Genomic DNA, 119,072 nt, shown 5'->3' on the forward strand with positions numbered 1-119,072 from the left:
TCAGGTGATCCATCTGTTCACAGTAGCCCTCATCAGAAATAGTCTCTGTGGAAGTGTGGCTGTCAAGAAGCCGTTCTTAAAGAAGGGAAAACAGGGAGAAAACACTGACGTAAGTCAAATGACATGAGAACTCAACTGAAAATCAGTTGCAACAGAGCCCGGACCTCAACATTATTGAAGCAGTGTGGAATCATCTTGACAGAAAACGGAACAAATAGGCAGCCAACATCCAAAGAAAAGAAATCAGGGGTGGCTTAAGACTTCAAAATGAATACTCATATTGGCACAGAAGTATAAACACATGCAAATATAATGAAGCCAATCAATAAAAATCAATTTTCAAATGTTAGATGATACAATACAGATGTTGTACTTTACTTAAATAGGTTAGATACAATAGCTGACAAGATCATGACTTTAGTGTACAGCCACCTGCGCACGTGTGTGTGTGTGTGTGTGTGTGTGTGTGTGTGTGTGTGTACGGTTACCTCTGCGCGTTTAAGAGCTACACCATCACATAATACACAATGGCTAAATAAACCAGGCAGCCACACTAGATGCTTCTGGAAATGTACTGTAGGTGATGCTGGTTGCCATGGTTACTGTAGTTGCACCAGAGGCACAGACTTTGACTATCAGTTAGGCTGAAGCTAATAAAAGCAGAATGATCCTGGCCCTCCCTCTGTAAATTATGTTGTCACTGCATCACAACACTTCTTTTAGCGCATCCTGGCAAAAAGAAGAAAATTTAAAAAAAAAAAAGGGAAGAAATATCCCACAGACAAAAGCCCAATAGAATCGTCTTCCATATGTCACAGCGGGGGTGCAGCAGCACCGACTGAATATTACAGGTGGATTATTCTGTGTTCTTTTGTCCCTGCCGAGCAGAGCAGCCGGCTCTCTATGCTCCTGTTTTTGTGCTAAGTGGCTAAATCAGCACACTTACATCCCTGTTGTGATTCCAGCAGCTCTCCATAAATTAATTACATCTCAGCTGATAAGAGAGGTACCTGAAAATCTAACAGCCACCCATCAGTCCACATCATTTTCAAAGCTTAAGGACCTGGAACAAAGTGGGTGGGTGGGGGGTAGGGGGCTATTAGTCTCATCTGGACCAGAGTATTTAGACTCAGAGATAAATGCTTTATTACATGAGTTCTGCTATCTTTGTTCTCACTAAGGTCATTTTGTACCCACTCAACAAGTGGCAGAGGCTAAACCCTTCTTTCAACTGTGTTTTTTTTTTCTTGCTTTTTATTACATTGTTGCATCTTAAATCAAATGGTATCTATGTCATAATTTGTGCAAAATAGCTGTTATTCCTATGACGATATTTGTCTACATAAAAAGAGAAAGTGATATGAATTCACATTTTTGTTATCTTTCATTTCACAAGATCAAACCTTTGGGGTATATGGAGACGCATGCTGTAAATGCAGCAACTTTGCAAAAGCATGTCAAGGATGCCTTAGGCGTGCAATTAAAAGAGGGGCTTGTGCCTGAAGGCATATTCCTGAAAACACATAAAATCCATATGCCATTTTGGGAGCAACAACAAAAGAAACATCCTGAAGGAAAAATTATGAAAATTATGCTTAAGAAAAACGAAATGCAGAAAAAGACGAGGGAGAGGGCTGGGAATTTAACTGCAAGAGTTTTAATAGAGATACAGATCCATTTCTAATATGCGAGTTTGTATATTTAGGACATCAGATAAGAATATTTGGATAAAAAGCCTAATTATAACCCTCTCAAGATCTAATTTTGTTTTTTCCGATTACTCCATTTTGCAGAGAAGCTCTGCTCTCTCTGAGAGTGTTTACTGTGTCTCATCAGCTTCTTATTTCTCTGTGTACACTTAAATATAGAAGCTTACAGACCATTTCTAAAGACATGACATAACTTTCTGCAGTCTATCTACTGCAGCAGAAACATGCATACTGTAAGTACATGAGTTACCAAAGAAACAAGTGGGCTTTAGTGTCATGATGCTGTACAAAGTCTATGTATAACCACACTAAAGCAAACATAAATAGAGATACGTTGGACATACGCTGTCTGCAATCTGTATATAAAAACTGAAGCTTAACAGATCTACCTTCTTCACAGTAGTCACGGTCTTCACAGACCGTGACAAAAATATGTTTATTCTGTCAGACCAAGAAATCCTTCAAGTCATCTCAGGTGAGACGGCCTCATCTAAGACAAGCGATAGTTCAGACTATCCCCTTGGATCTGTCACTGACTCACAGTTATAACACAGAACAGAGTTATATTTGGTGGTGTGGTATAAACACACTGAGGCTTGTCTACTTTGTCCTGCACACAAGAAGGTTCTGTGGTAAATGTGTGAATTGGACTGTTGGATTTCATGTGAGCATATAAAATTTCACCAGATCACTCATAGCAAGATCAAATATTTATTCAGTGCCAGTTAATTATAGATTAAGACACAGTATTTGCCTATCACCATGAATACTGTTCGAATAAAAAAACTAAAAAAAAATTAATTTAAATGTTCCCATTTAATAATTCATGCATTCTTATGAAATGTGAGTTTTGATGCGGTTTTGATTTGCTCAAACGTTCATGTTCCTCCTCGCCAGTCTTTTTTCCCCCGTTTTCTTTGCCAGCAGTTTGACAGTTTATGTTTAATGTTGCTCTGTGAAAAGAAGTGCATGTTTGATTTACTTCTTTTTCCGTAATCCAAAATCAAAGCACCGAGCATGATAACATGTAAAGTATGATGGATGGTTTTCTTTACCACTTGGAGTCTCTAATAAAGCAGCAGATGGAAGTCTTATGTTTCCACAAAGCTCAGGCACAAAGAAGTAAAACAGAGCAACGTCTGCGATATTTATTTCACTCTTAATAGTCAGACCTTCTCGTACTGTTATAAAATTATTCAAACTACTTCTTTTGAAGTTAGTAATTCTTAAATGAGGAAGAAATAACCAGAAATTGAAATCTGGCATTGTTGAATGACCAAAGAGTGGGTCTATTCTTTCCAAATTCTCCACCTCTTCGGTAAGTGGCAGTTTCTGTACCACACTGCTGATATAATGTACCCTCTGAAAACATACCTGTGCCTCAACGCTACCCTCTCACATGTAGGAAGTGGCGAGGAAGGAGGACCCAGGTTCAGAACAGCTTCAGAGCCAGGAGATAAAACGAAAAGAAAACCTTTTATTTTAAACAAAAGACACAGCAAAGCCAGATAATCATTTCCAAAAAAAGAACTCTAGAAAACTAAAACAAAAAGTAGACCAAACTAGGAAAACCAAGAATAATACAGAACTGTCCCAGGCCCGCGCCGACAACTCGGCCAGACAACCTGGAGAAAACAGAGGATCTGACAAAGAGTGAATGAAACCAAGAGTTTAACAACAGAGAGGGTGATTGGTGAGTGAAGACAGCTGAGGGAAATAACACAGGTGAAGGGAGTGGAGCTGATGACCGGACTGAAGAGAGACTGAGGAAGTGAGGAAGTGAACAGGACTGAGACAAGACAGAAAAAACACAAAAAGACACGGATCATGACATCACCCTGGAGAAGGATTCACACATATCTTGAACATGTGTAAAAGAAACAAATTTACAATCAAAATGAACGTATAGAAGCCAAACCAACAGACCTAACATTACAGAATGTCAGAAATGGTATCAATATAGATCTTAAGAATTAATTTATGTGCACATGACTTTAATGTCGTACCTGGTAAAGGTGGGAATAGATCAGATTATTTAGCTGAATGTGTTTGTCTATTCTGCTTGACTCACTGATGTTTTATCTTTCTGTGTTCAGCTAATATCTACGTCCTCAGTCATGGCACCTAAATGTTTGCTGGGTGGAGGGAGATCCATAGAGCGGTCTGCGGTGCACAACTAGTTGATGGATTTGTTGTTCTTTTCCCAGTGTTGAATTGAATTTATAATATTCTCTAAACAGCATACTATAAGTATTCAGTGCCACACTACAATGTTGTTTATACTGTACACTTTATGCTGGACACACAAGTTTATAATGTTGAGATACAGCTGTCTGCACTATTACTGTAATATATCTTTTATACTGATCATTCAGTCGCACTAAAATAGAACATTGCTTCTAAAGATTTCACAGTGCTATTGTACTTATGTATAGTACCTCAGTTAATGTACTTTCTGCCCCTGGTTAGATTAGCTAATTCTATTTATTCTAAATGGTCGGCTTGATCCAAAGAGACCAAAGAATGTAACTCGGAGAACACGGAGGTACTATACATAAGTACAATAGCACTGTGAAATCTTTAGAGGCAATGTTCTATTTTGTTTGTTATTTCTGTAGTAATTGAAACTGATTTAATAAATCCGTTTGAATCTGGCTCGAATAAACTAATAGATCAGAAAGAACTTACATACAAGCTTAGCTGCGAATGCACAAACAGTTGGTGCAACTCTTTTTCTGGTTTTCCGAATTCCCCCTGCAATCATCAGCTCAAACCAGGCTCGTAAAGGGATCAACTGTATGAAGCAGAAAGGGTGATAGGAAGTTGGAAGCTAATCCTAGAATGAGGGATTTCCAGTCCATATCTGTGACAAAGACCGCCAGACAGGCTTTAAAGGGGTTTTAAAAACTCCTGGATGCATAAACTGAACAGATCTTTCCGTCTGTTTAGAACTCGCACAGAAAAAGGCAACAGGGATTTAATTTCACGAAGCAGAGGCACAAAATTGCCACAGCAAATACTGGATGCCTGCAGAGCCCTCTGGTTTCCACAGTAACAGAACGAAAATAGTAACCCACACCAGCGGCTATTCAACACTGAATCCCCTGTGATAACACATGATTCTATTTATATCCTCTAATGGTGAAATAAGCCATGTACAAATGCATCAGTCCAATTACTGTCAAAAGATTTCCAATATGGTCCAATTCAATATCATCACCTCAGAATCCTTTTCCTGCAGCGGTCCTTATAGTGTGAGACCACAGGACAACATGTGATATAGTAACTGTCCAGTGAAGATATTCTAGGAGTAGAATAATTCTAATAGCATCTGTGAATATATGCCAGAGGTGGAGACCCTGTGTGTTTGTGTGTGGAGGACGTCGTTCCCGATTTGGCCCATGTTAATGACACAAGGTTGATATCCTTTGAGAATATGTAAACATGTTTGTTTCACTGGACTCGTACTGTATGTTTAAACTGTAAAGTATTTCATATTGTCTGCTTTAAAGATTGTCATAGATCTAAAACTGACAATAAAACATAGTAAGATTTTCACAGCAGTCCTTAATGTAGATTAAAACAATTGAGGCAAAAATATTCAACCAGATCTTTTTTGTGTTGATTAAGATAATCAGAATTGCAAATCCGGGACTCGAACATTCTGCGAACCCTCAAAGATTAGCAGTTTCTTCTACACTGAATATACAAGTGAATTTTCATATGCCACTGACTTGCCAGGGGCTGCAGCTGAATGTAAACCTGTATGTGTCCATCTAGCACATTTACATGACAGACTGAAGTACTCAAGTTAACCAATGTGCTCTGGCTGATTTTGAATTTTAAAAAAACAAACAGTGTAATGGCAATGCGGTGTGAGTGTGCCTCGTCTTCTGTAACTAAAAGAGAGATTTTATGAAATCTGATCCTCACATAACTTGTTTTTGGAAAATATTACAAGGAAGGGGATTTCTGAGGACACCAGAAAAAAGGGTCATTGATGCTATTCAGGCTGAAAAAGATTACAAAACTATCTTTACCAATCCACACTCAGACAAGTTTTACAGAAATGCAAGAAATTCTACACTATGAGTACACTCCCCGTGTGCTCAAACAAAGATCACCCCGGGGGCAATGAGTGTAATTGTCTCAGAATCAACAGAAGTCCCCATGGTAACATCCTGGTAGCTTTAATCCCCTGTCGTGAGTGTTGCTGATCTTCTTGAGTCAGGAGTACTGGAGTTTGTTTGATTTCTCTCTGAAGTGCCCTGAGAGGACTTTTTATGGGAAATGGCACTACGTTAATCAACTCCAGCCAACCGGGTTGAGAACACTGACAAGCAATGGTGTGCATGGCAGGCTACAAGGAGAAAGCCATTCTCAAAATGATATTGCATCAACTGATATTAGTGTGTCTTGGTTGCGTGGCATTGCCTTTGCCCTAAAACTTTGCACCCTTTTTGCCTGAGATTTCTCTGCATTTACATTGTTGTTCGTTGGGCCACAGAAGCACTGAAAACATTGAGGTGATGACGGTTAAACAGGCTAAAAGTCTTTTAAAACTTTATTTTTCGTTTTTCATAAAGGATCTTTTTATGTGAAAGGTCATAATAATGTTTTTTTGATCAGTTATATGAAATCATTTGTACTCATTGTATTATAAAAAAAAAAAAAAAAAAAAATCTGTATTGGCTGTCAGCCATCGGCCTCATCATCATATTTTGCATCAAAACATCAAAAATAACTAAATTCCAAAGGCTTAAAAATAACCCGTTTGACAAGCCAGTGAATAATCTGCCAAACATTTCAGACGGAAAGAGTAAACTATCCTTGTAGTTTAGTTTAGGCCTTTGTTTCTACACTTCTTCTACCATGAAACATGATCCAATAATTACTAGATGGAGCCCCAATTTGAAATCAACCACTTCAATTTATTTATGTCCAATTCACATTTTTAAATATCAACAGATACGGAATGTACATCCTTATACTGTATGTATCAGTTTATTACCTAATAATTTAATTAATAATCTCATTCCCGACCTCTCCGGGTCGGGAATGAGATCCTTCCCCAAGTGGAGGAGTTCAAGTATCTCGGGGTCTTGTTCACGAGTGAGGGATGAATGGACAATTGACAGACGGATCGGTGCGGCGTCTGCAGTGATGCGGGCTCTGCACCGGCCCGTCATGGTGAAGAAGGAGCTGAGCCAGAAGGCGAAGCTCTCGATTTACCGGTCAATCTATGTTCCTACCCTCACCTATGGTCACGAGCTGTGGGTAGTGACCGAAAGAACGAGATCGCGAATACAAGCAGCCGAATGAGTTTCCTCCGCAGGGTGTCTGGGCTCTCCCTTAGAGATAGGGTGAGAAGCTCGGTCATCCGGGAGGGGCTCGGAGTAGAACCGCTGCTCCTCCGCATCGAGAGGAGTCAGATGAGGTGGCTCGGGCATCTGGTGAGAATGCCTCCTGGACGCCTCCCCGGTGAGGTGTTCCGGGCCCGTCCCACTGGGAGGAGGCCCCGGGGAAGACCCACGTTGGAGAGACTATGTCTCTCGGCTGGCCTGGGAACGCCTCGGGGTCCCCCCAGAAGAGCTGGAGGAAGTGGCCGGGGACAGGGACGTCTGGGTTTCTCTGCTCAAGCTGCTGCCCCCGCGACCCGATCCCCGGACCAGCGGAAGATAATGGATGGATGGATGGACCTAATAATGGTATCTAAGAGAGTTCAAGTTTCTTCTTAATGCAAAGTCTTTTCTGCAGTGTTTTGGCTGGGATCTGCATTTTCAACAGAAACATCATTAAGATTTATTGGTCATGCATACACACGAAACTTGTCCTCTGCTTTTAACCCATCCAGGTTGGGTACCGGTTGACACACACATGCACAGGGTCACACACTCAGAGACTATTGCCAACCTGGAGCGGTGGGGAGCGCCCAGGGAGCATGGGGGTACAGTGCCTTGCTCAAGGGCACCTCAGCCTTGACAAGGAGGTGGACTGACACCCCTCCAGCTATCAGTTCCGCCAATCTTTTTTTTTTTTTTGAGAAGCGAGAGTGGGAATTGAACCTGCCAACCTTCCAGTTATTGGATGACCGACTCTAACCACTGAGCCACGGCCGCCCGCAATCATCTGTCTTGGGTATGAGTTTGTGCTCATATTTCCTCCCCCAACCAGAAATATATTTTGCACCTTCAAAAAGGAGGTATGTTGTGTTGGTCAAATGATGGCCCGAGAGTACTGTTGTGCGGCACAGTACCGATCCCAAGTTGATGGTCAGCTCCAGCAAAGATGGTCTGCTTTTCCCAAGCCCCAACAAAAGTGGTGGCCTTCTTAACTGAGCTGGGGCACTTGCTTTGATTTATCCCAGTGCAGATGAAATCCCCTCATGGCTTCAGGCAGGTGACTTTGCCTTCCCTCAGCAGGACAAGTTGGATGGACTTGATAAAGCATCGCAAACAACATGGATTGATTCTACTGATAGGACTCAGGTTTCCGAGGCATAGCCCATAACTGTGTGTCTCACTGATTGCTCTTTTATTTCTCATGGTTCAACCATTCTACTGACTTGCTTATCAGCATTGTTGGGATCTGACCTTTCGTTCCCCAACACTTTGTCTTAGTGAATTATCATCCCGCTACCAAGGCAAGCCAGTTAGTCCATTTTCCGGGTACAACATGGTTGTCCCTGCATTGAAAAACAAACTTTTGTGTCCCTAATCATAAAAAGTTATCGACCAGTCCTCTCAAAGATACAACATCCACAAGCAACCTCAACCCTTACCAAGATTCAGCGGCCTTCTGTCTTTGCTGCCCTCCACTTCCATTCTCTCCTGATGCCAGTACCCATCCATGAGAAACTTGGGTGACAGCACCTCCCTGGCATGAACTTCACCATGAAGTCCTCATTCAGTGTACTAAATGTGAACTGGTCTTGTAAATTACATGACCTTTCTAGAGCATCTGGAATCTAAATTTTCTTAAAGCTCATGCAAACCCAATCGATCAGTAAAATAAAATCAAAACAATACATTTATTTGTCAGTTACTGTATAAGCTATAACACAATGGGTTATGGTGACATCCTTCTCTTCTTAGGTACTAATGAATTCATAGTTTTAGTAGTCTGTTCTGATATGTTCATATATATTTTTTTAATCAAATGTAACATTATAAAGCCCTTCTTGAGTGTACTTATAAAATTGCCCCCCTGCTGCTTTCGGTTCTTCCCTTATTGTTAATTTTGTATTCAATCTGTCATCATCTGCAGCGGTTTTATTGTGGTTTGTCCTTACATAACAGTAAGGAATAAATAGTTTCTTCTGTCACTAATAAAAGCTGCCTGACTCAGCTAGTTTGCACTTTGAACACCTCCAGCTAACGCAGCAATTGTGCTGCCTTCAATGTGAATCGGAAAACTGACTTGTTTATGATGAAACACGTTAAAAAAAAACATTAAGTGCTAAATAACACTGCCGTGGATATACATATGGATGTTAGACTTGCCAAGAGATGGAGGTTAAAGACCAAATTTAAGAAGCCATAACATTAATTATTTTTGTTGCAGGGATTAATGTGTTGACAAATGCAGATATGTCAAAATGCCGTTTGCTACTTGTCCGGGGTACTTGAATGCAGCGGCTGGTAGGCTGGAGAGACGGATGGTCAGGGCTGTCCCCTCATACCTGAAAATGCAATTATAACCTGAATCATCCTCGGTTATAGTGCTAAGTCGGGTCACGCTTTTATTTGGCTTTGGCAAGTCTTAAAAACATTTTTTTTTTTAACAATGGAGGACGACTGCGTTTGTGAGTACGACTCGACCTGGGACACAGAGAGTGATGGAGACGACCCGGCCGGAGAGACCCAGACCCGTCGGTCAAGCCAAGATAAAAACAAATCTTCTTGGGCTATAGTGCGTGTTTTCATTCTTATTCAGCCGAACCGTAACGTACCAACTTAGTTTGATGCCGCTTTAGAGCTCATTGCTTTGCTCTCGGTTAGGCTAGTGCAAAGCTAATGTTAGCTTTACGCCTCTTTGCTGCAACCGTGCTAACTAGCCTTGCTAGCTATAGACGTTAGCTTACTTTTGACTGAGCGTTATTTCTAAATATTGATGCTTACAGGGACCAGTTTTAAGGTATACTACATATGGTAGGATGTCTTATTTCCCACGTGAGATTTTTTCGCAGTCATGGGAGATGGGTTAGCCGAGGCGATATATGTGAATTTGTTAAACGGTTAGTTTGTTTTCCACTGTAAATGGTCAGTTCAGGCCGTGTAGTCATATCAAGGTTAACCCAAATTATAACCTTTTAATTGTGATGCACGCAGACCTATTAACGTGTCAATCCCGCACAATTACTGGAAGATGTTCGATGCAGGTTACTTTCATTTGAATTTGCAGTGGCATCACACCCCCAGAAACTTGAGGGCAGCAAAGGACATGCAGAGCTACAGGAGAGGATACCCTGTAAGTAACAACTCAACACACCCACACAAAATGCTTCTCGGTGGAAGTTGGTTATTGAGTAAGTCACACATTCGTTTTTTGTTTTTTTTACAGAATCTAACAGACGACGAGTGCTCAGAGGATAAAATGAATAATTTGCAGTTTTATCTCAATAAGTTTCCCTCCGCTCCTGATGGTAAAACACCTTAAATGTTCGATATTTTTCCATATTTTTAGGAAGTTGTGTTTTTTTGTGAGTGCTTTCTTTCTCATTTGGCACAGATATCTACATTGAATCGTTTCTTAAAGAATGGAAAAATGACTACAAAAGACTGGAGAGGGTTCACTCTTACATTCAGTGGTATGTACTGTTTGAGTGTGGTCGCATGCTGTGCCCGTTCTGATTCAAAGAAACAAATTGTTGGACTTTTACTTGCACTCATACATCTATTCAGTGAATTGGAATTCAGTTTCTTTAGATGCTAACTGGTTTTCCGTTTGTTCTTCAATCATCTGCCATCACAAGGTTGTTTCCACTGAGAGAGCCGGGGGTTAATTATATGGCCTCGGAGCTCACCAAGAAGGAAATTGAGGTAAGTGCATCATAGGAAGCATGACCTTAAATAATGGCCCAACCAAACGGAGACAGAATGTATGTGATGAGCTCCAGCTCCTAGCAAAACATAATGCAGCACAACAAACATATTTGACCACCTTGTCAGGTATTTGTTATGGATGAAAGCAAAGCCCAAATCAAATGTTGTCCAGTGAACAAAAATATCTCGGTGTCTCTCTTCGGTTCGAGATGTGTCATATTAGTAAGGCTCCAAATGCAGCACTGAATCAACCAAGAGACTGAGCAGCTGCTGGAGTTTGTCTAAAATCACATCACTTATTGCTTGAGAGACCGTTTCTTTCTAAAATGAGATGCAGAAGGATAAATTATTTAAAAAAGGGTGCTTTGAGAACAGAAACGGATCACACTGACGTGAATGCGTCATGTTGAAAATTAAGGGCGGGGTTGAAAAAAAAAAAAAAAGCATGCTAATTTTTAGGGCTGGGACTTTAGCGCGTTAATTTCGATTAATTAACTACACACATATTAGCGCGTTAAAAAAAATAACGCATTTTAATCGCACACTATAATTTTTTTTTTTTTTTTTTTAATACAGACGGATGGAAGTGTCGACAAGAGCGCAGTCAGCAACCCCATAGCTACCCCAACTTTGGGGCTAGAGGCAGGTTTACTGCTCACAAAGAACAGAAGTGCAGTGCAACAACGACAACAATATTAAGAAGTAAAGAATCACGTATGTTGCTGCTTGGTAGCCTATCCCCGTTTTTCGTTCTTTAGCTGATAAATATACATATGGAAAGGTATAAAACACGAGCTTTACTGGTGAAACGGCTATCCACATTGTTCCTAGATCTACAGTACCTGTGGTGATGTCATTCTATAGTCACCCAATCACGTCTGTTCTAAATTACCCGGGGAAATCGGAGGTCTAAAATAATATTTCCATAAAGCAGATTTAGGAGATAAATAGAAACCCTATTTAATTGTATTCTCAGTTTAATTAGTTTTTGAATAGTCATATGTTACAGTTTTCCTCTCATTTTAGCACCCATTCATGCACTGTCAGTGCAGTTAGCACCGTCTTTTGAAAATAACGGACACACTTTTTACTTTATGTTAGGTTGCCAGCGTGCTTCCTCTGCCATAATGTGATGCGAGTAGATTGGCTTGAATAGGCTATGTGTCCGCTGTGGCAGCGGACAGACTGGTGTGAGCAACAAGTTTGAACGTAATGTTGTGCCTGTGTGATTTAGCACTGTACGAGGCTACTGTTGGAAACCCGCCGGGTAGAACTATCTCTTGAAAGTTGTCGCCCACAACTGTTGTGCGTCAGATGAGATGAAATAGAAAGTCCGCACTGTAGCTCATTCACTCCCAGCTCTTTTTTTTTCCAAGATGAAGTTGATCAAAACTTATTTGAGGAACACAGTGGGCAAAGTAGCCTTTGTGGATTGGCTATTTAATCCTTAGTGAACGGGCTATGAATGAATGAGATGGACAGGTATGCCTGTGTGTGGTTGTGAACACGGGCTGGGGCTGTCTGCCCCTGGATCTGCAGCTGTTCCACCACAACGCACAGTGCGACATCTGTCTGCTTGTGAGCAGTAAGCTCCGCTGATAACATAAAGTTTACAGTATGCAAGGTAACGTTGTTGCGTTGATGCGCGCGGGGGTGTGTGTGCTGTTTTGACTCGCAACCCCTCACATTCATGCAGCAACTGCATAGCAACCCCAACGAAAAATCGCTGGCACCGCCGCTGATCAAGCCTCAAATATCACCTCAACGCTAAACATGTAGCAGCTAGCGTGGAAGCTAACGGGGGCCCAACGCAGCTTAACATCCAAGATTCTATATACTGTGTTTTCATGCTACATTCAGATTTCAAATAGGGATATGTTCTGTGTTTGTTGAAATATTGTTGAAAATGTTCATTTTCTAAAGGATAAAGTATATGCGATTAAAATGCGATTAATTTCGATTAATTAATTTCAAAGCCTGTAGTTAACACGATTAAAAATTTTAATCGAGTCACAGCCCTACTAATTTTAGATTGATATCGGCAGTTTGTTTAGCAAAGATATGGGACTGGAGCATGTTTATTTTAAGGTTTTTCAAGCACAATGTTTTCTACTTCTTGCTTGATGTAGTATTTCAGCTGCTTCGCAATTAAGGGCCTCCCCTGCTGTATTTTGTGTTTCATTAACACAAAGCGCTTTCTCTGTGGGTGACGGCTCTAGATTGCAGGCAGACCAATTTAACGCCAGAGTATATTACGGAGGAGCCATTCTGTTGTACTGCGTTCAAACACATGAATATAACGAATTCATTCATTAATGAATTCTTTTTTTTTACGTACGCTGTGATGAACTGTTTTCCCTAATGGAGATTTTCAGAAGTGTTCCGGAGCCCATGCAGTGATTTCCACTGCAAAACTGAGCCTGTTTATGACAGAGCTGCCTGAGGGCTTGAAGGTCACAAACATTTCAGGTGTGGTTTTTTTGGAGCCACAAACATGACCAAATTTGGCCTTTTAAAAAAAATTGGAGAAGTATTAGCATACTGGTCAATTACATTTAAAGCATAAAAGACATATTATGTCCTTCTTTCTTTTTTTTTTGGTCAAGTTGGCAGATGTTTTTGTGGCCTTGTTAGGATGGACGAGACATGCCCCGGTCAAAGTATCTCTCAGTTTAAGCACAACAGATCTTGTTGCAGGGATGAGACCCTCGTCCATGCACCCCATCCACACAGCTGCGTGATGTCCACACCACAGAATGTAGCTCTTAAAGTAGAAGGCATTCATTTAACAAAGTAATGGTGTAGCAATAACATAAAGATCCAGAAAGTAATAGTAATAACTTCCCAGAAGATTGTACATTAAACTTAATTACCAAAGCTGTTTGCACCAGCTTGTGCTAAACTGCTAAAGAATTAGATTTTAAGAAATGCTAAGAGGCTTACGTTTCCTGCGACTGAAGTTTGACCTCAGAGAGTTGGAAGTGAAACCTGTTTGAGGCACAACTTCTTCAAAAGTCCAGCGTTGAACTGGCCAAAGTGGTGGGGACATGGAAAACAGTTGCTGCTCACACACAACCTTCTGCTAAGTCTTGCTGGAACATTACCCTGAAATATAAAGTTTATCCTCTTGAGGCTGTGAGCGGACGGAAGAACGTTTTTGTCCACATTATTAGTGTTTTGTCTCCATATAAAGTAGAATAAGTCGTTTGTGTTTTGGTCTCCTCTGTTTCTGCTCGCCAGGCCTTCAAGAAGAATGAGGATGCCAAAAAGAGACTAGTGGAGTCCTATGAACTCATGTTGGGCTTCTATGGCATCCGTTTGGTCAACAAAGAGACGGGCGAAGTGAAGCGTGCAGAAAACTGGAAGGAGCGCTTTGGAAACCTGGAGCGGTATTTATTCATACACGAACATTTTCGTTCCGGTCATTTTCAGTCATTTCTGCTTTTTGTTTGTAATCGACGCTTCGATTGTCTCATCTCTTGCAGGAATATGCACAACAACTTGCGGATTACTCGCATCCTGAAAAGCCTCGGCGAGCTGGGCTTTGAGCACTATCAGGCCCCGCTCGTGCGCTTCTTTCTGGAGGAGACTCTGGTCAAGAAGACCCTCAGCAGCGTCAAACGCAGCGTCCTCGACTACTTTCTGTTTGCCGTGTTGGACAAGCAGAAGCGTCAGGAGCTTGTGCGTTTTGCTTACCTTCACTTTGAGCCAAAGGACAAGTTTGTGTGGTGCCCCCGAAAGATTCAGAAACAGTTGAGGAAGGCGGAGAAGAGATCTGAAGCTGTCGGCAATGGAGACGGAAAGGATGAAGCCTACTCGCGGGGTAAAAGCAAAGATGGAGAAGCGGCAGCGCAGCAGAAAGGAGAAGGACCGGATAATGTTGCTAAGGCTCAGAAAGGAACTGATAAAAGTAAGGACAAAAGCAAACAGCCTGAGATGTCCCCTGAGCCAAAAGCAGAAACTGAGGCAGTCGGAAATGGAAACGTGGCGACCGAGTGTATTGATGAAATTGTGAGGAATGGAAATGGCTCTCCAGATGACGTCCATGAAATGCAGCAGTCGCCCAGTCCCGACAGTCTGATGACAAAGATGGAGACCTGTGTGGACGGTGAGCCCAAATGTACCAACAGCACGAAAGACGCCACCCAGGAAGCTGACATTATGCAAACAGACGGAGACGCGGAAACTGAAAAACCTCCGAAGAAGAAGAGGGAAGATGATGAGGTGCTGCCAGACAACGCTGAGGGCTCCACCAGCGGGCAGGCGGAGGAAAAGGCTGCTGCTGATAAGGCCCCGGGTCAAAAGAGCCCAACTGTGCAGACTCCTCATAAGACTTCAAAACACTCACCTTCTCCGGTTTCTGAGAGGGAGGGGAAAATCCCAAGGACTGACTTTAGTCAAACGGCAAACAGAAAGGAAGAGGAGGAAACGCCACAGGAGGACGTTTCCTCAACAAACGGGGTGAAAGCCAACAAAGGTGCTGATGAACAGAGCAATGGGAAGCTGTCAAAGGACGTTGATATGGAATTAACCCCCTCCAGCTCAGACCAAAATAAGGCAGATTCATGACTAAACGATGATCGGAGAAAACGCATATGAACTGGAATGAAATGTAATATAAGGACAGATTAGGACTGAAGATCGTCTCGGCCTTATTTCTACTGACGTTAAGATGCTATTTGGTTTCACTTTGAAGGAGTGTATGGGTGAATTGTTTCACCAGCTGTGGGACTGGATGCGACTCGGTTTCGACAAGGTTTACGGTATTCTGTGTATTTGTTCGCGTTTGATTTTTTTCAAACCCAAATCTGAGAAATGACCAAAAGCCGCAGCGTTTTCAACCTCCTCATCCCGTCTCCGGCTGCAGCGTAAAACCCTTTGACTGCAGGAGAAACAGTATTTACCTTGTTTCACAGATGGGAGGTTAATGTTGGGTCAAACAAGAGTGCGTTGTTAACGGTAACTGGACTGTGTTTGTGTGTGTGTGTGTGTGTGTGTGTGTGTGTATGTAAGGGATCGACTCAGTAAATATCAGTGCCAAATTTTGATGATTTTCATTAGTTTATTCAACTCATTGCTGGTTTTGGTGTCTTTGTTGGATTTGTAGAAAACGAGTGGAAAAAATGTCAAATATTCCAGACGTTATCCTTTTAAGATGGGAATGACAAAGATCGTCCGATGGTCACGTTAAATGTGTGTCAGCTAATTGAAGGTTTTTTTTCGTCTCTTTTTACACTTAAATGAATTTGCAGATGAATACTTTGTGCGTTTGTGTTTTTCCCTGATCCTGCTGTTCAGAATGCTGAATGCCACCGAAGGCCCATTTCAGCATATCTGCGTCCAGATTTGGGAATTGGACTCGTGAACAACTGAACGCCTTGCCAAACAATGTGATGAGACTGGTTGATTGTACATTGTGTGTTTTATCTTTGCAGGAAATGACAAAGCTTCGGTCATAATTTAAGTTTCACCGTGTGTCCACTTGAAGTTGGCCCGGTGGCACGAAAACGTACGAACCAGGGCGACGATGCTTCTCTTTATATTTGCACTTCATTTCTGTTATCAGTTGTTGAAGTTTCCTGTATTTTACTTGGTGAAATGATGAGAACTTTATAACTCTTTCCCAACTACAAACCTGGCTGTTCACAGAACGGAATAAAGTCATACTATTTTCTGATTTCCTTTTTTTTCAGCCGTCTATGTTGAACCAAAGTTGGGGTTGGGGGGCTTACTTTATTCGAATAGATGTCAATTTTCAGGATAACGATGGATCACAAGAGCGTCGGGAGAAGGGGACTTCTAGTTGTGTTTTACTTCAATTTTAAACTCAGGATTCAAATGAGATGCGGTTACTAACCTATGTTTTGTTTGATTTATGGGCACCTTTCTGGGTTTTTTTTAATCTCATGTTTGTGGACGTTTGATCATGTATGATGTGGGATGGTCAGTCAGCTGATGATTTATTTGAGTCATTTTTTAGGAGAAAAGGCCAAACGTCCAATTGATCAAGCACCAAATGGGTCTCTTTGACCTGTGATTGTGGGTTTATTGGACTTGCCATCGGTTAACTGACAACAGAGGTCAAATATCAAATAGGGGCTGTCGTTTGTGGACAGGTCAACATAAGTGTTGCTTCAGAAAGGGCATTGTGTTTCATTCTGACCTGATTCAACAAGTGGCTCGTGCTTCTGTGAATGTAGACGAAGAAGAGGTGTTCGTGGTGCTTGGTCAGGAAACACTGACTGAGCCAGTCTGGGGCGTAAAAGTAGAATTTTACTGAGACCCGCTTTAATCTGGCTTGGCTTTAATCATTGGCCGAGGAAGCTCCCTGCCTGTTAAGATCAATCAAACGGAACAAAGTGCTCTGTAATGTTTTTATGAGGTCATCTTAGTTTGGGGTTGCAAACTTATGAACAGAAAGCTGTAAAGCGGTCTCAAAACTGGACCCCTGAAACGCAAAGATTGAGCTGTATTGTAGGAATTGTAGGCACGTGTGCTTTCTGAGAGTTCCAATCTGGCTTCACGTTGCAGTTTCAACATTCATTGTTTTGGGTTTTTTTCTCCTATGATTGGTCAGTTAATATTTTTAACACACATAGCTCAACCCACTTTCTTGGTGTCCGAAATGGTTTACCCCCCCCCCCCTTCCTCGGCATACTACCTCCTTCCCCCATCACCCCTGCGTCCGCCGTGCTGGATTGAGCTCTGCCCCTTCGACTGGAGGCTCGGGTTTATCTGGAAGCTAAGAGAAAGTCATTCAGGGGCTGTGCGCCGTGAGTTGAAGGAAGGCTCAGTCGCGGACGCTGGGGGGGAAGCGACGCAGGACGTGGAACCTGGGATTTGACTTTTTCAGCATAGACTCCTGTTTGTGAGGACGAGCGGGGAGCCATGGAGGTGTTCTCTGCTCTTTGGGCGCTCTTGCTGTTCCAGCTTTTGACATCATCCTCAGCGCAGGTAAGGCTGATCAAAGTGCGGCGTTCTGCCTCTGAGCCGGCTGGCATGCGCTCTTAAATGGGCTGTGTTTGGAGCATTGTCTGTCCTCGGTGCCGTAGGCCTTGATACGTCAGTGAATATTATGGGGTACCTCTTGTGTTTGGTGATGATGGCATTGGTTCCCCTTCATAGTACCTTACTTAAGGCACGGGACACCCATGCTAAAAACCGGACGCCCTCTTTGCATATTCTCTCTTAGTTGTACTCGTTTTGCGTTCGTTCTGCGCAACCTGAGCGAGCCGGGTCGATATTTCCGCCCCGGACCTGTTGGTCAAAGTACTAAGAGAGAATGTGTGCAGGTGGCTGCATCTTTCGCTCTAACTGCTGCAGACAGTGTTATGTTTTCCCTGAACCTGTGGAATGCGCAGACTGGAGATCAGTGCGCACAAAGCCGCCTCTGTTCATTCAGCGTCCCTGACTGAGCTAAACCGGAGCACAGCACATCTGGAAAGAGCTCAGCGATGTACAATGCATAATGTACTGTAGAAATCCAGTCAAGCCACGCTCCTTTGTCCAAAGTTAAGTGTAAAGCGTCTTTACGCACGCTGTCCTCTGCGTGTTTTCCACTGTGTTGCGGTGCCATGGAAGAATTTGTGTCAAATTACTCGTTCATTATCCAGTTTCGCGCTGTTGATGCTGAAATATTGCGTTGAATTTTCTCGCCTGATTTTTGGTGCATGTTATGTTGCAGAGGCCAGGCCCCAGAGGAGCCACTGGGCTGCCAGGACCCCTAGGTGCACCAGGAAGGGATGGCACTGATGTGAGTTGAGCAGACTCCAAAGGACACCTGCACTCTCACCTGCACATAATTGGGACAATCTTTGGTTTAACAGTCAAATGTTAGCGGTCGATGAGCATGATGAGCAGATGAATTAGCTCCTGGTTTTCTTTTTGTGGGTAAACTATTGATTTATTTTCCGTATCTTCTAACAGAAAAAGAAAAAAGTGGATAAGTTGCAGATAAAGAAAACTTTCTGCCTCAGCCTCTATGAGAACTCAATTGTTTCCAGTTTTTTTTTTTTTTAAGTTTCTGGCAGCCACCATCAGTGTGCTGCTTGTGCCTTACCTGAATGTCTCTAAATATCAGACTTGATCAGACTGACTCCTCCCACGCCTCCTCCTACAAGTTCCAAATGTTCTCTCACAGAATGCAGGTAGGCAGGGTTTAGGTGTGTGAGTGACACATGATTGAAGAGAAGAACTGTCCCCGACACTCTAAATGTTCGTGATATTTGCACACTGAATGCTCACATTTGCATGTCTTCTTTAGCAGGTCACATTAGCTCATACACCACAGGAAGAGTCACTGTATCTTGTCAACATTCGATGAAAATTACACCTTTTCAACATGTTTGCAGCTGTTTTTGTTGAAAGAAATTGGGGGAAATTAGATTTTATTTTTGCTTCTTTCTGGGAGGAAACTGGATCGTGGAGAGGCTCAGTAAAAAAAGAAACACTTTGATAACAAAGCAGAAGACTTTGTTCACTGCATTTATTTACCATCAACCCCCCCCCCCTCCCAAAAAAAAAAAACCCAACATGCCTGTTGGACCATTTCAGGTCTGGATATTTTTGCGACTCCGGTAAAGTTTGGGCACACAGAGGGCCCATTCATACATTCCCCAACCCTGTGAGAACATCTAGAGTTTCAGCTCGCACCTCCTTCCTGCACCTTCAGCCCCCCCGCCCAAACCAAACTGAGGCTTCTATCATGTGAGCGATCTGCATCGGGTCAGTTCAGTGGTGTTTGTTCTTCCCCACTCACTGGACGAGCCAAACGTTGCAAGCAGTGAGGCAGCTCATGCACCCTTTTGCTTTCGTCATCGATGAACTTGCATCGGGATTTAATAGCACTCAATCTGCTCCGCCAGTGTTTAGGACTTGTGTGGTGGTAATTATTTCAGAGGTGCACTTTTACATTTCCTCTTTAATTTGCTGAGATGCTTTCGTGATGCTGAACAAATGTACGGTGGAAATAAACTGAGGGCCACGTAACTGATTTGATCTCATTTCCAGGGGAAACCAGGACCTGCTGGACTGCCAGGGAAAGCCGTAAGTCTTCCGGCATGCCATACCAATATGAAAAGGGCGATGATATTAAGTGTGACGAGGGGCTGGACCTCACGTTTGTCTCTTCGAGAAATGATTCCAAAGATAGAATAATAAAGAAATACATACAGAGCCAGAGTGTGTGAAACTTTATCAGTTTCTTCTGATCTATTTCCAGCGATCAGCACCTCACCACTATTCTTGCTGTGCATTACTTTCCTATCATTTCATCTAGATCACGTATCGGGATTGAACTGTGGCAATTAATCTTTATGCGCTGTGCCCATTCACACCAGCATGATGCAGGCGCCAGTTTGCATAAAGCAAATAATGTTTTCATGACACATTCAAAGGAAAAAAAGCCCCGTTTTTCACATTTTTAAATAAATCTAATGAGACCATCACTGCTAATACGGTGAGTGGCCCCATTGGAACAAGTGTGGAAGGGATTAATAGAATGTGGAATAAGAATAAGTCAGCCTCGCACACAAACTAACAACTCTCCAGTTATAGTAGTGCGATATAAGACCCTTCTACTCCTCCCTACCTTCAGACAAAAGGTGTGCCTTCTGACGGCAGACCATCGATTAGAAAAGGAACAAATTCCCAAAGATCTAAAGTGTGCTGAGCTGCAGCTTGTTTTTAATTGGGTGGCCTGGGGAGGAATCACATTTGAAAACAGTAAATCTTTTGCTCCTCTCCATTGAGAACCTCGTTGGTCTCTACTGTGTCTTTGTAGGGTCCCAAAGGAAAAGCAGGAATACCAGGGTCAGCAGGGAAAGCAGGCCTGCCAGGACTTCCAGGAATCGATGTAAGTGTCCCCGCAGTCGTTTTTACTCTAGCATCAACACAGTTTCTGCAGAAAATCTGTTTTCATTTGCTTTGGGATGTTGGTACCCAAACCGAGTGTAGTTGATGATGTGAAACCACAATTGATCAGCTATTGACGATATTCGAAGCAACAGAAACAGCAACAAGGACGAAGTGATGATCTGTTTCTTCCTCTTCAGGGTTTGACCGGTCCTGACGGTCCCGCCGGAAAAGATGGACCCCCAGGGGAACCAGTAAGTGTGTCTTGATCATTTGGGATGCTGAGGATACATTTAAATGTGCACCAAATTGGGCTTCGCAGCCTCCAACCTACTTCACACTGTCCTGCATCAGTCAGCTTAAGCCAACCACCAGCAGGACAAATGAACACATACAGCACAAATGCAAAGTTTGCATGTTGATCTGATCTTCAGGAGGCTTTAACAGGTACAAGGCCTCTGTTTTCTATGTCAGCCTGAATTTGTCAAGTTAGCTTAGCATCTTGGTTGGGAATTATTTTAATGAGGGATCAGAATGGGGTTTTATTTCTGCTGCTCACTAATCCGTCGTGGAATGTGCACCATTTCCCACCAATCTGCCAGATGGTTCCAGATATGATCAGTGCACCGATGCAGAGGGAAACAAGAGTTGTCCCCTGAGTGGCTAACAGAGACGACTGAATCACAACACATGATCTCAAAGTATCAAGTTAAAAAGGCTTTCCACTTACACAATGTATGTAATACATGAAATGATAATAACAGTCACAATAAAGTAATGTTAGGGAGTGAGTGACCTATGCCCCCACACCCCTGCCACCACCACCTGATTAACTAATCTAATGAAGAAGCCGGTGTCTGCCCATGTGCCCAATTGCACAGATATCTGCTGGCTCAAAGTGTGTCAGAGTCATGCGAGGTTTCAGTTTGAGACCAAGTATGAGCTAATGTGCAGCTCACTAAACCACACATACAACATACACAGCCTGTTCTGTTGTGTTTGTGCATATGGAGCCAGCATTATTTTCAAATAGATGCCCTCCAATGAAAGGTTTCCTTGCAGCTGAGCCATGAAGTTTTCTTATAGTAGTCTTCAATGCCTAAAGATGACCAGCGAGTACGGGGAAGTAAGCAGCTCCTGAAAACAAATGTGAACTTTAAGTGGAAGTGAGGAAAGCCTTTTCGTCAAACTCCCGATGATTGACAGTCATGTGTGTCACTCTGCCACCAAGCCCTTTAGGCCTCTGCTGTGGACTTCTTCACCTTTCAAATCTGGTCAAAACCCATTTTGTGACGGTTTCCCAAACTTCAGTGAGATTGTATTGGTATAGAAACATATACAGGCACCCCGCATCTCTTAGTTAGTGATTACTACTCCAGCATGCCCTGATGTGCATTTTGCACACTGAGGAATGTAGTGGATAGGTGTGACATCACTGAGTTAGACGTGTTTGTTTGCCGTCTCGCCTCGGAGACAACACGAATACAGCTACGTGTTACACTTATTATTACAGTACATACATGAAGTGCAAGGTCTCCTTTCTAGTATCTGCTTATTTCTTTTTTTTTTACTTTAAACTCCAAACTCCATTTCTAAAGATTTTTTTTATAAAATGCTATAGAGATTTAAATCTGGAACTGGTGAGCTCATACTACCACACAGAAAAGTTGGCAGAGACAAATGAATTTTATAGAATATACAAGTAAGTATTTGGAAAGATTCCAGAGATTAACTAATGGTGTCCGGATCATGTGTCAAAGGTTTAGTCTTTCCAAGAGATTAAACTGGGCTGCCTGTAGTCCAGATCTGTCTCCTGATGAGACGTATGTCCTATCATGAATGGATCTATGTCCATCTCACAGCACTGCAGCAATCAGTATCTTCGGTTTGTTTAAAAGTGTCATTAAAGAGGAAGGCTGACGTAGCGCAGGGGTAAACGGGCCCGACTGCCAGTGTGTTGCTGGCATCAAATTTTAGATTTGTTCATATTTTCTAAATACATAAGAGTTGGTCCATTTAATTGCACTCGTGTCCATTAAATAAAGGTTCCAACAAATGAACAAATTACGGGCTGCAGTTGTTTCAGTATACCGCAGACATAAGCGGCTTAATGTTAGTCCTATTTAAAGGTTAAAACACACTCTCACGGACAGGTTTAAATTTGAATCCGGTAAAAAGGTGCAAAGTACTGGATGGAGTTCTATATTATTGTGCAAAACGTGCACATTTTTGATCAAAATGCAAAGTTTTTTCACTTACCATAAGAAAGGAGAAAAATCTGTGTTTCTCTTAACGTCAACACGTGAACATAAGACATGGGTCTGGTGGTTTCTTGCGCACTGCTTGTCTCTGCTTGAAAGCCTGATTGTGATTTCTGCCTGTCAACAGGGGGAAGCGGGACCTCCTGGGCCAGCTGGGCCTCCCGTAAGTAACCCCACACATTGTGTAGCACCTGCAGCTCTTTGTCTTCCAGTGCTGACTTTTGACAGTGCAACATGGTAGATGCTGTTGGGAATAGTTGGAATCATCCCCTTGTTTTGGTGTTTGTGACTTAATTTGCCTTCCCGTGTCTTCCGTAGGGCAGAGGGAGATCGGGAGCTCCAGTGAGTACACAGCACTGTCTTTCGACAGAATTCATTTTGCATCCACGGGAGTGTGTGCTTGTTGCTCTGTGATGGAGTCCAGATTCTGTGCCGGCCATGTTTGATGTCTCGCGTACACCCAGTGTTTGTTTTTTGTTTGTTTCTAGGGACTACCTGGAACCAACGGGTTGCCGGGTGGAGTCGGACCCCAGGGTGCAGCGGTACGTATCTGACCGATGCCCTTATTTTAGGCTGACTTCCTGTCATCCTTAGTTTAACAGGAAGTCAGCCTAAAGGTCAAGTTTGTCCTCTTATTCCTCATGTGATAGTCTTCTCTGTTTCCACATCCACATACAGCTGAGACTGCTCACTTATTATTTCAGTTGAAAAGAGAAGAACAGAGTATGTGTGCGCGAGGCTCTGCAGCTGTTACATCACTATAAAGTAGATTCAACTGAGACCTAGTTATCTCTTCAGGGATCGAGCAGCACAACACTGTCCTAAATTCCTCTACATTGTTGCAGAAAGAGGACAAGAATAACCACCGGAAGAGAGGGACAGTAGTGGAAGGATTGGCTTGGTCTTGTACTGGGTCACAATCTATTCGGATTTGATTCAGCTCGTGTGTTGAAGTTTCCATGCGAGGAGTTTTTCTGAGGTTCAGTCAGACTACTGCCAGAGTTACAATAGTCCACAGAGTGTTCTTGAAACATTATTAAACATGTTCCACAATGCTATCTTATCTCTTACAAAAACTAATTAGGTGTTTTCTGTTCAAACGAACAGTCGGCTCTCGGTGTACATGTGCTGGAAGTCACATCTTTCGTTTCACCTGATTGGCTTTTAAGCAGTGATGTCACAAACCGTCAACACACCTTTTGTGTCTGCGTTGTTTCTCGCTCTTCTTCAGTCATCATTTCTGATGGTCGTAACTGCGACCTGAGGACTTCTAGATGGAGGGAAAATCCCTAACTAGGATGAAAAAGCTTAATCTTGAGTGAGGTGCTTCTAATGCTTCTAATGCTGGTGTCTTTCTTTCTGTTTCTCAGGGTCCCGAGGGTCTTTCAGGACTTCCTGGACCTCCAGGCCCCGATGGACCTCCAGTAAGTGCACTTACACTGCTGCGGAAAAGTCTCAAGCCGCCCTTCTTTTTTCTTTTTTTCCCCCATTTCCAAGGAGTCAGACTTTTTTTTTGGTAATCTTTGAAAGTGGTTTTGAGCAATAGTTCCTCAGACTTTACGCAGGCCTTCCTAAGTTTTTCCTTTGTCATTAGCTGCTTTTTCACTCATTTTCAGTCCAGTCTTTGTACCTCACCGTTTTCAGAGGAATGCGCTGTTTGTTAAGCCACTTAACACCGACCTGTAAAGCATTTAAGCAGAAAAAAGACAACCAACTCAAGGGAAGAACCACTGTTGTGTCTACACATAACAGACAACATAGAAATCTTTTTTTTTTTTTTTTTTTTTTAAATAGCATTTTTGTACCAAAAATGTGCAGCGTGTCCCTAAAAGAGTTGAGGAAACTGCACAGATAGAGGACAAAAGAAAAAAATACAAACATCTACAGCAGATAAACACGATCTGAAAGTGATGTCCTTAAGAAATAAAACTGTCCACTTAGGCCTTTATCAGAAATGGTCTCCATGGAAGGGTGGCTGCCAAGCAGCTGTTCTTAAGGAGGTGAAACAGGGAGGAAAGGCTGAGGTATGACGCAAGAAGTGGACTGAAAATCAGTGGCGACAGGTCTAAAGGAGTGATAAATCCTCCTCAGAGTCCAGACCTCAACAATACTGAAGCAGTGAGGGGTCATCTTGACAGAGAACAGAAGACAAGGTAGCCAACATCCAAAGAAGAGCTTTGGGATGTCCTTCAAGAATCCAGGAGAACTATTCCTGAAGAACACTTAAAGAAAGTACAAGAAAGCTTAGCTGAAACAGTTCAGGCTGTGTTGAAAAATAAAGGTGCTCAAACCAAATACTGACTTTCAGGCATTTTAAAATTGTACAAACTCTCTCATCTGTGCACACGTGTTAATACACAGCTGCACCGATTTCCTGTTTTCCTTCTGATTTATAAAGGAATGAGGTTTTTGCACCATACTGTATCATCACAAACGCAACCACTGCTGCCGCTTGTACAACCGAGTGGATCGTTTGTTGGATAGGAACAGAAGAATTCAACAATGCTCAGATTTAAAATAGGTGATGTGATTTCTCCCTCTTTCAGGGGCTTCCTGGTAGTCTTCAAGACCTTAGCGGAGACCTTCTGGTAAGATGTCAGTGATGCACTCTGTGAAAGCAGCTTATATAAACTGGACATGTTCTCTCTACATACTGGGACTGTAGAGTCCTCAGAGTTTTGTCTGTCCGTTGCAGTGTCCTGCAATCTGCCCCCCTGGACCTCCTGGTCCACCTGGGATGCCGGGATTCAAGGTAAACAGAGTCTCTGTCGTGGTTCCTTTTCAGTTGTTTTTCCCAGCTCAGTTCAGCCCCTCATTTCTGTGTGCGCTTGCTCATGTAGGGACACACCGGGCACAAAGGAGATAAGGGAGAGCTCGGGAAAAACGGAGAGAAGGTGAGATTGACCTGCGAGATGAATATTTAATGTGTCTGTCGCACTTGCTCGACGGTGTTTCAAACGTCTCGTTCCGTTTCTAGGGGGACGCTGGTCCACCGGGACCAGCCGGTATCCCTGGCACTGTGGGCCTGCAGGTGAGATACTCGAAGAGAATTCAGGAAAATGCCACATTACTGAGGTTTGATGTGATATTCTGAGTGAAGCTTCAGAGAGTATTCAGAGAACTTCAATGCTGTGTTTTAGGGTCCTCGCGGTCTGAGAGGTTTGCAAGGCCCAATGGGAGGCGCGGGCGACAGAGTAAGCTACTTTCCAAATGCTTTACCTTCGTTGTCACTCGCTGTGCAGACACCCAGATGTGTGTTTTATTTGCCCTCACCATCCTCCGTTTGTCTCCAGGGCTTCCCGGGTTACAGAGGCAAGCCTGGCATTGCCGGCATCATTGGGAAGACAGTGAGTCACTCCTTGTTTCTTCCACACTTGTCCCAAAAACTGTGCTTATTGATAGTTCGCAGCTGAAACCGGTGGCTGGTCCCATCAATGAATAGCTGTGTGTGTTTCATCTGATGCCTCCAGGGTGACGTCGGAGAGAGAGGACCGCAGGGATTCAAAGGACCCAAAGGAGAAATTGTAGGTCAAAAACTTTACAGTTGCACCCGTTAGTATGCATAAGAAAAAAAAGTTAGACGACGTCTTTGTGTGTTTTAACAGGGTAAAATTGGTCCCAAAGGAGGACCAGGGGGAGCAGGACCCAAAGGGGAGCCTGTGAGTTAACCTATTCCAAAATAAAAATGTGGATTATACATCACCTCAAAGAAGCATGAGGGTCATGTTTGATGTCTTGGACAGGGCATTCCTGGCAGAGATGGCAAAGACGGAACACCGGGGTTGGATGGGGAGAAGGTAGGCTGCACTTCCTCTTCCTGAAGGATCTCCTGCTTAAGCTGTGTGACGCTCACAGTATTGTCTGTCTGCTGACAGGGTGACGCTGGACGCCATGGCATAGTTGGAGAGAAAGGACCGAACGGACTCCCTGTGAGTGAAAACAGTAAAAACTCTCCATTTCTAAGTTGCAGCTTGGTCGTCAGGAGACCTTCTGCTAAATCAGGAGGCTAATCCGTATGCTAGTCGCTGCCATGATAACACCGCTGTAATTTCAACATCCGTCTCTTTCTTTTTCTTTTTCGCAGGGCCTCCAAGGAAAGGCTGGCGGAAAAGGGTCAACAGGAGAAGTTGTGAGTATTACAAAAAAAAATAATAATTGACACCACCTAAAGCTATGGAGCACGGAGAGCAGCTGTTACATTCTGCTTTCTTTGACAGGGTGATCCAGGGAAAACTGGGGAGCGGGGACCCTCTGGAGAGCCAGGTATTCCTGTATGTATCTGATGGGATTATTGTGGAGGGGTTAACAGCCTCTCCGACATGTCACTTAAACCAACATGTCTGCTCTCCAAGACTTCCTGACTTGTCTACAACATCTTCTCTTCAGGGTGAGATCGGCATCCCAGGAGAGAGGGGGATGGCAGGTCCCAGAGGAGTGGCAGTAAGTTCCACTTAAAGCTGCTGGTCCGTCGCTGTAAGGCTTGCATAGCTACAATGGCTTCAAACTCATCTATCACAGGACAAACAAAGATAATCTTAGCCTATTGTTGGACACCGCTCTCGTTAGCATATTTGAGAGCAAGAGGAATGATGAAAATGGAATCGATGTGAAGTCCCCGCGTTAAATGGCTGAAACGCGCAGCAGCGTACAGCATGACCGGGAAGTAACACTTGGAATAGCGTAGAAATAAACTACTGGCCTTTGCCTCTAATTATATCCTGCGGAAAGTACCCGGAGTATTCCCTCTGATCCTGCGGCTTGTTAGTGTGGAGTCGATTAGTAATAGATGTATACCTGCAGTAATGAAGAGCAGGGCTTCATGAAGGAGGAATTCATAAATAGTGAGACCTTTGTTTCACATCACATGCCGCAGAAGAAGGAGGAGGGGGGGTTAAGGGGGTAAAACAGCAAAGGAACTAATATATCCTCACACGCTGCGCTGCATAACAAATCAGAACTCTTGAAAACCGAATCATTCGTTAGCTTAGTTCTTCCTCCCTGGATTGAAACAGAGAAAAGGGAACCACATTAATGGCCGATGTTTTATGTTGCTTCCAGTGGGATCACATGACTGTGTCTCTTTCCAACAGGGAGGTATTGGACCGGCAGGCAATTCTGGGCCTCAGGGAGTGAAAGGCTTCCAGGTCAGCTGCATCAAATCCCTCATCATCATTATTTCTATGATTATTATGTTGTTTTTGGGTTTCTTTTGTTGAAATACTGGCTGTGTGTGTGTTCGTGTGTGTCACGTGCTGCAGGGAGTCAAAGGAGGCTTGGGCGATCCGGGTCTTCCAGGACCAACGGGACTCCGTGGAGAGTTTGGCGACAGGGTGAGTTTTTCATCATTTATCTTAATACAGTAAACTGGTCCAGCTTCTGGTTCTTGATTAGGCTTTATTTATTGAAAATCTGGTCTAAAATAAAAACTGTTTAAAGATGTTCGGTGAGCCCAGTGTGACACCCTGAAGGGGTTCGTTGTGGGTGAAGACATTTGAGCAGATCAAAACAACACCTCCACGCAGACACCGTCGAGGTGTGTGTGTTTTTAGAAGAAGTCGCCGCATGTCAGACATCCCCAGTCGCATCAGCCGAAGCTCAGACTGCAGCCAGGAGAGCGCAGACACACAGCGGCCTCCTGTTCAGAACCTGAGGACAGAACAAAGCCGGCCTTTATGCCAGTCCTGCTTCTCCCCTCAACCAGCCCACCCCAACCCCCTCTTTTCCCACAAATATCTGCATTGCTCTCAGTTCCTCTCTCACTCTCTCTTTTTTTTTTGTTTGTTTTCCCAATCCTGTAAGGGTCCGGTTGGAGCTTCTGGAGCAAAGGGAGACATGGTAAGTCAACGTTCAAGCTGACCTCCTCTCTGATCTTCCCCGAGCAGAGAAATCCTCATTTCCTTTGCATTTGAATGGCCATGGCTATGATTTTTCTTTTCTTTAAATCTCTATATTTTGGTCACGTGTTGGGTGACCATTCAATCAAACAATTCAGATCTCATGTTGTCATTTTAGGGTGTGGCAGGAAGTGACGGCTTACCGGGAGAGAATGGCGAGCCTGTGAGTGTTTTCCCATCCGATCGTGTCAAATCAAAACTGCTTTCGCGTGCGTCTCTAAAATAACGTTCCTTGTCTGCAGGGACCCTTCGGGCCGGTTGGACAAAAAGGCGAGGTGAGCTGCTTCATCCGTTTTATCCGTTGCATTGACAGTGCCTCGTAAGTGGAGCCTCGCCCTTCAAACCAGCTTTCTGAGCCGAGGTCATCTCCGCCCCACTTGGTTCAGATGTTGTGTGGGGGTGTAATTAGCAGCACTGGCTTGCTCTATTAAAAAAAAAAAAAAAAACTGTACACTCACTCCGAGCTGGTGAGCGCACATGATTCAGCCTCACATTCCAGGTTTAATAGGATTAATTGGAGATAGGCATTGGAGCTCTAGCTTTATTGGCCCGTTTGTCACAGTGAGCTGAAGCGCAGTCTCTGTAATTAGACAGCCTGACTCTCTCAGACTCATTTACTGTTTGCTGTGCTCGTTGGAGTAACTACCAAGCAACAAGACGCCATATGGATCCACCCCCGCATTGTCTCCACAGACCCGGTGTGCTCTTCAGTCTGTGTTTAATCAGCAATTAGGTCTTACAAATGTTTTGTAGGAGAATATTTTGCTTTCACAAAAGAAAACTATTACAGCGATCATTCCTGTCGATTGTAGTCGGGGAAGCGAGGTGAACTGGGGCCAAAGGGTGTGACAGGCCCGCAAGGAGAGCTCGGGTCAAGAGGGCCTCCGGGAAAACAAGGAACAATAGGCTTCCAAGGTGAACAAGGCCTGCCGGGAATCGCAGGGAAGACGGGCGTACCTGTGAGTCTGTCCAAAATCTTAAGAGTCTGATTGATTGAAGCATGATAATGTTTTCATGTCCACAGTCTGAATGAGGCTACACTTCCAACGTGTCTCCTTGTGTCACAGGGTAAACTGACGAGTGAGCAGCACATCAGAGAGCTGTGTGGTTCGATGATTGACGGTGGGAGATCTTCACTCCATCTACGATTACTCCTGTGTTGGATGAAAGGAACTGTTGGGAGGTAAACTTCTGCTGTTCTCTGCCACGCAGATCAAATCGCACAGCTGGCCGCTAACCTGCGGAGACCCCTAGCACCTGGAATGGTGGGCCGCCCCGGGTCCCCTGGGCCCCCCGGAAAGCCGGGCGTTTCTGGCTCTATTGGGCATCCAGGCTCCCGTGGACCACCGGGCTACAGAGGCCTGCCGGGTGAACTCGGAGATCCAGGTTCCAGAGGTACGAAGAATCTCATCAGTACTTTTCCAAGTGCCTAAAAGCTATCACAAATTACCGGCACGAGTTAAGGAAAGATATGCGGGCCGTGTGAGCGATTCAAATGTTTGGGCTTCTTTTGGTTCAATATTTGATGAGTTGACTTCTTGGAGCTTCAGTTATTTAAATCATTTGAATGATTTAAAATGTGGGAAATCTGAAGCCACTGAAAGACGTGGCGGGAAAGGCGGGAAGTCACTGGTTTGATCGAGAGCTAGCTCATAAATTTCAACTAAAAGGACATTATATTACAGAAAAATATGGAAGTATAAAGTAGCATCAAATGGAAAAGCATAAACAAAGACAATTTGAATTCAAAGACCACTCACTGAAGCTGATAAATGCAGTTTTCTGTTTTCATGACAGGGGACGTTGGTGAGCAAGGTGATAAGGGATCCACTGGCAAAGCCATGGATGGGCCCTCTGGAGACCAAGGACACCAAGGTATGTGGCCGGCGTTCCGTGTTAGTGTTTCTCACACACAATATAAGAAAATGCAAAAACAGCTTAATCAGTGTGTAAAACTATCTAAAATGTTTTCAACAGGTTCTCCAGGGGTACCTGGAATCGTCAAAGACGGTCGCGATGGGTCTCCCGGAGATCCAGGTGAGCCTGGAGAGCCAGGCAGGGTAGGCAGGACTGGGCACCAGGGAACCCCTGGGATCTGCGATACATCCGCCTGCCAGGGAGCATCGGTAGCTGGGAAGTCCTCCAACCCCAAAAACCATTAAACAGGACTTCCCGCAGGCTGACGCCCCCCCACCTCGTCGAGGCGGGAGAACGATACGCGAGGAAGGGAGGAGTGAAAGAAGAGCGCAATCACAGAAAAGTCCTCTTTATTTAAATACATGTATCACAAGATGGGAAGAGTAACATCAGCAGGTGGGATTTGTTGTTTTGTTTTTTTTTGAGAGCAACGAAGGAACATCCCAGAAGTGACATGAACGCCAACTGAGAGACAGAAAAAATAAATAAAAGCGGAAAAAACACAGGTGACATCCAGAAATAAGCAGACAGAGGCATGGAAAAGTGCAAGAGAACAGCTGCATTTGATCCAGTTCCCATCACATAACAAGACTTGACTTACAAACAGCTGGAATGAATAACAAGTCCTCTGTCTGTAAAAAACTTTGTACACGGTGTTTCTATGCCCCATTTGCTTTTCTTATCATCCTTGTAACAAGACAGGACACTCAACACAACTGTCTCTGAAGCATGTATCACGGTGTAAATCACAGGTGTTACCTCGACACAGTGTAAAATATGGAAGTAGGTGCCGGAAGGAAAGAACTCTAAAGTCCAGGAGCTGTATATGTACTGTAAAAGTAACAATAATGATAATTAAAAAACAAAAACAAAAAAAAAAAACAACAACAAATACACAGGTGCCCATGAATTGTGTAGATTAATGCAAAACAAAAATCTTCTGATAGCCTTTTTTTTTTTTTGTCCTTTCTTTTCTTTCGCCTGTTTTTGTGTTTTTAAATGACGTGTGAAGCCGATTTTCTTCGGAGCTGAGAATCACCAACCGAATAAAGCTTGTGGGCGCATCCATCAGATGTGTAAGATGCATAAAGTTGAAAGAGGCTTGGGAGCTTTTCTAACCCCCCCCACCCCACCCCCACCCCCAATGTGCCACGTCCACTATGTACTACCGGTGCTGTAACTATTAAATATACATGACTTTAAATTCTATTTTTTTTTTTTTTGTGGGTGACTGTTGTATGTACAGTAAGATGCTACAGCGACATGTTGTAAGAAAGAACAAATAAAGCCACTTTTCAGTAAAAACATTACTCTTCTCTACACATCAAATGAACGGTGCACATTAGAAGAAACAACGCGCCCCGAAAACACTCCGGAGCAAATAACCCTCATTGCTCAACACATTAGGAGCTCTTGTTTCTGCTTTAATAGATAAATAATGAAGGCAGAAAGCTTAAGGCCTTTCTGCATGAAAGAAACAATCTAAGACAACATTTCAATCAAGGATATAAAAGCTGCGGATATGATGGCAAAGGCCAAGGCATCCTAAGTCGTCATAAAGTAGTCGAAGGGACATTTGCTTTTGTGTCATTTAAAATGTAAAAACTCTTCAGTTTAGTCCCCAGCTCAAACTTCATTGGACAATGTGTAAAGGTCAATTAAAATGTTGACATTTTGGTTGAATTCTCAAAAAGCAGGAGGGTTACTGTTCGGCCGCAAGAGGGATGCTCATCGTCTTGTCTGTGTCTTGGTGGAATGGGTGCTGACCTGAGGAGGAGCTGGATTTGAGAAAGACTCCTCTCTCATGAGTGACGACCTTCTGAAAATCCTGCGAAGGGAGAAATGCTCATCACAGAATCTGTGCTATCTTACGTCTTTTGGTACAGATGGCGGTGGTCCTGCACGTGTTTTAATAACCGCTAGAGATGGGTAAGACCGCTTGGTAAAACAGTATGGCTTCACTACTAAGCCGGCTTACCTCCTTGAAGGCGTCTCCGTACATTTTATTGATGTATCTCAGGTAAGCCGTGGTCCACTGCAGGGTGGTGACTTTGTCTGTATCGGAGTCACAGAATGGCACCATGGTGTTCAACTCGTCACAGCACAGGCGGATCCTCTTCCTGTGTCGTGCACACATGCAGCAGACATGTTCTTAAGCGGCACTTCTCACATGTTGCTTGTTTAGAAGCTCACGCGTCAGGTCCAAGAACTCGTGAAAGAAATAAGTGCATCTATCTTTTCACTCAAATGTGTCAGTGGCAATGTAACGAAGCCACAGACTGGGTCAGGTTTGGGTTTTTAATTGGGATAGAGCATGTTGTTCTCAGAATGAGATGTTCCCGGACAGTTAACAAGATGTATGTTGAGCTGTGCATTAGGGCGACAGTGCAGATTTTTTTTTTTTTTTATAACTGATTTTTTATTTGACATATGCATACATACAAACACAAACTCAACTAACACAGAGGGGGAGTATATTATATGCAGTTATACTTGCTTAAAATTCTTTAAAAGTCCTTTCTCTCTTTTTTTTTTCTTCTACTGACTAGATCTTTGTAAATTTCAGTCACTGTTTTGCACCTTTACGTCATATTTCCTATAATCCAATCCTCTTCTTTGCTCAAGTGCAGATTTGTAACTGGCAGTTTCCCACCGTTACTAAACCCACACAATAGAGGAACTAACGAGCTGACGGAGTGGGATTAGTTATACCGTTTAAAAAAAAAAAATCCCCACCTTAAAACAACCCTGTTTACATAAAATAGCATCCCAGCGAGGCCGGGTCTTTCAGAACCAATGATGTGGAAGGATTCGTGACTGCACAACAATCTATGAGAAACTGGGAAGCTTCTCTGGAGGAACGAACAAGCATATGCATAACGCACAGCAAATAGCTCTATACAGGAATCACCTCGTTGGCGGGTAAAACACAATTTTCATCTATTTGATTGTCTCTCAAATTGCATCACCTTCGGCACCGTTTTTGTGCATACATCAAAAGAAACGGAAACAAATGGTCTGTTGTAGCGAGAGGCTGTGAGCAACAAGGCGCTGAAAGATGCTACATAAAACTGGTTCTTCGATAAGTTACCTGTTCAACCAACACTGGTTCGTTCTTTGACATCTCGTCTTATGCTTAAATGATCCACAGGCCGACATTAAGTGGCTTGTTATCAAAGTTTTTTTTAATTTCAACAATTATTTTTTCCTTTTGGGAGCATAAAAATAAAGTCGCGTTGATTTTATTTTTCTCATTTTTGTATAATACCACAGCTACACACACAATAGAGACAAGCACTGGAGCGGTTAGAAACAGCTCACCTGCGTTCCCTCTCCTTGGTGTTGTGTCTCTCCCTGCGCTGGCTGAGTGACAGAGAAGGTCGAGCTCTTTTCCAGCTGCCACTCTGGGACCCGCCGGCCAAGTCGGAGGCAGCCTCAACAGCCTTTCTGGGTTGAGGGCAGAGGCTGCCGTGATGATTCCTGTAGACAGCAGGTGTCGCCGCATCCTCTATGGAAAAACACCAGGATGACACTTTGACGCAAACCCCGACAATACTGACGGTAAGGTAGAGCAAAGAGCAACAAAACAACTGCAGTTTATGAGGTGAGCACAGAGCTACAGGAGGGATAATCACTTTCGAATTTCACCAGCTGCTGCTCTTCTCTCGAGTTGCTGCTGTTGGTATAGATGGTTTGTGCATGAAGGCTCTCTGAGTGAAAATTGAAGGCAAAACTCTTGGGAATGATTAAACTCGGAGGTTTGTTTGGTTCAACCCTGTGAGTGATGACCTGTAATCACAACAGAGGTAAAAAAAAAAACAAAAGGATTAAACTGTGAATCTGACTTTATCTATTAAAGTGCACGTTAGTATCTTTTTCAGCATACCTGACCACAAAGGTTGGTTACTGGGTCAAAAGCAACCCCACGGTACGAGCTGGGAACCTCAAAAGGATTCGCTCTGTCAGCTTTCATCCACTTCTGCATTTGAGGAGGTATGGCTGCCTCTTGAGCCTCTGCCGACTGTTGAAGTACCGTCAGAAGACTGCACCACGACAGCGGGGATTTTTGGCACATTGAAGGGGAAAAAAAAAAAAAAGAGTGTATCAGCGTTGCGTCGACAAAAACAGAGCATTGGGAACAAGACCTAAGTTATACCTTCACAGAGGACACATGGGACTCGGTACTTGATCGGATACACTCCTCTTCTATGTGTTCTCGGCATGCACTTTTGCAATTTAAAGTAGTGCATCGCATCCACACATCTAAAACTAAATTAACACGAATGTACCCTGATGTCGACCCTACATGTGATAAATGTAAACGCGCACCAGCCTCACTCTATCACGTGTATTGGACATGTCCCTCTTTAGGTAGCTTTTGGACATCAGTCTTCCTCACATTATCAGAGACCCTCCATCACCAAATTGAGCCCAATCCCTTGACCGGTATTTTTGGCATTGCTCCAGATATGAATCTCACTAAAACTATCCACAATAGTTCTGGCCTTTGCCTCTTTATTAGCTCATCGTGCTATTTCACTCAAGTGGAAGGATCCAGCTCCTCCTTCCTATTCACATTGGCTCAGAGACATGATGTCCTGCATGGTTATTGAGAAGATCAGATAAACTATTCGGGGATCTGAGAATAAATAATATATCAATAATAAAAATAATAATATCTGAGTCCGTCCCCCCCATCTTCTGAATTTTTTTTTTTTCCTTCTTCTTCTCTTCTCTTTTATTTTATTTATTTATTCATATATTCCTTTTTCTTTTTCTTTTTTCTACTGTCTTGTTTCTTTGTTATTGTTCACCTATACAGAACATATTTACATTTTCTAAAGATGGTTGGTGATAATCTTTACTTGTAGTTGTGTGTGTCTGCCCATGTTTGGGCAGGGTTATGTGTTATGTCATTGGTGGATGTTGTTCAGAAAATCAAAAATAATCTTCCTGTACAACGATTGTCTTATTCATGTTTTGTCATTAATAAAAAGACCTTTGAAAGAAAGAAAAACAGAGCAATACTTTATGACCGAAACTTACTTGCTGAGAACAGCAGAGTGAATATCTTGCGGCCTTGTGGCGTCTGCACACATGCTGTCAAATCTTTTCTCCAGGCAGACTCTGGCGGCTGATCTGGACTGCTTCTGCGAGGATGTGCGGCTCTTGGCCGGTGGTTCAGTCGAGCTCTCTTCATCTCTGATTCTGGCAAGCACAAAGCCCGGAATGTCCCCATAAGCCACTGGTGTTTTTTCCCCTGACACCACCAGACAGTAATCATCCCCTGAAGTGGACAGGTCGATGGCTTGAGTCAACGTGAGGCCAGCGGCGTCTTTAACCGTCACTGCCGGGTGGTGAGGTCTGGCATCTGGCCCATCTGGAGGCCCAGCCTGCACCTCCATGTGTGCTTGGATAAGGTGCTGGAGGTGTGAACATTCAACATCCGTCATCTCCATCAGACCAAGCTCAGAGCACAACATCTGCCCCTGATCCTGCTCGACTGAGTCAGAGCTGTGCCCATTGGATGAAGGTGATCCATAGATGGTTTTGTAAGCTGAAGAGAGGGCTGACATCTTTCACGCTAGGGAGGTCTGAGCGAGATTGGGGAAATTATTATTTGTCTCAAGGCCCACAAAGTCACACTACCTCAGCTAGCAGTGGGATTTTAACATAAAATAGTAATACTCAAGTCGAAGTTAGCTTTAAATTATATTTATATACAGTGCATGAGTAAGTGTGTTCGGTTAATCCACCACTGACAAATGTTTAATTTAGCCTGAACAAGTAGACATTCGTTTTTTTTTTTGTTTTTTTTTTTCAACACAAGTTATAAGAAGTACTTAGTTACCAGTTGGTAAAGGTACTTTAGCATACATTAGCTAAGCGAGGCTAAATAGGCTAACGTTCGAATTTAAATAAAACATCGCCATCTTGAAACAGGTAACACTATCACAAAGGCCTTAACATGTGAAATAAACAATTATCAAATTAGCAGTTTAATTCAAACTGGTCAGCAAAGAATGAGTATTGTTACTGAGCCTTCTACTGGTGCCTTTCCGTCGGGTTTTCAACTTACATCGATGGCAACTCCTTGCTCGATGGTGGAGAGAGTTCGACCCTGAGTTCTTCTCACAGGGATGAGAAGAACGGGATGAGTTCTTCTTCTGTCACAGCTGAGGCCGAAATGTGGTTCAGTGTTCGAAAAGTTTACAAGCGTTTTTAAAACCCGTGATTAAACTAAATATATGTGCTCAACTTAGTTAGAATATTTTAATCTCCACCAAAAAAAAAAAAATGTCTCGTTAAATTCAAATACCGTCATTCAATATTTCATATTGTAATATTAAAATATATACCATTTACATATTCAAAACGTTAGCAGCTTCCCTGTGAATATAATCTCCGTTTTTTTTTATTATATATATATATATTTTGTTATATATATATATAACAAAAGCATTATAGGCCGTCATTACAGGACATATTATTATAGGATGTTGACAGATGGGTCCTGTCAATTGAGTCTGTCTGAGTAGCTTAATTAAGAAGAACAAATAATATCTTTAAAACAAATTAAATTGAACCCAGAAAACATGAGTAAGTCTGACAGTTACCGTACATATTTCCACACCTTATTCATCCTTATGTGGCTGGTACACTTTGAACTGGATACTTGTTTTTTTTTTGTGATGTGCAGGTAACTAATCATAAGAACAGTTACAGTATTGTTATAATTGGCTTTGTTCTTAGACATTAGGAATGAAATAAGTCTCAGTACTTTTCCATATGACCTTAAGTGATGCAGGAGTAGACAGACAAAACAATCAGGAAAGTCTGGGAAACCAAGGGCAGATTGATACACACACATTATTTGAATTCCTCAGAGACATTATTTGAGTTAGACAATTCATATCCAATCACATTTGATCAACAAGGGATCCACCTCGGGAAACTAGGAGACATATATACGAGGTGTAACCGGGGATACGGGGCTCGGGCTGACGGATTCCTGCGAGAGTTCTGTCAGACTGAGACCAGCGCTGAAATGCTCCACTTGTTGCCAGACCAATAAAGACTTCATTTTCACTTGAATTTACTCCGGTCCGTTCTTGAGCCTCCTACTAAAAGAACCCGATCTAACAAATGGTGCCGTGACACGAGGTTCGAAGGCTAAAGGACCACCGTGCCGTGCGACCGACCCCGTCCGAGGGAGGACGCCTCGAGGTGATTGGAGGGACAGCTTTTTTCAGACAATCAGGCGCCAGAGAAAAGGTGAGCAGAACACCACTTAATGACTAAATGTGAAATATCTGCATATTGGGTAAACTAAATGAAGTTGTCTGAATTAAGTTGTCCTCTGGTCATAGTGAATCCAAGTGTTAATGTACTGTCTGATGTTTGCATTGAATGGTAACACGTGAAGTATAATACACATAGTCTCACATAGGGAAAGCAAATAAGTGTCCTGACAAGTGAATTCGAACAAAGTGACAAGATAAATTCATTTTATAAATGAATGTCCCATGCGGGGAGCTTGTCTTCAAATTTGTTTCCGTGCACTAATAGCTAAGTGTGGCCGAAGTAGTTTATAAAATCCCCAAATTGAGGGGGTCAACTAAATAAATAAATAAAATTAGTGGAATTCCGACACGGAAGGTTTCTCCTCTGACGAAAGTTAGAACGAGGGATTGAGACCTCCGGGGTGCGAAGCGGTCTATAATCCCGAGACAGTCGGTCTGACAAGAATAAATTTATACTGTAGGACACAGGGTCAGATTTTTTTTATTTTCATGCAACTGTGGGGTGGGGTTCGCCACTCGAAGATATTTGACTGCGCCAGCAGATCTCGAGTGGTTTCTGTTCAATATTGGGGTTGGTATAGATAAAAAGAGGGGAGAACAAGTGGCTGCGCGTGCTATACGGGTCGCTTTGTTCGGGGAAATCAGTATTTTTAGGGTGTGACCCAAAGTTTTGGAATAAACAAATGCTTTGATAAGTGGGGTAACCCCGAGAGGTGGAGCGCACAGAACACAGCGTTCTGCGTAGAAGTTTCTTCACTACTTTCAGCATTTGGGCAATTACGTCTTCCATATACTTTGACTAACACGTGTATAACTTTTGAATATGTCACAAAAATTGAATGAAAGATGGAAGAAATGGTCCCGAGGTGAGAAGTAAAACGAGGGACAGATAAATTGGACTGGAGAAATGCAGAAAAAAGAGTGTGTGAGTTTGCTCCACTGAGGCTGAGTGTGTGTGTTCAAAATGTTTTCAAAACAAACCAGAGACTAAGAATCAAGCACATGCATGATACAGAAGGAAAAAGTTGATATATGATATATTGGATCCCAAAGTTTATTGACAAAAGTTAATAATTTTTTTCAGCATCAAAGCACTAATAAGAGACCTTAAAAAAAAAATTAACAGATTTGGAGGCTTGACCTGAGGCCTGAGGTTTCTAACTAAAGATCAGCTGTGCAGCAGCATTACAGGAATAATGAATAATGAAAAGCCTCAAACGCTTTTTGAGCCATAATATTCCCAATTTAATTTTATAGTTGTTCTCTTTGTCATAAATGCGCACACCCTAAGATTGTCTTTTCTCAACCATGTTTTTTTCTCTCATTCAGACCTGAGAGTGAGAACAATCCAAACAGACTCTGAGTGATCATTGGCCTGTGTTTATAATGATATACTGCTTATAATAGAGGTTTAATTTTGTATTAGAGCAAATAGTATTGATTCATCCTTCTATTTTAAAATGCATATGATTAGGAAAGACACCAAAGTATGTAGATAAACTGAAAACAGCTTTACAATGAAAAAAATCGCAGAGATGAGATAATAAAAAAAATAAAATCCAGGAAGAACAGTGTTTGAGACATTCATAAAAACTGTTGCTGAAATAGGATTTAACATCTCTCTTAAAGAGCTAAAGTCAAATACACAAGCAGAGTGTTTAGGAGATTTGCTCCTTTGATTAAAATACAATCTGAAAAAATGTTCTACAAAGTGAAATTTTATGATTCCACCTGAAGCAGGACTGAGATCAGACAGTCAGACCATATGACATAAGTTAAAAAACCAGGATTTAGGATTTAATATCACGGCCAGACGGTCAGATGTCAAACAATTTGATGTCATCTTAAAGTTGTTAAAACTTAGCCTTTATTCTTATTAGGAGATATTAACTTGACTTTAAAATTTTAGCTGCTCTAAATTTCCTCAGCCTCAGATCACCAATTCTGAGTCAATAGTTATCACCAATATTTAGATTCAAACTAAACCAGTTGACTATTTAACTAAATCATTTAACTATTTAACTGCAGCAGATCTATGAAACAATTAATATGCTCCTTTAACAAAAAGGCAAATAGATTTAAATCCATTAGGAGAGAATACAATAGGACAGCTGCAGCAAAGACTGAGCCATAACAAGACAAGTCAAGGTTTGTTTTTATGGCGCATTTAAAAACAGTGAGCACAGAGCAGCATGGTGAAAGCCAAAACAAAAATCTATGCAGACACAGACTTAACTTTGGCTAAAGCAATTCCATATTATGCATTATTTAACCTACTATTTTATATGATATATAATATATGACCTATATATGAATGTTTTCAGGTGGTCCCACATGAGGCCTGGACGGGGAGAAAATACCCTGTCCATAGCTTTTTTGGGACACTATGAGGACTTGTGTGAATGTGGGAAAAAGCTTCGGTTGCCAAGCAACAGCCATGGTGAGTGGGGACTGAGGAGATCCCAAAGGGGGAGTTCCCAAAGGGGGCACTAACGGCTTGGGGGACAAGGGCTACCTGAGGGGGGAGGAGGAGGACACCAATAGGTGGCGTGATGGAAATTCAAACTGTGCTGAGTCAGTGCCTGTGGTTGAAAGAAAAAGGATATGAATGGGATTAATGAAATGTTCTGTAATTAGGTGTTTTGGGTCATCGGAAGACGTTCCATTAGAGATGACCATAAAGTTTTTAATCTACTACACTAAATCGATCAATCAATCAGACGTTATTTATTTAGCACTTTACATAGCACTTCTCATCCAAGACAATATTTCAGATAAAACAAAGCAGTGAAACCCAAGGCCACATACAGACACATGCACACTCACATATAAAGCCACGCACACACACACACATGCCACACATACTGGAAGGAAAATCAGGAGCAGGGACCACAACGTGATCCTCAAACAAAAATAAAGGATATTCTGTCCATAGTGAGTTCAGACTCAAATAGTGATTTTTCTGTATGTGCCTTTTGAGGCAAAGATGGATCAGCAACATTTGTTCTGCATTAGTTTGAAAGAAGATTTCAAGAACTGTACAGGAGTTGGTTATGCTGTGATACTAAATGATAGAGAAGCGGGTTTATGGGATGAGCACACAGAACTCCATTGGACTCTGGACCAGTGGCTGCAAGGATACATATACAAAAGCAACGAGAGCAACTTCACACTTCACAAAGGCACTGGCTTACAGCTTCTTGACAGACAGTCAGGGATTTACTAGTAAGAAATGAGTAAATAAGGATCATTTAAAGTCAATGAAGGGTCCAGTTTACATTAAAAGTCTACCCTCAAATGACACAATACACTTATTTATGCATGTGTAAATGTGAAGCTGCATACATAAAAAAGATTTTGCCAATAAAGGTTGTCCCACCGGTGTTTTACAAATATAATTTGGAAACCAAGGTTGCTGCTTCAGACATGGTAGAAGTGAAAGAGAACATTGAAAATTTAAAACTGCTTTATACCTCCTTCAGTCTTTTGGGAAGATGAGCTTTTTCTAATTTCTAATTAGGATAAATAAAGAAATAAAATGAACCTATGTTTTTAATATCTGTATGGAAACATGTTCTGGTATCATGTTATGGTTAGGAACAGCTCTGATGTCAGACCGTTGGTACCACATGAGGTGTTTCTGATTCAGTTAGAACCGGAAAAAACTTAATGCTGATCCTGAACTGTCTGTGTACGGCTCAGCATCACGAAACACAGCCACTTGTAAAAATTAAACAACATTATTACTAACTAACAAGTAAGAATAAAGCAGATTATGCTGAAATTTTATTTTTAACGCTCTGACCTGAATTAAGAGAGGACAGACAATATTTATCCTAAACAAATTAATCAATTAGGCATTGAAAAGAAATGTCTGCTTTCTTGATGCTGTGCCGCTCCCAAAATGAGAACTAACTACAAATATTTCTGTCCTACAGCAAACAACAACACAGGAGGAGAAACTGCAGTGGAGCAGTTCGGCCATTAATTAACAATTAATCATGGTTTACTAAAATTTCTCAAATTTTCCCAAAAATTCTGTGTGTGTTTCTGTCTTCTTTTGCATTAAGACTTCCCGGACCTGGAAGAGGAAGACATGGAATCAAACTCAGAATATGAAGACCACTGTTTGTATACTTAGACCCCAGTGCAAACAGGAGGTTTGCTTGAGCAAACCCAGAAATGCAATATATGTTTGTCGTTTGTTGTCCTAACCTGTGTTGTCTGGTGTTGAGTGTTGTTTGTGTGTTGTCATAATCCCAAAACTGCCTTAATGATTTTCCACAGCAGAATAAATGGATAATACAGAAGTTCTGGACAGCAACTTGGTGAGAATTCTGGTATTGTCCTAAAAACAAGGATTATACCAACTATGTTGATGTTGATGTTGATCGTGATGATGTGTGTTCCCTAAATAATTTGATTTTTTTCACAGCAAAAATAAGGTGATGGTACTGGATTTCTCATTGAAGCTGCACAGCAGTTTGATGACTATTCTGGTTCCTAAAAGCAAGGGTTATACCAACTGGCCAGTTGTTTTGTTTTGTTTTGTGTTTATTTTATGATTTCTTTGATTTGATTTGATTTGATTTGATTTTCTTTTAGTTTTGTTTTGTTTGGGGTCCATATGAAAAACAAATAAAGAATGAATTGGGCATTGAAATTGAACCTTTCAAAGAGAGATGCCCTAAGTAGAAAAATACAGTGCAAATGACATTTTGCACTACTGCGCTGCGAGATTTGCTAATATTATTCCACAGATTCAGAACCACTACAGGACGTACGGCCGGAGGACTCATAAGCTTGAGATCTGGGAGGCCTTTCCCATCATGCCAAGATGATGGTGGAGAACTACACAACAAAATTATCCCAAAAGAAAATTAGTTAGGGAGGGGATGCTGAATATCCCTCAGGGAAGTGATGTACTGGTGACCTCTCCTTCCAAGATTAGTTCCGGATCAGAATGCTGAACAGACGTTCAGCCAAGAAGAGAACCGAGCATCGAGCATCGACAGGATTGGACCACAAGAGACCACACGACTCGTCATGTGGTCATCTAAGAAAGATATAATCATTTAGAAAGTTAATCATAATTACTCAGAGGCTAATATAATCATATAGTCGAGCCTTGATTAAATTCATATGTTTATGTTTCATGTTTAAAGTGTTTAGATTGTTCCTCTTAAAGGCTGATAATGAATCATTTTTAGAATGTCAATTGCCAGTGGGGTGACTCAGCCGTTTGGAGCGGGACCTAGGTTGGTCGGTCGCCAAGTGGAAATGGGGCCATAGGTGAATTTTTCCCGGATACATCGGGTTTTCGCTCCTATTCGCTGCAAACGGTGGACGAACCTGCTGGTGATGCTAATTGCCTTATGCAATGTTTGAGTGTCAGTAGAATAGAAATGATGTGAAAATTTTTGATTAATCAGTGTTGTGTTGTTATGGTACTTATGAGCACGGCCTTGCTAGCCACATAAGGTTTTAGGCAATAATGAACAAAGAGTCCACACAGAGGATGGGTTCGGGGCCACATACACACAATACATATAGCAATTAATATTTTCTACATATAATCTATTAAGAAATGTGCTCATTGCGGAGTTATTATCAGTTGAGTGAGGAAGGTTTTAAACTTACTAGAAAAGAGTCTCTATTTCTAGAATTTTGATTAATACTCCTGATATAGAAGGTTTTGCTAACGCATCACAATTATTTTCTAAATGTGCTTATGTGCAGAGTTATAATCAGTGATTTATGAAGGTCTTAACCCTCTCGGAAAGAGTTTCTGTTCCGAGTAAAATGATGGAATAGTCCTGATTTGAAAGTGTAGCGTAAGCATTACAATTATGTTTACTATTTCCATGCCTGTGCAATGAAGATTTGCTTGCTGCTTTTAATTGCAAAGAAGACCAGCTTACACATTAGCTTACATAATGATACATGAAGTCACTTCAAAAGGGGGATGACAGATATCTCCTAACTGGTTGTGCTACATCTCAAAAGGTAAGTGGCTCTTGCAGTTTGGGGGGTGACTGCTAAAGTCTTGCTACTGCTAATACAGATGTGACACAATACAGAATATTACATTCCTACCTCAGTTATTTGACTGAATTAGTTGAAATGATAAAATCACTTCAAAAGGGGGATTGTTATAATTGGCTTTGTTCTTAGACATTAGGAATGAAATAAGTCTCAGTACTTTTCCATATGACCTTAAGTGATGCAGGAGTAGACAGACAAAACAATCAGGAAAGTCTGGGAAACCAAGGGCAGATTGATACACACACATTATTTGAATTCCTCAGAGACATTATTTGAGTTAGACAATTCATATCCAATCACATTTGATCAACAAGGGATCCACCTCGGGAAACTAGGAGACATATATACGAGGTGTAACCGGGGATACGGGGCTCGGGCTGACGGATTCCTGCGAGAGTTCTGTCAGACTGAGACCAGCGCTGAAATGCTCCACTTGTTGCCAGACCAATAAAGACTTCATTTTCACTTGAATTTACTCCGGTCCGTTCTTGAGCCTCCTACTAAAAGAACCCGATCTAACAGTATGTTGCTGTCTGTTGGGCAATAAAGTGTCTAAACTCTGCATTGTGAAAACGGTATTTTAATGTTTCCGCATTTTTAACGTCCTAAAACACACTGAAATACTTGTCACAGTTAAAACACATTCTGGAAAATTATTACACATGCGTAAAAGTTGTATTGTGCCAATTTATTTTTTAACACATCCCAAGTAACTATATGAGTGTCCACAAATGCATTAAACTGCAGTGGTAGTTGACTTTTTTAATATAGTTTAACCCTCAGGAAATGACAAACACTGAATGGGGGGAAAAATGAGTGGAAAGCAAAAGTTGAGCCGATGGGGTCAAACTTTGTAATAACCATACCAGTGACATCAAAGAGCAGCAAACACAAACTTCTGTCACCCCCTAGTGGCAATAAACTTTTTCAGAAAAATGTTATAGAGGGTCATGGACAATATAGATCAATCTTTTTTGCCCCCAGAGGGTGTGAAAGCATCCCTCTCGTCCTACTCTTCTCACTCAATTTTGATTTCCTCCAGCTTCTCACGCTAAATCCCCCTGAGAAGCAGGTCGAATATTCTGAGGTACTGATTATTATTGTATTTGGGATAATAACAAAATATAGCCTATGCTTGAAAAAAATAACTTTCTTTTTTTAATTCTAAAATTCAAAAACCAATCAAATCAAGCTTTTATGTAAGGGAGAAAAGAAGTTCTGACACTGTGTCTTAATATGGAGCTTAATGTAAGATATGGGTACCACTCATGCAGTAACAAATCCATCCTTATGTCAATGATAAAACTCACTCAAGACAAGTTTAAAAAGGAATGCCACTTTATTGATTTCTTCCATTCTAAAACACTGAAACACATCATGTTTAATTAGCAGAATATCCAAGCCTGATGAAGGCTACTGCAGTGACACTGGGTCTACATAAAAAAAAAAAAAAAGAAACAAAAACTGTACATATTTTGTACAAAGGTGTTTGCAACTTTTTCCGATTAGAAATATGCATCGAGTCTTATTTACAACAGATCAATTACATTTAACAGGCATAAGCCATCATCATAAACATCTTTTTTTAATACAGAAAAACAAACTAGAACATAATCAACTCAAATACCCCTAAATTTGAGCTCCAAAGTCAGATTTTTTTCTGTGGTGAAATTTCAGGACAACAACAACAAACAAAAAAATACATTCAATGGGCCTTATATTTAACTGTCTCTATACGTTGTGATGCAGCTACACGTTATCACGTGCCCAGTTTTGCAGCCTTTGTGTCCTGAAGAGTATGACAATTTTTTTTTCTGTGACTAACTTGCCTGAGCACACTTTTTTTTTTAATGGCTATGCATACTGATTGGTTTTAATCTCTACACGCACACACACACACACACACACACACCATTAAAGCCCACATTTGTCATTTTTATTGCCCATATCCTTTCAGTGTTCTCCCTCCACAGTGCTTATATCACCAGCAGGACTTCCCCCTCCTCGCCCTCTTGAGCGCCCCCTATATCGACTATGTCCTGCTCTGCCTCTACTTGGGTCCCAGTTTTTTGGGTGACCCATTTGTTTTCCCTCCATGCTATAGACTTCAGAATTTTTGATCAAATGATTGGGGACAGATAGGAGACCTTCTGTTGGAGTGGGAAGTAAGCCACCTCTGTGTCTCGGTGGTCGAACAACTTTCTGATTTTGTGGGCCGTCAAAAGCAGGGAATGATTTTCCTCCTCTGCTTGGACCTGGACCAACAGGCCTACTGAATGGCATTGAATGTGATTCACAAGAGTCTTGGAATCTAGCAACCTGATGAGAACCTCTTCTACCATCACTGTTTGTTTGACCCATATGCCCTTGTTCCCCTTCCCTCATGTCGAAACCTCCTCTATTAGACTCAAGGAACTCAGTGTTTGTATCCCACATACCAGGTCCATGTCCAAAATCTGAACTTTGAGGTGATGACGTCCTCATATTGGCATTAGTAGGCCCTCGATGTCTCATTTTTGAACCTCTACTTTTTCTTCTAAAGTCCTGCTCAAATCCTTGTCTTTGTAATCCAGGGTCCTCCATGTCTACACCATGCCATTCAGATCCTTGCTCTCCATAATCTGAATCTCTCTCATAAGACTCAAGTCCTTCAGTGTTTGAATTTATGTAACCTCTACCCGGGTGCCTTAATTCTGGACCATCTTGGCCTCTGCTATCAAGGCTTTCCATGTCAAATTCTCTCTTGTCTGACGATAAATTAATCAAATCTGGACCTTTCCTAAAAGCTCCAGATCCATCCATGTTTCGGCCTGTCATATTCCCTCTGAAGTCTTGGTGCCATCCTCGTCCTCGTCCTCTACCACGACCTCTATCATAGCCTCTTTTGTCTGGATTCCTTTCATCTCTGAAAAATGGCCCAGCACTTCCTCTATCAGGCTCTCTCCATTCATTTTCTTGTGCTCCCCAACTGGGACCTGCACAAATCACTTCTGATTCCTGCTGGAGAGGCTCTGAATCCCGACAACCATGGCTATCCCTGTCATCTCCAGGACCCCTTTGAGGGCCTGGATATTGCATTTTTTGTCTGTTCTTTGTGAGCCCCAGGCCACTACTTCCAGAGTTTCTCCATTCACTACGAGGACCTTGCCTACTACGGTCTTGGCTGTGTTCATCGAGATCATCTTGGATTGGCTCTGAACTCCAATTTCCATGTCTGTCCCAATTATCACCTTCATTTCCTAAAGCCTCTATATTACCTCTCCTATCCAACCATTGCTCTTCAGGGTCTGTGCCACTCCCACTCGGTGCAGAGTCCCAGACATTTGGTCTTGGTCCTCTAATGTTTCTTCTCATAGGCCCCAGAGCCCTAAAGTTTCTACTTGTTCTATGAGATCCTGGAGCCTCTAGATCTAGACTTTCTTGAATAGGTGCCGATTTCCCCCAGTAATTTTTTCTTTCATGCCTTAGACCCTCTACATTTGTCCCTTTCTGCCTTATGCCTGGACCTCTACAGTCTGGACCGCCTGATTCTTCTCCCCAGTCAGGCCCTGGGCTTTCCATATCTGGACATTGCCTTTCAGGCCCAGGTTCTCTGAAGCTTGAGCCTCCTGGTCTTTGTCTGTGAAAAGACGGGCCCTCAATGTCTGGACCTCTACTTTCATTATCTGGTCTTCTAAAACCTCCAGGTCCTTTCCTAACCATATTTCTTCTGTCAGGCCCCACTCCTTTAAAGTTTGCCCCTCTCATATCAGACTGTGGGCCCTCCATTTCTAGATGTGTTCCTCTTGACTCATGACCCCTAATCACTGGACCTCCTGGATAACTCCAGCTATGTTCTGTTCCCTCCATATTTGTAATAATTTTTGGCCCAGATTCCCTGCTATTAGGACCTTCTGGACCTCTTCTGTCGGACCCTGGGCTCTCTCTGTTTGGATATGCATGCTGAGACACTGGTCTTCCCATTCTTGGACCCCCTCGTCCTCTTCTATTGAGTACTGGACCTGGAAAATCAGAACCAGGTCCACAAAAGTCTGGACCTTTTCTGTTATGCCCTCTGTTGTATACCATATTTGGACGTCCACCCTCCATTTCATCATTTCCGGAATGTGGCCCTCCCTTTCGATTATGAGGCCCTGGACCATCTATACCTGGGCCAGTTCTTTCTGGCTCCTGTCCTATGAAGTTACACCCAGCAACCCCCACATATGGTTCTTCCCTGTCAGGACCGTGTCCACCAGTGTTTGGAGCTCTCGGTCCTCTCCTTTCAGATACTGGTCCCCAGAAATCTGGCCGTCTTGATCCTCTCCTCTCAGGACCCTGGTTTTCTAAAGTCGGTCCTGTCAGTTCATGTACTGGCCTATCAAAATCTGAACTTCCCAATAATTCCCTTTCAATCTTTGGACCACCCATAAGGGGCCCTCCATTTTCAGGCCCTGGTTCTCTAGAATTTGGACGTCCAAGTCCTCTGCTTTGAGGACCAGGGCCTTGCACAGATAGGCTTTCCCTTTCATACTCTGGTATTTTAAATTCAAGGTCTCCAGGTACTCTCCTGTCAGGTCCAGGACCCTCCATGTTGGGACCCCTCCTTTCAGGGCAGGGTCCCCTGAAATCTGGGCTTGTAAACCGCTTCATATCTGATCTATGACTCTCCACTGCTGGACTTTTTCTCTCAGGTCCTGGTCCTCCGAAAAGTGGACCTACAGATCTTCTTCTGTCATGCCCCAAACCCTCCATGGTTATACCTCTTCCATCAAATCCTGATCCCTTAGATTCTAGACCACCTTGTATTCTCAAGCTACTGCCCTCATTGTCCGTAGATGGACCTCTCCTTTCAGATCTTTGTCCCATGAAAGCTGGACCCCCTGGTCCTCTCCTTTCATGTATGGGGACTTGAGTTTCAGGACCTCTCGTTTCGTGCCCATGTCTCTTTAAATCTAGATGCACTGGTTTTCTTCTGTCATGTACAGGGACCTCCCTCTCAGGAACATGCCTTTCAGGTCCATGGTCCGTGAAATCTAGTCCTCTCATGTCATGCCTTGAGAGCTGCATCTCAGGACCTCTTCTTTCTGGTCCTGTTACATTGAAATCTATACGCCCTGGTTCTCTACCATCATGCCTAGTATCTTGTGTGTTTGGAATTATTATTTCACTCTCTGCCTGTCTATATTCTGAGTTTCCAGGCACCTGTCTCTCCATGTTTGGCCCTCTTCCATGAGTAAATGGCCCTCCTCTAAGAGGATCTGTTCCACTCATATCTTTCCAATCTTTTCCAATGTCTGAACTTTGGATATTCCAGTTTGGATCTCTCACACTTGGACAGAGGTCTGTATTTGGACTACTCTGGAGAGTTCCTGGACCTTTCCAGTCAGGATTTGTGAAGTTTGGCATGTCTTCAATTCTTTGACCACAACCCATCATGCTCAAGTCTGCATCCTCTCCATGTGACCAAAAACCTCCTTTTCCAAGGCCCGTATCTTGAAAAGAACTGCCATCATGCCTTGATTGTGGCTGATCTCCTCTCAAGCCTACAGAAGATTGACATGAATCTGTTTCACCTTCACCTCTCATATTAGATCTCAAAGCTTCTACATGAGGTACCCTTACATCTAACTTTGGATCGCCAAATGATATCCCTTTTTTCATCACATCTGACTTGCCATCAGAGTTCTCTAGCTGTAGACAACTACTATTCTGGCTTCTCTCATCACCATGCCCCCTTGTACCAGTATTTATTTGATACATAGATAAAGGATCTCTTAGTCCTGAGATCCTATTATCTGGCACAAGTGTGTGTGACAGTAGGCTATTCATGAATAAATTTCCTCTCTCATTTTGTATACTTGATTCTAACATTGGTGAATTTGAGACACCTGATACATAATTTTGTCTCATATCAGGGTATAGACCTTTTACTTCATGGTTCACACCCTGCAAAGAACTTTGTGTATCTTGCATTGGACTAATTTCTGTACCTCTGACAGGCCACAAATTGTTTCTGTTAGAATTCTGGTGCTGAATACCTGGTTCTCTTATATCTAATACTGAATCCTGCATACATGCTCCTGGTCCCATTACGTGTTTTCCTTGAACCTTGATAACTTCATCTTTAATGCCTGGTCCAGAGCCCCAAATATCTGGCAATATGCCTTGCATGCATAGACCCTTTATTTCAGGCCCTGGAAATCTAATTCCTGTTTCTTTTAGATCTACCAGTCCTCCTCTATGCCCAGACTCTGTCATATCTGGTTTTAGATCCCTAATATCTGGGCAACTCACATCAGGGTGCAGGCCTGTAGGTTGATTTGAATGTCCTCCCCCTGAAATCACAATTTCTTGGTTCTTTAAGACAGTATTTTCAGCCTCTGTGTGATTATCTGTTTTTATCAAACCTTGAACTTTGACACTGGGGATTTGTAGATCTACACCTGTAACGGACATTGCTGCTTGACCACCATTTGGCACACAATTATTTTCAGATTTAATTGATGCCATCGGGACACTGGTATGCTCCTCTGGATTTTTGCTTTCCTCTGTCTTGGCACAGTCATTATTTTCCAAGCTGGAAGGTTTCATAAACTGTGGCTCTGGATCAGGGCTCTCAGGAGAATCTCGAATGGGTGGATCAATTTCCCTAAGAGGAATTGTATTTTCACATTTGTCTTGAAAGAATCTCTCCTGCACTGAGGGTTTATTTCCCTGTGTAAAACAATCACTACCTGAGTTATCATGATCACTGACTGTTTTTTTTTCAAGTTTTTGAAATTTTGTTGGATCTGAAATTTCAGTCTTCACATTATAAAGTTTGTGTGAGTGTGTATTAGAGTTCTCATAAAGATTACACTCTAACTTAGGTCCATCTGGATCACTTTTTATAGTTAGTGGGGAAGGCAACGTCTTACACTCAACAAATTTTCCCACAACAGAGTCAGGAAGACTACATGGAATATTTTCTGGTTCTCTTTTCTGACTGATTTCTGGGAAGGGGGCTCTGCAGCGTTTTGGTGAAAGGGATGCAGAATGTTTTTTTCTAGGGGATAAAGGAGATCTTCTACGCCCCCGAGAATGGTGGTGTGTAGTATGGTCTTTGCGATGGTGTCCAGATGGATCCCTAGTTCCGTGCTTTGACCTGTCCCTTTCACTTCTTCTGTGTCTATCCCTGTCTCTACGTTTCCTAGAATGTGAACGAGAACGCTGCAGTGACCTTCCTGACGGACTTCTATGGTGGTCCCTATCACGCCGACTCCGCCTTTTTGGCGATGACCTACGCTTTCTGCTTTGATATGAAGTTGGAGACACGCTTTTATGAGAGGCACTATGTCCTGTTCTAGATGATGCTTCACTAGTCTTTGTGCTTCCTCCTTTGAATACATCCTCTTGGATTTCATCAAAAAGTGATTCATCCTCAGGATCATAAGCTACATCAGAATCCTCAATCTCTCCAGCAGACGAATATTTGTCATGTTCCTCTATTTCATTTTGCTCTGCAGCAGTATTTATATCATTTTTTAAATTTAAGTCAGCAGTTGCGCCTTCTAGCTTTTTTGCAACAGTTTTTGAATCCACACTTGATTCACCCTTAGTCTCTGTAAAGTTGTTGGCCTCATCTCTTTTATCTGAAGACTTTGATTCTGTTTGCATTATACCACTCTGCGTAGATGACAGTTGGCTTAGTGGTGATGCTTTTGTTGGGGGAGACATTAGGGAATCTGAAACAGAAAAGTGAGCCATGAACATACCAACAGCCTCCCTCTGCTGTCTTAGTGCCTCTTCCTGCTCTTTCAACTGACGTTTTTGCTCTTCAATTTGCTTGTTGAGTTCCTCAAGCATCCGCTGCTGTTCACTCAGTGTTGCAGCAGAGACAACCACAGTGCCTGTAGGAAGGTTCGGTATAGACGCAGCTGGGGTAGAGCTTTGAGCTGTAGATGGAGTGGAAACTGGTGTTGGGCAAGATGGACCATCTAACATTTGAGTTGAAACAGGGGGCTTTGTTTCAGCAACACCGCTTTGAATAACGTCAAAAATGGTCTCATCCTCTGGATCATAGGCAACATCATCGTCCACAAAGTCTGGTAATGTTGAGTCTTTTGTTTTCCTTTTCTCTGTGGTCTGTGGAGTAACTGTTTTATATCTTATTGCAGGATCATATTCCTCTTCTGGGTCATATGGCCTGTCAAAATCATTCTCCTCTTCTTCTATCTGTTTGACTTTTGATTTCTGTCCATACTGTTGGACAATTGGATCCACCATTGATCCAGATGCTTGAGAAAACATTGGGATTTTCTTAAGACTTACTACTGTTTTTGTAGAACTTCCATCAGAGGATGCTATGGTATCAGATTGCTTAGTACCAAACAAAGTCTTCAAAATAGTATTTAATGGTGTCTTTTTACTTGATGCTGATTTGGGGTTCTTGGCAGAGTTGCTATTAGATGTGGACTCTGTGGCAACAACAGATGAAGTACAAGAAGTTACTCTAATGGAAGACAGAAAAGATGGTACCGTGACAGAGCCAGAAGAGGATGAGTCTGATGGTGATCCAGGGCAAGAAGATGAACCAGGAAGGGAGGTACTAGCAGGAGTCTCTGGATCATAAGGTTGGAATATCTCCAATTTGTCAGAACCGTAGAGGACTGGTGGTTTTGGGATCCACATGGGGTCTTTGGACATGTTAACCTTGGGTCTCTTCTCTTCAGTTTCCTGAGGTAAGCTACCTGGACGTTTTGTCCTCTGGACGATAGCTAGACCCAGAAGAAGATTGGGTCGGTTTTTTTCAAAACCTGAGAAAAAAAGGAAAATAAATAAGATTACTACAATTATTATTATTTATTAGAAATATATTAGAATGAGACCACCAATTTCCCATTGAGATTACTTTTATGCATAGACATGCATGTCTGACAATACTTTGGTCAAGCACTACATTACTACTGGGAAAAGTACTTAATTAAGCATAAGACTAATTAAACTGAAATAAAGTCCAGTAAAAAGCATAAATTCTTATCAATTTGTAACCTCAGTTGATTTTTCATTTTGAAGGGCAGTTAGAAACGGGAGATTCATCTGGCTGCCAGGCTTCATGCAACAGCATAACAATAACCAAAACTTAAAACTGGTCATAGCCAAACTTGCAAAATGAAATGGTTTAAGGTAATCATCATTGAAACCTTGTGTTAGTATTCTTTGCTAAAGTAAAGTGGGACTGCTGTGCTTTATTTGGGCCTTATTTTATTTGGGTGATTCAAACCTTTTGGTCGTGCTCATCCCAAACACATTCTAGTCGTGACATAACTAATAGCACATTATCTTTCTATTTCCTCTCCAAGTAGTTTTTGCAGTTTTGAAACACTAGTGTTTTGTTTGCGTGAGAAGACTCAGACTTATCAAACAAATTTCTCGAGGTATTGCTTGTCACTACTTTGTTCAAAATTAACAATGTTGTCTCAACACCATAGATGTCTTGTTTCTTAAGAAAACTTTATCTATTTTCTTCAAATCTTTGAACGAATGCTTGAAATCTGGCAGAGAAGTCATGCAGGATTTGTCCACTGAGTTTTCACTTCTTAAAACGATGTCCGTAAATTCAATTGGATATATTAAGACATCAGTTTGCAGTTTAAAAAAACAACAACACGTTTTTAATTTTTTAAAAAATAGACAAACACTGATCTATGAAGAGAAACTCTCCCTGTACTTTGGTCAGCAACAGAAGCTCAGAAAACACAAGAGAAAGGTTCAAACATGCACTGGAAGAGACATTTAAAGTGATGTGATGACATGACTCTGTGGTGGCTCGCGGGCTGTGGAAAATAAAACCAGTTCTTAGCTGGTTCTTCGTAGGACCAATTTAAAAACTGGCTCTAGCCCCACCCCTGAACCAGTGCTGGAGCTGCTTTGGTTGAAAATGTGTATGCTTTCTAAATGACTGTGTTGCTTTGTAAAGAGTAGTAAGCATTCTTTGATGCCATTTTGTTGATGAGACTAAAAGCTGTGGTGTAAAGCTTGGAAATGTTTAGTCAGCTTTGTACTTTTTTGGGGTACTTTACTATCCTAACCGCTTCACCTTCTTAATTGATGATTAGTAACTCCTGTTTTTTTATGCAGTTACCTATCGGCTACATCATCGACTTTCTACTCCACCTCTACTTCTGAACCTCAGTGTTTAAAAAATTTGGACATCCATTTCTGAGATATTTCAGCTTCACTTCACGGAAGCTGCCATGTTATACATTCTTTTGCACAGTCTACGATATACAAACACTGACATGAAAATGCACGGAATACAGTAAGAAAACAAAACTCCAAACATTTTGACACAGATTGGAGTGAACTATAATTTCAGAGTGAAGTCAGCAATAGAGAATGTGAAGTTGGCATCACACATTGGTTTGTTAGATGCCATTTCTCTCTGAATTCAAACTTCTGGATCATGTTTTTATGCTCAAACTGCTAAAAAAAAAATCATATCTCAGTCCATATCTACTCCCCCAAACAAAATGTTAACCTCCACCGCAAGTTTATAAAGGAAAATAAATCTTAATCTTGGTAAATCACCTTCTTTCTGTATTTCCTGTCTAATCTCTTTCCTTCTCTACTAAATTTGGAAGTTTGTAGCCGAACAAAAAACAATTACCAGGCGACAACTGCAGTCGGCATGGGTAACAGGAGAGCACAACATGACACTTTCATCTACGCATGTGAAATACTGTGACGTATCTTCACAATCTCTTTCATTCACTGGGAAATAACTGGTTCATTCTTTCCTTTTCAGGAGATGAAACAGCATCCTCTTTCTTCTGAACTCATTCAGAAATAGCATTCCACTGATGAGATGCTACAGCCGAAACGTAAACTGTTACTGCTGAGACTCAGAGGTGCCAACATAAGTGCTCATCCGGGGCAAAAGCAAACATTTCAGATTTAGTAGTCATATCAATCACACCTGGTCCTTCAAGGGGTTGCAGTATGGGTGGGACTGATTCCTTTGCGCTGAGTGGGACGAGGTACACATCCTTAATGGACCGGCTGATGTTGGCAACCACACCAAAACGCCTTCTGCTGCTAAAGTAGGAAAACAGGGAGACATAGGCCACTTCTTCCTCCTCTGTTGCAGGTTGAAACCGGATCACGCATAACTCCTAAAAAAGCAAAAAGAGAAGAAAAGGACATGTATGTTGCTGATATATCCTCTTTGTCATCTTGCACGATGAAGCAATAACACCCGTGTCTGACTTGCCTTCGTAAGAGAAGTCTTCAGCTTTTCAACATAGTCCCACACAGTTTCAGGCAAGATTCGCCCTCCGATTTGTATTGTATCAGGTAGATCCTACACAATGTACAAAAAAATAACAGTTATTCATATCTTTGCTCTATGTGAAAAAGTGAAAGATTTCTGTGACGCAGCTCAGTGAACTGAAGTCAGAATTGTGTATCACTGTACCGCTTTCAGATTTTCAGCAGATCCTGACACCAGATATCCCTTTGTGACAAACTTAGCAACAGTAAGCATGTTTAGAAAGCCTTTCCATAGTATGTCTTGCTTAGCCAGGAAGTGTGCGGTATCGCCATCAACTGGGGATTGAGGGACCATAGTTCTGTAACACAAACAGTAGATCAAATGTCCACCCATTAAACTGACTTTAGTCAAATAGGAACAACCCAAAAAAACATTCAGAAGTTTATCTTCAAAGCTTTGGCAGTACCTTGAGGATGCGCCATAAAGCCTGGGATCGGCAGTGGAAGATGGTTTCATTAAGATGGATTTGGGTAAGGTTTTCGGTAGTGGTAGAGAGGAGGGTGGTGCTGATCGGGAGTTGACGGGCTCTTTAACAGGGCCGTAAGGGACTGCTTGGTTGTGGTTTATGTGACTGGGACCAGAGGTTCTCCCAGATGAAGCCGTAATCCTGCTTGGTGCAGTGCGGGGATCACGTCTTGTGATGGTAACTGTGGAGACGGCTGGAATCACAACTGGTGTATAGGTCCTCTTTGGTGGAGCGGCTGTAGGGGTGTCTGATGTGGGGGACGCAGGGGACTCCATGATGGGGGAAGCAGGAGACTCTAAGGTAGGGGAGGCTGGAGAATCTGCTGGGGAAGCAGGCGATTCTACAATGGTCAGTTTCGGAGAGTCATTATTAAGGCTGGATGAAGGCTCCATTTGCAAAGATGGTGGAGAATCCGTTTCAGGTGAGACAGCTGGTGCCAGCAGAGGGGAGTCATCTCCTGCAGACTTCTTCAGAGCTGGTTCTTGCTTATCTCTTGATACAGTTACCTTGAGTTTCTTCTTAACAGGTTCGTCCTCTTCCGCAGGTACTGTCCGGCCTTTGGGAAGAAGTGAGAAATTGCTTATAACAGCTAAAAGGAACAACTGCTCATCACTGAACTGTAGGGTCAACTAGGGGAAAATGACTGCGTGGTCAGACAATTACTAATTCACCTGTGCATATCCTGCATTTCAAGTCAAAGATGTGAGATTTGTGCTCTGATGTTGTGTCCTTAAGCATACACGAAAGAACATCTGGAACAGCGCTGTCCCGGCTTGGTTGGCTAGCTCTGGTCTTAAGAGGAGGCGCAGGAAGACTCCTCTTCTGCTCCTAGGAAAGGAAATGTACCACAAAAAAAAAGCCCACACAACTGGAATTAACAGTCTTACACATCATAAAACCTGTATTTGATGATAGATGTTTATGTGGACAACAGCTATGATTACCCTAAATGGATTTGCTATTCCATCAATTTAATGCAAATGAGATAGGTACACACCGTGTTATCAGGTTTTCTGTCGGGTCTAGCGGGATTCAGACTCGGCAAGTCAACCTTCACCGCTTCAGGCTTCTGGAAATTCATCCCTTTAGCAGCTGCATCCTTAGCCTTTATATTCAGAAACAGTAAAAGAGTGTATAGATTTCTGCAGAAACACTAAGTGACCTTTTGAGGACTGACAACAAGCACAAAAATCCGAATTTTGTTTGTGTTGCCCTCTAATCTTTACCTGCGTCTCCTTATCACCTGGCTCAGGTACTTTAGTGGCCTGCATGTCTTTTTGGCTCATCCTGGCCAACCTGAAGGGACCTATTTCTCCACGCACAACCCGATACAACAAGCCCTGCGGGAGATTAAGAAGATGAGTGTCACTTTGCTCAAAAATAAAAACCTAAGAAAGCAACCTTCATTCAAATAGACTGGAGAAACTGGGGATCATAAAATCAAGAGGAGTCTCATAACTTTCCACAAACCTTGTTTCTTGGATCTTTCAGGTTGAACATTATCGTTCTGTATTTGTTCATGTATTTGCTGTCTGTGTTGCGAAATATGTCGAACATTTCCATCTCAATGCTAGCGACGAGCTTTGCGGCTTCGCTCTCGGACATCTCCAAATCTTCACAGTCACACACCCTAAACAGCGAGCAGGGTGTTAGTCAACAGACGGCAAAAGGACACCGAGATTTTACCCTCGGATCCTTGGAAACTGTAACAGCCCTGAGCTCTTATTAGTGCAGCGTGATAATACCGTTCAACAATGAAGGGGACGGGTTTTTCATTTCAAAGCAAGACAGCACAGGTTATTCACTAACGTAAAAAAAAAAAAGAAAAAGAATGACGCTGATATCAGCATGCGGTATGGTGGTACAGTAGTTCTCACCTTTTGAACAGGATGCTCGTGAGGGAACGCTGGATGCTCTGCCTGACCTGGTTATTAGGCTGGGAAGGTCTGGAGGAGGGGGCGCTGGGTGCCGGTGACACGGGCAGATTACGGGTCTCGTTCAGTAATGCCGGCGCTGAAGATGGCTTCTGGCATGATACCGAGGCCGACTCGTGGCTGGACGGAGAATTAGACACAGGCTGTTTCTTTGGTATAACATATGCCGTCTTCGTGACGATCAGGGCGCCAGTTTCGTGATGTCTGGGAGCTGAGGTGGTTGGAGACTGTGAGGCTGCAGACATGTGAGATTTTGCAGGCGTAGGTGGTGTCGAGGGGCGTTGCTCTTTCGGTGCACTACTGCTTTCGGGCTCCTTCGCTTTTTCCTGAGGTGGGCTCTGCGGCGGGGCTTCCTCAGCTGGTGGCTGGGAGGGGAGAGGTGCGTCTGTTGAGGGGTCCTCTGGACATCGTTTTGAAGGAGATACGGCCTCGCTGTCAGCCTCTACTGTTTTACTGGCCTGATCAGCTGTTAGGAAAAAAGGAGCATTTTCACAAACACGAAGACATGTGTAAGCTGTGCTGAAACAATGGAACACTAGATGTGCAAATGAGTTGCATGTAAAGAAACAAACAAAAAAATACATTTCTGAAGGATTTTATCTGCTAACTTGGAGTATTTCTCTCACTAAATCATCAAGACTGAGACTGGAACCTAATCATGTACATATCACCTGTCAATCATACTTTTATGGCAGACATCTGTCTACACGTTCCTGTGAAAAGGAGGTTTGTATTTAAAAATCATTCATTGATTTATTAACAGAAAACTCTGTGTACATGTGTGTGAATGAACTAGAAAATGAATCCAGGCCCAAAGAATGCAGCAGCACTTCTGGATTTTCTTTCAAAGTGTTTTTACTTAAAGTCTTAACTTGCATTTATGGACGCATAAATGTTTCTGAACCAACAGCAGTGATCTCCACATCACTGTCGAGCCTTGTTTTTTCAGCTTTATCTCGCATCTGGAAAATTCCCCCAGGTTCCCTGAAGCAATTTTTCTGCCGACACGCAGAATTATTGCTTTATGAAGTCATCTCAGAGCTGTGAGCTCTTCCTAATGTTGGCTTCTGACTGACTCGGTTTGGGAAGTTCCTTTTCATCCCAAATAATATCAAGCGGTCTGTTGTCAATTAAGGTAGTTAGCTATGAGGTGTTCTGTTCTTTTTGCATCACACAACCTTTTTAAGCTTTAGTTACCCCCGTCCAAACGTTCTTGAAGCATGTTGCTGCCTGAGCAAACATTGGAAATACAAAAGAATCAACACCGGATCATTTCTACCGGACTGCGGAGAATTTGTCGATTCACAAATATCAGAGGGCGGGGGGGGGTCTCTTTTTTTTTTAATATCACCAAGTGTTGAGTGATAAACTGCGGACAGAAACTACTAAAGACTTTAAGTCCTACTGTGACACCTACAAGTTATTTAGAAGATCCAAGGGCGACGCTGCATTTAAGTAATATGCCCTTTTTATCGAATATCTAATACTTTCCCAATTTGAGACGAATAAAGCATTTTTTCGTTTGAATCCCACCACATAGGTAATTAACAAGTACTCTGATTATGTCTGGCCAGTTGTTCACATCAGCAATGTCAAACTGGTTGTGAGAGTAAATCACCAGTTTAACACCTGATGCCTGTATTATCCATACATACATGCCACAAACTGTTTAACTCCTCACTGGGGGGAGGAGGGGTAACAGAAGGACAGAAGGACTGTAGGACAGGTGGCAGTCAGTCAGTCTGTCTAACCAACAGTGCAAAAACGTTCAATAATATCTGTGGTGTGCAATAATCTTCCTTTAATAATTTTAATCTTACTTTATACTTAAATTTATATACATATTATTATTTATTATTATCACCATTATTACTATTTTCATTACTATTACTAGTATACTAATATTACATTATTATCATTATCTTTATACGGGTGCTGGTGTTGGGTGTTTTCCACTGTTGTGTCCTTTGTACATTTCTGTATATAAAAGTGCTGAGTGCGAGTGAGATGGAGATTTCAATTTCTCTGAGGGAACCTCCCAAAGGGATTAATAAAGTTGTCTATCTATTTATCTATCTATACAGGTGTGTCGCCTCTCCTGATTATAGTGGGAGAGCATGCAAAACAAATAGGGAAAGAGAGGGAGGAAAAAAACAACTTTATAGTCCACAAATCAATACGAAGTTCCTAAAGAACGTCCAGAAACTTTTTTTTGTGACCAGCATACAGGAACTACTTTCTTTCTTTTGAACTAAGACCACCAGCGGCTTGACTGTGCAGGAGGAGGTAGAAGTCGGGGCTCGTGCGTGTGACAGGCCAAATGTGTTTACAGTCTGAGACCACTTCCCCCTCAACTTGTGCTAATTGCTGCCCCCGTGATCACAGTTTCAGTTGTAACTTTGCAGTTTTGTGCATCTGGTCCCGTCTTCTTAGCTGTTCTTGCCCATGACAAGTCTAACGGGGAAATAATCACGGAAAGTAATGTTTAAGGGTGTGTGCATAAGGTGCACTTTGGGAGTGGAAATCGGGCTCGTGCATGTCAACCAAGTTCCATGATGAGCGAGAATTAGAAAACAGACCTAAACATACGTGCGGCTTCACAAATCTGAAGATGTGGAGGCAAACAGATTGAGATGGAGAACATGGCTTCGTTAAGGTCAAGTTCATATACACCTGTGTGGAACCGATTCATCTGACCTATATCCATGACACCTTCTCAAGTGTCGCATCCACTTATATAACTAAAGTGGATGTCTGGGTGGTGATCGGTGCAAATGTGAAAGCCATTACAGAAGGAGAATATAATGGAACGATGGACTCTACTCGAGAGGTTCTGAAAGATGCAGCTGTCAAAACTTTCTTCAAGGGCCTGATTTAATAATGTGAAAGCACCCAAAGGCCAGCGCTCTCTCCTGACATTTTGAACCAGAAAAGTTACAACAAAAAAAAAAAAGAAAAGAAAGAAAAAGCACTGTTCTGTGCCAGGTCTAAAATGTTGGGAATCTGTGGGCTGTGAGAAATCTGTCTTAGGGCTAAAATCAGACCCCATGCCAAAGGGTGGCTAGGGCTGGAAAAGTGAAAGAGGAAGCTGGTGAGGGCAGGAAAACACGGTGGGAACTGCGCTGGAACAAATGTGCAAGCTTGTCAATTTGTGAATCTTTGAGCTTAAGAATAAAGCAACTTCATTTGTGGATCAATGTGTTATTGTGTGCATGTGAGTGGGAAGCTTTCGTTTCCTTGGTGTAGATGAGGTTTTAGCTCGCTTGGAATACACAGATCTCGTACATCTTTAAAATCTCGAGAGCAACTCAACAATAAGAAGAAGAAAAAAAAAAAAAGGGGAACAAGTTTCGACTAGAAAGCTGCAAGCAGCTGTGAGCAGGACCAAGGTGTGCGCACGTTGGATGTGCGCACGTTGGGCATGCGCCGGATGCCGTAGACGCGCAGCTCTGCCCACACGCACGATACCCTCTGCGTACGTACGAGTACATGATAACCCCAATGCGCAGGGGTTTTGGAAAATTTCTAGGGGGCGCCACTGAACCATTTTGATCCGCCCACACACGATACCCTTTACATATGTACAAGGTCGTCAGGGTGGACGTGTGTGCCAAGTTTCATGACCTTGAGATGATGATAAGGCTTTGAAATCACAAACGCCATCACAAGATTTTCACCGCCTGGCCACGTCCACACCGTTCAGAGTTTGGAAAAGTTTCTCCATGAATTTTTCCCCCCATGTCTTAATAGTAAGCTGGCCAAGTTTGAAGCTTGTAGCATTAAATATGTAGGAGGAGTTCGATCAAATGCGAGGTGTGGAAAAAAAAATACATTTCCAACCACCAGCAGGTGGCGCTATAGGTGGATGTCACTATGATAATATGTGCGCGTTCAAGCTGGGTCCAGCATTCACCGTATGAAGTTTGGGACAGATTGGATAATGTATGTGGGAGTTATAGGCGACTTAATTTTTAGTGGCGAGTGATGGCGAGTCATCGAACTTTGAGGCGTCGCCACGGCCACGCCCTTTAAGTTTTGAAAAAGTTTCTCCATGATTCTTTCCCCCCCATGTCTTAAGAGTAACCTGGCCAAGTTTGAAGTCTGTAGCATGAAATCTGTAGGACAAGTTCGATCATATACAAGGCGTGGAATCGGTCAAAAATGGCACGAAAATGCAGTTTCCATCCAAAATGGCCGCCTTCCTGTGAACGTGGCACATTGGCGGCATGAGACTTTTTTGTGCGTCTGGGCATGATGAATGAGTGTACCGAATTTCGTCGTTCCACGTGAAACTAATCCTATTAAGGGGACCATTTTTAAGCATTATAGGGGGCGCTACAGAGTCAATGAGCGACTTCCAAAAATATAAAGTTTAGATTCTTTCATGTGGTCGACTGGCAGGTGGCGCTTGCAAAAATTTCCTGAGTTTTCGCAGACCTTTTGCAAAGAATAAGACGGAAGACGGACGGAAGAATAATAATAATCCTTACAGATACAATAGGGTCCTTGCAGTTTCACTGCTCGGTCCCTAATTATGGTGAAATCTCCACAGCATGAAACGCTTTGTGTTGATTGGAAGCATTAGTGCAAAAGCTCTGGTCTCATTTCACCCAAAGTTCTGCTTTGCATTTTTGTTTGTTTTTTTACTCATAAAAGAAGAACGCCTGGTGAGAATGTGCACACCCCCACAAATCCTGCAAACCATATTTGCACACGTTTTCACGGCAGTGTATTCCTGATACGAGGTGGACACAACAAATAATGTCCCGTGAAACATGAATGAGAATTTCATGGATCATTTCGACAACATGGTCTTATTTATGGTAATTGTGCTGCTGTAAACGACTGTGGCCGCGTGTCGTGTGTTAACTGCTGTGTCAGGCTTCTCCAATGACACTTTAAAGGGATAAGAGATGCTTCTAACTTTTCCGGCATACCATAATCCGTCTGCATATCTGTGTCTCCCTCCAGATCATCTCCACACAGGCTGGAAAAGGTTATGCATTCATACATTTCAGATAACACAAGAGTTGTCAGCCATCCCCCAGAAGCCTGATGTGACGTGCAAGCTGATGTGTGTTTTTTTCTACACAAATGGTCAATCGGATAAAGCTGGTATCAACAACGGAGACTGAACTATCTTTATGGTTTTGCTGAAAACAACAAAAGTAAAACTGGACTTGAGTCGAACCCTTTCAGTACCAAACACTGACCATCGTCCCCCCCCCCTCTACGTCCCGTGTTTGCATGTGGGCGCAGAAGTTCCGACTCTGCAGAAGTGAAAGCTCTGCTGGTGTGTGACCACGCTTATCGCAGCCGTTGTTTCCTGAGATGACATGTATCCTTTCTTTTCTTTCGTGCCCGCATGTCGTTTTGTTTGCATGTGCTGCTGTTCCCAGTGTTGCTGCCGTTTGCAGTCGTGTATGAGTGAGGCTGAAGAGTGCCAAATTACTCCCATCCCTTTTATCTGTTGTTATAATCTTACGATGACCCGTTCTTTCTCTGTGCCCAGCCACAATATGACGTCCGATTCCCCTCATTGTCTAAATTCAATGACGGCACCAACAGCTGCAAACATAATCAAACTAAGAAATCAAGGCAGGGTAATTGGTTTCCATTTTTATGTGCATAAATCGAATGGGACTGCTGCCAGGAATGCAGTCTTCTTGGTCTGTTACATTGTTTTTTTGTTTTAATCGAGGCACATGGGTAGCTGGCAAATTCAGTCCGAGGAGATTGAGCTGAACACATTCAGCCAGAGATCTGGTGGGGCAAAAAAGCCTTTTCAGCTTGTTAATCCACTGCCAATTCAATACCTTTTTAAGTTCTTCTGTGGGCCAAAAAAAGCTTTTTCTGTCACCAGAAAAGTTCATGTTGAAGTTAATGTCAACGCATCTCGTCAGTGTGTGGGGAAAGTCAGGGCAACACAACCAGCCCACCACAGATAAATATCATGGGTGGATGTTATCCAGTTCCCCAACAGGCCGACCGCAGTCGATACAATGAGTATTTGGCAGATACTGATGTTAAGCCAAAACATCTGTGCGTCCCTGATAAACACATTACAGACTAGATGCTACTATAGCCAAGGGAAAGGCTCCCTAACCCTGTGAATGAATTTCTGTTCATTTCAGTGACCTGTTTCTGCTGTGTGTAGCAGCGTGCGTCTGCGCTCATTAACTCTCGGCTCAGCCCCGTACTTTGTCAGCTCGTCCACTTCTACGTGACCCAAGCAGAGCCGTATCATGACCTCCACGGTGTGCTGGTTTTTTTCAAGCCACACATGTAGCGACTCCAGAGGAAAGTGCATCTTTTTCATCGTGACGCAGCCATTTGTGCTGGAAAAAATATACTCGCGCTGTTAACGGGTCACGTGAAAAAAACAAAGCCAACACACGCGTCTGAATGCTGCTCGAGACAAAAGTGTAGAGTCCCGTCCAAGGTATCTGAAGGCACGAAAGGATAACATGATGACAATAAAACTTCTCACATTTGATTAAAAATAATGAAGGCGACTCAACTTCTATAAGAGGGGGTCTGATTAATGCCGACTCATTCCAACAACATCCCAGTTTGTTATTCAGCACGCTGTAGTGCATGGTGCTTAACTGACGCTTCCCATCGCTACTTTTGTAATGGCTTTTAGTGGAATCGTGGAGGAATATGCGTTTTTCATGTGCGAGAATAATTTTCCACTCGATTTATAATGTAGATATGGCGGAACATTTTGAGAAGCTGAACCCATTTTGCGCGTGTGAGAATGCTGTATGCTCACGGAGGGATTAAACGCATCTGCCGTCATGTCTTAATTCGTTTAAACTCAGAGAAGTTGTGTTTTTTTGCACACAAAGCCTCAACGCTTCAGTCCGTAACTCAATTCAGTCACCTAGCTGAGCAGAAAAACAGGCCGTGATACTGCCACAGGTTTCTTATGTGTGTGTGTGCATGTTCTTTGATGTAATGCTGTGGCTTCCTATATTCCAACCATAACACTTTAAACCAGACAGTTCTCATGTGCCCTCATCCATCCAAAAAAGAAAGAAATGTTAAAAAAAAAAACTGTAACAGCCTTCTGGCTCGTCGATGCAACTGTTTGCTAAATGCAAACGGGCTGAAGTCGCTTTTTTTTTTGGAGAGCAGTTGCTTTTCTCTTTGTAGTGCTGTCATGCACATCAACGTGGTGCAGAGGTCACCTGATGTTGGATGAATAAAGATTAACATCAGCAAATCTAAGAGAGCTTCTGCTTAGAACCCGCTACCCCGGGTTCCTTGGTGGACCTCTCTCGCTTGAAGTGACTTTTATTCATTGTCCAATCCCACAGATAACAAAGAACTAAACCCAGTATCAAATGCTCCCCAGGGCTAAGTGTTGATAAGCTCTGCTTTCACAAACAGCATACAAACTGACAACGCGTGTTTCAGGTTGAATTTGAAAAAGTCATCCGTTGAACCGCAGTTAAATTCACAGTTTCTGTTTCAGGGTGCACAGAAGCTGTCGTGAGCTAGTGATTTTGAAGCTCCAGAAACCCTCTTTTTCTATTTCTCTCAGCGTCGCCACTTGTATTTGCTTTGTGGTAAAAGAAGTACTGAAAACCAAACAAATCAAAGTGAAAATGCTGTTAGGAAAAAAAAAACCTCTGTGCTCGAAACAGAGGAGAGAATATAATAATAATTCAACAAGGAGAACCGTCCTGCACAGACGGCAACAGTTTATTCAACCATTGTTGTATAAAAACTATGCAGATATGATCTGCAACAAGTCTCAAAGACGGTAAACCTAGTTGGAAACTGTGTGATCTAACCAGCATTACTCTGTGCATGATGGGAGGCGGTGATGTAACACGTGACTGTGAGGGGAAACAGAAAGTGGTGGGGGGGCTGAATCAAGGCGCTGCACGCAGCCAAACCCTAAATATATCGACGACAATGATTGAATTAAGTTTTACTCAGGCGCAGCCCTACTTATAAGTGGAGCATAAACAGGAGAGAATAATAAAATAAATACATATAAATGGAAGATTTTAAAACAGAATAATTTGTATCTGACAGTGTAACAGAATTCAAAGAGTGAAGGATGGAAAGACCTTTTAAGCTTTTCGTGACTTAAACTTTTGGTCACCACTTCCTCACAATCTTGCAAATTCTTGTGATAAGTGAACTTTTTACATAAGAGGAAAAAAATGCTTTAGCGCGTCTGCTGGCGTCTCTTTGCCTCGGTCACGTTTACACAAAGCTCCGAACCTTGAAATTCTAAAAGAAAGAAATCCCCGAAACATGAATGATTTATGTCACAATGAGAGAGAGAGAAGGAGAAGAAGAGTGTAATAGGCTAACAAGTCATTAACATCTGGAGAATGTGTTCATTCAGCTCTTTTTGGAGAAAAATGAAAACCCAGACGTGACACAAAACTATTTCATTTAATAGCTGAAAGTTCTGGCTTTGCAAAAAAAAAAAATACACACCTAGACGTTTGAAATAAAATGGAACTTTTTTGCTTTTCTTCCCGCAGTAAGAAGAGGAGAATAAACCGTGGCGTCGTGAGGAAAAGCTCATGGGAATCATGAACCAAGAAGAAAAAAAAAGGAAAAAAAAATTGTTCTTGGTTGAACTTCTTCTGGCTTTTATGGCAACTTTTAAGGTACAAATTAGTTCATTGAAAAAACTGTTTTTTCTTTTTAAATTCCCGCCATAAATTTGGAATCAGATTGTTCGCCGGCCGTCACACTGAGCCGATGCATCCCTCATGAAGTCTGAACGCTCTTGAATCATCAAATCTCCTTTCGAATGATGGAGTGAAAAAAAACGTTCCACCTTTCAATGTCCTTCACTGTGTTTACTGTAGAGGTAACTGGCATGGCACACCACTCCATATCATTCATGATTGTGGAAATGTGCTCGTCTTCCTCGGGCAGATATCGGAGCTGCGCCGAATAGACGTTCCGGCATCATCTCTTCTCCCAACGCAGATCATCCACAGTCCACGTCGGCTCCTTTTTGACCTGGTTTCCTCTCGTTTGGGCGATGGGTTTTAGGTCATGAATCCCACTTGCTTCAGCCGATTTCTTACGGTTAAGTCAAACAGAAAACGTTGTCCTGTTTCTGACAACTTGTCATTCCATTTCCTTTTCTGCGCATTTCTATTTTCAAGAAATATCTATTGTCTATGTGTTTTCTGTCCTTTAAGTTTCGCTTTAACAACATTCTCATCTTGTTTGTACCTGTTCCAAGTTTTGCTTTGCATTTCTAAGACATATTTAGTATTAGACCTTTAATACCCCCCCCCCCCCCCTTCATCAAAAAATTTAAATAAATAAATAAATCTTTTTTTCAAATGAATATTTAGGTGTGTTTTTCATTTACTTTTTTACCAAACAAAAAAGCTGAATGAACATCCTCGAGGTGTCGTGATTCCACCATTTTTTCCCCGGGGTTTTAATTAAACCGGTGAATCAGGTGCACGGTAACCAACTTTTCTTGATGTTATTGCTGCAACTTGGTCCATTTAGCACAAATCATCAGTGTAATTTACTCTGTAATTGTGCAAAAAATAAAAACAAAAAAAGTAATTTATCTTATGTAATGATCAGAATTTCAGAGTAAAATCTCTGGAACATCAGCAAGTGAGTCCCATGCACTTGCCGCCGCTGTGCAAGCGAGCGCATGGGTGCGGTTACTCCATTCTACTAACCAATATGCCTGCTTTCCACTCACTCCCAGCTGTTGTGGATATGTACAGATACATTCAGTGCTTCGACCAACACGGTAAGGAGCCTCGTGTGCCATCCTCAGCGAGATTTCCTCAGCATAACGTCTGCATCTCACGCTGCCTCCCTCGAGCTTTGGACAGCCGCACCCACTCCCCCTCTCACTTCCACTCGGGAGAGTGCGTCTCCAACAGAAAGCCTGACGCTGGGATGTGCTTGTGTGAAGGAAAACGTCCGGACCAAACTGTCCCCATCGTCTCCTAAAAACGGGTGACTGAAGCCACTGATCTGCTGAATAAAGCCATTGATGGAGAAAGTGGACTATGCAGAGGTGTTCAGAGGTGTGGTTGATTCCTCTTGTGGTTTACAACATAACTGCAGCAGATAGGAAATAAGGTCTGCAAATCCTGTCGTGGTGCTCGCACTGACAGTCGGGCACAATCTGCTGTGTTTGAAAGCTGTCAAAGAAATGTTGGCTTGCCGTGCCTTTGAGCCTGAGAAAAGTGGTTAAATATATATATATAGTATACAGTACAGACCAAAAGTTTGGACACACCTTCTCATTCAATGAGTTTCCTTTCTTTTCATGACTATTGACATTGTAGATTCACACTGAAGGCATCAAAACTATGAATTAACACATGTGGAAATATGTACTTAACAAAAAAGTGTAAAACAACTGAAAATACGCCTTATATTCTAGTTTCTTCAAAGTAGCCACCTTTTGCTGTGATTACTGCTTTGCACACACTCTGCAAAGGTGTGCCCTGTCAGGTTTAATAAGTGGGATTTCTTGCCTTGTAAATGGGGTTGGGAGCATCAGTTGTGTTGTGCAAAAGTCACATGGATACACAGCTGATAGTCCTACTGAATAGACTGTTAGAATTTGTATTATGGCAAGAAAAAAGCAGCTAAGTAAAGAAAAACCAGTGGCCATCATTACTTTAAGAAATTAAGGTCAGTCAGTCCAAAAAATTGGGAAAACTTTGGGAAAACCCAAGTGCAGTTGCAAAAACCATCCAGCGCTACAAAGAAACTGGCTCACATGAGGACCGCCCCAGGAAAGGAAAACCAAGAGTCACCTCTGCTGCGGAGGATAAGTACATCCAAGTCACCAGCCTCAGAAATCGCAGGTTAACAGCAGCTCAGATTAGAGACCATGTCAATGCCACACAGAGTTCTAGCAGCAGACACATCTCTAGAACAACTGTTAACCCTTTAGGCGCCAAGATTGTTTTTTGAAAATACTGGATTTTGACATTAATATTTCCAAAGCTGGTGGCTGAAAGGGGGTTAAAGATAGATGCCTACTGTACATTAGAAAAATGTTGCCCATGATCCATAGTTTATGTGGGGTATGAAATTATTGATCTAATTTGCATATTATGACGTCATCAGGTGGCAGCCATTTTGAATCTCATTATGTTCAGGAAATATTGGAATTGAGTGATTATGAACTTGTTTTTTTAAAACTTTTTTTTCTTTTTGTCTATTTATCATCATCTATAATGATCAGGGAACAGGAAAGCAACAATAAAACAGAATAATGTAGTAAAATATTACTATATCATCATTACCATATAGTAGGAAAACACATGCGAAAAGTTGCCTATATTTTTTCAGGAAATGGTGGATATTGACTTGATGTTTGAACTTATTTTCATTTTTCTGTCTTTTACCATCATTCATAAGGAGGAAACCAACAATAAAACAGGAGAAAGTGGTAAAATACTGTCATCATTAGGCTACCATAGAGTAGGAAAACACATGCAAGAAGTGGAAGACATTGAATTGATTATTATTTTTTTTTTAACCTGTTCAACCTTATTCATAATGATCAGGAATGAGGAATACAATAATAAAACAAGTGGTAAAATGTCAGGATCATTGCGCTGGCGGATAGGCGCGCCGCAGCACCGGGGGCTGGATGGAGAGAGCGCATGCTAAAGATACCAGACCCACTTCTCCCACCCCTGATTCCTTGACCAACACCTCTACGGACACTGCGACCGCGTTCCCCACTACCACCCACTCCATTGAGGTTGGATAACGGCACTGAATGAGTTGGAGTGTGTGTGTGTGCTTGGAGAACAGCCTCGCTTCGCATGCCGGCACCATTGCCTTCGGAAGTTTCACCGTGGGAAGCATGAGCGCTCGTCCGATCCTCCTCCTCACGAGGTAAAAACTCTCCTTCGGAGTCGGAATCGGCAAATAGCAGGCTCAATACTTCTGCACGGTTCAACTTCTTACAAGCCATGGTGTTAAAAACTCACTAATAGTTCGCTGACAATAAAAATTCGACTCGCACGTCTCTACAGAAAAGCTCTGAATAACTGCTTCCGTGTCTGAGCTAGCGCGGCTTTTTTGCACTGCCTTATAAAAACACTGTGAACTACAAAATGACTACAAAATGACGTGAGCTTGGTCTTGTTTGAAAGGGTAACATGTTTGCCAACTAGTGGTAGGAAGACTGAACACCTTAAAGCCCGTTTATTTTATCTGCAGACTGTTTTGTTTATGGTGACGTCATGTCGCAATTCTGCGACTTTGGCGGTTAGAGGGTTAAGAGGAGACTGTGTGAATCAGGCCTTCATGGTAGAATAGCTGCTAGGAAACCACTGCGAAGGACAGGCAACAAGCAAAAGACTTGTTTGGGCTAAAGAACACAAGGAATGGACATTAGACCAGTGGAAATCTGTGCTTTGGTCTGATGAGTCCAAATTTGAGATCTTTGGTTCCAACCACCGTGTCTTTGTGCGACGCAGAAAATGCATTCTACATGCCTGGTTCCCACCGTGAAGCATGGAGGAGGAGGTGTGATGGTGTGGGGGCGCTTTGCTGGTGACACTGTTGGGGATTTATTCAAAATAGAAGGCACACTGAACCAGCATGGCTACCACAGCATTTTGCAGCGGCATGCTATTCCATCCGGTTTGCGTTTAGTTGGACCATCATTTATTTTTCAGCAGGACAATGACCCCAAACACACCTCCAGGCTGTGTAAGGGCTATTTGACCAAGAAGGAGAGTGATGGGGTGCTGCGTCAGATGACCTAGCCTCCACACTCACCGTACCTGAACCCAATCGAGATGGTTTGGGGTGAGCTGGACCGCAGAGTGAAGGCAAAAGGGCCAAGCATTTCTGGGAACTCTGTTGGAAGACCATTTCAGGTGACTACCTCTTGAAGCTCATCAAGAGAATGCAGTGTGTGCGAAGCAGTAATCAAAGCAAAAGGTGGCTACTTTGAAGAACCTAGAATATAAGACATATTTTCAGTTGTTTCACACTTTTTTGTTAAGTATATAATTCCACATGTGTTAATTCATAGTTTTGATGCCTTAAGTGTGAATCTACAATCTTCATAGTCATGAAAATAAAGAAAACTCTTTGAATGAGAAGGTGTGTCCAAACTTTTGGTCTGTACTGTATATACATATTTGAAGCTATGCAAAGTTAGGTGTCCCACGATGACGAAGTACTGTGACTATGCCCCAGCTCAGTTCAATGATCAGTCTATTCTTTCATTTTTCAATATTTTTTCCCAACAAAATAAGAAAAAGGAACGTTAAGAACAGTGCTGCTGAGCTGGCAAAAGCAAAACTTCTGAAGAGGTCTTCTTTATTTATGCTGATCCTCCTTTCCATGAAACAGCTGCTTACACACTTCTGCAATCATCATTCCACCAATACTCCTTAATCTAATTCCACTTGGAAATGAACAGAGATATTGGACTATTTCCTCTCATCGTCAAATAACCGAGTACATTCTTTTTTTGGTCATTTTGTTTTATTGTGTTCTCTCTACCCACGTTTGTGAGAAATCTTTTACAAGCAGCACTGTATATGCTGGCGTTCTGTGACTGTAGGAGTGGAAGCTTTTCAGCAGGTGCGCGACTGTGCGCACCCACTGGGTCTGGAGGACAGGATTGTGTTCATTTGTGTGGTTACGAACAAAAACAGTTGATGTGATTAACGACCAAAAAAAACAAACAAAAAAAAAAAACACCCACAACCGGGAGTGTTTCAGCTCCTCAGTAAAAGAGGTGGAAAGCAGACACGGCTGCGATTACAAAGAAGAGGCCTATAGAAAAGGACGAAAAAATAAACAGCCATACCCAACAGCTAAGGGTGGAAATATTTCCACTATTCATATTACTTATGCAGCGTTTAAGGCTTGAATGCACCCACATCCCAAACTGTAATGCCCCCGTACAACCAGCAGGACGAAAACTAGAGGCAGAGATGAGAGCCTTTCTAAATGATAACACTGATTTTGAAACTATTACCATACCTTAAAGTGGTCTGTTTAGATTTTAAAAAAGTGCATTTGTCCATAAATGATACCCCATAACAGCTAAACTAGTCGACTTGTCCTGAAGGCTAAAGTTTATCATTTGGGGGGGTAGAATATAGACGCCGATCTGGGTAGTAAGCATAAATTTGTGGGAAGAAGAATCAGAAGCATCGAGTCTGGAACCCTCGTGAAACAGGGTTTTAAAGCTCTCCGATTAACGGAATTAATTCAACTCACGTCCAAAAAAAAAAAAAAAAAACGAAAATTAAGTCATCATTTTACACTGGATTCTACCCAAACTATAAAACTAACAATGTGCCTCCCTTTATTAAATAAGCAGCAGCTTTTGAATAGCGCTGACCTTTCACATCAAAGCCTCAGCGCGACTGGAGAGCACGTATTTCCCCAGAGCGACTAAAATGTTCCTAACGACATGGTGATCTTTACGGAATCTTTTTTTGTGCTATTCAAACAATGGATCGTCGCTGTGAGACGGCTCGTCGAGTTCCGTTTCGGTTCGTGCCTCGCTCAACTTGTTGCCCGCCAAGTTTACTGAAGCAAAGACGTAAACGTGAGACAATGAGCGGAATCTTCCGCTTGCTCAACGCGAAAGTTATACGAGCTACAAAGCATTGCATGTCATGTGTCAGTCAAGTGTAAGGCCTAAGTAACAGAGCCCGTGAGTGTCATTTCTGTCTATCAGAAACAGTTTGGAAAAATATTCATATGAGCCTCTTTAAAAACCTTATGTGTTGTCTATGGATCAATGGAGGGTGAAAGTGTTTATGTAATCTACACACACACACACACACATATATATCTATATATAGATATATATGGTAAGCATTTTAAATACAGAACAATTTATTTGGCCTATTAGTTCCAAAGTTGAATATTTCCAGTGACTTGTTTTTTCTATGAACTGCAACTTTGAGAAATGAGGTAATTCGTAGAATTAAGTAAAACACATATTCCTAATGGATCCAGTCTGTTTCATCTTTCATCGCTCAGACAGTCAGAGAGGGGGGCCAGACCTTTAAAAATGTGAAAAATACTGGGAATATTAGCAGTAGAAGTAGTAGTTCTGTTTGGTTGTATTGTTTCCTAATGGCCAGTAGAGGGTGCTTGTGTTTTACAATAAACTCGCTTATGACACACAGTTTGCAGAGGACCATGACACGCAAACTGAAGACAACATGTGGGGGAGATAAACGAGCGCTGCAGCTTAAGATGCAACAATTTCCTGGAATGGAGAGATCCAAGAGGACAATAAGTTCAGTTTACCATTATTGGCCAAAAAAAAAAAGAAAAAAGAAAGAAAAAAAAAGCCCTGTTAGGTTCCCAGAACTAAAATTTGACACCTTCCAGTACATGTACACTGACCTGCCGTAGAATAAACACTAACACTCGTCAACAGGGATCACATGCCTTTCCCATGACAGCTCCACTCTATGATGTGGTCACGCTGCACTCTAACTGAACTCAGAGAAGTCGAAGTTTACACTCTTAAAGGGATGCAATGCGCTGCATGAGTGCGTCCCGTATGGATTCAGTGAAACAGTTTGTACCTCTGCCTTGTAAAACTGGTATTTGAGATTCATGTGACACAATGGAAGCTGTTGATGTGTGGGCGCATCTGTTTGCAAACCAATGGCAGAGCGCAAAACCGTTTCAGAGGCCATGGGTGTCGGAGCCAGCAGGGCCGAGCAGTGTCAACGTAAAATCAGTCTGAGCGCTGAGACTGAAACCGTTACCCTGTTTTAAGACGGTTGAGAAGAACGAGCGACACACAGCCTCACTCGCAGACCGTCTAATGTCGTTCGCCCGATGCAATTCATGCCTTTGCCAACACTATCGAACTCACGCAATCATCTACAGCAAAAAAAAAAAAAAAAACTATTAGTTAAAGGCTTCTCCACTCAGAGTAACACTTCATTTAAACAGATGGGGGTAATAAGACTGGATAAAGACAGTCAAGACACAGGTCACATTCAACAAAGGCCTTATTCCATTTCTTTTTTCCTAGTTTTACCTACAAAAACGTGTGAGAGCGGCACATTCTTCATCAACTAAGCCAGTGTGTTCCAACGGTGGACTTAATTCTGCAATGGTGCCTCCCGCTCGTCTTTTGTGTACTCCTTTGGGAAGGAAATATAAGCTTTCGTGTTTTGGATGCTTCTCTCTACTGAGTAATAAACTTGGGTCAGAGCTTTCATGGGATACTATGAATGAATGCCATCAAAGCTAAGGTCACACTTTAACCTACAACATCCGACTAACAGTGCTAATTATCGAACAGCATATCAGATGGTGTCAATCAGTAGATCGTATAGGTGGAAGTGCGTGCTGCTGTTTTCGAAGCAATTTATTTGGCAATCTGTAGAAGCAATGAAACATTTCGGAACTGATCCCTTTCGAATTAAACCTTTCCGACACCTTTGTTGATTAGGATCATCTATCCGAGGGAACCTTTGGACATCAACAAAGCTGAGTTATATGTAATTACACTATTTATGCACATGTAAATGCTTAAGATGAGCTCAATGCTGAAGATTTTTTTAACTTTTAACATTTATTTCTTGCCCAGAGTTGTTTAAGACTATCATAGTTAAAAGCTCAAATGAACTTGGTACTGTTTAACCTATATGATGCTCGGATAAGAAAACATGTCAAAGGATTTTCTATATTCTTTGGACCCTGGAGAAATCATACCAATCAAAGTGACAAATGTACCTCAAAAAAAAAAAAAAAAAATACAAAGGAATATCTGCATGTTTGCTGTTGACTTTTTATGGCAAGTTTATCATTTCCACTTTCCTCTTTTTCAGGTTTAAAGTTTAGTTATGAATTTAAAGATGCGTGAATAAGCACTTATCTCATTTTCAGGGGGCTTCGTCATGTGTTAAGTCTCAGATTATGTCAATTTAGATGGTAATGTGGGATCTGATAAGTGGCCATCAGCTTTTGTGAATGACAACGTGCTTTGGAGAGGAAACAGCACTGAGGTCTGGGAGTTTAATCGCTTTCAGCTATATCGTATTCTGTCACAATTACAAGGTGGATGATGATAAGAATGACAGACCCCTCGACATCTCTCCCAGTATGCTCGCTCTGAAACACTAAATGAAAAATGAACACGGGATCCACTGGCCACGTGCATCTACTACATTCTCAGTTTACCCAGAGTGCTGAAAATGTGTTGTTCCGTTCACTGTGGGCACAGAGGAGGTCGACCCACACACTGTAGGGTTTTAGAGAGCAAAAGATACAATTCAATGCTTCATGGAATGTACAAGCAAAAATAGACCATGCTGGTTAATGCACACAAAGAATAAAGCAAAACCCAGTCCTTCTGTTGCTATTAATTGCACAAAGGAAGCGATCGGACTTTGTGCTCTGACTGAAGATACAACATCATTTTCCTTTGTTGGGCGAGTTATTTGAAAAGCACAGGTTATGACTCAACACGGCCATTTGGAATATTTTAGAGTAAGACATTTGGAACTTTGCTTTTAACTACACCTCATTTTTCCTGATGTATATACTGATGGAAAAGGAACGCGTTACAGCAAGTACGGCCAATAGTAATGGTCTGGATCCTAGTGAAACTTGGTTTTTGATCTTGGGATATTCAACCAGCAGACTCTCTTTGCACAATGAACACCAAAACTTAGGATTACTGGGAATGCTTTGACACCGCCACTCAGCAGGCCGCACTCAGCTGTCGTGGTCACAACTGTGCCGAAGGGGGGGGGGGGGGGGGGGGGGAATGGACCTGGAGTGAAGATGTTGTCTCAGTCCGTCTTATCCCCCGATGCCGTCCCCCCCGAGACGTGACCACTGCCTGCCAGGAGCCAGCTGCTTTGTCAGGACCTTCTGCGGAAATGTGTCAGCACCTCACAGCTGCACACTCGGAGGCTCAGCAGCTCAATGAGGCGTCAAGAAGACGGTGGATGAACCTGGTGGCCACGCTGGTTCTGACGGGACTGCCGCTCAACGGGTGTTCTCTACTGGGCTTCCCTGTTGTTTTGTTTTCGTTATGCTATTGTGGTGTTAGGATTTCTTTTTGCCATCAGTATATATCTCTAACATTTAGGAATGTAGATCCACCAACTCGTTGTTACCTTCTATCAGTCTTCTACGTACGAGATCTTTCAGAATGGAATGTGACGTCACAATAAGAAACTTGCTTCGGGACTGTCTATGTTTTAAAAAGTCAGCTCACCCAGAGCTGTAGATGCAACTCGCCACGTGATGTTTTAATATGAAACTTCTACTGCCGCCCCAATATGAAAGAAGTGAATCACATTAGATCACTGCTGGGTGGGGACTGTTTCCCATGAATTCAGAGCAGCCTTCCCACAGGGTGCGTAAGCTTGTCTCAAGAAACCTTGACACTGAAAAACACTGTTGCGTTTCATTCGTGCCATAATGCCTTTAACACACACAAACTGATCCGATTCGCCAAATCTGTATCGGTATGAAGTGGCAGCAGGAAGATTTCAGGGGCAAGTCTGGTGTTTGATTTGGAACAGAATTAAAAGACACTATGTGAATTCAGCGGGCCTTCGGAAGAATAGATTTTGAGATTTGATTTGGTCCTCAGGGAGCGAGTTTCAAGCTGGATTATTAAATTACAATGCACCTTCCAATCTGCAACCTGCATCTACTAACACGTTTGATAGGTTTATTTTTTTTTTTTAAAGATATTTTTAAAGAAATGCTTCTCCTGGGGTTCACTCAATTAAAACTGAACATCACACATGACTAAGTGTTTTAGTATTGCAGGTGGCTGTGCTCCTCGTGATCCTGGCATCTTTTACCTCGAACTATTACTTCGTACTGCTCATCTGTGTCTGGAGACCTCCTGTAAGTTGTGTGCACCTTTGAGTAAGTTAGTTTAGAGTGTTTAAACGTGTTTTGAAAGTAATTATAAGGGCGAGGAAAAGAACAGTGATCAGAGGAAACCTCAGAAATGATTCGTGTCAAACACACTTGTATTTACTCTTGTATGCGTGTGTGTGAACATATGAAGAAATAAAGATGCATATTAGAGTGTGTGAGCAGAAACAAAGGACGTGGGGACACAACTACAGGGTTGCATCTTGGTCATTGATCTAGGATAAAGGGTTTTTTTCAGCTCTGGTTTGAATGCCATGTGTTGAACTGGAAATTCTCTTCACTGACATCAGGGTGAAGACTCTCCCAGAAGCTCAGAGGGATGGAGCTTTTGGCTGATGGTGACAAACAGATACTTTGTGACAACATTTCTATCAGTGAGCTCCAGGTGGGACCTCTGCGCCGACAAATCAACTTCTCCTCTTCGTCTTCCTTCATACCCACCGCCCAGTCCCTAGTCATCCCTATTCAGTCAGTTTCCTGTCCAACCCGATACCTCTGGATCAGCTTGTAAGTAAGTGTTTGTGTGTTGTGTATCATTGGGGAGGGCAACATTTGACACCTTAGAAGTTGTTAAAAGACGACAAACTGTTATAGCTCTGTGTATGTAATGAAATGCTTTTTCGTGGGTTATTTTGTGATTATCTGGAACACAGCTCAGGTTGTCTGGACTGCAACTTGCCATAAAGTAAGCCAGCATGTTGGCGCCTGTTTGGCGGCATGAACAGAGTTTTTCTCTGCAGGAACGAGCAACTCTGCAAAAAAAACAAAGCAGTCTGGGCACTCAGACATTTTACAAAACCGCTGTAGTCGATGGCGCTGAGGAGCAGTGTGGTGGCGGACTAAATTTAGTTTCCGTCATACTGAGAAATGTCAATCATTTTAACCTTGGAAAAGCTAATTGAAATAAAGAGGGTTTTTGGGGCACCAGGGCTGCACAGAGGCTTCATAGCAGCAGGCGTGGGTTCGAGTCCAAATCCCAAGTCCTGACCCGTGGACATTTGCTGCATATCAGCCCCCCTACCCCTTCTGCTCTTTTTATCCACTGACCAATAAAGAAAAAGGGGAGCAGAGATAAAAGGGGTAGGGGGTACAGGCTCTCTGACAGCAGCAAGACAACAAGCATCATCACTGTGCTTAATGTTAGGCCAACTTCACTCTGTTATTCCTTTTATAAATGGTAATTGTCAGTCAAGAATCTTCTGTGGGCTATATTTAACTTTACGTTGAAGAGGTTGCCTGTCCCGCATTAAAGCAAGATCTGATTTAATAACTACTGCAGGTTAAAAAAACATTTTTTTTTTAAAATTTGCATGGAGTATGAAGTCTGTGATAGCGTGCGGAATGTAGAGTGTAAGTATTATTCCGACAATGAGTGTGAATAAAGATTTTCTGAGATTAGTTTATGGCCATTGAAGGCGTTTGTAAGCCCTTTGTATGCAGCGCGAGGCTTGTATTTCTGCAGTGGCCTGGAAGGTATTTCAAAGAAAAAAAATAGTAAAAATGAGCCAGATAAACCAGCAGTTTGACCAACAACAACAAAAAAAAGAAGAGTTCCATGATAAGGTCGTGTGTCCACACATCTGTGCGGAAAGCTTTTGTGAATCTGGTCTTTAAACAAACTGTAACAAGTCGTGGTTAAAAATGTTGATACGGTTAAGGAATCTGCATGTGTGAGCACATTCATGTTGAGTCTGAGCAGTCCCGTTTTCCAGCGCAGTTTGTGTTGAAAAAAGGACCCAAAATCTTAAAGAGGTGAAGCTCTCCGGCTGCTAAGAAAGGCTTCCAACCTGTGTTCGCCGTTCAGTTATTCAGTGACTGCCATGTGTGTGATATCTGGTGAAGAAATGTCTCAACATATGGATACTAAATGCAGCAAAGCAACCCCTCTCCCGGCACAACTGTTCCCCACACGCTCGGTGTGTGTTATCTTGGAGTTTCCAGGTAATACTGCTTTAAATTAACTTGTTTACTTCGTGCCAGAAACCTGATTTGTCAAGACAAGTTTCAGCCCAGCGTTTTGGACATGAGGATTAAATAGAGCAACTATAAAAGTGATCATACTTACCATCTGTTGACCCCTGCAACTTATCACTCATCCCAGAGAGAATGTGTAGGTGTACAAGTGTTTGTGTGCTTGTGTATAATTGCTTTAGGTAGTGTAACGATTCAAAGGGGGGGGGGGGCCAAATCTGCGATACCCAAAAAGACACTGTAAATTACGCATAAACTGCTCGAATGTGTACGAGTATTAAATGGTACATACATGTGGTGTTTAAGTTAGATGACGGTATGGATGTGGACTGAACTTCTGTGAGACTGGGGTCGCAGGCTACAGAACATGCAGCCACCTCCTGCTCCCCATCGTCCGCCATCATCTCCTCTTCATCTGCATCATCCAAAGCCTTTGCTGCCAATCTTTTAGACACCCGACCCGCCCTCTGAGCCTGCGATGGGAATTTGTAAACGTATCAAAAGTAAATATATCTCAGCGACACTGAATATGTAGATTTACACACACACTATGCAAAAGCACCGTACAGAGAAATAAGTTGGCAACACACTTCATTCCTCACAGTCTGCTTGTTTCCTCTTACCTTTGCAGCGGGTCTGGCTGTTGCAGCTTTTCTCTGTGCCCGTCCTTTGGACTTGGACACCTTAGGCCCAGAGAGTGTCTTCATAGTTACAGCAGCGTGCTGAAGGATGCAGTCGGTACCGCAGTACACAGAATCTGGCAGCGCTTGTTTCCAGCAGCCAGGCCCAGTGCACAACGGCAGAGAGCTGTCCGTCTCCATCTCAGCTTCAGCTTGGTGTTCAGCTTCAGCCTCAGGTTCAGCCTCAGTCCTCGTCACCAGAGCCTGCCCTTCCTGCTCCTCCTCCACAACCACCACAGTCTCCTGAAAACACATTCTTATCACCCACAGAACAGGCTTCCTTCGAGAAAATCAGTCAGTGACTGATAAAATGATTACACTGCTGATGAAATACCGCACATGCCGTCACACTGTACTCAGCAAAATGTTTAAGCTTAAAGTAAATGCTAAAGCAAACAAGTTATTTTTGTTGTAACTGAACCCTGAGAGCTATCTCAGGATGACTAACAATCCAAATGAAATCCAAACCTTGAGGGCTTGCTGCTCCTCTTGCCTCACCCCTTCGTCACAGGGAGGACTTAGTGTCAAGCATTCTGGAAAGCTAAGCGCTGGGTCTGCCAGAGGATGAGACTCAAACTCGAGCTGGCTCTGCTTCTGTGTAGTGCAGGGCGGACACGTGTACCGGTGCCCCTTCCTCTCCATCTTCCGGCCTTGTGTTTCACTTACACCGACACAATCTCCATGGAACCACACCTGGCAACTGCCACAGCAGATCATGAACCTAAAACAAGTAGTGATCAGGAAATGAAACTAACACATGGTTCAGGTATGCAAACCTCTCAGCCCAAGAGATTCAGTTACCAGAAACGAGCATGTACCTCTTATCTTGTTTCTGGCGGCAGATGCAGTGCAAGGCGTTGGAGTCACATCGCTCGGTGTCTGACACGCTTGGATGCGCTTCCATAACCTCGTTTTCTTTCTTCCCCTCCTCTTCCTCCATTTCTTCAGGTGCATCGTCATACTGGCCATGAGTTACAGCAGTGGTCTGGCTTAAATCGCCGTCTAAGATTATGCAATCTGAACTTAACTGCTGAGGAGGACTCAGGGTGACATCAAAGTGGGCCGGCGACACCTCCAGTCCAGGAGGGCTGTGTGGAGCATTTTCTTTTTCCTCCTCTTGTAAATGTTGCTGTTCGGTTGCACTAACTAGGATCACGTCGTCATTACTGTCCTCATCGTCTGCAATAACTCCCTGAAGCTCCACCGCCCTGCCCCTCCCTCTTCCCCTACCTTTACCTTTGCCTTTACCTCTTCCTCTGCCTCTCCCCCTTCCTCTGGATTTTCCTCTTCCACCTTTCCCCCCTCGAGCCCTCGAGTTTCCCTGCCTGCCACTGGAGGCCAGCTGCTCCTTAATCTGTAACAGAGTCATTTCATCACTGTCATCCTCTTGACTAGAGATCAATACCATATCATGGATCTCCCCTCCTGCCACGACGTCAGGCACAACTGGCTGTGCAATCTCCATGTCATCCATATTATGGGGCATCTCAGCTACTTCTACGGCCTCTGGAATAGAAGGCTCAACGGCATTAGTGGCTTCTGAAATGTCAGGGACTGCCAGTGAATCTGACATTGTCATGGGCATGTCCTCCTCCCCCCCAAGCAGGGAGAAGGCAGTGTGGAAGGCAGACCCAAAATCCTGCCATAGGCTGGGATCAAGGCTCACCCCTACAGAAGCCTCTGAGGCTGGCTTGCTATCCTCTGACACAGGTGAGGACGGGGCGGACCACTCGAGGTCATCTAAAACACTCCTAGCTGTTTGAGCAGCTTTCTGTGTGGTGCGGGTCTCCGTAGAAGTCTCAGGCGTCTGGTTGGTTCTTCGACTCCTGCCTCTTCGAACAAGAGGAGGACTGCGGGTGAGGTCTCCCACTTCTTCCATGAACTCCCTTTTGGCAATGGTCGTCCGTCTGAACCCCCAGGACTTCCTAACCTGGGACAAGGTCGGCCTAACACCCGACTCTGCTTCCTCTGACTGGCTCTGCTGTTCCACTTTAGAGAAACACAGGCAAAGAGAATGAACAATAACAAAACCATTACCTCTTTCGTCTGACAGTCCATTTAGGAAACTCACAGAGCTGTTGTACCTGAGTCATTATCATCATTAATGGCATTGCTATTTTCCATTGGGTCCATACTGACATCCATAGGTAGCAACGCTGTCAAAAACCAAGAAGGACAATTTCTGTTAAAAAAAAAAAAGTCTAAAGAAGAATGTTAACTGTTATCGGGCTTGTTCAATGAGAGCTAAATGCAGAAAAATAGGTAACTCTTCAACCTTTATGGTTGCTTATGCCGAACGCTTTCAAGATGCACGAAGGGTCGTTGCACTTACCTCTCTACCTATCTGCGAAAATCATTGTGTAACAAAAAAAAAAAAAAAAAAAAAGAAGCATCCACATCAGATGATACAAGAAACATAGGTGACTAAATCATCACTTTTTATGATTAAACAGGGAATTTTTTTTTTTTTTTTAACTATCAGCACCACAGTTATAAATAAATATACTAATTAATTAATATTATTATTTTTTTTCTTTTAAATAGAGAATTCTAACTTATATGGAGGCAGGATTTCTTCGGTAACTTTTGCATCAGACTGAGTTCATTTTGGCCCCTGGATAAATTTATGTTTATTGACATCTTACAAGCCAGGACCCAGATTCAAGCTACACTTGGAGCTTCACTTTACTTCCATCCTACGCAGGAAGGTGGGAAAATGTGAAATAAGTCGACATGATGGCAACAGCAAACCCACCACTGAGATATGTCCTGTGGCAGAGCCTGAGCACATTTGCTCTGTGCCTGAATGTGTTTGGAACAAACTTGTACTTTGCTTGAGTATTTCACTTTTTTTTCTCCCCCAAACAAAATACTATACTCCTGACGACACGTCTACGTGAACGTTATAGGCTAGTTTATGTTTCCTTTGTACACTTTTTAAGATCCTGAATGACAAGACGTCCTATATGTTTAAAGATGCAAGGCACTTTTTAAAATTCAAACCTTGTTGGCCTTCCACAGCTTAAAATAAAAGCAGCATCTCAGATTAGGTTCCTCCATCGTGTTAGAGTGCCTTTGATGCCTTTTAGTTGCTGCACCAAGAGACCTCTACGTGACCATCACGCCTAACCAGTTCACACTGCGTAGAAATGTTTCATTCTACACTTTTACCTGTGTCATTCTGCTAAACAGCTTTTTATTTGAAATATGTTATAACTTCGGGTTATGCATAGGTGTATCCACACTGTGGTCCTGCTATTTTACTTGAAATTAAAGGTTTCAGCGCCATTTTACGACGCTGCAATTCAACTTTAGAGTTCTACGTGTTTGTTATTAAAACTTGATTGATGATTAAATGACAGCGAGAACAGCTATCCACGTGTTTAAAGTCAAAACGTGGGTTTAACATCCAAACGTTTAAGACATTTAATTCAATTTCTTGATAAGGGGGTATCTTAACGTTGATAGACTGTTGAATGTCTCAGTCTGGCTTACGTGCGTGTCTTGTGATTTTCAACTTATATCTTATATCAACTTATAACATGTGGAAATGGTATCCAAATGTGTTTTGTTTGGCTAAGATTTCGCCATATTTCAATGGGAAGATTGGCCTGGAGCAAGCTGGTCAACGATGTCTTCCACATTTTATTATTCCAAATTTAAACGCATAAGCCAAACAGAAACGAAAACGATCTCAACCAGAGAGTGCAGTCGGTTGTAAAACCACATAAAGGAAACGTGTTTCCTCTATGATCCTGTTAACACGAGCAAGTTATTCCGTAAGGTAGCAGATGAGTCGTTGGAGCCGACCGACATTGTTTTCTTCAGCTAGCTTGAGTTAGCTAACCACTACATTTGAGTGTTAGTAAATCCACAGGCTGCTAAACTAATGCTTTCAAACAATGCCAGCTGAGAAATGCAATGCTGTGTGCTCATACACAAACACGGATGTCATACCTTCGATGTAAATTATTATTTTCCTGTTGTTGTTAGATTCGCTCAGCAAAGCCAGCAGAGGCTTCCATTTTCTTTGCCTAGCTGTTCAAAATCTCGCGAGAACTGTGATCGGAATTCCGAGTCGGAAAGCACCGTTGATTCTCGTTATTTTCTAGTCAGTTGCTCAGCAATTTTGTCGGATTTGTGGTAACTTCCAAAGAAGGATAATTGACACTGAAATGGGAACGAGGTAGCACAGGGAACAAATCTATTTCTGAATTTTATTTTATTTCCATGGCTGCAGGGAAAGTTTAGATTTTCACATCAGTAAGGGGGGGGGGAAAAAAAACTACACAGCTTCAGCACGAAATTTACAAGAACATTTTTTTTATTTTTTTCTTCACAAGTCCATTTATGTATGTACAATATGTAAACAAGAACAAGACACAAGCTCAACACAAACATGCTCACAGGAAATAACTGACAATAATGCAGTTTTTATTCATGTCTAACCAGTTCTTAGACAACACCTGACTGGGATTTCTATTCGCTTTGGGTCACCAGCGACACAGAGACTTCACTCAGAGCTGACATTCATGTGTAATTGATTTTCAAATAACTGTTGGGTTTTGTTGTTTGTTTGTTTTTTTTAGACACATAGAAATGAGATTTCTATGCGATTTCAATAAACATACTATAAAAACATATAACACTATAAATATTGTTCAGGTATCTTCTTACAAAAACTTTGTACAGTTTACATTTTTTAGTCTTTTTAATAAATCAGATATTTTCATGTGGCCTATACAGCATGGAACTACAATACAAAACTGGTATTAGACAGAAATGCCACCACTGACGTATTAAGGACATGACTTGATGGATTGAAATGTAATCTTTAAAACCTCCGTGACTCAAAAACACCTCAGTCGACATGAAACAGATGAGGTTTAAACCAAAAAGGTGAAACTTGGTTGGGATAAAAAATATCTCTGGCATTGTGATGAATGCGTATCAACCGTGAAAGGCCGTTTCACTTGTTTCGTCTCACAATATGGAGAACGATCAACAAAATAAAACAGCGGCAAAGTACTTCAGAGCAGCATTGAAAGTGATGATGTAGAAAATAATCTGTCAGTTGATACAATCATGATCAGAGCGGGGGAAAAAAAAGGTAGTAACAGAGCTAGAACACAAAACTACATGATGAAAACGTACAGACTCACATTTAATTTCTCAAGACAGATTTACTTTCACATGGTGAATTGACCTGAACACAGATGGGGGGGGGACTGAGAATGAGGGGTAAACCAAGAACCGTCCACCAAGCAGATGTACAAATGGGAATGGAAAAAAAAAAAAAAAAAAAAAAAAAAAAAATCGAAGTGATTTGTCAAAAAAATAAAAATAATAAGTGCAGGCCCCCCTCAAGCACCAAGTTTGGCAGCACTAAAAGTGCCTGTAGTGTAGCAGTTAGGTCACAGTAACACCGGCACCGTCCTTGCCTTTGTCCATGTATGTGGGAGAGTTACTTTTGTCAGATATCGACCCCGTCCCCGAGGGCAGGGTCTGTGTGGCTGGAGAGTGGCCCGATGGTTTGACCGAAGGCTCCGAGCTGGGCTCTGCCTCGGGCTCCTGTTGCGACGCAGAGGCTGGCGGAAAGAGCAACAATTAAGGTGAGAACGTCATAGGTGGATATGCAAGGACAACCAACAGCACTGCAGATGATTAAATAGTTATTTGCATACGATTTTACAGCAAGATGGCACAAATGGGGCCAGAGTGGAAAGAGAGAGGCATCGTTCAAATGGGGAGAAAGAGCGTTTTTAAAGGAAAGTTTCTTCCTTTTAACTTGGGATTGTTACTAAATGAGTCACGACAGAGTTACACTGGAAAAAATGCCCCTCCAAAAATAAGTTAAAAAAACAAAAACAAATACAAGACGTTTTTGCTTGAAATAAGCAAAAAAAAAAAAAAAAAAAAAAAAATCGGCTTGTCAAGATTTCTTGAAATAAAATGTGATATTTAGGACTTTTGAGATAAAAGTGATCTTGAAATTAGCTTAAAAACCTCTTCAAATGTCAAAAAAAGCTTGTTTCATATGATATGCGACTCAAAACAATTTGCTTTCAAGACTTTTTAATTTAACAAGATATTCAAGATGTATTGTCTTCAAACAAGTCCCTATATCTGGCTGAAATAGAACTTGTTAGGCAGTTGTGTCTTATATTAAGTGTAATGAGATATTTTGACTAGAAATGACACAAATAAACTTGGTAAGATTTAGATTTTTCCCAGTGTACATGTGAGATATGCAAGATCATTGAGAGCTTTTTGTACGGGACTGACAATTTTCTGTCGTTTTTTTGGGGTTTTTTTTGCTCTTTTGTTAAAAGGAAACATCCATCCTAATGGTGCTCAACAAAATATACTGAACACAGCTTCTGCAACGAAGCTAATGGCCTTAATGCATTCTCACCATCATGGGGCCTACGAGTCATAGCATTTTACTTTTGCATTAGGATGTGGGACGAGCACTTTCTGGATGTTTCATCTACCATGGAAACGCCAGCTCTCAGACAAGAGCCCACAGACTATGTAAATTTACTTCAACACAGCGTTTTATGCGTTTTTAAACAAGTTGTCAGGGTGTGACGGCTTTGTGCATCACAGCTACAAAAATGAATTGACAACAAGTGTTGCTACCTTTGACAGAAGAAGAAGAACAATTCTAATAAATCAGCAGATCCTGTTTTTTTCTTTAATAAAGCAGGTTGCATAGTTTATTCAGAATAGAACAAATTGGTACACAATAAGGGTGCCTGTTACCTGACTGTGTGCAAGACTTCATGTGCTCTGGCCAGTGGGCCTGCTGGCAGGGGTAGTCACAGTAACTCGTGTTCCAGCAGCAGTAGAAGATGGCCTCCTTCCGGCAGTTGGCACACCACTGTTTCTTCTTGGTCTCGTCCGCCGCCTGCTGCTTTTCCAACTCCATCTGCTTCTTCACCTCAGCCACCAGTCGTTCCTTTTCCTGCTCCAGGCTCTGCCTCATCTCTGCCATCGTCAACTCTGCATTGAGGTTTGACCAAAAAGAGAAGAAAAACATATGCAATCACACAACATCAAAGGCAAAACAAGTGCAGTTACGGAGTACCGAAGTTCCTAGAGGAAGGAAACTTACCCAGATTGTGCTTCATCTCCGACAACTCTTGCTGATGCAGCCACTGGAGCTTCTCAATCTCGATCCTCAGTCGGCGAATCTGTGGCAGAAAACGCAGAGCAGTTATACTCACCAATAACTCTTATGATGAAACAATAATCCCCCACATTTGAATGTGGCTTACCTCTGCAATTGTGTTCCCTGATGTGCTTTTGGAAAGATCATTATAGATTTCAGTCATTGTCCCTTTTATTGTGTCCATAATCTGAAAAAAGTGTTCGGAAAAAAAAAGTATAAATCACATGGCACTGAAATTAAAAGACAGAATTTTAATACTTACTGAGGAAATAATGTCAACAGAGCTCAGATTTCATTTAGATAAAGCAAAACTTGTCCTTAACTCGTGCATCTAATCAGAGGGCTTAGGAGTCTTACTTTGTTTGTGTATTTGGCTATATCTGCTGCCACATCTGCTGAGACTGTAGGGATCTGCAAGTCTCCTGATGTGAAAGATGAGCTACCAGCGGCTGATGAGGGCAAACTGTGTGGTGGGTCTTTTTGTTGCACTGCAGGTGACGAGGATTGGGGGCGGAAAAAATGAGTGTGAAAACGTACATCTTTCAATACATCTTTCGTGTCGTCGTATTACTTTAACACAAATGATTATTCGTGGGTATGTACCTTTGGCCGCTTGTCTGGTCTGATAGCGAGTGCTGGAGGAGGAGTTCTGTTGTGACTGCAGCTGCTGTGGGCTGCACGTCTGCGCCTGGCCCTGAGTCTGCGTAGCCGACTGTTCTCCGTGCTGCTGCTGCTGCTGCTGCTGCTGCCTCTGCACCTTCTGCATGTGCCACTTCTGGGATGACGTCTGAAACTTGGTCGGGCTCCAAACTACTGCCTGCTGAACAGCCTGAGCAGTCTCTTTAGGCAGTAGTGGGCGCTGTTTTTTCACTGATGCAGGTACAGGGGACGTCGTGGAGACAGGAGAAGGGGCACTGGTAGGCCCACTGGTAGTAGTAGTGGTGGTGGTGGTGGCAGTGGCGGCACTGGACTGACCGGATGCTGCAGTGGACACAAGGTTGAGTGCTGCTGTGATGGACGGTTGGAGTGAGTCTTTTAGGTTGGCAGCAGCTTCTCGCGTCGGTGCAGCTGATCCAGCGGATGAAGGCAGTTTACCTGCATATAAAGGAGTAATTATTGCTCCTGAAAGATGCGGCACTCTGGGATTTAAGTGAAAAAAGAAATGAAAAAAAAAAAAAGCCACTGTTGCAGTCCATTTGTCCTCAAAGAGGGAGTTGGAAGAACGTTGGAAAGTTTGAACAACTAGCTTTCAGGTCTGTTTACAAAACAATATTTAGAAAATCTGAAAGAAGAATTACTAATAATTCCACCTGGATTTATGGTTATTTAGTTAGCTTGTAAACTGTCATTTTAGAGACAGAATAATGTTGTTAGTGTTCTTAGCATCTGTGGTCTCTCACACGCATCATCGACATAACGGTATGGAAAGGTTTAGGCATCCCTGGGTAAAGTTTTGAGCCATTTTTGCATCTTAACTGATAATCACATGTACCTTGAACGATGAATGAATGTGCTGCGATGGAGGCACTGCGATTAATGATTCATCCGTCTTTCCCTGTTCATTATAGGACTTAACGATATTATGAAACTAATAATCGTTTAATATTACACACACACACAGAAAGAAGAAGAGATGGAAGGCATGTTGGGACTACGTATTGCTGAAATTCCCACAAATCACCCTTTTCCCCTAGCCTGACTACGTCATACTCACGATTCTAGTCAGAATGTGAGTCTGATACCGCTCAATAGAGATTTGAGTATGGGCCGTGTTTCAACCGAACCAGGAGAAAAAAATGCCTCTTCGCTCAATTGGATAGACCTACAACCAATCAGAGCATCGTAGTTTGTGACATAGTTTAAGCAACACACACTTGTTGTAGGAAGGACGGCAAAAACATCTTTTCTATCGATAAAAGCCTTTATCGCGTTCCTCTGTTCGTCTTTCAAAATGAATGCAATGTGGAGATCCTGTAGAACAGACTCGATGGCAGAATCTACACACCCTAGCTCTCCAGCGGCAGCCATGTTTGTTTCAAACAAATTCAAACCAAGTGCTCTTTAGTGACGTAGTCGATAATGTCCCTGTTGATCATCTGTCCATCATCGTATAAAGCCCGCCCTGGCAATCTGATTGGGTCGACCAATTCTTGGTCGGGCATAATGATTTCCCAACTGAGCAGAGCCAGACCGAACTTCCCGACCAAAACTTTTATGGGCGGGGCTAAGTTCGGCTTCATTCGTTTCTATAAAAGGTGAACGGAAAGTAAGCGTGATATTTAAATAAAACTGCATTGAGGCAATGATGTGAAAGTCCTAGCAAGAACACCATGGCCAATAACAGCTGCAGTGTGATAAGAGGGCAATAGTCCGCAGTGAAACTGCTAAGATTGCTATGATAAACATATGTGTGACAGCATTGGGATGGAAAAGGTCCCTGGATTTTTGCACAAAGACAACAGTATGCAGGTGCAGCAGGAAAGAAAGCCACCCCGGGAAGATTGTTGGAACACAACACACAGTTGGAAAACAAAATATAGTTTTCCAAAACTGTGGCAGCAAAATGTCTTGTCGCACTGTGCAAACTCTTCACCGACCTTTTGGGGATTAAGACCAGTCAAAGTTGGGACCCTGGTGTTTGCTGTGAATTTTTTGACTGGGAGCACAACTCCAAGTCAAATAGCAGGAGAGATCCTACATTGAAGCACATTTACTATATGACAAAAATACTTCTCTGAGAGCAGAGCGATCCAATTCAAATTGATTATTAGCTTTCACTATAGTCTGTCTCCTCATCTTCTATATAATTTCTAGAAGAAAGACTTCTCTATATTACAGTTTCAAATAAATAAGGATGGTCGTTACATCCAAATGCCCCAAAGTATTTGGACTTTAAAAAAAAAAGTATTTGCATGGGGCACAGCTCAGTATTCAGTCCTGGCAAGTAAAAGTAAGGAATTGAAACGGATTCCTCTGTGCGTGAAGCTACTGCTAAAATTGATAGGTCGGGTCTGATTAAATTCGCTGCGACTTTGTGCTCTGTAAACATGACATAACGTGCCCCTGTGCTCCAGTAACAGGCTCTTAAAGGAATGACACAACTGAGAGCTGAAGAAGCAAATCATTAACAAAAAGGTCCGTCTCTGCGAGCATTTGCAATGGCTGTTTGCACCGTTAAATTAGTCAACAGCAGCTGCCACTCACGGTGTTCTCACCTAACACGGGTCGGATCGCAAAGATTTTTTGCCTATTAATATTTCAAACCAAAATGCAAGGGAAGATAAAGCAGCAGTTAAAATTCACCACTATTTTCTGTAAAAGTACCCTACCACACTAAACATTTGTGCATCTCTTTTGCTGTTTTGCCTTGCCTCTCCCCCCTTAGGTTTTAACCCTAAGTTGGGTTTTTCTTTTTTTTTTTTGGTCACACAGATTTTGCCTTGACCTCCGTGTCTCACTGTAACGGATGCAGTGAGATCTCTCACAGTGGACAGTGCAAGCTAGAAGTGCTTGCTTTTCTTTTTGAAGGATTGCTTTGCTTTGTAGCATCTATTAGCCACATTTACAGATGCTCAGAGACACTTGTGTCTGAATGCTTTGACAAGGCTTTCATCTTAGACACTACTGTTATTTAAGGGTCGCTGAAAACCTTTGGTAAACATATCCCGGTGTGCTGGAGAGCACTGGTGACATGTTCATTCTTATCAACATAATGATGGAAGGATTTTATCTTCAACCAACTTTGCTGCCTTACAAAGGATGCAAGTCATAAAGAAAATATGAGGATACAGCTGATTAAAGGCCTTACCTTCCGTCTTGGCAACATTAGACTCTTTGAGAGTTTTGGCAGCAGAAAAACCAGGCTCTCTTCTCGCCCTCTTTGAGTCACGGCCTGCATGTTCATCCCCGAGGTCAATCACAAGCTCTCTTTCAGAATCAGAGTCTTGCTCAGCTGCTGAGGTGGCAGCAGCTGCTTTGCCCTCCTCTGAGGTTTTAGGCTTTTCAGTGAGGGGCTGAGATTGGGGTGTTCTGGGCTTGTCCTGCAGATCCTTATCTGGGCCATTGCTGCCCTGCTTCTCTTTGAGCACGGGTTCAGGGGTGACTTTATCCCCCGTCCCTGCAACTCCTTCCTTGTTCTCCCCCTCCGTGCTTGCTTTGGACCTTTTTCTTTCCACTTTGTCCTTGTCATCCTGGGTAGAGCTCTTTGGCTTGTGTTCTTCATCACTGATATACTCGCTGTCACTCGAGTCAGATTTTTCGGAGTCCTCAGTGTCACTGTGATCCACGTGTTTATAGACGTCCTCGGAAATCTCATCGATTCCTGTGAGGACAAGTAAAATTCTGTGTCCCGTTATTTCTGTCAGAACAGAATAGGAGTTAATTTTTAATTAACCCAATAACAGATAGACAAACCTATCCATCCCAACACAGAACAATATTTGGCAAATGCGTTGACCAAAGCTGATCAAAATTGATCTCAAATTTGAATTTAGACTTTTGGAATACTGTCATTGCAATCATCAAATCCAATCTTTTTCTTTCAAAAAGCCACTGAACATCACAACGAGAATTAAAGACTGTATATGTACCAAGCTGTAACTTGCAGCTTTCAATGGTTTTGTCCAAACTCCTGATGGGTCTCTTTGGCGTCGTGGCGGCAGCTGGCGACGCTTGCTGCTGTTGTTGTTGTTGTTGTAGTACGGTCTCACTTAGCTCCTTCAGATCCATTTCAGCCTTCACTCGATCTGAAAGAACATGTAAACGTTTGATTTAGGCATAGATATATGGGTGAACTGTTGAGCAAACACAATGTTGAGCGCTGGCCTTTGTAATTATCATATGAATACAATATATCTGTGCTGGTTGTACTGACCCAGGTTGAGATTGAGGATGCCACCCGTTCCTACAGTCCTTTCCTGCTTGGGCACCAGTCCAGGGTTAAAGAGCTTCGGACTGCCAGTTACACTGCCAGCTGGAGCCATCTTCCCTGAGACAGGAGATGCTACATTTACATGATAAAGAAAGAACATATAAGCTCATTTATTTAGCCATTTAAGTTTCTTGGAGATTGTTTCAAGGTAGCATCACTGCAGCCGAGGAAATGCAGACTTAAATCTTATTTACCAGTGCAGTCCATTGATTCCTCTCCAGTGCTGTAGTGGAGTGTTGGGTTCTTGCTTGGCTTCTCTGGATCTTGCTCGCCATCAGATCCTGTGTGAACTGAGGAGTTTGTACTCATGGGAGACCGAGGCATGTCTGTCACAGAGACCCGCCGGCTCATGCCGCTCGGCGTGGAGCTCTTGCTGAGGATCATCTTAGGAGATGAGGTTATATCGAAGTTGAAGCGAAGCTTGTCCGGTTTCTCCGTTTTCACTGTCCCAGCACTGGGGTTGGAGGGGTCGAGTAGCATCTGCAGCTGGTTATTGGGTGTGTAGGGAGTGCGGAAGGGTGCGTAGTTAAAGACCCCAAATTTCTTGCGAATATTTTCCACGTAGACCTCCATCTCTTGCATGGCGCTGTTGAAAATGCTCTTTGTTTTCTTCACAGAGAAGGGGATCTCTTTGGACATGAGGTAGCAGTTGTTGATGGGAACCCAGGCCCTGAACGGAAGGACAGCGCAAAGCCCAATATAAATTGATCAATCAGAACAATAGGGAGAAGAATCTTGGCCAAAGTTTGCTTAAAAATCAACTCCAACACAACAAGCCAATTGACTCTTAAGTGCCCAAAGCTCATCTCACCTGTCATGTTGCCCGAAGAAGCGTGCATCTACTTGCCCATCCTTTTCTCGTAGGGCTTTTGCTGGCCAGAAGGGGAAGCCCTTCAGCTTAGCCCAGACCAAGGGATGGGGTTGACTCTATTGAAGAAAAGCAAAGTAAATCTGGAGTCCTAACGAAAAAGGTGTAAATATAGTATCTAGGATCATGTGAAGACCTACACATGGCTCACAAAACCAGTTGTCCCTTTTTTGGCAAGCAGACAGGTAGCACTCTGGGCACACCTCAATCTCATTCATCTAAAAATGAATTTCAAATAACACAGATTTCATTCATTCATAAATGAGACTTTTTCACAAAAAGTTGCCATCATCGAGTTAGGAGAGTCCCTTTACCTCGTGCTCACAGATTTTGACGATGACTTTCGCAGTCGCTGTTAATTTGTGATTGCCTGAAACAAAGTCATACGTTTCATTTATACTTTATCTTTAAGTCGGTGCGTTAAAAGGAGTATTTATATGTGTAAAAGCGGCGAACCTCCATTATAGATGATGCAGTTGTGCAAGATCCATTTCATATCAGCAAGAAAAGCCTCAGTGCAGCCATACATTTTCTTTTTGACATTCTATCAAAAAATAGAAAAATATAATCAAGGAAAAGAAGATGCTCAGCTGTTGACATGTTTGTGTTTTCTACAAAGGTTTTTTCATCCATCTGCATGTTTAATGTGCGATTGTGTTCTACCGGAAAGCAACTTTTCTTTTAACGACTGATTCTGCGCTTGCTTTTTTCAACTGGGCAATTTAAAATCAAATAAGTACTACTACCTTCTCTAAAGTACTCAAGTCCATAGGGTGGAAGATGTACTCTGCATAATCTGGGTGCTGTTCCAGTGACACAGGCTTCTGAAAAGGCTCCGTCTGCTCAGCCATGACAAATATGAAATGAAAACAAACAGGTGTAACTCGCCAACGTTTGGATCTCCAGGACTTTTCTGACCGAATATAAAACTCAAACTTGGGCATCCAAAAGACTCTTAGAAAGACCCCTTACCCCGGGCTGCTTGATCTTTTGAAGTGCAAATTTCAGCAAGAAGGAGAGCTGGTCTATTGTTAGCATTGTCATCGCCTTGCTCTGGGTTTCAATGCATTCAGCAACTGTTATTTTCTGCAACAACAACAAAAAATTGACTTATTAATGACCAATTATTGCATTCTATGAATAACAGGCAAACAGTCTTTTGATTTAGCTCAGTGGTCTCAAACTGATCCGTGAAAGGGCCCGTGTGGCTGCAGGTTTTTGTTCCAACCCTGCAGCAACACAGCTGACTTGTTTCATTCAATCAACTGAACTGGTTAAGACCTTCAGTGCAGACAGTTCAGTTGATTCATTCAATCAACTGAACTGTCTTAGTTCCAAGGTTGGAACAAAAACCTGCAGCCACACTGGCCCTTTCACGGATCAGTTTGAGACCACTGATTTAGCTTGTAAATGTCGAAAACATGTCACTAAAAAGAAGTCTATAATGAATAGACCTAAATCTAAATCACCTTTGACAGCTATGAAATTATGTTTGCAAGGGTGTTCGATTATATCGTGTGGGGTGAAGAGTCTGCAGGGTTTTTTTTTGTTTGGATTTTTTTTTGGGCATTTACCGCAGACTAAAGCAGGCAATTACACCGATTTATCTCCTCTCTGACGGAAGCTGCTCATACGGCGCCGGTGTGACGTGCCAGTCTGTCAGCCGCCCAAGTTTAAATCTAAAAATCGTTCCTGTACACCCACACACATGTTTTCAGCAAGATACCTCACACTCTGGACAGAACCAGTCGCCCTCGGGCTCGGCTGGCAGTTTGAGGCACTTGGCGTGGTACACCCTGGGGCAGAGCTCACAGCAGAGCACCTGACCCTCGCGGTGGCACAGCCAGCAGTAGAAGTCATTCCTGCCGTCCTGCGGTACAACATCAACAGGGTCTGTGGTGAGTGCTGGCTGCTTCATATAGTAAAAGGGACCATGTCTTAGCTCTGACTGAAATGCAGGCAAGAGAAAAAAGGGGGGTAGGTTTCAAAAAACACGCATGAACACAAAAAGGTGCAGTGCAACGCAACAGAAACAAGGCAGCACTAAAATGGGATAAGCAGGGTAAACAGCATACTGGGTAATATAGACAATAAATCCAACATATGAGGGTTTTATGTGAATCATTAGAGAATGTGAACATCCAGTCACACTGAAATCAATACTAACAAAATACGATACAGAATGTGAGCTTCAGTGTAACTCAACAGTGACCTGACTGAAGTTGCTATACATGATGTGGTTCCCTGGGAAGTATCCAGTGGTAGGACACTACATTACTCAGTGAATATAAGATGGTGCATTTTGGTTCCACAGCTCGTTTTAATGTTCATCAGTCCAAACTAGCTTCCACAAGGTGTTCATTTTCAACGATGGAGCTACATTTCAAACTTAGGGTGAGCCAAACCATGGATTCTAACATTATCATAAAGGCATATTAAAGACATATTCATGTCAAATGCTTGTGGAGAAATAAGTTTGATTTCCAAGTGCCGAAAGACATCCGATCTAAACGCAACAAAATAGCTGGACTAAAACGACCTTTGGTGAGTGGTGGCACACACTACCAGTGATTAAAACAGAAAAATTAGAAAGCACATTTTTGAGTTAAACGTGCATTTATGTCGCAGCTTTCACTTGCACAGCAGGTCACATCATTGCATGCCTCTGTTAAGGGTTTATTCGTATTTCTCTCTGTTAGGCTCACCTCACCAGTTCTGTTGAGACACTTTTGAACCAAACAGTTCTACCCGTTCCTTGAGGATAACAGGGTGAACTACATCTTTTTTCATGTTTTGTATCATTTCTAAGGCCAATGTTAAGGCCAACCATTTTTTTACTATGGGATTCTGGGATGTTTGGGGTCAGTGCTGCGGACACGTGTTCAACCTATCAATGCACAACGCTGTCTACACTCATCACTGCACAGTTGCACTGTAGGTGGCTCCTCTTATTTTGAGAGAGTGCCAGCTCTGGGGGAAAACGAGTTTCTGTTCCTGCAGAACAGAAACTGCAGTCAAAGAGGCTTTAATCCATCTTTGGGTAGAAGACTGACTTCACCAGTGTACTTTGTCCGAGGGTAAGATCTCTTAAGAAAAACTCTCAATTTGCAGCTTTCCGTAGCAAGACGCAGGAGTTGCCCTTTTCTTTCCAAAACCAACAATAACTGCGTGACCAAGTGGGTGAAGAGGAGAGAAGCAAGCTCTTTTTTTCAGTCCTGTACACGACCATTTGTGGAACTTTTAGTGCGCACAACTCTGTGTTTGCTTTCCATGAGAGAGACTTTAAAAAATGTGCTCCCCTCCATTCTCTAAGACAGCCGGTTTTTCACTGTCTGTTCAGATCGCACCCTGCAGCCTCTGAGAACGTGCCGGGCTTTGTAATGAGCACAGCCGAGCCCTTACCTGGTCCTTGTTGTTACAGTTCACAGCCCCCGGCTTTTTCTTTTTCTTCAGAGGGCTGGGGGAGGTATCTGAGGGAGAGTGTCCATTGGGGGAATGGGTGGGACTCGACACCTTGCGCTTCTGTGGTGCCCCTGATCGTTCTGCTGACCCCGGAGGATCGGGCACTGGATACACAGAGAGAGAGAGAGAGAGAAAATCGCACAGCAGGAGCCTCGTATCATTCGTGGCACTCAATTCAAAGCTCGAAAAGCCTTAAAAGATTAGAAGACAGGAGCTCTGATCGTAATCCTGCCATTTGTAGAATGAAAAAGAAAAAAAGAAAAAAAAAATCTACAATAGATGATTGTCATCATCCCAAATTCTATAAATGCTAATAATCAGGACCAAGGGAGGATGTGCACTTTGAAGCAATTCAGTTTCAGGTCAACAGTTAATTCAGTCTGCATTTCATTACCATGATGCCTTTGATATCTAATGGTAACAGCAATTATAATGATATAAAAACAAATACTGAAAATACCAGTTAGATATAACAAATCAAATGGCTTAAAGGCTTTCTCTTAACCAACTAATCCCCCTCTGAGTTGATTCTGGACACAAACAGGCAGACAGTCCCTCACAACTAATTGTTGTTGCAGTCCATCAAAATGTATTTGACTCTGTCCTGAAAACATAAGAGAAATAAACTCCACGTTCTCTGAAACTAAGATGTTCGACTCCTAATGAGAGGTTCTCGGCCTTAGAGACTTACCTTTAGATCGCACAGAAGCATCCATCCCCTCTACCACATCAGACTCTGCCTTTATCTCCTCCTCAGCCAGACTGCAGAGCAACGAACATGAGCACACACACAGGAAGAGGGGCAAACACAGAGTCAGAGAGGGTGTTCAGAAACCATATCAGTGTAACAGTAAACAAGTGGAACACCACCTAAGGCACCCTGGTCCCAGAGGATCTGTCGATAGGGACTCTATGTTCCATTGTTATTGTTTTCATCTGATTTTTACCACATCTTAGACTTTGAAGCCGAGGTTCAGCTCCTTTCCATATTTTTGAGTGACAATCAAGTCCGAAAATGTTCTATATGTTCCAAGAGAGAGGATGGTAACAGTCACCATGGCAACACTCCTCTCCGCTTAGCGCAAGTTGATATTCACAACAACACATTTGGGCCATTTAGCCAACATCACCCTGCATCTCTGTTCCTAGGGAGACGTTGCGGTTGGGAGATTTCAGTCCGGCTCGGTTCTGATCTTTGCTATGTGCTTTATTTACAACACACGGTGAATGGTTCTACAGTAAAAAAAAAAAAAAAAATGAAATGCCAAAGGGAGTTTGTCCATGCCACTGAATGGATAGCCTCTCATGTTTCTGCTACCTTTCAAGCCCCTTCAGTAACAACAGCGAACACCCAAAGGATTTGAGGCCTTTCTCGGAGACCAACAGCATCCCTTATGATCTCCAAACCATGGTATGCGTCAAGATTCTTGGTCTTCGCCAAAAATATTTTTAAGATCTGTAAATTCTGGACCACAAATAATATGGAGATTTACGTGTTTCGCGAAACCTCCAAAGCCTTCTCCAATCACAACGCAATATATATCACCCTCCTTTACCTCTGTGCAGACAAACTGAAGCACTTCAATAAATCAGTTATCACGAAAGAATCTAAAGTTAAGAATCCAAAACAGACGCGCACAAAATGCTTGATTTGGTCTTTGCGAGGCATCTCCATTCCTCTGAGAAACAAACAAAAAAAAAAAAAAAAAAGGCCGAGAATAAAAAGGTTTTGGCAATAAACAGGGGGTCTTTTGAATGTTTGGCTCCTCCTTTGTCAGAGCAACAGAGGGCCTCGTTCCACGGATGTACCCTTTATTTACAAGGCCAGAAAAGAATACCCCTCCGCCCAACAGGTCACACACTTGACCGGTTTATAGCTTCGGCTGCAGCTCTGGTTTCCAGCTAAGATGACAGGATTTCAGGCTACAACTCAAAAGGTAAAACCACATTTGTGGGAGGCAATTTTGTTTTTGCCCCCCACTTCTGAAACTAAAAGAATGTTCCTCACTTTCCCGACCTCCATCCTTTAGGAGACATTCCATACAAAGTTCATCAATGGGCATGGGAAACATATGCCCTGAAGGCTGAATAAGACATGTCAAACCAAACTTCTTCAGAGATTAAATGTGTTCACATCGGCTAGAAAAATCAATGGTTATTTAAAATCAACCTTTGTTTCTTCCAGACTCTGGGTTTTTACAAAAAAAAAACAAAAAAAAACACAAAATTATTTTGCCTCTACCAAAACAGTAACTCCCCATCACAAAGATTTTGTAAAAGCAGTCTTCTGTTCTTTCAGACTTCCAATCACAGAGCATCAAGCTGAAACCTCAAAGAATAAAAACATAACTTGCATTGTCTGGATGCAGCTTCTTAAGAAACATGGCACAGGGGTATCATGTTTCAGCTTGCCAACAGTCTACAACATCTATGCACACTCACACAAACACACACACACCCCTTCAGGGCCTTCCTGTTCCGGACTGAGTGAACAAACGAGGCCCACATGAAAAATAAGAAAACGTTAGCCAAGTCACTCTGCTATGTGTACCACAGTCCTGAAAGGAAGAACATTTCCCAATCTGCAGCCCAGAGCTGCGAACAAAGTGCCACAACCCTATTCCTTATACCTACTTATTATCAGTGGCAAGACATTCCAACTACCAAACAAACAGGATAACCAGTAGTAAAAAAGGTATGATGATCCAAAGGACATTCTCAGATTAGGAAATATGATCCATCACACAAGGAGTTTGGCAAATAAATCCTCAACAGACTCTGGGATATATTCCAAATAGACCAGGCTCAAGAAAACACTCACAGTATTCTCCTCTGCGAGTATTGTAGTACCTGATGGACAAAAAGGAAACAACACTGAGTCAGTGCCTTTAGATTCCACTCCTGTGAGAGACGAGCAGGGCTCCCTCGTCACAGAAAATGGAGGCCACAGCTTGCTCCCCTCCCCCCTCTCCCCCATCCCCCACTCCAAGGCTCAGACTCTGGCACTGGCACATCCGTGCAGGAGAACCAGAGGGATCTGTGGAGATTTCAGTCCAACATTTCAGAAAACACAGCCATAGCAGGACAAACCTTCACGACCAATCACAGAATCAGGGAAGAGAACACAGACACGGGAACATCCAGCAGAGTGAGAAGCGTGCGTCTTTTTCTTTTTTTCTTTCCCCTTCCTCATGTCTGCGATGTTGGTTTCACTCCTCTGTGACCACCACTGTCACAGAATCATTAGATGTCATTTTCAAGAGCGATAAGCCCATCCTTTAAAATCACAGGCAGATCCCGACAAGGCTGTTCTCTATATGTGAAAGAACATGATGAGCCTACATATTAATACAGAGAACGCATCTAACCCAAATGCCAGATTGCACTGGATCTGGGAGGAGTACTATTGAATAAAAAACATCCTACACGGCAGGCTACAACACACTTAAGAGAGATTATTGGGTTTTGTAAGTAGTCAAAACAACTAACAAGAATAACAACTGCATGCAGACTGTTGACTGTTGCTCTTCTGAGAGCAACTAAATAATAAAACAGAGAAAATGCATATAGCTCATAAAATGATGCGTTGGACTATATTAAGAAGCCTGCTCGAGCATTACTCTTTACCACGCACTGCCAGTATATACAGTGTACTGTGTAGAAAAGAAAGATTTGACCTGGATTTTATATAAGGCTGTAAGGGGTGAATCAAAGATGGCTGTGGAATTTTCCAGAAGGCCCTTGCTCTCCCTGCCGTTCTCCCTCCGATTGTCAATCTTTAACCTCAACTCTCGCTGCAATTGGCTGCAGGGCCAACAGGCTGGAACGTTATTGGTCGGCTGCGCTGTGCCACACAGATCACAGTGTGCAGGCTCCCCTCTTCCTGTTAAAAAGGCATTTTTGCTGCAATGCAGTGATTTCCCCTGCATTAGATGGTTTATTTTTTTTCCAGTTAAAATTTGCCCTTCATGATCATGAGAGCATGAACCGGCAGGGATTTTTAAAAGGCCTTTTTGGGTGATTAGGTTTGTGGCTGTGATCCATAACTCAGTGGCTCTGCTATTCGACATCTGTCACACAGTTTAGAGGCTGCGTTACCTCGTGAAGAGGCCCTGGCTATTCGTTTCCTACACCAATACTCCTGCTGACATATCTTAAATCTCAGTGTAACGTTTACATCGTACGCTCACTGGTCTAACCGGGAGTACTAAAGGTTAACTTTCGGTTTTGCTTTTTACTGCCGGTGAACTGGTCCAAGTCAAAGAGGAAATACTGATTGAAACGTTAATATTTTGGAGTCTTTGTGTAGATGAAAACGAGCCTCGTGTCAGTCCACAAGAGAAAGGAGATCATTCTTTGTTCCGCCCCCACGCAGTTGAAACTACAAGAATGTTGCTACATGACTAAACACAATGTGCCGTCTCCGTTCGGACAAAAATATCACGACATGTTAACAGTTTCCAAACCTGAAGCACCTAACTGTTAAGTGTTTGCATACATTTTCTGATTTCACAGTACACCGCAACTGTATCTTTTGCGGTGGCTCAAGCTCATTTTATTCTATTTAAATATATTAAATTAACCTGCTTTACCTTTGTGTGTGTGTGTGTATGTGTGTGTATGTAATGCACTATTCAAACCGGAAGACACAACCTACTGTTTTGTGTGTTGACGGCATTTCTGTTTTGCGTGTAAAAACTGGAAGAAAAAATTTTTAAAATACAAGGCAGCAACAGACAGAAGAGAAAACAAAACTAACAAACGTCGGACTTCCACACAGGAACAACCTTTAAAATCCTTTCAGACCATAAGATATGGCATGAAGACGTCACATAAAAGTCGTGCAAAGTCTTGTGTTGTTTCTTTGTCCTGCTATCTGATCTGGGAAAAAAAAATAAAAAAAAGGAGGGTAAAGTTCTCTGAAGAGGAGCTCTCGAAACACAAAATGGCCACGGTGTGTCTGAGAGTGGAGGAAGCAGCTTCACAGCTGGAGCTGAAGAAGCCAGGGTTAGTAACCTCAGGGCCTGTGACTCTAATTAAAGAAATGTTTAGAAAGCGTTTATTTCTACGGACCTGACTGGAAAAACTCAAAGATGACTGCCTTGCAACAAAGGGGTTTAGTGTGTGCTCATCCTCTGAGCAGTGTGGAGAATAAGAGTGTAAGAACAGTTTCCTTAAACACGTACAGTGATACAGATTCAGATTCAGTTTCTGAATTTTCTAGTTTTCTTTCCCCACACACACACACACACACACACACACTGAGTTATGCCATGCACTCCCTGCCCTCCTTACGAGGCACATGTGTCTGTCATTGACTTTCTTCCCTGGGCATGGCACGAGACAAGAAACCAGCACAGAGGCAGTCCACTTACAAAAGGGCACGTAATATTCACAACCCACCACCCCCCACCATGCCCATCCCCCATTCTTTCTCTGCCAGGCTGCAGCACAAGACTGACACAACAGAAAGATGTGGGTGCCATTTTTTTTCTTTTAAATCAATCTCTTTTTTTTGCATTCTAAAAAAAAAAAAAAAAAAGAGGGGGAAAAGGATTTGCCATGGTCCACCCTGCCTTCTGTGTGGCAGCCTGGTTGTCTGGGGCACCCATGTGACCCTGAGACACAGAGAGAGAGCAAGGGTGAGAGTCGTTACCCAACCCCCCACCCTCAACCCTGTGGAGCACAGAGGCCTGACGAGGCCTCCAATCCACCCCAGCTCCTCCTCCTCCTGCACACTAAACTGACTTTAAGGTGTGTACATTCATCATGAGAAACCAACAGTCACCACAACAACAAGAAGGAAGCCATGTTGTTATCGGAAGGCTGAGATAAAAAAGACAGAGCTTACCTCTGTGGATGCATGGCTGCCTGACACACTGTTATGTCAACACTTATAAAACATGGAGGACACTCTCAGCCCTCAGCCGGGGAAGGCTCCGCTCTTCAGGCAAGGCGATCAGGCCCCGGTCATGTTAGCCAGATCCTGACTGGTCGCTTCCCTCACAGGCAAGATACAAGGCTGCCCCTGATTGGACGAAATGTTTCCTGAGTAATTATCTTTGTTCAGTGCAGGCAGGGGCAGCACTGTGAGAGTCAGAGACAGGGGAAGAAAAATAAGCAGAGAGCTAGGTATAAAAATCACAAAAATGGACGATTAATACGAGCATTTCTGACGTACAAACCCTTTGTAACAGTGGTTTGAAGCTTCCAAGTGTAGAATCTGGAGGTAGCCGTCTTAGATGAAGGCTTTAAGAGGAACTGGCAGCATGTAGAGTGTCAGAAGCAGGACACCATGGCTTCTCTGCACAAGCCTCCATATTTTGTGTGGAGAGGGCCTTTGTTTAAACTCCTCCCTCGCTCTGGCTGTCTGTAGAAAAAGGAGAGGTTACAGCTCCTTACCTATTTTCACCATTTAGTATGCAAAAAAAGGCTGTGATGACGAGGCGGCAAAAAGGATCAAACATCTACATTTATCTATATTTGTGAAGTGCGTAGAGAAGATAATAAATAAGATCTCTGTTTCGAGCTAACAACTCATTTGAATGAGATCCTTAAATGTTGTTGCTTTACATTGTGTATAATACAGTAACCCAGTGCCAGTCAGCCAAACAAATATCTGCAAGGCAAATGTTTAGCAGACTATAGTGAAAATACATTTTTGTGTTATACACATGTCCCTTTGTCCTTCTCCACACACACGGGATCAAAATCAAATGGCCTACTGAATAGGAGAGAGTGTTGAACCAGTAATCCATAGTTAAACATGAACTAAATAAATAAACAGATTTTGGTGCTCCTTTGGACTTTCAGAAACTAATCTACATAATTCAGTATCATAAAAAGAGGGAGAAAAAACTCTATATTAGACAACAATCCATAACAACAACCTTGTAGGCAAAGTGAGTTTACTGGAGCTGTGATTCGGTGCGTTCAAAGCGCTTCTTTTACTCCATCAAGTCATGTTAAAATGTTCAATGTAACTGCCTGTATTATATAAAAAAACACAAAATAGTTCTTCTGTTTCGACAGCTGCCATATTTTGCTCAACATTAACACACTGTAGTTCACACTTTAGGTGAAGAATTTTACACATAACAAGTTGGATTTTTGTGGCCTCTTTTGTCCACTTCAGCATTGCAGGATTTGTATGACCCTGTCTTACACTAAAATGTGTTACCACTACTCTTACTATCCAAAACACAAACTATGGTTAATTGTTTAACAAACAAGACAGAGAGTTACATAGTGGAACAAGAACAGTTGACTAATACTTTAAAACCACGTTAATTTTACAGAGGAAAAGGAAGTACGCCCAACGTGGGGCTCGAACCCACGACCCTGAGATTAAGAGTCTCATGCTCTACCGACTGAGCTAGCCGGGCTATGCAACAGACGCATCCAGCACCATTTGTATATGCAAAACATGGCCGGTTGGTCGGATGACTATTGTTTTCAGATTTGTCTCACGCTGCCCTCTACTGCCCAAAGACAAATTGTTCAATTAGAATCGAGTCAGCTGAATGTGACTGAAAATCAATGATAGTGTGTTTAAGGAAAACTTTTTCCCCGACAGATAAACGCCCATTCATCCACAAAAAAAGAAAAAAACAATAACAGCAATTAAGGGTGGGTGGATAGATAGATAGATAGATAGATAGATAGATAGATAGATAGATAGATAGATAGATAGATAGATAGATAGATAGATTTTATTTTCGAACATGTATAAAAAATGTATGTTCTATTTGTGCATACAAAATAAAGAAAAAGAGAAATTAAAAAAAGTGCTAATACATAAAAAAACACTGCACATTGTTTGAAAACGGAAGAAGACCAGGCTTTTCAAGCCACAAATAGGACCTCTCAGTATCAACTTCTTCTCTCAGTATCAACTTCTCTCAGTACCTTCACTCATTCTCTGGGTTTCAGCTGCCTGGGGCATTTACTCAGCAGTTCATTCCTGGGGGCCATCTTACTGATGTATTCCTGGATCTTTGTTGTTTCATCCTGCATACTGGCTCAGATGCCATCGAGCCTCCTGCCTCCCTCCGTATGTATATATACCACAAAGAGCTGCCCTTTGTGGCACGATGAGAAATAGACTGTGTGACTATCCACACAATTTATATCTCATCATACCACAAAGGGCATCATCAGCCTTTATCGTGTCTACGAACAACGCACAGCTTTTCCGAAACTTTAAAGAGAAACTGAAAGTTCTTTGGTCATCACACTTCAAATGTGTAACTGGGCCTTCGTATTTTCCATGCAGATGGTATTTCAGTGTTGACTAGTCAGTATCGTCCTTTTAAAATAGTGAACTTCACAGCAATAATTGAGTATGTAAAAAGATAAACATATAAGCAGGCTCAGTGGGACCTGCCGTTCTTTTCTTCTGTGTGTTAAAGATAGTAATTTTCCTCAACATTTATAAAGATAAAAAAAAAAAAAAATTTGGCTATCAGTTTGCAACATCCCCAGAAACATGGAGCTCCTCGTGCCTCTGGAGTCCTACCACCGATGGTCTGAAGTGGCGGCGCTTACGTGAAGTACGTGAAGTTACGTGAAGCACCACAGTCATGGGTTCTCCTCCTACGTCAATGACACTGGGCGGTTCATGAATGGGGTTCTGAAGTGGGAGGACCAGTCATCTGACTTTACCAGCCAGGGGGAGGGAGGGGGGGAGTGGGTGTTGTGTTGTGTTGTTCTGCTTGGTGCGACGCATCTTCATGACTGTTTTGAAACACACGAGCAGCGGTTCAGTGTGTGTACGGACTACGGCGGAGGGATCGGCACCCGTCGGGTGAGGCGCGCAGGCCAGCAGCAGCGGGGGGGTGGAAGCTGTAGCTCCAAACCCAGCCGGTCTCAGTGACGGGCAGCCCAGAGCCAGAGGTGGCGGAGTCGCGTCGGGGTGAGACATGGGTTTCCGCAAGAAGAACAAGAGCCCGCCGGTGCTTAGCCACGAGTTTGTGATCCAGAATCACGCCGACATGGTCTCGTGCTTGGCCATGATTATCCTCCTCGGCCTGATGTTCGAGGTACTGTGTGAGTGGACTTTAGCCCAGTGATGTTAGCTGCTGCTAACGACCGTTAGCTCACATGACAGCAGCACTGCCGTGGCAGGGCGCTAGCGTGTCTTCTTCCTCGTCTCATGTGTCTCTGACTGCCAAAGAAGATGGTGAGGAGGCCCCCTGGCCCAGCCAACAGGTCATCTTACCAGTGGGCTAATCAACTGCCTGCCCCAATTACCTTGATTAAAACAACTGTGTCACTGTCAGGGTGTGTGTGTGTGTGTGTGTATCTGCAAGGCTGCACAAAAGATAGAGCTGACTTTTAGCTACGTTTGAATGAAACAAGATCGCTTTCCTCCCACTAACCTGTCCCCACCCAAACCTGGCCTCCAGGCTTCCCAGATCCCCTTTCCAATAAGTCTACACAGAGTTGTAACATAGCTGGATGCAGAACGATGAGAGTCCCGTGACTTTGGGGATAAAGTGAAGCCCACGACACACACAGTGCTCTCCCACCACAATAAGTAGCCTAACTGCAGTGTGTGGGGTGAAGTTCCTCGCGCTTTACTTGGGGGGGCCCCTGGGAGCCCCTCACTCATCACAGGCATGCATGAGATGATGGAACTAGTCGCCGCTCGCTCAGTAATCATGGATGCAGTCAGTGTACCCTTTAATGAGTGTCCGGTGCACTGCATGGGGCGGAGGGTTAAATGTGCGCGTGCTTCAATGTCAGTTTACTCTCGCAAAGACGTGGTTTCATTGGTTTTGTAACAACACTTTGATCTGGTCGCTTTATCTTCACTCCAGGTCACGGCAAAGTTCGCCATCATGTTCATCACAGTCCAGTACAACATGACTCAAGTTCTTGGTGAGCTAGAATCAGTTGGCCCAGCACTGGCCATTATTGTTGTTGTTGTTGTTTTTTTCCCTACAGTTTAAATCGACGTTGAGGCTCTAACTTTGTGTCTCTGCGTTGTTGTTTTTGTTTGTTTGTTTGTTTGTTTGTTTGTTGGTCATTTTTGCAGATGAGAAAAGTGAGCCGGTGAACTTTTACCAGTATGGCCCAAAAGATGTGGCAACTGTGTTTTTCTACCTGCTCATAGCGGTCATCCTTCATGCCTTGATACAAGAATATATTCTTGATGTAAGTCAGTGTTGAAGCCACTTACTTTTGGGCTCTCTTTGTTTTCCGCCTTTCTGCTAACAGCTCTGGCGCCCGTCTCTTTTTCGACTGAATCGCGGCGGCTGACAGCCTGTGCTCTGTCGGTGCATTTCAAAGGGATTTTCAAAGTGTCTCGGGCTTGACTAACGCACGTTTCTACTTGATGTGCGTTTTTAGAGTGCTGCTTGAAAGTGATCAAATTCCGTGCGCCCCTCTGTGTGTGTGAGCTGGAGCACGGTGACTCAGACCATGCCTCTCCCGCTATTGAGGACTATTGAGAGAAAGAATATAGTCTCTCTCTTTTTCAATTTTTTTCAATTTTTTTTTATGCCAAGAATAGACAGCCACGTGGATTTACCTTTTGAGGCTCCTTGTCATTAAAGGGATAGTTCGCCTCTTTTGACATGAAGCTGTATGACATCCCATATTAGCAATATCATTTATGAACATTGACTTACCCCCTGCTGCGTACTGTGAGCCGAGTTCCAGCCTCGTTTTGGCGTTGACGAAGGTCCGGCTAGTTTGCTGGGGCTTAAAGAATAAAGCGTCTTGCTTCTCAAACCAATATGCGTTCAAAAGAGTGATACATTTGCATCACAAAATCGTTCATCCAGAAAAAGTCAGACCTTACTATGCTTGGTACTATTTTTGCCTCCCTTCATATCACTGCGTGCAGCCACCTGCCGACAGCCGCACCTGTTACGGTGTTTACTGCTCGGAAGCAGGGGAGTGCTGGGTCTGCACTTCGGTCTGCACGGTTTACACAGCCCGTAATGATACGAAGGGAGAAAGAAATAGCGCCAAGCGTTTGTGAGGTCTGACTTTTTTCTGGATGGACGATTTTGTGATGTAAATGTATTACTCTTTTGAACGCATGTTGTTTTGAGAAGCAAGACGCTTTATTTTTTAACCCCCAGCCAACTAGCCGGACTACCTTCGTCAATGCCAAAACGAGGCTGGAACTCGACTCACAGGACACAGCAGGGGGTAAGAAAATGTTCAAAAATGATATTGCTAATATGGGATGTCATACAGCTTCATGTCAAAAGAGGCGAACTATCCCTTTAAGAGCTTAGTTTTCCATGGTTGTCGCAGGACAACAGTAAAGTCCGTCCCCCTCTCACTTGGCTTTTATTAGACTCCCCTCTCATTGCAATGAAAGTGTAAGGGGCAGCTAATAGCTCATTGGATGTAAATTCTCCATTTGCACAGGTTTGCGGGGCTGCAGGTCGTCCCCATGTTTCGGACATCGGTGTGCACCCGAAAAATTTAATTGCTAAAGGCAGGACGACACTCGTCTGCCGGGAACAAGAACTTTTTTTCCTGTTCCCGCCAGACTGCGCACAGATTTCAGCGACGTAAACATATTTCTTTGAAATTAAACAAATATGCCCTTTTTTTTAAAAAAAACAAAAGAAAAAGCTTTAATTGCTTGAAGAACATGTTAAAGTGGGTAGTTTTCAGGGGGAAAAAGTATGAAAAACTTACTTGTTTTTATGCAGATTCTGATCCCGCTCATCATACCACAAGTGTGTTGATCTGCACTCAATAAACTTATCAAATTGTTCTGCGTAAACTGACCTTAGCCGGAAGTAAGGATTTTTAACCCAGAAGTGGCTGTATTATCGTACTGTAAGCACCCCGGAGATGTTGCATTAAAGGGATAGTTCGCCTCTTTTGACATGAAGCTGTAAGACATCCCATACTAGCAATATCATTTATGAACATTTTCTTACCCCCTGCTGCGTCCTGTGAGCCGAGTTCCAGCCTCGTTTTGGCGTTGACGAAGGTAGTCCGGCTAATTGGCTGGGGGCACAAAAATAAAGCGTTTTGCTTCTCAAAACAATATGCGTTCAAAAGAGTAAAATATTTGCATCACAAAATCGTTCATCCAGAAAAAGTCAGACCTCATAATCGCTTGGCGCTATTTTCTCTCCCTTCGTATCACTGCGTTCAGCCACCTAGCGATAGCCGCACCTGTTACGGTGTTTACTGCTCGGAAGCAGGGGACTGCTCAGTCTGCACTTCGGTCTGCACAGTTTACACAGCCCGTAATGATACGAAGGGAGAGAGAAAATAGCGCCAAGCGAGTCGAGCCGGTGCAGATATTAATGAGCTATAGCTGAAAAATGTTACCCGGACATTAACCCGTCCAAATCAGTGAGCCGATTGTTATTTCAAGTCCTTCACTTCAGCTTGTTTACGTTGCATTATTATGTTGACCTTGTGTAATTGTTCTTAATTTCAGAAGATGAATAGGAGGTTGCACCTGTCAAAAACCAAACACAGCAAGTTTAATGAGTCCGGACAGCTTGCAGCGTTCTACCTGTTCTCCTTCATCTGGGGCTGCAGCATCCTAACGGCGGTAGGAGGCTCAGGACTCACGCAAACGCACCGTCTCAACGGTCTCTGGTGGCAAAGGCTTCATCTTATGCAGTGTCTATTTTTCTCTGACAGGAGGACTTTGCGACAAATCCTACTTTCTTATGGGAGGGTTACCCACACACTCAAATGGTGTAAGTTGCAGTGAATACATCGGCTAATCAATTCATTCCATTTAAGTTGATTTAGGTTCAACCTTTTATTTTGAAATGATAAATAACCAATTTGGATTTACTTTCTTCCATCAAAGTCGGCTTAATGTTTCTGCAGTTTGGTGTTTTTTAAACAATGGTCACAGAACAGCTTGCAAACCACAGTGTTGTCAATGTAATGTAACTTGATTCAGTGTTGTTTTTTTTTGTTTTTGACAACCTTGCCCTCCTGTCCTCTGTCCAGTTTCCAGGTCAAGTTCTTCTATATTTGCCAAATTGCCTATTGGCTCCACGCACTTCCTGAGTTGTACTTTCAAAAAGTACGCAAGGTAAGGCAACACTTGTGGAGAGTGCCTATGTTAGCAGAGCATTAACATGATTATGGAGTGCGTTGTTCTTGAAACGTTTTTTTTATTTTTTTGAATAGCAAATGTGAACTAAGATCATCGGCTATTTTGTTCGTATCTATTGTACGCACACGTTACATCCTTGAATCGGGGCAAGTAGATGTTGTGGCCTAATTTGGGATTAGTTGGGGCTCGTTGATTTTTAAGGGTTCTATTTCAGGAGGAAAAAAACATACTTTGTCATTTATGTGGCATTGCCTTAAAAGTGTGTGAACCCTTGAGAATCTTCTTTATCCCTATAACTGTTGCCTGAAATGTCACATGGCACCCTAAAAGACTACAAAGTGGACGAGGAGAACCCATTTAAACAAATTGGATTGAAATATTCATTATTTTCATTTCGATAAGAAAGCCAACATTGCTCATCTGTATGTGGAAGAAGTATGTGAAATTCTAGGGTCGAGGTGCTTAAGGTGTCACAGTTGTTAGAAGGTGAAAGTCAGGAGAACGGTGAGCAACATGGCTGCCCGCGTGTCTGCCCTTTGTTGAAGACCACGCAGACAAGTCAGGAGGTCTTTACAGTTTATCTCGTGGACAGATGGGACATAACTGGAACTTTTTGGCTTAGATTGGGTATTAACACGGCATCCCACATATATTATCTTTCAAACTCGATGGTGGCAGTGTCATGATCTGGGCCCGTTTCTTGCATCTTACCGTCAGCCTTCAATCATTCGGTGTGTTTACGTGCTTGGCAATATATCAATATTAACCCATTTAGACCTCACTCTGAATGACACACTGCCATGTAAGCCACACTTTCTGATCACATTAACCTGAACAAAGTCAGAATTAGAGAAAGCACCAATAGACTTTAGGTGTTTGAAGTATTTGGATTTTGGTTACATTATGTGCACCTGTATACGCCTTAATTGCAGTATGGCTGAAGTATGGCTCTGTTACGTTTAAAACAGGAATATGAAAGGAGTATCTAATAGGCAATTCATGTAAACAAGGTAAATACATCTTTTTCTTAACAGGAATAAAGCCAACATTCCGAATGTTGCTTTGCATGTGGACTCAAACACTAGTGGAACAATAAAATCCTGAATCATAGCAATTTCTTCTAAAGAAATCATCAGAGCGAACAACCCCATTCTCATAAGTTGTTTTTATGTTTTCTTTATCAGAGAATGGTTAAAGAAAAGTTAGGATAAATGTCTGGAAGTCCAGACTTTAATCTAATTTAAATTTGTTCCGTGTCTCAGATTGAGCTTAAATTCCTCCTGGCTGATTTTCAGGCCTGATTAAAAGTGTTTTCACGGGACTATCTCCGTCTAGTCTTTGGACTTTTGAACACTGATGATGTTAAGGGGGATTGTTTATGCAGAAAGGCCAAAAGTTCTGAAGAGTTCACACACTTTCAAATGCCTGTATATCTTCCCGACAAACAACACTGTCTGTGATTACTACTGCCACTAATGCAATCTCACCTCCTTTGTTTTATGTCTATAGGAAGACATCCCCCGCCAGCTTTATTACATCTGCCTTTATGTTGTCCACATCACTGGTGCCTATGTCTTAAAGTGAGTCAAATACGTCATTTATAGCCTTAGGATTAAATAAAAGAACCTTCGAGAGAGCTGTAATTCAGGCATATGTTTTCTTAAGCCCTTGTGTTTCAGACAGGTCCCAAATTGAATTATTGAAACTTCTTTTGCAGGTGTAACATTACAGTGTATCATTTAAAATGACGCCTAATTGACCCTGATCTGATACACACTGTTTTGTAGCTCATGGAGTGATTTTTATTCCTTTTTTTTCTTTTGTTGGGTGAAAGAGTAAAAGTTGCTGCTGCATCCACCTGTTTGCTTTTTCTTTGCCTAACCTGTCTTAGACTGAGGGGGTCTCGACCCTTTGCTCATCTCCTATCCTCAAAACTGTTGATCTAGGATAGCCATCTAGTGAACGGGCACGTTCTCTTAGAGGTACATATCGCAGTGGATAGTGTCGAGTTACTCTCCTCTCCTGTCGTTGGCTTTTTCCTCCCGCATTTTAACTCTCCACTGGTGTCCCTACTGTGTGCCGTCTGTTCAGCCTCCACCGACTGGGCCTGGTGTTGCTGGTCCCTCACTACCTGGTGGAGCTCCTCTTCCACGCTTCACGCCTCTTCTACTTCAGTGACGAGAACAAGCAAAAAGGGTATCGCTGGGTTTTGTTCTGTGTTTTTCCCACCAGTTTCTCCCTTCGGCGTTTAGTTTCTGGTGATCGTTGCTATTTTTCTTTCCAGATTTACGCTGTGGGCGTTACTGTTTGTCATCGCCCGCCTCCTCACCCTCACGCTCTCAGTACTGACATTTGGCTTTGGCCTGCCCCGCACACAAAACCATGGCTTTTCCTTAGCAGACGGCAACTTCAATGTGCTGACCGTAAGGTAGGCCTCCCGAGAAACGCCTCTCAAACTTAAGTAAACTGCAGCCTAAACTTAAAGGGATAGTTCGCCTCTTTTGACATGAAGCTGTTTGACATCCCATATTAGCAATATCATTCATTAAATTTGACTTACCCCCTGCTGCGTACTGTGAGCCGAGTTCCAGCCTCGTTTTGGCGTTGACGAAGGTAGTCCGGCTAGTTGGCTGGGGCTTAAAAAAATAAAGCGTTTTGCTTCTCAAAACAATATGCGTTCAAAAGAGTAATACATCTGCATCACAAAATCGTTCATCCAGAAAAAGTCAGACCTCACAATCGCTTGGCGCTATTTTCTCTCTACCTTCGTATAACTACGGGCTGTGTAAACCGTGCAGACTGAAGTGCAGACCCAGCACTCCCCTGCTTCCGAGCAGTAAACACTGTAACAGGTGCGGCTATCGGCAGGTGGCTGCACGCAGTGATACGAAGGGAGAGAAAATAGCGCCAAGCGATTGTGAGGTCTGACTTTTTCCTAGACAACGATTTTGTGATGCAAATGTATTACTCTTTTGAACGCATATTGTTTTGAGAAGCAAAACGCTTTATTTTTTTAAGCCCCAGCCAACTAGCCGGACTACCTTCGTCAACGCCAAAACGAGGCTGGAACACGGCTCACAGTACACAGTGGGGGGTAAGAAAATGTTCATAAATAATATTGCTAGTATGGAATGTCATACAGCTTCATGTCAAAAGAGGCGAACTATCCCTATAAATAAACTTCATAATTAACCCCCCTCCTCCTCCTCCTCCAGGATGACCTGTCTGGCAGCTATCTGCCTGACGCAGGCCTGGATGATGTGGAAGTTCATTAATTTCCAGTTGAAAAAGTGGCGAGAGCACAGCCTGAACCAGGCATCAAAGAAGAAGACGGTCAGCCCAAAGAGCAAGCCTCATAAAAGGGAACCGACAAGAGGTGAGTCTGCACACGTGATGCTTTTACGGCCCTCTCTGAACAGGCTTTAATGGGGAATGTTTCAATTCATTTGTCTTGTCAGGAGGTGCCGCCAATGGAGTTGTCAAGTCTGAGGATAAAACGTCACCGCGGGCAAGGAAAGCCAAAGCTTCGTAAAAGAGTTGGGGGGTGGTGGGGTGCGGGGGGTTATGACAATGTGTCATTCTTTTTTTTCTTTTTGTCTACTGCTCCCCTAAACATACGTTTAAGCACACTGAGAAAGCTTGCGTAGCTTTGTCCCTTTGTGGTTGGAACCCTGTGTTACTGTCTCCTAGACGTGTTCATTATTCATTTGGGTTCGCCGCAGATGGGACGTTGGCAGGTCAGTGCTGCTTTTGATGCTTTAACAGGATGAATTTAGCTCTTCAAAGTGTCCTTTTGTGTAAAACTACGATCACTCGTCGGGTACTTTAAGCTGAGTTGCTCCTCTGTAATTCACCGTGGAATCTGTTCGCTTCACAGTACCTTTAAAAAGCCAGTTTTGACTTCAGGGCAACTTCTTACGGGAGCGTTAATGTAGAGATGAACTAAGCAGGGTGTCGTTCTAAAGTTTGGGCCTTAATTGATATCCTGCTGTCTTCAGGAAAAGATACAAAACTACTCACTCTAGGGGAATGTTTGTGTTATTTAAGGTATTTGGAGGAGCTGTAGCCTGAACAGTGACGCTCGTGTTTAACCTCTCGATCATTTCCCGCCATTATTTCACAGCCTTTGCCATTGAAATCCGGTATCTTACAGGATTGAGGCACTTCTTTATGTCTTAGGTTGCTTTTTTTTTTTAAATTCAAATTATTTTTTTTTATCTCTAACCTGGTAATGAGCCTGTTAAAGGGACTCATCCAGGTTAGGAGAGCCACCAAGAGGAAGCTACACACAACCTGTGACGCTGCACTGTTTGCATACAGTTCAGTCTCTTACGATGGCATGATAGAAAATTTTAGCCAGTTTTAGCCGGGAGAGCGCATTACTTAGGCCGCATTTCCGTCTTTTCTGGAGTAGTGCATGATGGTTTAAAGGTGTTCCTATGCGTGCTGTTGAGCTCTCTCACACGCTACCACACAAACACACACAAAAGCATTCAGTGGCCTTTTTACAACTGCTGCAAGAGGTTTCACTTATTTATCTTTTGTCATAAACTACAGGTAGTTATTATTTTCTATGCTTTGAAAAGCTATAACCAGCGGTACATAGCAACAGCATTTAGTTAATCCAAACAATACAATCTTTCTTCAAGTGTCCTTACAATGTTGGTGGTTTGTATCACTCGTTGTGCTCGTGTTGTGTTCTGTTTGCCTTCTCTCTCTCTCTCTGCTTTTAGTAATTCTTGGGTATTCTTGGGGCGGGCAAGCTTTTCACCACTTGCACCATCAGTTCCATCCCCCGGTTCAGCGGGGAGGGGGTTGTTTGTGAGTGATCGGGGGGCACTTATTTATGCGTGTACGATATTGTTTAGCTGACTGTGTACGTTTGTGAAATAACTTGGCCTGAATGATGACGACACGGTGTTCATTGCTCGTCTTGTTTAAGAGGAAAAAAAAAAAAATCGCCTGTGCGAAGAGCATGAAAAGTGACAATGTGTTCATTGAATCCTGCCCTGTGGTTGTATTTTAAAATCACATCCTTTTTTTTTGTTGTTGTTTTCGTTGTCATCTTTCATCAGGCCCGTTTCGGTTGTCATGACGCCTGACGTGTGTAAGACACCGAATGGTGACTATGTGTGCGGCCTATGGGTTGTCATTTTCTGGATTCTTCCGTGTTCAATGTCTCTGCTCCTCATATTTTCTGTCCCGCGAGAGAGAGACTCCGTTTGCCAAATGTGGCAATGTTCTGTCCTCCCTGCTGCACCTTTTCGATGATCTTGACATTGCCATGGAGCATGCACACTTCTTTCCTCCAGCTCTACACCTGCACCGCTGTGCACAGGACGCCCCGGGCGGATAAAGACTGCGCGGCCTGGGTGTCTGCAGTCGAGGTCCGGGATCTTAGTCCAGAGTAGGGAGGAAGATGAGGATGGTGTCTTTTTTTTTCTTTTTTTCTCTGTTTTGTGCTTCTTCTTTGGAATGAATTTGGGTAGTCTTAAGGCCTGTGTTTGTGTATGGCATTGTCATAGGAGGAAAGGACGAGCAGAGGGCTAATGTACCAGCCTCTCGTTAAACTGTCTCAGAAGTAAAAGATGACAGCTGACTTAACCCTACACTGTACTAAAAAAATGTGTCAGATTTTTAAGCTATTTTTATAGAGGGAAAACTGTTTTACTGTTGTTCAGTATACACTTGTGAATATTTGTTTTGCATCCATGTTATGAATTGGTTGTTTTATAACACACACACAAACACACACACACACACATATATATATATATATATATATATATATATATATATATATATATATGTACACACACATAAAGAATGAAGCTTGCTGAACTGTTAGTGTGTCTATACGTTGTTGTATGAGTGTATATTTTTCTTAGCTTAATGGTTTATGTAACTCCATGGCCTTATTAGAGCAAAGTGAACTCAGTTGTATAACAGTGCTCAGTTAACACTATGCTGCAGATGTACATTGCAGCTTTCACAATTACACGTTTCACAACATCAGTTTTAAAAAAGAAAAAAGAAAAATCTGATCAGAAGAGTGACTGGTCAGTGTGGTCGTCTTCTTTTCTTTGTCCAGCAGGAGACGGGGCCCAGTTGTTAAGCCGACAAAGTTGATTTTTTTTTTCCCGGGTGAGAACATCTGTAGGCTTTTCTAGCTCATCAGATGTCGCACTGTGCAACAGTCAGGCTCTGAAACACGAGCCGCACGGCAGCGCAAGGCCCCGCCGCTTTGAGACACAATAGCCTGTATAATCCCACAGGAATGCACCCCCCCTCCCCCCTTTTTTTGTATGTATTCTGCACCGTAACACTGCTCACTTGTTTCTGCGTCGATCCTATTCAGTGAAATACAAATTGGAGTTGCTCGATTAAAACTGTGTCATTTTGTCATTGTTGGAAACTGAAACAAACAAACAAACAAAAAAAAATGCAATGAATTTAATATACGTGCAACCTGTAGGTGGCAACAGTTGTTAAGCATTAGAACATGAGATTACCTTTAAAAAAGAAGACCTGCATAGAAGAGACACACAATGTTTATTGTGTTCTATGAATTCAATTCGCATTGTTCTTGATTCGTTTTTATTTTTGCTGCTTGTTTAGAGATGTAACAATATTTTTCCTTTTTGAAATATGTCACCTGATCTGCTCTGAAGATATATATTTATGCAGATTCTTTTGATCATTTTCCTTTGTCACTATGTTTTTTTTAAATGTCTTGAATAAAGCTTTTGTTCACTACCCAAAACTTGTCGGACCTACTATGTGTTTTATTTCTTGTTTTTTTTTTACATACTGTCCACAGGCGGAATTTTAGAACTGTCTCCATGGAAACTCCATGAAAAGGACATACAAACACACTGCCGTCTGAAAGTGCACAGTAAATTGGGATAGCAGTGGATAATTACCCACTTTTGAGCCAAGCTGGTGAGGAAAGTCCCACATAAAGCCGAGAAAATCTCAAGATATTCCCTTCTGGGGCTTCCTCAACTCACCGACTGTTTCTTACACATTTCCACCCATTTCACTTAAAGATCTATTAGGGAACTTACTTGATTGGAAGTGTTTTTGTTTGAGCTGGTGTAATGAGCAAAAATTGGTCAAGCTGTACTTGAAGACTATATACCACCAGGGGGCAGCGCTGAGCCTTTTGCCTGAGGGACGGAGTCGGTCTGTAGGGGCATAGCTGCATGCAGACCTGCATTAATAAATCAGTAGCCGGTAGGAGAAAGACAAAGACGTTGTTTTATCTCAAAATATGTTGCACAGCACTCTCGAAACACACTGTAGTGCTTAAAAAATGATCCCAATGATGGCTTAAAACATGTCTCCATTCAAATATAATCCTATATTTTAGGTAGGAGGTCACAGCTTGACTGGTTTTTGTCTACCGGGGCATTATGATATCTGCATTAATGAATGGGGAAGAATAAGGAAAACACAGATATGAGACACCTGCAGCTCGCGGCTAATGTGTTCTTTCAGACTTAATGGCTTTTCTTCACGCAGTCAGACATTTTGATGGATCAGTGGCAACGAGAGAGGCAGGCTGGAGCTCTGCAGGGTTACCATGAGGACAGGAGTTCACTCGCACGCTCTTCCATCAAGCACATACGCACACTGATGGCGGTATCCCCGACCCAAACAGACACGACCCCAACCAGCTTGCAAGCGTGCCCCACAAGAGAACTTGCAGAAAAAGTTCAAAAGAAAGGGACTGGGTAATGCAAGGGAATAATCACTTTTTCATTTCCTTTCTTTCATCCAATGAGGATAAATCTCTTGCTGAATTGTCACTATTATGTGTAATTTCCATATAAATTAGCTTCATTAAAATGGGAGTACTTTCTTGTTTAACGAAGCTCATTTGAAATTCTATATTTAATAAGACGTGTAATCCCAGGCTTGCAGACTAATAGCCAACAATTAGCAGGACAGGAGCACGCGTGTGTGCATGTGCGTAATCTCCTGGAAGTAGTGTAGCTTCTCGGTGTTATTCACATTGGTTGTCTAAAATAAGCAAAATGGCTCGCAGCTGCTCTCCCAGTCTCCCAGTTGCTCGCAATGATCCATGAAGATGGGTGGAGATGGAAGATGCTCGCGACCTCGTGGTTATTTGTGGGTGAGCGGACGAGAAGGGAGTGTGCGAGGTGAGCAACAGAGCAGGTGCAGAGCGATGAAGGAGAAAGAGGTAGAAGAGGTGGAAACATCTGGAGCGATCTGAGAGGCATGAGCAAAAAGCAGAAGAGAGAAAAAGGAAAATGTTAAAAGGGAGAGGTGGAGAAACAGACAAACAATGCTGAGAACAAAATAGAGAGGTGGGTGTGTGTGTGAGAGAAGAGGAGAATAGTTGCCACATCATTGTCCGTCAGAGCCTGCAAATGCTAATTAGAACGAAGTCCTAACTGGAACAGACAAGGGGAGGAAAGGTGAAATGAAGAGGCGGTACACAGCAGTAAGATAAATGAGGAAATGAAAAGGCTGGAAAATAAATTTTAGTCTGCATTACTCCAGTCGCCACCTTTGTACCGTTTGGATTGTGCACGCTTATGTTGATGCGTGTCGTTGCTTTGATCAGGCTGGTCCGTTTAAAAGGAAAAGATTTAGCAATAACTAGGCACAAAAAAAAAACAACCAAAAGGCTTCTTGAGGGAACTGATGTAAATGCAGAAAACAGAAGAGTTGTACACAGAAATATTAAAACACTCTAGGTATAAACAGTGCTGCATGTGTATGGAAGTTCATGACAGACGAACTGATTAAAAACCGCACAAAACTAATTTAAATGTAAATCTGTCTTAAAGTCAGGATTTGAGTAAAGCCAAGAACACATTAATAAGCATAGAATCAATAAGGTCTTTTTCTTCAAAAATAATTATTTTATCCATTAAAATGGCTTAGATGCTCTTCTGTCTTTGGTGTGAGTGGCTCTATGAATACCTAAAGTAGTCCAGACCTCAATAAATACTACGCCTGCAGCTTGAGCCCACCTGCTCCCTGTTGACTGCTCCCTACTCCAAAAAAAGTGGTGAGTTGTGTTCTCGTAAAAAAAAAATCAACTCGACATGTTCAAACCAGATTCTATGTCTGAAGAAGATGACAAAATCAAACACAGTAGCAATCAAGTTGTTGTCACTAACCTTTGTAGTGTATGGGCATGGGCACCTTGGAACCACCGCAGATGGCACTGTGAGGATCGTGTTCTTTGATTTCCCCGACATCGTGCAACATCATCCAGCCAGCACTACTAAAGAGAAAACTCAAGAGAACACAGGTGGATGCTTCAACAATCACATGAATGTTTGACTATTTCACAAACAGACCACAGTTTATGAGACTCGAGGGTTGTCTGTCTGAGAAGCTGAGCAGCATATGAGCACAACAGCAGACTGTACTCTCCCTATTTCTCTTCACTCTGTACACTTCGGACTTCGAATACAACTTGGGAGTCCTGTAATCTGCAGAGATACTTGCTTTGCAATTACTTTGCAGTTGTGGGGTGTGTCAACGGTGGACGGGAGGCCTAGTACAGGGAACTGGTGAAATGCTTTGTGTGTGGGAACAATCGCCTAAGGACAAAGGGGGCGATTGTTGATTTTTAGAAGGACCGGGAATATCTCCATCTTGGGAGAAGAGGTGGTGGAGCGCATAAACTCAAGTATTTACCAAGACAACACATTAAACAGGAAATGCAACAATAACACTGACAAGACTTGTTGAGGAGACTTAGGTCCTCCAACAATTGCAGCAAAAGGATGCATATCTTCCATAAATCTGTGACGGGGAGTGCAATTTTATTTGCAGCCATCTCTTGGGGCAGCATCAGAGCCAGAGAAAAAGAAATAGTGTTACATAAAGGAAGTTGCTCATAATGGACAACACTGCACACCCTCTATACAATTTGGTGATAAAACAACCGAGTGCTTCAGTCAGAGGCTTCTTCAGCTCTGCTGCTATTAGGGAAGTTGCAGTAGTTCATTCCTGCTTACAAAATAACCTTTCATAATGACCCTTTATAATGACAATCTCTTATGAATTCTTATTGATATCCTGCTGTAACAACATGATTTCCCTTTGAGGGAATGATAAATTATCAATTACCTCTCTTGCCCCTGCTTTCGTGCTTCTGTCTTAAGCTGTCTCAATCATAATAAATAACAGCTGGAAAAGCGAACAAAAAATATTTTCAAAATTGTGACTCGTGTTATCTATACCGTATGGCTCTATACAATGTCAGCAACACAACAGTTATCAACTGGACTACATATGTTAGCAAATGGCTAATATTGT

General features: G+C 42.6%; 6 protein-coding genes and 1 non-coding gene across 18 annotated transcripts; 3 read left to right on the plus strand and 4 right to left on the minus strand.

Moving 5' to 3' along the window:
• The first annotated feature begins 9,332 nt into the window (after positions 1-9,332).
• Positions 9,333-16,430, plus strand: ogfr (opioid growth factor receptor). Its single transcript, XM_075474899.1, has 7 exons — positions 9,333-9,620; positions 10,113-10,178; positions 10,272-10,353; positions 10,440-10,518; positions 10,684-10,750; positions 13,994-14,142; positions 14,239-16,430. The coding sequence occupies exons 1-7, from the start codon at positions 9,495-9,497 to the stop codon at positions 15,320-15,322; spliced, it is 1,653 nt and encodes a 550-aa protein (XP_075331014.1). The 5' UTR covers positions 9,333-9,494; the 3' UTR covers positions 15,323-16,430.
• Positions 16,431-17,478: 1,048 nt separating this feature from the next.
• On the plus strand, positions 17,479-31,960 carry col9a3 (collagen, type IX, alpha 3). The gene is made up of 32 exons (XM_075474900.1): positions 17,479-17,707; positions 18,438-18,506; positions 19,763-19,798; positions 20,535-20,606; positions 20,806-20,859; positions 22,994-23,029; positions 23,185-23,208; positions 23,355-23,408; positions 24,237-24,290; positions 25,413-25,454; positions 25,562-25,618; positions 25,707-25,760; positions 25,844-25,897; positions 26,007-26,060; positions 26,160-26,213; positions 26,337-26,390; positions 26,472-26,525; positions 26,610-26,663; positions 26,742-26,795; positions 26,951-26,995; positions 27,084-27,137; positions 27,253-27,306; positions 27,957-28,010; positions 28,125-28,196; positions 28,666-28,701; positions 28,879-28,923; positions 29,003-29,035; positions 29,573-29,719; positions 29,828-29,882; positions 29,973-30,155; positions 30,558-30,635; positions 30,738-31,960. Exons 1-32 carry the CDS (start codon positions 17,642-17,644, stop codon positions 30,920-30,922), a joined length of 2,037 nt encoding a protein of 678 aa, XP_075331015.1. The 5' UTR covers positions 17,479-17,641; the 3' UTR covers positions 30,923-31,960.
• Positions 31,961-32,274: 314 nt separating this feature from the next.
• LOC142390142 (uncharacterized) lies at positions 32,275-36,253 on the minus strand. The gene is made up of 6 exons (XM_075475512.1): positions 35,724-36,253; positions 34,564-34,720; positions 34,313-34,466; positions 33,999-34,185; positions 32,656-32,797; positions 32,275-32,505 (listed from the first exon to the last, which is right to left on the minus strand). Exons 1-6 carry the CDS (start codon positions 36,251-36,253, stop codon positions 32,380-32,382), a joined length of 1,296 nt encoding a protein of 431 aa, XP_075331627.1. The 3' UTR covers positions 32,275-32,379.
• A 9,093-nt stretch (positions 36,254-45,346) lies between these two features.
• On the minus strand, positions 45,347-83,319 carry LOC142389797 (uncharacterized). Of its 3 annotated transcripts, none has more exons than XM_075474902.1 (16): positions 83,228-83,319; positions 81,355-81,426; positions 80,089-81,259; positions 79,739-79,991; positions 79,214-79,513; positions 78,883-79,063; positions 57,663-58,185; positions 57,256-57,415; positions 57,012-57,125; positions 56,783-56,890; positions 56,457-56,607; positions 55,726-56,341; positions 55,464-55,617; positions 55,260-55,349; positions 54,966-55,161; positions 45,347-52,803 (listed from the first exon to the last, which is right to left on the minus strand). In XM_075474902.1, the coding sequence occupies exons 2-16, from the start codon at positions 81,413-81,415 to the stop codon at positions 45,980-45,982; spliced, it is 10,902 nt and encodes a 3,633-aa protein (XP_075331017.1). In that variant the 5' UTR covers positions 81,416-81,426; positions 83,228-83,319; the 3' UTR covers positions 45,347-45,979. The 3 variants fall into 3 exon arrangements, with proteins under 3 accessions (XP_075331017.1, XP_075331016.1, XP_075331018.1); XM_075474901.1 differs by having other exon boundaries at positions 56,457-56,613; XM_075474903.1 differs by lacking the exon at positions 81,355-81,426 and having other exon boundaries at positions 56,457-56,613.
• A 257-nt stretch (positions 83,320-83,576) lies between these two features.
• LOC142389798 (MYND-type zinc finger-containing chromatin reader ZMYND8-like) lies at positions 83,577-102,027 on the minus strand. 9 transcript variants are annotated; one of them, XM_075474906.1, is made up of 21 exons: positions 101,890-102,027; positions 101,556-101,732; positions 96,396-96,466; positions 95,645-95,808; positions 93,969-94,190; positions 93,215-93,328; positions 92,986-93,081; positions 92,699-92,786; positions 92,557-92,612; positions 92,383-92,460; positions 92,186-92,301; positions 91,569-92,044; positions 91,318-91,446; positions 91,034-91,189; positions 90,253-90,765; positions 87,048-87,539; positions 86,802-86,932; positions 86,551-86,631; positions 86,388-86,466; positions 86,036-86,275; positions 83,577-84,858 (listed from the first exon to the last, which is right to left on the minus strand). In XM_075474906.1, exons 2-21 carry the CDS (start codon positions 101,567-101,569, stop codon positions 84,680-84,682), a joined length of 3,495 nt encoding a protein of 1,164 aa, XP_075331021.1. In that variant the 5' UTR covers positions 101,570-101,732; positions 101,890-102,027; the 3' UTR covers positions 83,577-84,679. The 9 variants fall into 9 exon arrangements, with proteins under 9 accessions (XP_075331021.1, XP_075331022.1, XP_075331023.1 ...); XM_075474907.1 differs by having other exon boundaries at positions 92,989-93,081; positions 101,556-101,791; XM_075474908.1 differs by having other exon boundaries at positions 91,318-91,431; positions 101,556-101,791.
• A 989-nt stretch (positions 102,028-103,016) lies between these two features.
• On the minus strand, positions 103,017-103,089 carry trnak-cuu (transfer RNA lysine (anticodon CUU)). The gene has a single exon. It is a non-coding gene; the product is annotated as a tRNA-Lys (tRNA).
• Positions 103,090-104,393: 1,304 nt separating this feature from the next.
• LOC142389800 (translocating chain-associated membrane protein 1-like 1) lies at positions 104,394-114,559 on the plus strand. Of its 2 annotated transcripts, none has more exons than XM_075474914.1 (11): positions 104,394-104,745; positions 105,526-105,586; positions 105,744-105,862; positions 108,129-108,245; positions 108,338-108,396; positions 108,659-108,743; positions 110,277-110,347; positions 110,859-110,963; positions 111,052-111,195; positions 111,983-112,143; positions 112,226-114,559. In XM_075474914.1, exons 1-11 carry the CDS (start codon positions 104,626-104,628, stop codon positions 112,297-112,299), a joined length of 1,116 nt encoding a protein of 371 aa, XP_075331029.1. In that variant the 5' UTR covers positions 104,394-104,625; the 3' UTR covers positions 112,300-114,559. The 2 variants fall into 2 exon arrangements, with proteins under 2 accessions (XP_075331029.1, XP_075331030.1); XM_075474915.1 differs by having other exon boundaries at positions 104,716-104,752.
• Positions 114,560-119,072: the final 4,513 nt, after the last annotated feature.

Source organism: Odontesthes bonariensis, chromosome 10, assembly GCF_027942865.1.
Source record: "Odontesthes bonariensis isolate fOdoBon6 chromosome 10, fOdoBon6.hap1, whole genome shotgun sequence".
In the NCBI taxonomy this organism is placed as follows: Eukaryota; Metazoa; Chordata; class Actinopteri; order Atheriniformes; family Atherinopsidae; genus Odontesthes; species Odontesthes bonariensis.

Coding starts and splice junctions, on each gene's coding strand:
- LOC142389797 (XM_075474901.1), bottom strand. CDS start 81,415: ATGGATGTCAGTATGGACCCAATGGAAAATAGCAATGCCATTAATGAT. Junction 79,514..79,738: donor AGGAGCAGCAAGCCCTCAAG/GTTTGGATTTCA, acceptor ATGTGTTTTCAG/GAGACTGTGGTGGTTGTGGA. Junction 56,891..57,011: donor CAGGTGATAAGGAGACGCAG/GTAAAGATTAGA, acceptor CTGAATATAAAG/GCTAAGGATGCAGCTGCTAA.
- ogfr (XM_075474899.1), top strand. CDS start 9,495: ATGGAGGACGACTGCGTTTGTGAGTACGACTCGACCTGGGACACAGAG. Junction 10,519..10,683: donor GTTCACTCTTACATTCAGTG/GTATGTACTGTT, acceptor TGCCATCACAAG/GTTGTTTCCACTGAGAGAGC. Junction 10,751..13,993: donor TCACCAAGAAGGAAATTGAG/GTAAGTGCATCA, acceptor TCTGCTCGCCAG/GCCTTCAAGAAGAATGAGGA.
- col9a3 (XM_075474900.1), top strand. CDS start 17,642: ATGGAGGTGTTCTCTGCTCTTTGGGCGCTCTTGCTGTTCCAGCTTTTG. Junction 28,924..29,002: donor CGGGAGAGAATGGCGAGCCT/GTGAGTGTTTTC, acceptor CCTTGTCTGCAG/GGACCCTTCGGGCCGGTTGG. Junction 29,720..29,827: donor CAGGGAAGACGGGCGTACCT/GTGAGTCTGTCC, acceptor CTTGTGTCACAG/GGTAAACTGACGAGTGAGCA.
- LOC142389800 (XM_075474914.1), top strand. CDS start 104,626: ATGGGTTTCCGCAAGAAGAACAAGAGCCCGCCGGTGCTTAGCCACGAG. Junction 105,587..105,743: donor CAACATGACTCAAGTTCTTG/GTGAGCTAGAAT, acceptor TCATTTTTGCAG/ATGAGAAAAGTGAGCCGGTG. Junction 110,964..111,051: donor GACGAGAACAAGCAAAAAGG/GTATCGCTGGGT, acceptor TTTTCTTTCCAG/ATTTACGCTGTGGGCGTTAC.
- LOC142389798 (XM_075474913.1), bottom strand. CDS start 98,681: ATGGGGGAGAGGGGGGAGGGGAGCAAGCTGTGGCCTCCATTTTCTGTG. Junction 92,045..92,185: donor TTCTTCGGGCAACATGACAG/GTGAGATGAGCT, acceptor CCTTCCGTTCAG/GGCCTGGGTTCCCATCAACA. Junction 86,276..86,387: donor GGAGATGAAGCACAATCTGG/GTAAGTTTCCTT, acceptor ACCTCAATGCAG/AGTTGACGATGGCAGAGATG.
- LOC142390142 (XM_075475512.1), bottom strand. CDS start 36,253: ATGTCAGCCCTCTCTTCAGCTTACAAAACCATCTATGGATCACCTTCA. Junction 34,186..34,312: donor GCAGCTGGTGAAATTCGAAA/GTGATTATCCCT, acceptor GTTTTTCCATAG/AGGATGCGGCGACACCTGCT. Junction 32,506..32,655: donor ACGGAGACGCCTTCAAGGAG/GTAAGCCGGCTT, acceptor CTCCCTTCGCAG/GATTTTCAGAAGGTCGTCAC.